Here is a 115,230-nt window from a genome sequence, read left to right as displayed (position 1 = left end):
AGTTTATTCTAACTCAGTTAATTTGGGACAACATTTTAAGATAAAAAAATATATATATTCACATATAACTTGACTGAAAATGTCTAAGAGAGAGATAATCACAATCATAAGAGCAGCTGAACCTGAAAACATTGTCTACCAAACATATAGGCCAAATTTATCCAAAATGTAGCATAAATATCTTAGCATTTTGTTGGCTAACATCCATTGGGTAGCCAGTGGAACAGAGGGGTGATGTGTGCGCTTTCAGGCTGATTAATGACCAGATGTTTCACATACGATCTGGACCAACTACAGTGAATTCAGACTATTTATTAAATATGTCCTCATAGATCTAAATTCATCCACTGCTTGTGTAATTTTAAGTCCCAAAGTATTTTTTTATCATTGGTAGACTGGTTACGTTCAGGAGGCGACATTGTGCAGGTAAACAGCATCAAATCCCACACTTTTTCAAGTAAAATAATGTAAAACATGTTAATCTGCCTCCATTTTGTTTAAGCCACACAAATCTATATTCAAACTACATCTGAGCTCATCAGTCCTGACAAATGAAGATGTATGCAAATAATCTCGTCGGTGTCTGTGTTGCTTGTTTGTTGGGAACTTAAATCTGCTCACATAATCCCTTTGATGTTGGCTATGGCTTCCAGTTATGAAGATTTGGTTTAAGGTTATTGGCTACATGATAGAAAATGTATGGCTAGTGTCATTTTTTTGTTCAAATAATGCATATTATATTGTATAACCAACTTTATTTTCTCACGCTTGTGGTTTGATGAGTTATTTTTATTGGTATATCAAGTCAGCACAGCACAAATAAAATGAGAACAACCTGGATTTTAGTAACAAAAACATTTTATGAATATGGAAACAAACATATTTATACATAGAGAACATTGTGAAAGAGAAATAAAAAAAAATGCTTAACATTGGAGTGGAAGATATGCTTTACAAAAAGAAGTAGGGATTTTCTTTTTCATCCTGACAACTGGGAATCTCCCACTCTGTTATGTAAACAAGCTAATTGTCCTTATAATTCCCTAAGACAGTAGTAAAAGTTGAAAATTCAAATTTGTTGCAAAAAATAGTAAAAAAACAAACAAAACAACCACAATTATAAAAACCACACTTGCACAAAACAGAGATGCACTTTTGATCCTGCCTTGAGTGAGCTTTGACCGAAGGTCAGCTGCAGAGGTTTGGTTGTTCAGCAGGAATAAAACAAGCTGGGAGCTACAAAACTTTCCACTGACGTTTATAGAAACACTGTGCATGTGGTTTTCCATCTAACTTTTTGCACAATAATACTAATGTGATCTTTGGGTTCAAAGAGAAAATACCTGTTTGGGTTGTCTTTTAAATTCACGTCAAGGCAACAATGGATTCTTTGAAATAAGCATAGAAAAACGTGTCTGTTCTTTTTATCAAAACATCAGGCCTATTTTCAGCTAGTAGGCATCACTTTGTGGATTAAAGTACAAAAGGATTTTCTGCTTCTTTGTCAGAGATCAACAATACATCCTTGGCATGACTTCATGATTCTACAGATATTGTCACAATAAGACTGAAGTCAGAACAGTTATGAAACTCAGAGTCTCTCTGTCAGTGTGAGCAGACTTCTGCTAACTTCTGTTCTCAAACTTTTCACATTACAGGCACTATCATCGTTTCGTCATCATTTGCATCTTCATATGGAGTCTTGCTGGTTGAGTAAGAGCAGATGGAGATGTGAATGTTTGTGATTGATTCAAGTTGAATTTGTCTCAGATAAACAGAGAGGTTAGTAGGTGACTGGCACAATGGGATGTTGAAGGGTGCTCCTTGATTCACATCTCTGTGTCAGCCACTGGGTTCTGGGTGGCAGAGTGTCCGTTGGTGGTTGGAGTGGGATTGGTCCCATTTTCAGGTGGAGACTCTCCATTGGCGGTAGGTTTGTCTGCAGGCTCCTGAGGCAGTGGGGCCACAGATACCAGGGTGTTGGCCTGGTTCTCCTCATCCACCTGGAAAGACTCAGCCTAAGGAGAGAACAGATCCTCAGCTTTAGAACGAAGCTTATGTTGGATTGGCCGAGATTTAACCTAAATCATAGCAGGGAAGTTTGTAGGAAAGTGTGTAAGGAGAGTAGATTATGCATTTCTTTTAGAGGTTTATGGGATTTTGCTTTGAGTTCTCTGTAAGACTTTAGTTCTGTTTTGACTTTGGGAAACATTTGCAAACGTGTAAGTGGGTACAACTTGAACGTGAAATATTCATAGATAGTCAGATCAACATTAGTGCTCCAGTTATCAGTTTGGCCTCAAATTTAACAAGAACTCTGTAAACAATTTCACAGGCGTGCCTCCATATGTAATTGCTTTAAAAGATGATGTCATATAATTTAGAAAAAACACTAAATCATGTGCATCTGGCAAGAAACTAAAGAAAAAACAGCTTAAAGGAGTTTATGCTGCTTTGCGTCACGTAACAGTCAAGCGTGTCCTCCCTTTAGTCATCTAGAAAAATTAAATCCATGTGTTGTTGTTGCTTTCAGATAGACTGTTTGCTCAATTTACTCAGCATGTTGAGATTCAACATTATTGTTTTAAGATTTCTGCTCATGTTGTGTGTAAAAGCCCAGCATGTTATTCTCAGTGTTATTCTCAATGTTGAGTAAGAGGATAAGAATTGTGATCTGAAAACAGTTTTTAGCTTTGTTTGTGTAAACAATGTGACAACAATAAGCAACTCACCAGTCTGACACCTTTGGAGTTCTTGCGGTGTGTCTTCAAGTAATATAATCCAATCAGCAGCGCAGCCAGCAGCAGGCCAGAAAGCAGTAAGGAAACCAGTACCAACTTTGAGTTCTTCCGCCAGCGAGGAGTGGCTCCGTGGACACCAGTCTGACAGAAGAACAATTAAGTGTACTGTAAGTCAGGCAAATAATCATTGATAATATTTAAGTGATACTGCCTTTATAAGAAGAACATAACCCAAAGAAAGTCAGCACAGCACAAATAAAATGAGAACAACCTGGATTTTAGTAACAAAAACATTTTATGAATATGGAAACAAACATATTAATATGTTTGTTTCCGTTCTTAAACATAGGATCACCACCACAACACATGAATGAGAGCAGGCTAAACATGACACTAAAACTCTACATTCAATGTAAAATCACACTTCTTTTCAGCTGATTGGGTTAAACTTCACATTTTTATCTTTCAAACATCTTCAGGCATATACATTTAGATAATTTTGGGATATAGAACAAATATATAGAGTTTATGATTAACAAAATTTAAATATTGAGTCATTGTGTCAAACCTTTTCAATGTAAATGCTTGTTAATTCAATCAAACTTCTACTGTGAGTATTAAAAACTATAAGATGGACGGGGTGTGTTAGGTGCTCCGTTTTGTTATGCTGTGACTGTTGTCTGATGCTGCTGGAGTTGATCAAACCCAAATGTATGTCTGTACACTATGACCTCTTCTCTCTTCTCCACTTTCTCTTAGAAAACAGAAGTAGGACATAAAATTCACTTTTTCAATTCCAAAGCCCTAAAAGCTCCTTGCTATTCTTAGACTTTTAATTACTTTTACTTATTGGAATTTGAGTCTTCATAATTTAGTCAATATTTTCTATTGAGTAAATTATAATTCATGTTGTTTGTTTTGTTCATTAGTTGTTGATTTGCCTTTTGTTTGGCTATTTTTAAAAGGAAATTGAAGTTAATCTATACTTGTTGGCTGATAAGGTCAGTTGGAATGAACAAGCTTGTTTCTTTTTGTGAAATGCCAGTTTTATGAGAGGAATATTACTTCTAAAATATTTTTTTCTTTCTTTCTTCAAGTTCCGATGTTTACTATAAACACTATAATTACTATGACTTTAAACAATATGGAAACGTTCAGAAGATGATTTCATGGCTTTGTATCCTTTTGATAGCTTAATTCATAACATTTATGTTAAATGGAGACACATCTGGGAATGTGTTTTAGGGCAAAGTCTCAAACTGCTTGATTCTGACATCATGGAAAACTCAACAGAAATTCAACAAGATATGAGGAGAATTATGGACCTCTGGGATTCTCTGTACAATTTCCAGATGCCTGAAAATGCCACGCTCATCTGTTCAAACAATTATATATACAAGAATGAAAATTTTTTAGCTATCATGCAGATCAGGAAGGAGATGTTCTGTGTGCCAGAAATAAAATGTGCATGACCCAACTCATACAATTTAAATGGCAATTATATTAACTACTATAGAAAAGACTAAACTTCCTAATGGGGAAGGTAAGTGTAAGGTTAAAAAAAAAAAAAAAAGAAGTGGTGTGACATAATGTTAGATAGTGAACGAAAAATTTTATGTCTTATTAAAAAGTCTATAAGTTCATTGCTTGTTTTATTAAATTAGTTCATAATGGAGTAATGAGGGAAATGCTGAGTATGTTGAAAGCAAAGAGACAAATGGTTGAGATCGACTCGCCCATAACCCAAAATTGGTCCCAAGGTGTCAGAAAAATGTTTTGCTGCTGACGTGTGGATTGTTTGTGGGCTTTTTGTTTTTAACACCAGCTGTCAGACTGGCAGCATAAAACCTCAGAGACCATCTCCTGCCTCGGGGGACTGTTTCCCCTTTTCCCTTGTGTTTCTCAAGTTTGATTATAAATCAGACACCGAGTTCAGCTGACTGAGTCAATCAAAGTGACTGCCTTCAGAAAGCTCCTTCACAGACCCTTCATGGTAAATGGTGTAATTTACGGCGTTGGTTAGACGTGTGGGATTTCTCTGGCTGTGCTTCGGTCTTACCAGCAGGAAAGAGGTTGGCAAAACATGGTAGCAAAGTTATGTCAAAACTGAATGAGCTGAATAAGCACACAGCCCAATGCGAAAAAAATGGCTTTGCAAGTAGAATTTTAGAAAAATAGTTCACTTACTGTGTCCTTTATGTTGTCATTGTTGAATTTGTTTACCATGCCTATCACATCATCTGCAAATATAAAAAAAAACAAGCAAAAAAAAAAAAAAACAGAAATTTAAAAATGAATACATGGTGTTAAGTACAGGAAAATGATGGCTTATGGGTTGTGACTATCATAATTTAAAATACTGACCTTCTACATACTTCCCAGACACAAGCACGTGATCTGTGTTATCTTCTTGATAGATCTCCAGCTTACACTCTTCACCACACAGTTCAGGGAGAACCTTCATAATTTTTGCCTGTGTGTCTCCCTGCAAAGAATGCATTACAATGACTTCAGAGATGTTTCTAACTTAGTTCCTGAATGGTTTAAATAATTGGGAATTAAACATGACTTTCATTGCTAATCCCAAAAATGCCTTTTATCCAAATGCTTACGCACATATCTTAGAGAATCCTGCCAGGAACACTCTTACAGGTTCAGCTCTTATATAAATACAGATAAGGAATTCTGCATACCATTACTGAAACAGCAACTCTGTGCATAGCACCAGAGTGAAGACTTTCAAACCAAAGCACATTTACATGGGCAATATTGGTTCCCTATTTAAGCCAGAGTTTATTTAGGAGAGGCAAATGTGTTTTGGCACGAGCAGCATTATATTTCATAAAGAACATCTTTTATTTAATCTCTTTGGTTGACTATGCACAACTATTGCATTTTTGCAATCTGTATCCATTGTTTAAAGGATAAATAATGTATTTTTGTCTTTATGCTGCCTACTAGCCAAAGCTAACAAAGAGCAGATGTAGTAAGTTCAGACATCCACATAAAAGCTGCAGACCCTAAAGCTCTTGTAGTGAGATACCGAGGAATTTATCTTTATAAACAGAAACATACACTCACACACACCCACATTTCTGCCCCAGGCTATTACACATTACGTATTCTACAGAAGCAGCGGGCCCACCCATTGTGCTGCCCTCCCACTGTCTTCACAGTCCGTGCCCTTGGTTTACAGTACTTGCAGGAGAAATCTGATGGACTTTCCAGGCTGTTTTGGAAACAAATGTATATGCACACAATTTCACTGAGTCACTGGCTTCTGAAGTGTTTGTACAGATAAAATGAGAAAAAAATGCTGCTGAGGTTAAGTTTGGAAAGCTGATGGGTACCTAGGGAGGATAAACAAAGCTCGTGAGACACTGTTTGTCATTGTGGTGCAGTTTGAAATGAAATTTTGAAATTGACTTCCAGTAAAACCACAATATTCTAAAACACAAGTATGTAAGACAAAGACTAAATTAAAATTGTTTTGAACTTACACATTTGGTGGATGACTTCAGTTTCACAAGAACAGCATTTTTTTCTTCCACAGCCGTTTTGGTCACGCAGATGACTTCTACAGGCTGCAGGGAGAAACCAGAATGTTTCATCTCTTCTTTATGAGTAAGCTTATGAGTGCTGCTAGGTTGTATAGAGGAGCTGGGTATAAGACCGGTGCTGAGTGTATTTAACATGTGTAATTCCACAGAAATTGACTTTTTTTTCCCCCTCTGGAGGGATTTGCTGGCCATTATTTAACTTACCCCCGGTAGGTTGTCGCCTCTGACTGAGTTGGGTGCTGGGGTATCTGGATGTACAGCCGATGGTTCTGTGTGACTCATATTATTTTTTGTTTTCTCCAAAGACACAATGGTTGGTGTGTCTGAAGGGCTGTCACCTTCTGGTTTAGGTGTCTGTGGAGAAAACTTGTTTGTCTCTGGTGTGGGGAGAACCTCCACTTGACCTGGTGGTTTTGTACCTGAAGAAAACAAGACTTTATGATTAATGTGTGAGCCAGAGCAGGGGAAAAAAAGCATTTTAGAGGGCTGTATTAGTGTTTAATTTACCTCTGAAGAAAATTTCTTTATGCTTTGATTATTAAAACAAATATATTTTTATGGGAACTTGAGAACCAAGCTTTTTTTTTCTTACCTGTACATCTAAAATATATTTTATGACTGGGCATCTTACCAGGATTTGCAGTAGTCTTTACAATCCCGTCGCCTCTCACACCATCCTGTGCCATCACTCCTGTTGCAAAATAAGAACAAACAGAGATGGACTGTTGTAGACTGACTATGAAGAACTAATTCTATACCCACATACATTAGACATTATGATGTATATTAGATCAATATGCCATTTTTCACATGTTCACATATGTAACTTTTGTTTTTACAATTTTTTTTGGCATGTTGTAAATTGGAGTTTTAAACTGAGTTGGACTGAATTGACGTTTTGCAATCAATGCTAGAAAATATTTTTGATTGAAATCCACATTAACTTTGAACACATTTTTCTAATTGAGGATTTGTTTCTTTGTTGGCGTTGCAAAAAAATTTTGTATGTTTCACAACAACAGGATATGGACCACTCCTTCCCAGAGAATGCTAATTTAGTATTATGCTTGAACCCAGACCTTTTGAGTGAAAATCACTGGATGCTTATGGCCTAACTCACTAGGTTAAAAAAGGGCAAAACCCATATTAATAAACTAATTTATATTTTATCATTTATTTACATGCCATATTTTAGAATAATATAACTTGTCAGTGAAACATTTCCACTACAGTTCTCCTCCTGGCCCTGGCAGTTCAAACTTCTACCATTCCCAAGTTGCAGCCAGACGCCTTACAAAATCATTCCAGGGATGCAAATCAACCTCAGTTTGCACTTTGGATTTCAGGGGCTTTTTATTGCATTTATGAAAGAGCTGGTAGCAACAAAAATATGTTTATAATCTATATTGGTCATCGTAATATTGATCAAAGTCAAACAGTTTTTGTTGTTTCTTTCAGCTGTGAAATGTTCAGCTGCTAAAGTTTAATAACTTTGTTTGCCTCAGGGATAGGTTCGATTTTCTTGACTAATTAATCAAATATGCTACCACACCCTGTGGCCACAGTTAATGAGTCTGAGGTTGGTAATTCTGAGATTTGTTCAGGCTCTGTTGCAAATGTTGCATCCAGAAGTAAGACCAGATCCTCAGCATCCGTTCTCTTTTTCTTCCCTCTGCCTGACAAGAAAACAGCATTACTTCACAGTGAAAAAATGCCCATGATGCCTTGTCTCTGCAGATTAGATTCTCTCTACACTTTTACTATGTCATTCCTTGTTTGTCATCAGAGTAAGGAAGACATTTTTATTTATATTTTTTACCTTTTTTGCATTTTCTCTTCTACTTCAGTGCAGGTTTAACATCTATAATAAACTATAATCAGAACTGTGTTATTAAAAAAAAATATGGACAACTCAGTTTCAATATCAGAGCAAATGCTTTATAATAAAAGATGCATACTTCTATTTTAAGAAACTGATAGCTTTGTAGAAAGGTTCTGTATTTGGGGTCACTAAAGAAAATATTTTGCTTAAATTAATTAAAAAAAAATACATTGATTCAGGATATGTTCAAAATGCAAAATAGTCAGTTGTCCGTGGAAAAGGTTGCAATAAAGAAATGGTTAAGAAAACAGCTACATATGCAGTTTTAACTACATTTAAAGAGTTTTGCTGAATATAGGTACACAAGTCATTAATCCTCCTGTTATGTTCGTTTCTGAGGTACAGCAATAAATGTTCCTGGGTCAATTTGACCGGTGGAGTGTTTAATCATGCAATAATGTCAGAAACAAAAAAAAATACTCCAAAACATTTTTGTATCTGATTATTAACTCCAATACTAACTATTTCAATCAATATTTGTGCAATGATGTTTATTTCTCACAAATAAAGTATCAATGATGACAACTTACTCATTTACTCATTTGGAGTAAATGAGTAAAAAACCTAGACACAAAAAAAGCAATAATTATCCTTGAAATGTATCTTTTGTAAATTTTTTTATATTAGATTTTGTTTTGTTTTTTTCAAGGGGTGATCTTTGTAATTGAACTTGAGACATGTTTTATGTTCTGGCTCAAATTGACCTGCTGATTAAAATCAAGACAAATGAGTCATTGAGAGTATTTATGTTTTCCCCCACTTGTGGTGAGTGTCCACTCAGTGTGGGTGGAGTTTGCCTACGGGAACAGAAAATGTTCCCGTATGTACAGGTGCTGGTCATAAAATTAGAATATTGTGATAAAGTTCATTATTTTCCATAATGTCATGATAAAAATTAAATTGTCATATATTTTAGATTCATTGCACACCAACTGAAATATTTCAGGTCTTTTATTGTTTTAATTTTGATGATTTTGGCAAACAGCTCATGAAAACCCAAAATCCCTGTCTCAAAAAATTAGAATATTAAGAAAAGGTTCTCTGAACGAGCAATAAAAATAATCATCTGAATCAACAAAGTAACTCTAAACACCTGAAAAAGATTCCTGAGGCCTTTAAAAACTCCCAGCCTGGTTCATTACTCAAAACCGCAATCATGGGTCAGATTGCTGACCTGACTGCTGTCCAGAAGGCCATCACTGACATCCTCAAGCAAGAGGGTGAGAAACAGAAAGAAATTTCTGAACGAATCGGCTGTTTGCAGAGTGTTATATCAAGGCACCTCAGTGGGAAGTCAGTAGGAAGGAAAAAGTGTGGCAGAAAACGCTGCACAACGAGAAGAGGAGACCGGACCCTGAGGAAGATTGTGGAGAAGGGCCGATTCCAGACCAAATTAAATTTTCATCTCCATAAAACTTTTCAGCAGATGGAAGCATGAAGTGCTCCAAAATCTTCTGATAGCTGCTGCATTGATCCTGCCCTTGATAAAACCCAGTGGACCAACACCAGCAGCTGACATGGCACCCAGACCATCACTGACTGTGGGTACTTGACACTGGACTTCTGGCATTTTGGCATTTCCTTCTCCCCAGTCTTCCTCCAGAGTCTGGCACTTTGATTTCCGAATGACATGCAAAGTTTGCTTTCATCCGAAAAAAGTACTTTGGACCACTGAACAACAGTGGTCCAAAGTGCTGCTTCTCTGTAGCCCAGGTCAGGCGCTTCTGCCGCTGTTTCTGGTTCAAAAGTGGCTTGACCTTTGACCTGGGGAATGCGGCACCTGTAGCCCATTTCCTGCACACGCCTGTGCACGGTGGCTCTGGATGTTTCTACTCCAGACTCAGTCCACTGCTTCCCCCAAGGTCTAGAATCGGCCCTTCTCCACAATCTTCCTCAGGGTCCGGTCACCTCTTCTCGTTGTGTAGCGTTTTCTGCCACACTTTTTCCTTCCTACTGACTTCCCACTGAGGTGCCTTGATATAACACTCTGCAAACAGCCGATTCGTTCAGAAATTTCTTTCTGTTTCTCACCCTCTTGCTTGAGGATGTCAGTGATGGCCTTCTGGACAGCAGTCAGGTCAGCAGTCTGACCCATGATTGCGGTTTTGAGTAATGAACCAGGCTGGGAGTTTTTAAAGGCCTCAGGAATCTTTTTCAGGTGTTTAGAGTTACTTTGTTGATTCAGATGATTATTTTTATTGCTCGTTCAGAGAACCTTTTCATAATATTCTAATTTTTTGAGACAGGGATTTTGGGTTTTCATGAGCTGTTTGCCAAAATCATCAAAATTAAAACAATAAAAGACCTGAAATATTTCAGTTGGTGTGCAATGAATCTAAAATATATGACAATTTAATTTTTATCATGACATTATGGAAAATAATGAACTTTATCACAATATTCTAATTTTATGACCAGCACCTGTAGTTAGCCCTCCCTTTGAGGGTTTTTTTCTCAAAGAATTCACTCTTTTGCTTTTGTTCCCAGATGGAGTCCTCTCTTTGTCTGTCATCACTTGATCTGGTTTTTTTTGGGGTTTTTTTTACAAATGAGGCAGATGGATTTTTCCAAAGGACAGGATTGTGACACCCATCCATTTGCTTTCTCAGATAAATCATTGTGAAAGACAGGTGCCACAGCTACAGAACAGTGTGTTTACCATATGGGCCAGAACCTCCTGGGGCTCTACTAGCATGTGTGTATGTGTGTTGATGACTATCTGGTGCAGTCCAAATTGACGCAGACATTTACTGTTATTATGGCAGATTTTAATTTACTGTTTAAATAGTTTTCTAACACTCATGCAGCTTTTACATGACAGCACACAAATACAGACTTTTTAACATCAGCTACAAGGAGACTGTTTCTTTTTTCAGCAGCTAGGTTGCTAATATTCTTTCTTTCTATGGTTATTTTGTGCCATTTCCAAATGCTTCACATCCTATCTTTGGATAAGCAAGAATTAATTAAAAAGTGAGCGGTGTGTGCTCTCACAACCTCAATAAATAACATTCTAGGGACATTAAATGTCTTTTCAGTTCGATGAACATAGCCGCTAATTACATGTTTTAAATGAAGAAACATTTGGCGTGTGAAAAAATGATAAATGTTCTCCTTCCTGTCACAGACAGAAGCCTAATATCTTTAGTTATTTGCATATTAAGTATTTCCCAATGTTGCAGTTGATGGGGAATACATTTCTCTTTTGGACTTTGTTTAAACCTCTTTTCCCAGCCTTGGGAAGCTGCCAATCCTTCTCCATCACTTGGTGGCCTGTCTGTTTATTTTACCAGAAAGGATAAGGCTTAAGTGGGTGAGGTGGTCAAGGATAAATTAGGATGTCTCTTACAAATGTGATGTCCAAGATTGCTGGGCCCAAATTGTCTAGTTTCTGCTCTCTGTTTTGCACTCTAAGGGAATTTTACTTGACTGGAAAGTAAAACCGAACTTGTGGTTTGGCAAAGTCTATTATTTCACACTGTGACAGTTTTTTGGGTCTTTTTCCTAATCTGATATTTTGATGATTTTGTGGTAAGTCACTGGATATGAATTTTCACCTTTTTACCATTATGAAAACCCTGGAAGACTTGCGTTTTCTCCAAATTATTTTGCTGTATAATTTTCTAATAATTGCCTATAAAACAAAGATCCAACATTTATGAAAAGTAAAATTTTTCCAACCAGCCTTAGACATGATTAAAAAAAACAAGATGCTGACCAATTATTACTTATTTCATAACAACAAGCCTTTTAGAGCAACCAGAAAAATGCTTGTATGAATCAATAAACATCAGAATCTGACTTGTTATTGCTTTCCTCTGACTGAATCCTGACCAAAACTCTTCAAATGAAGCAACCATAAATGTCAAACAACACAATTTTGGGGGCTTGTTACAGCCAAACCATAAAATGTTTGTAATTTAGTTGAATTATGTATTGCTGCCTGTGTTAAGCAAGTAGCATTTGTCTTGATTTGAGGTAAGATGGTAACCTTCACGTTGGTTGGCTGTTTCTGGTGTTGGCACAAAAATACTTTACTTCCTATGTGAGGTCTGTAAACTTCCTGACAGTACAGCCTATTATAGTCTTCACTTCACAGACTTTCTCTCGAAAAGCCACAGGAATATACAAGGAGTTTGCAATTAATACATTACATATTTGTGAATCAACACTTGAGGTGCACATCTACATCAGATGTCCCTGGAAACTCCTTTTTTGCAGGGCTTAAAACAACTAGGGTATCAGCATCTTGCAGTTATTGTGTGAACACAACAGGACTTAAACCGTCTCAGTCACACCAGACTCCATATGTTATTTGGCACTGGTCCTGACTTCATTTCTCTCTTGAATATTTTCCCACCAGATTCCTCTGAAAGACGGCTGTGGTCTGGAAAAGCTCCACCCCGCGCCCCCCGTCTCCTGGGACTCTGGATGGAGGAATGTGGCAGAAGACAAGCCCTCTGCTCCACGCCCTTTTCCCTCCCAGCTCTCCATCTCTCTTTACCATATCCCGGTCACGCACAGCTAATCCAAAGCACTTATGGAGGTGAGATTTGGACTCCAGCCGTCACACCTTACACACAACGCTGTAACATAAAGCCAGATTCCAAGAGATAGCAACTGCTTACACTCAATTACCTAAAAAGCTTTCCCTAAAATTGTCCCAGGGTGTGGTTCATGGCTCAACACACAAATCTGCTTTACACACCACTTGTCCTTTCTCTGTCAGCTACAATAACTTCAGATTTATATTCATCTGCTAGTCTTTAAATATCCTAGTATCTTCAGTAAGTAGAAAAGTTCTGACAGACACATCCAATAAACATTTTCTAGTAAAAAGACTCACAATTGCCTTCCCAACACCAGTCATCAACTTTTATGTTTTTTTCTTTGATCTTGTATCTTTGGATAATGTTGGGAAAATATAGAGAACAATTTATATCTAATGGAGAGACAACAAGTGTCCATTTAAATTTAAGAGACTTATTAGACTCCCATAGGATGTTTTCTTGAAGTATGCTTGAGTTCTGTACTGGAAAGCTATGATTGTTTTAACTTACATCACTGATAAAAATTAAGAAACTGCAATTGTTGTACTTGGGCAAAGCCTTCAAGTTCTTATTTGTTCTACCCCTGACATAAAATCTCCTTTTTCATTAAATATATGGCAAATCTAAGCGTTCATACCCTGAAAATGACCTTAACGTATTCCCACAAATTGCTGTTACATCATTCTAAATCCCCCCCCCCTGCTATGGGTCTAATTTTAACCCTGCTTCTTAGAAAATGTGTTTTTACTGGAGTCTTGGAAAGTCTGAAAACACTGTGTTAACTCCAATGTTTGCATCAAATCACTTCAGGTCAGCAGGGAATCCTTTAATGTGGCCCCGGAGGAATGGGCTTTCAGACAGCTAAACAGACACATCTTAGGGTGCCTCTGAATCTCGGTTGAGCAATTGGATCTGGTTCTGTGCATTCACACCTCTTTTTAGTGCCATCCACTTGTGATGGAATTCACCTGGGATGAATGTTTGCACCATGTCTGAACAGTTTCAGTGGCGTTACATCCCCAAGGGTCCAAGCCCCTCCCTGGTTCTTTACAGGAAACATCTCTGCTATGTAATTGGGCATAGTGAGGTGATAATGGTCTGCACACATTAGTGAACCACAGTGTTAAAGTCCTTGTGTGTGACCATGTCTCCACTTGTACCTTTATTGACACATTTAACTTGTGAAGGTTACAACATAACAGCCTGTTCTCTGCTATAAAAGACTAGTGGTGTTTTAAAGCTTACTACACTAAGTGAGGAGTTTTCACAGATTTTACTCAAAGTGAACATGGCCTAAATATTTTACTGAATGGTGCAGGGTCTGTTCGTCCAATGCATTAATCAATGTTATACAGTTGCTACCTGTTATTTCCATACACCATATAGAAAGAGGCACATCCATTTTTTCTCAAGTAAACTAGCCTAAATAGATCTTAATTTAAATAGCTTACTTCATTTAATTTATTTTAGCTAAATACCAGAATAATGAAACTCAGAATATTTTAGAGGATTTTCTATAATTTTCTTCAACTTCAGAGGTCTTCTTCCACAAAAATCTAAATATACAGGTGCTGGTCATAAAATTAGAATATTGTGATAAAGTTCATTATTTTCCATAATGTCATGATAAAAATTAAATTGTCATATATTTTAGATTCATTGCACACCAACTGAAATATTTCAGGTCTTTTATTGTTTTAATTTTGATGATTTTGGCAAACAGCTCATGAAAACCCAAAATCCCTGTCTCAAAAAATTAGAATATTAAGAAAAGGTTCTCTGAACGAGCAATAAAAATAATCATCTGAATCAACAAAGTAACTCTAAACACCTGAAAAAGATTCCTGAGGCCTTTAAAAACTCCCAGCCTGGTTCATTACTCAAAACCGCAATCATGGGTCAGATTGCTGACCTGACTGCTGTCCAGAAGGCCATCACTGACATCCTCAAGCAAGAGGGTGAGAAACAGAAAGAAATTTCTGAACGAATCGGCTGTTTGCAGAGTGTTATATCAAGGCACCTCAGTGGGAAGTCAGTAGGAAGGAAAAAGTGTGGCAGAAAACGCTGCACAACGAGAAGAGGAGACCGGACCCTGAGGAAGATTGTGGAGAAGGGCCGATTCCAGACCAAATTAAATTTTCATCTCCATAAAACTTTTCAGCAGATGGAAGCATGAAGTGCTCCAAAATCTTCTGATAGCTGCTGCATTGATCCTGCCCTTGATAAAACCCAGTGGACCAACACCAGCAGCTGACATGGCACCCAGACCATCACTGACTGTGGGTACTTGACACTGGACTTCTGGCATTTTGGCATTTCCTTCTCCCCAGTCTTCCTCCAGAGTCTGGCACTTTGATTTCCGAATGACATGCAAAGTTTGCTTTCATCCGAAAAAAGTACTTTGGACCACTGAACAACAGTGGTCCAAAGTGCTGCTTCTCTGTAGCCCAGGTCAGGCGCTTCTGCCGCTGTTTCTGGTTCAAAAGTGGCTTGACCTTTGACCTGGGGAATGCGGCACCTGTAGCCCATTTCCTGCACACGCCTGTGCACGGTGGCTCTGGATGTTTCTACTCCAGACTCAGTCCACTGCTTCCCCCAAGGTCTAGAATCGGCCCTTCTCCACAATCTTCCTCAGGGTCCGGTCACCTCTTCTCGTTGTGTAGCGTTTTCTGCCACACTTTTTCCTTCCTACTGACTTCCCACTGAGGTGCCTTGATATAACACTCTGCAAACAGCCGATTCGTTCAGAAATTTCTTTCTGTTTCTCACCCTCTTGCTTGAGGATGTCAGTGATGGCCTTCTGGACAGCAGTCAGGTCAGCAGTCTGACCCATGATTGCGGTTTTGAGTAATGAACCAGGCTGGGAGTTTTTAAAGGCCTCAGGAATCTTTTTCAGGTGTTTAGAGTTACTTTGTTGATTCAGATGATTATTTTTATTGCTCGTTCAGAGAACCTTTTCATAATATTCTAATTTTTTGAGACAGGGATTTTGGGTTTTCATGAGCTGTTTGCCAAAATCATCAAAATTAAAACAATAAAAGACCTGAAATATTTCAGTTGGTGTGCAATGAATCTAAAATATATGACAATTTAATTTTTATCATGACATTATGGAAAATAATGAACTTTATCACAATATTCTAATTTTATGACCAGCACCTGTATGTATCAACCAGAGAGCAAAAGATTCTGTCTGAAGCTGCTAAAGAAATGTCATTACTCACAGAGTAACAACAAGGAAGAAGCCTTTACTACAAAAGCAACATAAAAGCCAGAATACAGCTGCATTTAAAAATCTACTGTGATCTGCTTTTATTTGTTCTGTTTGGCTTTTTTCAAATGAAATTCCAAATGCACTGTTAGGTTTTGGGAACATCTGTGAAGCATGAGACTGGTGCAATATCATGTTATGCAGGTGGTTTTCTGCAAGAGGAACTGGTGCACTTCACATAACGGATGACATCATGAGAAAAGAATATGGGATGGACAATACAGCAGCGCCTTAAGACATCAGACAGGAAGTTAACGCTTGGGGACAAATGGTTAATGATTCTGAAATGTACCACCAAATTAGTAACAAAGTTTTAAGAAGTATTTTGAGTTTCCAGTAGGAACAGTAAATGGCAAAGTTGTTCAGATACCAAAGGATACAGAAAGCATTATTACAACAGCTGATGACTAGATGTCCAGGGCTCCCACTGCATGCCACTGCAAATGGGAAATGTGGTATTGCAGACCATGCAGGCATGCTTAGTTTATACCAAAAATCAATACAAATGCAGAATAATAGCAAATTTGCGGCATAAATTTGACAGTTTAAAGTTTTCTTGAAAACAATATTAAAACCTCGTCTATTTCTTGCAAACTCAATATCATGTTGTGTCTTGCCTTGTGAGATTTCTATCATTGAAACCCTCACCGGTCTTAAAGTGTCTATATTTGTAAATTTGTGCAGAGGAATGCGACATTGGAGAATGGTCTCGTAAGGTTAAACATGCTGTGCAACCCTACCCACTTTGAAACAACAGACCGCTGACCCCACCATCTTGACCCCCTCATTGCGCCCCAACTGCAGCCCCTCCCCTGTCATTCCTGTCACAGCGATTAATAGCAGCACGAAGGCTATTCTTCTCTCAAGCCAACTGCATCTTATGGTTTCAATCAGGCCAGAAAGGTTGACTTCACTGAGCGGCTGCCCAGGTGCAGAATTCACCCGACCCAACCCTGAGGCCACTGCAGCTCCTTATCAAGAGCTGATGCCTGTTTCTAAAGAACCACAATCAGGAAACATGGCATCTGCTTTCAATTGGAGGGGCTTATATCGCTCCCCCACCCCTGACATGCTCAAATACACACACACACATACAGGTGCTGGTCATAAAATTAGAATATTGTGATAAAGTTCATTATTTTCCATAATGTCATGATAAAAATTAAATTGTCATATATTTTAGATTCATTGCACACCAACTGAAATATTTCAGGTCTTTTATTGTTTTAATTTTGATGATTTTGGCAAACAGCTCATGAAAACCCAAAATCCCTGTCTCAAAAAATTAGAATATTATGAAAAGGTTCTCTGAACGAGCAATAAAAATAATCATCTGAATCAACAAAGTAACTCTAAACACCTGAAAAAGATTCCTGAGGCCTTTAAAAACTCCCAGCCTGGTTCATTACTCAAAACCGCAATCATGGGTCAGACTGCTGACCTGACTGCTGTCCAGAAGGCCATCACTGACATCCTCAAGCAAGAGGGTGAGAAACGGAAAGAAATTTCTGAACAAATCGGCTGTTTGCAGAGTGTTATATCAAGGCACCTCAGTGGGAAGTCAGTAGGAAGGAAAAAGTGTGGCAGAAAACGCTGCACAACGAGAAGAGGTGACCGGACCCTGAGGAAGATTGTGGAGAAGGGCCGATTCCAGACCTTGGGGGAAGCAGTGGACTGAGTCTGGAGTAGAAACATCCAGAGCCACCGTGCACAGGCGTGTGCAGGAAATGGGCTACAGGTGCCGCATTCCCCAGGTCAAAGGTCAAGCCACTTTTGAACCAGAAACAGCGGCAGAAGCGCCTGACCTGGGCTACAGAGAAGCAGCACTTTGGACCACTGTTGTTCAGTGGTCCAAAGTACTTTTTTCGGATGAAAGCAAACTTTGCATGTCATTCGGAAATCAAAGTGCCAGACTCTGGAGGAAGACTGGGGAGAAGGAAATGCCAAAATGCCAGAAGTCCAGTGTCAAGTACCCACAGTCAGTGATGGTCTGGGTGCCATGTCAGCTGCTGGTGTTGGTCCACTGGGTTTTATCAAGGGCAGGATCAATGCAGCAGCTATCAGAAGATTTTGGAGCACTTCATGCTTCCATCTGCTGAAAAGTTTTATGGAGATGAAAATTTAATTTGGTCTGGAATCGGCCCTTCTCCACAATCTTCCTCAGGGTCCGGTCACCTCTTCTCGTTGTGCAGCGTTTTCTGCCACACTTTTTCCTTCCTACTGACTTCCCACTGAGGTGCCTTGATATAACACTCTGCAAACAGCCGATTCGTTCAGAAATTTCTTTCTGTTTCTCACCCTCTTGCTTGAGGATGTCAGTGATGGCCTTCTGGACAGCAGTCAGGTCAGCAGTCTGACCCATGACTGCGGTTTTGAGTAATGAACCAGGCTGGGAGTTTTTAAAGGCCTCAGGAATCTTTTTCAGGTGTTTAGAGTTACTTTGTTGATTCAGATGATTATTTTTATTGCTCGTTCAGAGAACCTTTTCATAATATTCTAATTTTTTGAGACAGGGATTTTGGGTTTTCATGAGCTGTTTGCCAAAATCATCAAAATTAAAACAATAAAAGACCTGAAATATTTCAGTTGGTGTGCAATGAATCTAAAATATATGACAATTTAATTTTTATCATGACATTATGGAAAATAATGAACTTTATCACAATATTCTAATTTTATGACCAGCACCTGTACACACTTACAATTGACTGCTAAAGTTTCACTGCCTTGTGCATTATCTTTAAATGGGCCCGTTTGGTTTGAGTGTGTGCTGGTAGATAGGGAGGGGATCTTGTTCCAGAGTCAGATTTCAACTGCTCAGAGCCTCCAGACTGATTTTGTCCAGCAAAAAACAAGGATTTTAGTCAACCTGAATCTGTCTCAAAATCTGAGAGTAAAACAGAATAATTACTTGTGCTGACATAGGTGGGACTATCACTACCGTTCTAAGCTTTTAGTATGGATTGTTGAGATCTGATACAGGCAGAGTCCTTTCTCTTTTCCGTCCTTTTATGTAATTTGCAGACCAAGTTAAGTTGTCAGCTTCTTTTTGCTGCTGGTTCAAAAAGATTATCTCTTACTCCTTTATCTGTTGACTCATACTTGAATAAATACACCGAAAATTTCTCAAAAATGAAGAAACAATGAAAAAAGACACAGAGTTAATTTGAAAAGCAGATTTTTTTTTTTTTTTTTACTTTGAAAAGACTAGTGTGAATGATTTTTTTTTTTTTTTTTTCCCGTTAGGTGTTTGGATGTTTTTCTGTTTGCATCCACATATGTGCTTGCCATTGCTGGCTGACTTGACCCTGAAATTTGACTTGGCATATTATGAGCTCTTTCCCTCGTGCAATGGAATGAACACTATGTTGACATTGCTTCTGTAATTCCTCGGTACATCTGTTACTTCAATGAGTGCTATGAAAACAATGATTTACATAATTATATACCCAGGGGTTGGCAGTGAGGTTGGGCAGGGTTCATTGCTTCACTACAGAACCTCCTTAAACCACTTCACAGTGTAGGCAGAGCAGAAGCTGGTTTATGTACAGTCCTCATGTGTTTATGCTAAAGTTTTCCCGCTCAAAGATGCACTATATGTGAATGTGACTACAAAGTAAATGTAAGCACATTGCAGACCAGCTCTTTTAATTTAATTCTTCTTTTTGCATAGTGCAAAAAATGCCACCTTAACAACTGGTTTTAAAGCACAATCTGTGAGTTCTGTTTTATAATGCACATATTTCAACCTATGGGGTTGAATTGTCATCTAATTGAGGAACAAGAAAGGTTACATATATGCAAATATATAAATATATATATTTCCGACAGTACAGCTGAATGTAAGTTAAGGTAACTTTTGAAAAAGTATAAAGCTAAAATTCCATGTTTTCACACATTTTAACATGTGAAAACTTTCAGACATTGTTGCGGTCTGAAATTTTAATCTTGGTAAGAGAAGCGATAAACATTTGAAAGCGTTTAAAGGAAAGAGGGAATACATAAAATGAAAGGTCAGCATTCTTTATATTTTGGCTACTTGAGCAAAAATGGAGCTTAACAAGAGATCTACTGAGCTTCCAAAATGGAGAAAAGCTTCTTCACCAATAACTCTTGGGTTGTTGGTCAAGTACAACATGCAAAATTGTTTTGCATTTCCACCAGACTGCCCTCCAAAGGCAGCGATAGTGTACTGCATGTCTTTGTGGCTTTCTTAAAACCATGTGTTTTCAAGTCTTTACTATTTTATGCCTTAATTTCATACCCATGCATTATGATTTCATCCTCTTGTGTGTTGCTTTTGTAAACAAACCATTTTATACCCTACGGTACATGCAAGTATATAATTACAGTGCATTTTTCTTACTAGTTAAGTATTTTCATGAGCTGCATAACAAAAATGTTCAAATCTCACTCATTTCCACTCTTTGTGGTTCTGTTGCATTTTCATTTGAGCCACTTGACCCCCGCTCAAACCAAAGGATCGCTGAGAGACATTCTGCCAGCAGATATTAGAGATTTATAATCAATTTTGTTGCAGTACGTGATCAGTAGATTATAGGAGATTACATAAAATTATTTTTTTTAAGTACAGAATGACCAAAATCTGCAAAAGTAGAAAAAAAGCCAATCAGCAGTGACCAGGACTTGGCGTAAATGCAAGTGTAAACTCAAGAGTTTTGCTAGATTGTTTCTTAAAAGATTTGTGCAGGTTGAACTTATTAGTTGGAAGCTAATGACAAGCTGTAAGTATGTTATATTTTAGGACGTACATAAAACCTCACGTGTTAAAACGGCTACCTAGAACTATCATTCCATTCTTAACTAATTAACTATTCTTGGATTTCATATCTAAGTGTGACGTACATATTTTTGTTTTTTTAAATGGAAAAATATGCATGGCTGCAAAGCTGTTAAGTTTAGCACAGTAAGGTATTAGTTTTAGCTGCAAGGTTCCTAATGTAAAAAAATGAGGAAAATTAAGCTGAGGATGCATTCTTAGAGTTATTGAGGGTTTTGAGGGCAGCTTCTGTGCATCTCTGGTTTTATCCCAATAAAGTTGTACAGTAAAGCCCTCCTCAGAGAACATAAATCTCTCATCTCTATTGAGGGAAAAACCTCTGTCGTGTACAGTTAAAAGAAACTGATACCTTACCCTAACATCTCATGTTCTCTTCTTTGTTGTTCAACATTTCTCACACACATTTGATTTGGGTGTGTCAAATTGCTGAAGTTGCTTTGAGTGTGATGATCATAAAGATTTTCTTTTTTGTATTTTTTAATCAGCAGCATCATAAAAGTTTTTCTGCCTCTGATTATGAATCTTTAGGTTGAAATTATATCCGTGCCGCTTTGTTATATAAATCAGACACAGCCGCCTCTCTTGGTTGATGATCTCATTATTGTAGCTTACCCACCATGAAAAAGACAGGAGGATTGAATTAGGGAGACCAATGTGTTTTCATTTCCAGCCACAACAGAGTGCTGTAGACTGTATTGTGATTGCACCTCATTCCCAGCACTATTTTTCTTTTCCTATATTCATTTCTTTGTCATGACTTTGTGGACATCTTGAACGTTTTGTAATAGGCAGGGGGTTTTATCCATTATGTGGCAAATCTTTTTTTATCTTCTGGCACTGGAGGCAATTTAAGGAGTAGAGTTGTGGCCTCATGTAATGACATTCAGATTTTACTTTACCTAAAAGTTTAAGTCAGGCATCGGAAAATAAATAAACAAATAAATATTGCCATTTTTAATGTTGTTTTTAGTTGTGCTTGATTCTGTCTCAGGTGTTTTTGTGTGTGTTTTTTTTTTTTTTTTTTTTTTTTTGCTAATCTCAGGATCTTTATTAATGTTTATTTGGTTTAACTTTATAAAAAATATACATAAGATCCAATATTTTAGATAAGTACTCTCACTGTATCATTAGTACTCTCACTGTGGTAATGTAATAAGTAAACAACTTGTTTGTTTGCTTAAGTTCTTTGTACACACAATTTAAAACCTTTTCTGTTGCTAAATCTCCTTCTGCATCAACTCAGCCACATACGAGATGCATGTTAACAACCAAGCACCACGCCCTTCTCTCACGCATACATCGACCAGCCTCATATTACATCCAGCTAAATATAAATGCACATTTCTTAAACTTTTTTGAAGTTTGCAAAAAGTATGTTGAGTGAAAAACAGCAAACAGGCAGTGAAAATGTATAAATATTTAAAGCAAGAAAGTAAATTACGTTGTAAGAATTGACAAAATTAAGAAAAAGAAACGTATAAAAAAAGTCACACATTTATAAAAACATCGCTATATCAAAACATTTCTTTAAAAATTAAAGTTTGCTCTATGAAGTAAGTTTTTCTTTCAGCATACTTAAACAAAAGTGCCTTCCAGACACAAAATCATTTTTCATTGAGTTGCTGATGTACGCTTGGATTCCAGATAGAGAGATAGTTGTAGGGTTAAAACCTGTATTCAGCTGACCATATAAACAAACACCACTCCACTCCACCCCCACCCGTCCTGGGGCTCCCTATCCCAAAGGATGGTTATTTAATCCCCAAGAAATGACTGTCTTGGCACCGGGTATTTTTACCTACCGCTCAAAAGTTGGCCGATGAGAAGCAAAGCGAAAGCCAACATTTTGGAGGGCCCATTTGTTCTCTGTCCAGATGATGCTGCCATTCTCGTCCTGAGTGCACTCACGCGGGAGTGAGAGAAAAGAGAGGGAAGAAAGAGTACGAAAAAAAAGGGCCAAGCTGGTTGAGTCGGAGTAGTTTAGGGTTTCCTCTTACCCAGAGTGGGACAGGCTGGATAAAGCACCACTTGTGTTCTGTCACTTATTATATGGCCACCCCCTCTTTCCTTCCTTACAAAGGCCCAGCCCTACACCCCCTTATTCCACTGGTTACTTTAACCCGTCCTCTGTGCCCCCACCCCAACGCAAAAGGAGGGAAAGAAGATAATAAGCTCTTCCTTGGGTGTTCTGTCTAAAACATGTTTGCATTCTTTGAATTACTTTCATTTTTTTAGGTTTGCATAAATTGTGTAACTTGAGTGCTTCGATTATCCAAAAATAGGTAGCAGCAAATGTTTTGCTGAGCAGTGCTTCTTGTTTCTTCCCTTCAACACACCGGGTCATGATGTCTGCTTAAATGTAAGCTGTAATCCACCTCACAATGAAAGGTGATAGCAGACAATAAGCTGTGACATTCAGCTCCCTAATAGGCTTATGGAGACAGACCATAGCGTAGAATATCATAATCGAAACAAAGGTGGAATCCACTGTTATGCTAATAGTATTAATCCATTTCAGTAGCCCAAAGCCCCCCCAGTCCTTCAGTGAGGCCATCAATCACCAGCGGCATTTGTTGGGACACCACAGGATCCGCTTAAAGCCTTCACACTTCCACAGACCCCTGAAAGCAGTCCCCTGAAACCGAAGGATCTCTGCTTCGCTTTTGTTCACTATTGTGCTTGCACTTCTCATGCTCCCTATAAATTACACATCTGGAACCACTGGTGAAGGTATGCTAAATGAGTTGTAAAAGAAAGTACCCACCCTTTTGGAGTAAGAAACCAACAGCAAACGGAGAGTAGTAAACAGAACCAAAAGAGCTCTGTGTTACATTCTTAGGGAAACGGTAATGTAATTTAATACCAACCCTGATGCCCATGACCCTTTTTTTGGCCCCAGCCTTCCCCCCGTCATCACATTTCCTCCCAGTTCCCCAGTTTCTTTTAAATGAGCCCTTTATCAAGATGCTGCTCAAACAGTGGGGTGTGTAAGTGGGCAAGTGGCTCCTGGCTGTGATTTAAGATGAGCTCAGCTGAAAATCCTCAAGAGAAAAAGCGCCAATGTGCCTATTCCAGTCAAGTATGTACAGCAGCACTCAGATCCCCACAGTAAAACATTAGACAATTAGTTAACCATTTCTGCTGTGTAAGTATTTTTTTGAATAATTGTTCTTTGTCTCTGTCAAATGGTGATAAGTCACAACTGATTTGTTATTTCATTTAGAAAAAAGACAGATTTATTTTTCATTTTGTGCCTTTCTTGTTTGCTACTTTTGCTATGATTACTGTTCAGTAAACAGTAATCATATAGCTTGAAAGAAAAATCAGGAGAAGATCTCAAAAACAACACATCGTGTCCTGATCTAAAGAAAATTAGAACTACATGAGAAATGAATTGATTTAAAATAGTCTAGAAAGTGTTTAAAGTCTTTTTGTTATGGCTTGGGACTCCAACATATTACAACAAGCACCATTATCCGCAAATGGGGAGAACATTAGATATTTTGATTGTTGCTGGTTTAACAAAATTACTCCAAGAGAACATGAACAACTCAACCAGGAGGTCATGAAAAAGCCTCCTGGTTGAGCACTTTAAATCACTGCATCAGTTGCACAAGATCAAGTAATTGTTAATAATTGAACAATAAGAAAGAAATTGGGAAAAGTGGGATAGTTCCAAGGTAAAAATCACAGATTTTTTACTTTAGTAAATGAAACTATTTCAAAAGTGCATTTTCTACTTACTTGGGTTCTCTTTGTCTGGCATTGAAATGTGTTCCATGATCTGAAACATTTAGATGTAAAGAAAAAAAAAAAGTAACCGGGCAGCTTTTTTTTCACAAGACTACATTGGCATCTCAGGAAATAAACAAGACATCAGAAAAGGCAAATCTGCCAACCAAGACATGAAGCGCACGCTTTTAGTAAGACTAGACTATGATCACACTGCAGGCAAATACAACCGAAATCCAAATTTTTTCCCTTGTACTTAATCTTAATCTGACTCCCATTTTTTTTCTTTTCATATTTTGTCTTGCCATTACAAATTTGAGCTGATAAATTGACTGATTTTTGTTTGAGGTAATGATGAATCTTCACCATGAACAAAATATAAGAATTTATAATTTCATTAAAAATTAATTAATAACTGTAAAGTTCCTGTATTTATTTATTTATTTATTTGTTTATTTATTTTAACAGATCATTTTGATAGCATCTCTTTGTTGAATCCGTGGGATTTGCTGAACACAGCATTGTCGTGAGTGGAGCTCACATTTGAACTGAAAAGTATTTTCTTTTTAAAGAGAATTTTGGATTGATAAGATACAGTGGTTTAAAAAAGTGTTCGCTCTCTTCCTAATATTTTTATTTTTTTGTATTTTTTTGTTGTTGTTTGTCACATTTCAGTTTTTCAGAAAATCTAACCAATTTAAATTTTAGTCAAAGACAACACAAGTAAATTAAGTTGTTTGTTATTAAGGGAAAAAAGAAATCCAAACATAAAATGTTCTGTTTGATTACCCACTAAACCTAATAATTGGTTGGTCTACCCTCAGAAGCAAATGAAAGTAATCAACATTGTCTCTTCTGGTGTTAAATTGTAAATTTCCAAATTTAGTAGCTTCATTTGGCTTTCATTTTATTCAAAAATCCCAACTCTCCAAGCCCACAAGAAATGCATTATTTGTAACAGCTTAAGTAGAGCTTCGAACAGGAAGTTATAAAATAGCAACTTGCAAGATGTGACAGCCAGTTATAGGACAAGCATTTCTTTGTTGCAAAGTAATAATTAGCACTGGATCTCAAAAGATCCTTTGTTGAGTTTTTACTTAAGTCATAAGGCCCGACAAAAATACACGGGTACACTTTGTTCAAGGAATTAAATGGTTTATATGGTGAAAGAATAATAGAGGAGTCCCATTTTTGTTTAGTTATTTCAACAAATGAGCTGCAAGCACAGTCACAAACACATGCATGTTATAATGCAGAATTTATGGCGCTTTGGAAGTGGGAGCCATAAATCCTTCAAAGCTCAGTGATTGGCTATGTAGGAGGGAGTCTGTCTTGAAGTGATTTCATGAGTGCAGAAGAAGGAGGGAAATTAAAGTAAAGTTTGGAGGAGGAGGAGGTGGAATAGTGGGAGGATGAGTGGGAGGAGATTTAATTTCAAACTGCAGAAAATGTTGACCGTTACCACTCTGAGCTGAGCAGCCACTGCACTGCAGCCCTAAAGTGAGCAGGATAAAAGAGGGGTAGGTGGCAGTGGGGTGTGTGTATTTGTGTGTGTGGGGGTGTGTGTGTGTGTGTGTGTGTGTGTGTGTGTGTGTGTGTGTGGAGAGATTTTGGGAGCTAACAAAGGAAAGCACAGGACCAGGGGTGAAAGTAGGTGGGTACGGTCGGGTACTGCGTACCCCTAAAAGATTTAGTGGGGGTACGCAGTACCTGCAAGAGAGGAGCGGCTGTATGCTATCAAAAAAAAAAAAAAAAAATCAATCAATCAATCAATAACTTGATTAGTTTTTCAAGAACAATCTAAACCACAACTTAACCAGTTAATAAATAGCTTTTTCCCCATTTCACATTGTTTCTTAACTGTTCGTGCTTTACTAGAGCAGCGGTGCAACACGTCGACCGCGGGAGGTTTTGAGTCGATATCGGCGGTAGATGACAAACTGAACGCCACCAGGTTGCTGAGACCAGCATGTCCTCCTCTGACTCCTTATCAAAACGTTCATAACTTTAACAACAACAAAAAGTCAACAAAACATGTTCAAATTAATGACGCAACAAAAATAACTATCTCATTAATTATTGTTTCAAGCAATTCTGTGCGTTTCGCTTCCATTATCAAAATAACTAGCAGAGCAGGAGTTTAAAATTAACTAATCAACCACCGCTGTGTTCAGGGGAGCGCTTATTAATAATCGCAAAATAAATATCAAGCCTGAAAACCTGCTATCGTAATTGACTTAATGTTATGTTTTTAAAGCAATCTCTGCTGGGCTTGGGAGCGCAGGCGGTTGCCACGGCAAAGGGTGTGCTTAAATGACGAAGAGAGAAGGAGGTGCGCGAAAAGGTGCTAGTGGTTTAGAGTTGGTCGCCTGTTCAGGTTATTTTACCTTTGTTTACCTTTGCTGTGGCGCATCACAGCCGATGTAATTTCTGAACGTTCAATAAACAACAAACTTGGACTAATTATCTCATTCAACTGTGAGTATATGTCATTCACAACAAACATCAAACACGGTAAGTTTCATTAAGTATTAACAAACAAATGGCTTCTACCGCAATAATTATGTGAAATTAAATTAATTGTCTAATATTAAAAACAAAAAATAGTTTGGGCATCAGGCTTTGAGCTCAGAGTCTGAGAGACTTTTCCTCCATCAAACTAATATTGATGTTGATGAGACTTAATGATAACCTTTTTCAACCTTTGTGGCTTCACTGTTGAAAATGAGGCTCTAACATTCACAAATGACAATGAAATAAAATCCAGTTCAACATCTGGTTTGAGGTGATTCACCTGGAACCTGTTGGAGGAAAAATATCCCAATTTCAGAAGATGTGCTTTTAACTTAACAGAGCTGGTTCCTCCTATCAGTATGAGAGTCAGGGTGAGGAGGCCCCAGACATGGAAAACTGGGATGCACTCCATGCCATGATGTTCAAAATTTAGGTCTCATGGCTTCTCAACATCTCAACATTGCAGCAAGTGGGCTGAGGGAGATACAGCTTCATTTTGTAGCAATTCAAGAGCTAACCAGCTTTTATCGCTTATATATTAACATGTCTAGCAACTACGGTAAGCAGCCACCGACTTCATTTTCGCCCGTAGAAGAAGAAGTGCGCGGTGCATGCTGGGATAGTCAGAACGCTGGTTTGTAATCTATTAATAAAGTTTAACTGACCTATCTACCTACCGACCGTCTAGAATCAGGTCATCTGCAGGTCATTTAGAACCACGTTCTCCATGATCATGCTGTGCGCGAACAGAGAAGGGTGACCATCGTCCGGGCACCCCCCAGCCCAGTCGCGGAAGGCTCTCCTTGCTGACCGGAGTCAGACTGTTTTGTTGACATTCACTTTAGTGCAGCTCCATCTAGTGGACGCATAATGTAACTCCAGCCTCTATTGTAGCGTCTATTCTATGCGCCTTATAATGTGGTGTGCCTAATAGATGAAAAAAGTTTTAAAATAGGCCATTCATTGAAGGTGCTCCTTATAATCCAGTGCGCCTTATAGTGCGGCAAATACGGAAAAAATACACATTATATATATATATATATATATATATATATATATATATATATATATATATATATATATATATATATATATATACTTTTGTCATAGTACCCCCAAGAATTTAAAAGTACTTTCAGGACCAATGATGTCAGTCCTTATTAAAACATAATGTGAATGAGGAATGTCCCTGTGCGACTTCTTTTTATGGTTTCACAGTTCAGTCTAGGTTTGCTTTATGTGTGTACTGTGACCTGTAGGAATGCAGCACAGCCTTGAATGTTACAAGCCACACACCCCCACACACACACATGCGCACACACACCCCCACACACACACCCACCCACACACACACACACACACACCTACACATGCATACACACAAGAAACAAACGCATATCTTCAAGCAGCTGACCTTCAGCCATTACTCCCTTTCCTGCATCATGTTTCTCTAGCTCTCTAACTTTGCTTACCTTAAACTGAAATGAGCTATAAATAAATAATTTTCATAATTTCTTTCTTTGTTTTCAATTCTTGCTTGCTATGATAAGTTTGGCCAGAAGATGGCCTCAGTAGACTGGTGTGCACTTCTTACTGATTACGGCTAGTTGTTATCAATATGTGATTCATTCTGAGAAATAATTAGGGATTTACCTCCTTATGTATTTAGCTACTTGTTGCTTAGTGAGAGCAAACTCTGGATGTGTGTGGGTATATTCTGGTAATGCTTGATGTATTTAACTGAAGCAGCAGGAGACTTATGTTTGTTGACCTGCTGAAAGCTCCAGCAAAGTTTCAGGAAATTAAAGCTTGATTGTGCTGTATTTACCATCTCTTATGTAAAGGTGTTTATACCATCAGTTATTAAAAAAGGAGTAAATTGTTTCAAATGTGAAACATTTGCCATTAGCTAGCATGTGGTTATAACACCAATAGTCTACTTGATCACTTTTGTTTTGTCCACATTTTCATATATTGTGTAAAGAGATCTATTTATTCTTTCACTGCAACTTCAGTGTGCAAAGATGCCAAGTCCACTCTTGTTTATACATTTGTTTGTGAGTTGAAAGTCCAGGGATTTTTCAGTTCAGTATTCATTCCACAGATAAACTCACAGTTTGAATTATTCTTCAAGATCTGCAGTCTGCGCATAAGAACTGTTTCCCACCAAATGAAATATTCTGATCAGGGAGGAGAGGTTCTAATGCTCAGCACTGAGAAAACTGGAGAGTCCACAGAAAGGAAGCCTTACACCATTACGTTACTTGACATCACATCATATATAATGTAATCACATCAGTCATGGGTCAAGGCAGAGTAAGATGTTATGACACCTGCCACAATTTGAAAGGAGAATCATTTCCGAAGGGTGTAGAAGCTCCATAAACTTCTTTGTTCTCAACCGGACAGAGTCTATCAGGAACATGTCCTGCAGGTTTTTCAGCTGTCAGTGGAAACGATCTGAGTCCTAATCATCCTCCTTCCTGGGTTTGTGTGTGCAACGGAGGTAAGCGAGAGGGAATTGTTGGCTGCAGAGTGTTGGTGCTCTGACAGGTTAAGAGTGAGAAGAGTCAAGGCGAGAGGTGAGAGCCTGGCAACTGTACAGAAGACCCTTCCACACACTGTTGACACCCAACTTGAATCTGACAGGTACGGGTGGGGAAGGCTGTCGGTTCACATAGCCCTCCTTGGCCCCCCGTCTTTGTCTGCTCTGCTTGCCACAGAACCCTGAGGGTTGCACATAAATAATGAATTCCTGTTCCCTATGGCAAGTGCTGAGGAGCCTCTATATGCTGCTCATATGCCGTACCAAATATTGTCTCTATTGTTTTTTTCATGTGGCAGGTCTCTAGACCTATTTGCTTCAAGAGCTCAGTTTGTTTTCAGGATCAGTCGTCAGTTGCATGAAATAGTTTTCTAATACTGGAGAGCTCACATTGATTCCAAAAAATTATATTTCCATTAATTTGAATAATTATGGCTTGCAGTAACGCAAAGCCTAAAATTCAGTTTCTCATAAAATTTCTCATGTAAACCAGAAAAAATGCAGGTGATGTGAAAATTATCCAAAGGAAAGCCAAAGCCTAAGGAGGATAAGCTACAAAAGGCAGGTCCTAAAAATTCTAATTGTTCCAAGTACAACAATGGAAGATTTGGCGGAAGAAAAAGTGTTGATGTTCAAGTTACAATACGAATTAAAGAACATTTACTGGTGAATACATACAGTTATAGCCAGTTGACTATTTTCCATATCTATTCCCATAGAAAAAACCCACAAAATCGCATAAAACAACCTTATACACTATATATCTCTACCTATACTGACATGTGTGCCATAAAAAAGGTGCAGGAGTTACAGTGATAATCACAGTCTTGCTAAGGCTGTGAAGCCAAGCTGATTCAGGAATTTGGGGAAATTCACAAGGGATGAACCATGCCAAGCTTCTCTTAGTGTTTAAATCACAGAGTAGCTTAGCACCAAAATAAATTAAAGACCTGTTTGGAGCATCATCTCTTCAGAACAAATGTCCAGAAAACCTGCAAACAGACGAAACACTGAGTTCCTTTAAATAGAGGCTAAAGCCCCACCTGTTTAGAGCTGCTTTGATTCATAATAACTCATTGATTTATCGATGTATTTGATGTATATTTGCTTGAGGATTTGGATGAAGTTATTTGACAAATGTTACTTTTATTGCTTGCTTCACAATTGGTGGTGTGAAGCACTTTGAACTGCCTTGTAGCTGAAATGTGCTACACAAAAGAAACTTGACAATGACTGAGGTAAACCAGAGAGAAAACATCTTTCCTGGTTTTAAGGTGAATTTGACGTATTACATCATTGTACAAAGTCTTCTTTTTAAATGCATGTAAAGTCTAAAGTCTTCATTGTTTTCTACCCGGAGCACTTCTTTCTCTGTGACCAAGCTTTATGGAGATGCTGATTTAATTTCATTTCCAGAAGGACATAGTACTAAAAGTACCAAAACGTGGTTTAACTAATGTAACTTGCTAGCAAACTCTCGCTGGCCCAAAACCCATAGAGAAATGATCAGTCATTGTCAAGCGATAGATTAAACAAAACCACAGCCAATGATACAGATAAGCTGAAGGCAGCTATTAAAGCAACCGGTGCTTTCTCAGCAGAGCCACCGGCTGATCGCCTTTGTGGCATGCTGCATTGATGCAGAATCTCATTTAAAACGAGCCCAACCACGCATTGGCTGGGTATGCTGTACTGCACATGAACATACCTTTCAGTAGGCACACATTTCTGCATTTAAGATAAATTTTCACTTGTCTTCTGAGGTGTTCTAAACTTTCAGAGGAAATGGATTTTGGTATTTGAGCTCAAAATGATTTGTTTCCCCAGTCCACCACATTAAGGCACTTCCTGAAAACCTCAATTTCCCACATAAAGAATGAGAGAGCAGTTTGTCATCATCCAATGAGTTGGTCTTTGTTTGCTTTCCCATCGCCAAAGAAGAATAAACAAGTTGAAAATGATTGTTCAATAAAGGCTTTACTTGTGTTTGATCTGAAAATAGAATGGCCCTTTCTTTTGGTGGGCTTTACATAAAAACAACACGTGCATTTAAGTCTAACCAAATGCACAAGTAAATTCCTGCCAAATGTGGATATCCTATAATCTAAGTTTTGCATCGTTTCATTTGCTTTACAGTAAATATATTTGTATTTTCTTTGAGTTCTCATAGGAAAAAAATAAATTTTAATTTTGAAACTGAAACTGAACTAATTGGCTACTTCTGTTAAGAGATTCATGAGTGTTAAAGTTATGTGTCTGATATGTTATTAGTTTAGTTATTCTCAGGGAAAATTAGTTGTGCAAAGCGTAAACTTATAATCACTGAATGATAGATGCGCTCCTGGGGGTTTCAGGTCAACTCTGTCTTGCATTTGGCCACTTTCCCATGAAAGTTCAATATGAGTTTTCTATTAAATTAGGATGCTAATGATGGTCTAACACAGTAACAATAGATTATCCTGTTATATGTGGCAGAGCTCACATTGACTTTAAAATTACCTCACAGCGCACAGCTGAAGCGGCAGAATTTTGACCAGAAAAGTGTGTTTTTATTTTTAACAAATAGTTTTTTGATTTACATATGACTGCACTATGAATGTTTCACAAAAAATAAGAATCTTCTGACTTTTTACTTGTTTTAAACAGAGGCAAAAATGAATCTCTCCAGGTTTATTTGGGAATAGCACGAAAATAGCACCTAGAATACCTTTCTACTGTATTGAAGAAGTGATTATTTTTCACAAATTTCACCATTTCAATCATTGGTAAAGTTGCGAGCATTAAAAAAAGAAAGAAACAGAAAGTGTTATGAGCCTCTTGAAGGGAAACGAAATGTCACCCGTCCCTCCATTGTGAAACACAGACTGCACTAATAAGTGAAGCAATGAAACAAATAGAATTTTCATCAGCTGCGCTTTTAATGTATAACAACAGTAAAAAGTGAATCTTTTACTTGCAAAATAGGAGTGTTTTTATGTACAGTATTTATACAGTTATATATTGTTTAAAAAAATTACAGTTTAAACATGACAGTTTATTGCACAACACATTTATAAATTATCGCTGTCAAACCACACATGAAACAAATGGATTCCATAATATTTTAACACTTAACATGAAATGTATTTGTTTTTTTTGTTTTGTTTTTTTTTATCTTTAACACATTTTTCCATGAATCAAGGTCCCGTGAGGAGTGTAAAATCTCCTCTAAATACTGAAATGGTAAAACTGGCAGCAAAAGACTGAGCGTGCTTCTTAATGAAACAGCCTTAAGCACCAAAACGTCTTCTTCTAGCATCATCACAATGGGTGAATCAAAAGTAAAACCCAGAATCAGGCAGGCAGACTTTTCTTGCTTCATGATGGTAATTGGCTGAAAGTTTAGAAATGTGTACTGTAGCAACACCAGCGCTGAGACTAAAGCAGCCAGGTCAAACGGAAAGCAAAATGAAATTGTTGCCTTAAAATAACATATTTGCCCCTTACAGATTTATCCTGTTTTTTTACACTTATTATTTTTTTTTTATATCAACCAGCAGATTTTAACAGTAGAAAAACACAAAGTGATTAAATACAAAACACAGTTTGTAAACTTAACCAACCTTGCCATAAGTGAAAAACTAATTGCTCTTCAAACTTCATAGCTGGTTATGTTAGCATTTGGGATAACTTGTAGTGAATCTTTAAATTGTTGAGAAAATATGACCTACTCTTTGGAAAACTGATTTACTGCAGACATATTAGAGGATTTTCGAGCATGAATAGGCTAAGATCATGGCACAGGATTTTTATTCAATAAAGTCTCTGACCAGGCCACTCTAGATTTTTTTTTTGAGCAACTCAGAGGTGGACTTGTTGGTTTGCTTTGAATCATTCTGCTGCACAACCCAAGTGCGCTTGAGCTTAATGTCAATAATTGATGGCAGCACATTCTCTGTCAGGATTTTCTGCTGGAAACCATCCCTGGTCCATCATTTTACCACCAACATTTTTACAGTGAAAATAATGTTTTTTTTTGTTTGTTTGTTTTTTCTTAAATATTGTATTAGTTTTATGTCAGAATTAAAGGAATGCAAATCTTCCAAAAAGTACTACCTTTCTCTCACCAGTCTGAATGATAAGAAGTGCTTTGTGCCTGGAAAGCACCTCATTTATGCCATTTTATTCGAGTCTCTTTCTCATATTTTTTAATAATAAATACCCACCCTTTATTGAGGCAGGCGATAAAACTGGGCATTATGTTTCTTTTTTTTTGTTCTTTTTGAGAACTTTTAGTCTACTTCATGTTGCCAGGAAGGTTTAGTTTGAGTGATTTTATGATTTCAACTGTAGGCAAGAATGTGGCTTGTAAAAATAATTCATAACATAATAATGTTATGAATTATGTTATGTAATTCATAACATAATCAGAAGCTAACTATATTTTCACCGAGCTAGTGTTTTTATTCTAACAAATGCAATAAATATTTTTCAATTATGCTTTTTATTATAATAAGCTTATGTTTAATTTTATTATTTGAAACAGTTAAGTGTAATACAAAAGCAAACACAGAAGAAAATGTAAAGGGCAAATACTTTTTCAAGGCACTGTGGGCTGAAACACAGAAACACATTGTGACGCAACAAACAGATTTGAAACGGATCAAACGCTGATCCAAACACAGATTTCATTAATTAAATATTCACTCTGTTTACAAAATATAAGCACACCTGCTTTGCACGAATCTACCGCTCCATTTCAGCTTTTCATCCACAATTCAGTTCAACGTCAAGCTCAAGTTAGACACCATATTGGAAAAAATCAATAACGCATCAACGGCTTCATCTAACTTAATCTATCCAAGTTACTTGACAAGAGCTGCAGGTGTTCTTAATATCCTGTACACCGGGTGCATTTCAAGTATTACGCTTCATGTAAACAATAACTGATGAGAAGGGAAGGGTGGGGGGTAGGGTGTTATGGGCCAAATTTAAGCTAATCTGAGCCACGATCACGCTTAAAACATCATTAATCATGCTTTCTGCAACAGTTCATTTTGGCCTCCACTTATCTTTGAATGGCTGAATTAGTGCCATATAGATCACTGTAAAAGTGTCCTATCTCAAATGAGATCTCTTCCGTACAATGTCATGTTTTATTAATAGCGTCGACAGGAGCATTTAACTCAAATGAATCATGAGATGCAGTAAAACCCAGGAAGAGGGCCCAAAATATCTCCATATATATTAAAAATTGTAGCGTTAGGATGTCTTTGAGTCTGGGACTCTAAGGAGATTTTACTCGCTTCAGAGTTTAGAAGATCAGACAATCGTCACAGAGTGAAACATAACACTGCACGTCTTTTAAGAGCCCATAGCAAAGGCTTAACAACACATAGTCACACATCTCTGCTCAGAATGGCTACAAATAGCAATGTCACTCCAAGTCAGTCACATGAATAACTGTCCTTCAACTTTGACATAAAATGTACTTTGAGTTACGTCTCAACAGACGTGCCGTCCCATTAAATTGGCTCCTGTCTTTGTCGAGCTCCTCCGCTGGCTTAAGCGTTGAGTCATTCTCTTATTAAGTCCTGCTCTCTTCAGAGCTCACGCTGGTGCCTCGCACACAGTTAGTATAAGCACCGACTACAGAGGCAAACCATTTTCCCAGTGGATAGGAATTGGCAGTTAAATCTGCAACTGATGATGGCCTAAATCCTTTTGCTCTCCGTTTGAGTGTTTTAGAAGCTGAATGTTTTCTTGTTGGAGTTTCTTCAGGAAAAAAAAGAAAAAAAAAGAAAGTGACACTGGTAGTAAAAGTCTTTGCTTCGGGATGTACTGCTGTGGTTTGTGTATGTACATTTGTATTCATGTGTGTGTATGTTTACACAGTAAGTTAGATCAATCTTTCTGTGTATGCTGTATATGTACGTGTGATTATGATCACACATGCACATATGGAAGTGCTGGTGTCCACATCCCAGGAGCTTGTGTGTTAAATATTCAGTCTCCTCCATTACACTTTGATTTGTGGTATTAAACGCTAAAGTTTGGACAAACCATATGCGTATTTGTCTTGGGAATTCTTTATGTTTTGGTGTGTATATCTCAACTTTCTGGGGACATGGCAAATATGATCTGCTCCATTTTGTATGCCAGCTTCTGCTTCTGGGCTTGTTCGTCTTGCTCCAGTGCCTCAATGATCTGGAACAGCAAAAAGAAAAAGCAGACAAACACACAAGATGAAATAGCCAGGTAACCAAGGACACAATGTGTGTTGTCGGTCAGCAGAAGGAATCTGATTTGCACATGTAGGGTTTGAAATGAAAATATTTAGCAGCAGTATGTTTATCTTTACTTGGAGATATATATGTGCTTAAATTATTCATTCCGGTTTTATTTATTTGGATTAAATACAAATGAAGTACTGATGAACTGTGGGTAATTTTAGGTTGTAATTTTGAGCATATCTAAGTATGCAAACCAATACATTAAGCACTGATCAAACGATTAATTTCATTCCAGTTTATGGGATCTGACTGTATTTTGGGACCACATACAAAAGTCTTCGTCTTATTGTTTCTGACTTTTTCAGGAAAAAAAATGATAAGCCAGCTGCCACAATTAACTGCTATGTCTTTACTAGCTGGCAACTGGAAAGTTGTTTTTGAGATATTTAAGTTTCACATTAATTCTCTAGTCAGGTTTCATCAACTTGTGATGGGAAATAATTGGCTCCTCAGATGCTAAATGATTCAGCTTCAGCTGGTGCAGCTTCTTTTTTTTTCTATATCTAAGGCTTGGTTTGACTGGAAACAACACTATGAGCGCCAAATGAATCAGCAAAAACACTACAGGTTCCAAGATGTAAACCCAAATTAATTACAAAAACAAAATGATCAGAAAAAGCTGAAGCAGAGAAAAAGAATTGGGCAAAAACTTCACAGCCCCATAACAGTAAAGAAAACAGAACAATCCATTCTCCGTAAAAATGTTATCATATAAATCAGTAGAGCAAATCGTACTTTCAGTCGACCAACAAATATCTGAAGCCAGTTTCCACTTTGTGATGTTAGACAGGGCCTCACCTCTTGGCTGTACTTGCTGACGTAAGCGTAGATCTCATGCAGGGCACTGAGCACGTTGAACTCACTGGAGTGGAGGCGAGCCTGTTCAGCCAGATAGGCATTCATATCCTGATCACTGATGGCAGGTAGGCGGTTGATGTCAGCGTAGTACCTGAGAGGACACATACACACACGCACGGACTCAGTGTCAAGGACACAGCCATGCATACTGGAGCTTTTCTCCTCATTTGAATTCAGACTGATGTTGTGAAAAATCCAGAGAATGTTCAGGGATAAAGGATTATGTACATCAGAGACGTTTGTGCAGAAAAATAAAGAAATGCGTCACTCAGAGGTTTGGACTTTCGGTCGATGACGATGAATTAAAATAAAATTCACATTTTTTTAAAGAGTGTTCAAGAAAGATGCTCTTACACTGTAGGAATTAGTAGCTTAGCTGATTCCCATACATTGTTAATGTTGCATTTAACTGCTTCTAAAGCTTCAGAAAGACATATAAAAATGATCTTGACACCAAACAGGAAATAAATAAATCTGTAGATTTAGAGAAATCCTGGTTCTGCAGGTTAATATTTTGTTAATGTCAACACTTGAACTTGTTTAATCTGACTACTAGTTCAGAAGTGAAACCAAGTTATTGTAAAGGTAATCTAATTCACTTTATTTTTACATCAGTTCTACTTACTGAAATTTGACATGAGTCTGTTAGAAGTATCAAGGAACAGGGTAATATTTTAAAAGTTAAATTTTAAAAACCATAAAATTTTTTGTCATACTGTTCCTACTGATTAAGGCTATTTTAATTTTAATGCGCAGGAGTGCAGATTTATTTTGTCAATATGAAGTACTGATGTCAGCACCTTTTGCCACAAGGCATTGCCAGGTTGAGAGTACTTCATAAAAAATAGATGTTTTTTCTTCTTGAAAATACAGAACAATATTAGAATGTTTTTATCTCATCTGACTCAAACTAGCATGCAATATTTTGATAATGTGAAAAATGATTAGGGATTATGGATTTGTAAAATATTGTAGACCTGAAATATAAAATTTATCTTAAACAATTTATTACTGGCACAGAGATATAATCGACTTTCCTTTTTTTTTGGAAAGTCAATTTCTTTATTTTCTTTGTCTTTTCTAAGCAACAAGAACGGGAGCAGCCAATAGCTTAACCTTCTAGCTAAATGCTAATCTGTTTTACTCTGTAAGGAGCATAATAAAAAAATAATTTATTCTCTAAAAAGTTTAATATTAATCAAAAACTGCTACTAACTGTAGCTTGTTTTCATACTATATTTTTATGTGTTTGTAGCGAAATAAAAATATCAAATTGTTTAGATAACATTATTGTACCTGTTTTAATTAATATGTTAGCTCATTTCAGGAGCAGTAGGAAGAATAGTTTATTTCCCATTTTAATGTAAAAGCAAGTAGATCATGTCGTACATTTGTTTAAAATTGTTGGTTACATTCATGTTACTGTGAAATTGGTAAATTTGTCCCACCTTGAACATTTCATGCTTAAATGTAACACAAATTACTTTTTTTGTGTTATATTTACCTTTCCACCCAGCTCTTATAGTGCGGAATATCCTTGGCATAGAGCAGCTTGGTGGAGGGCGAGTCTTTGCCCAAACGATGTTCAGATGTTGAGCAAGAGTCCATAAAGGTCTGTGCCACCACTGACAGGCAGGCGTCCGTGATGCTGCTTTTATGGATGTCAAACACAAACTGGGGATTTTTGATTACATTCACCCAGAACCGCAGCGGGAGACTGGAAATATGGAAAGATATTGACAGAGTAAAATGAAAGAAATAGTGTAAACACTGCAAGACATGTTTGCAAAGAGAAATTAAATACTTGCCAAACATCAAAAGCTCCTTTTGAATCTGAGTTTAATTAATCCCATGTTGACTTTTATGCTTGACTTTAGTTATGAAAAGTAGGTGGATATTTGAGCTCTGGTAAAGTCCCACAGCTACAAGATACTTCCAAGAACAGCATAAAACTAGGAAAATCCTTGAAGCATGAGGTAAATAATAAATTCCTATTAAATTAGTTATTCTAAAATTATAATTAATACTGTGAGGAAATGTGTAAACCAGGTACATTCACAGTGGAGGTTGGAATGTGCTCTGAAGGCAGACAGCCTAATTATAGGTCTTCGTTTAGGAACAATGGATTTTTTTTTTTGTCTGACCCAAACCTAGTTGGAAATCAGTAAATTATTTCTCAGAAAGACTTTAGTTTCTTCATTTTTTTAAATATATTGTATGTTGTAGCCCATCAGCATTTATTAAACCATCACCACATCGATGTCTTCAAACTTGAAAAATAATTTGACATCAGACCAATTTGTATTGTGTAGCTGTTATACTCTTGCATTTAGCCAATAATAACAAGTTTTAATCATTATTCCCCTCCAACATGGAGCTGATATCCTTTAGTAAAATTTAATTTAAAATTTCAGACAGACTTTTCCAAACATGGCTCTAGGTTATGATTCGTTAATAATGTGGTTTTAAGTTGATAAAATGACTAATTAGATTTATAGCAAGTCACTGTTGTAAATCAAAATGATGGACAGTATCCAAACACAAAAAAATCTAATGGTAACATATATAAGTATTAGTTGATAAATGAGGGAAACATTGAAAGAGAGTTGGTGAATATATTCCTGGCTGTTTAATAAGCTTTGAATATGTCTTAAGTGGGACATTTTTCTCACCAGTTACTCTTCCATGTGTGGCGAACATCCATGTCATGGATGCCATGTCTGTCTGCCTGCTCATCGAGGAAGTCAAACATATATTTGATGGCAAGAGGCAGAGCAGTGCCTCGACACACGGTGCTGAACAAAGTCTCAAACAGGTCATCCACAAACTTCTGTAACGTGCCCTGTAAAAAAAACATGAAGAGAAACTTCATGAAGCAGTTCACTATTTTTGCTTCTGCTGTTAATGTCTTTATCTACAGGATAGGTGCACGATAAGTTCAGATTAAGAAAAATAACAGGAAACATAGTAGAAGCTGAAAAAAATGTAATCCATTCCAGTTTGCTGTTTCCATAGATACCACACAACAGAACATGTAATTGCTGTATTGGTCTACAGCAAATATGTTGCACAGTAAATGACTTGAAAATTGTACACAGGGCTTTTGCTAATGATAACAGCTTTTTTTTTTTAAAGCAAAGGGTGAACATCATGTTAGTTGCATGAAAGTGTAGCAGGTTTAGCTGTGAATAGTATATTTAATCACAATATTCACAATGTTCAGGTCTTTACAAATAAATAAGAGATTAAAGCACATGCGTAGGAGAAAATGAACATGGTGTCTTTATCTTTTAAGTGTCACCTTAGTTGCTAGCAGTCTCGTTAGGTAGATCTCGGACACCATCTTGCTTCCGCGTTCACCCTCTTTCTGGTCACCATGGTCGTGGTTCTTGACTAAATGCCAAACTTTGACACCACTCTCCAGGTCAGGAGTGAGCATAGGCACACGGGAGTGAGGGCTGTCAGGGCTGGTGGGGGTGGAGCGGAATGGGACATCCATACCTAGGTTGGCAACATGGCAAAAAATATGTTCCAAAATAAACTTAAAATGAACCAGCTAAGAAGATAAGATATGGATTGAGACTTTATAATCACATAAAAGCATATTTGTTAAAGAAAGTCTGCCTACCCTGCAGGTAATAATGCTAAAAAATATTTTTCAAAAAGCAAACAAAAAGAAACACAAACTAAATGTTAATGTTTATTTGCCTTTAAATCACAAAAAACAAGCATACTTGACCCTTTTGAGTATCAAAGGCGTCTTACAGTTTATGAAATCTGCAAATGTTACAGTGGTTTGTCTACCTTTAAAAAAAACATGCTTCTGTGAGATGGATGAATATTAGATTAGATGGTTGTATTTGTTTCACATTGCTGACCGTATCTGCTGATACTGCGTGGGAAGCTGGCTGAGGAGGGAATGATGAACGAGGACATCTGTTTGGGCACCAAGGCCACCACACAGCGATCAGATACCTGAGAGACAAAGGTGAGGCGTCATGAATTTTTTGCCTCGCAGATATTGGTCAAAAGCAGCAAGAAAAATTCAAAGTATCATCAGTGCAATAAAACCAAGGACCAGGATTTGTTTTATTTATTTATTTTTTGACAATTATGATTCAAAGGAGCAAATAACATGGCAATTATGTGGGTTTTTAGAGAACTGGCCTTCAGAGACAATGACAATGACCACACCACAAGCTATTGAAGAGACCAAATATGGTGTATATGGGGTATATTGTGTATCCTGTTAAAGTATGGCTGCAAAAATTTTATGTGACATTTTGTAATATTACCACTAAAACGCAGCACTGCAGCCTGACTGAGCTGGGCGAGAAGCAATGGTCCTTCAAGTCTACCATGAACTACTAAAATAGGCCTTTGTCTGAATAAACCTATACATGTTGTGCTGCGTGCTATCCTAACTTTTTTTTTCTTTAAGTTAAATTAATCTTGCAACAACACTAATATTTAATTTGTATATGCAAGGGTTCCAGGAAATTCCTAAAATGTCTGCCAGAAAAACGCTGTTCTGCGTGTGTTACAGATTTGGCTCACGTCGCAAAAAGCTTAGCAACAAGACAAGCACTTCTACACCTCACATGAGCATTGAAAATAAAGGGTTTTTTTCTCCTCTTCCTCTCTTATGAGTACATACTTTTTCTTCAAGGGGTTTTAAAGTTTTCATTGTTTTTGTTTGTCTGTATTACAATAAATAACTTACTGAAATGTCAGCTGTGTGAAGAGGCCCCAAGGTGTGTCATACCACTGACAAAGAAGAATGAATTGGCATTTGAAGTCAGTGACCTGTGTATTAACACTCAAGACAAGGGGAAAAAATGGAGGCTAAAAATGACACACAAGTCCATGTTTATTGTATGAATCAGCTGATTTACTTGTTTTGTATTAACCCAGATTGCTTAGATTCCAATGCTGCTACAGATGCAGCAAAAATTCCTTGAATCCCACTGCAAATTTGGTTCGTTGGCAAAATGTACTGTACGAACTAGCAGCTGTACAATACACATATTAACTAAGAACTAATATTACAGGCGAGTTCTCCAAATTAAACATTAAAATGTCACTTTCAATGACTGTTGAAGTCTGGAAATGTAAAGAATCGTAGGAAGATTATGTTTTAACCTGGTGCTAGAGTGATACATCAGCTCATCTCATTTTATCCCAGGATTTTCTGATACTTGATTGAAACCCTCTTGGTGTTCACATGCTGCAGATTTCAGCACCGGAGGAAGCAAACAGGTTCTGAGCATCACTGACCCTCAGCCATGCTTTACTGCAGGCATGTTGTTCATTTCAGCATACGCCTCAGTCTTCCTCCAGACGTATCGCGGATCCATTGACCTGAAAAGTTCTAGTTTTGATTCATTGCTCCACCGAGCAAATCCCTAAGCCTCTTTGACTCATTTTTATAGTTTTGAGCAAACTGAAGCTGACTTTACTTTTCCTTTTGGGTCAGCAGTAGTATATTCCTCAGTGTTCAGACAAGGAGTCCTTCTATGTTTAGTAAGTGACTTCAAGTGGAAACAAAGCATCAGTAGCTGTTCCTACCAGGTCTTGATCAAATCTATTTTGCCAACAGTTGAGGATTTTTCACCACATGCCTCCTCAGGAATCTGGTGATTTGAGAGCTTCCAGTTCTGCAAGGTGCAGAAAATGTACCCAAATTCCTTTAAACATGCAAACTCGGCTTTCAAATGCATCTCTTGGAACCATTACGGTCGTTATTATTGTGTCCCCTTTTCCTTCCTTTTACAAGGCAATGGACTACTCTCTGAATTTTGTTGCCAATTATCTTGGCTTGGTTTTATCATGGAATGAAAATTACATTCAACAGTTTCCTTATTTAAAGTGTTGTACCTTACGCACACCTCATGCAACCATGGATTTGCATAATTGCTTCCAGAGACTATTCAGGGATTGAAAATTTTGGAGCTGTTGAACAATTTGAAGTGCAGAAACAAATGTCACTTTAACTGGTACTTTTGATGAGCATCCTTCACTCAATTTAGGAACTTAGTGATTTATGAGAAAGAATAATCAGGAGAAGATGACCATTTTTGTAATGTTGGTATTCATTTTATTCCCTCACCTGGTAGTGCATGAGTGTATTGAGTCTCTTCCAGTCGCCTTCTATCTTTGTTGTGATGTCTTCATCCTGCAGGACCACACGAGCTGTTCTGCCCTGCCGCCACTCTGTTGGAAAACACATTTAAAGGCAACAAATTGCTGTTATTTTGTGTCATGTTTACAGTATTTCTCACGTCTCAGACTTATGTTCCCCCTGTCTGACATGAATTGTTAGCCTGCACTACCCCTAAGGTTATATTATCCTTGTGTGTTATGTTTATTCTTTACAATGTGCAAGCTGTCAAGCGAAACAGGCAAAATGTCAACAAGACTGCTTCTTGTCCTTGACAATTACAAGTCAGGGGGAGTGAGAACAAAATGAAAGGACACAGTATCTTTCTTTGAGCCACCTGGAGCAATGAGACACATCCTCCCTAAATCCCTAACCTGTAAAAGCCCCTGAAGGTGTAAAGCTACATGCCCAAAGCACTATCAGGCGATACCAAGACGGTGTTTTATTTACTCTGTGTGAAGGTGCATGCCACCTAAATTTGTGCCGCATCACTCAGTATCAGATGACATGCCGTGGGTGTAAGCCTTCATGGAGTAGTCCTGTCAAAAAGGTTTAATGTCACTGTTGGGGTGTTGCTGCGATTGCAATTGCAAGCAGGTATGGGGAGGATGCGGAAACAACGGAGGAGCTGATGTCAAACATTCTCCGTAATTTGTGTTAACATGGCCAGTGTCAGGCGAATCTTTGCCGCTGTGACATTATTCCAACAGGTTGTTATGCAGTTGATTTTTTTTTTTTAGAATATAATGCATAAGACAGCTACTATGATCAAAAGATTGTCTGACTCGCTCACCTAGGTCCATGTCTGTAGCTCGAGGTCGGGTGGAGTATGGCATATTTTTGTACACAGCATCCAGGATCTTTTCCTTCACCTGGGTAATTGTGTCACAGTTGAGAGCCTTGACTGGGATCTCTGGGCTGTTCTCATTGTCGGGGTTCACACAGCTCAGCGTCTGGAGATCCAGGACAGAGAGAGAGAGAGAGAAACCCAGAGAAGGAGAGAGAGAGAGCAAGGTGTTGCTTGGGAGGTCTTTTCATTACCTGCTCTTCACCAAGATGTCCTGGTGGAGAGCATCTTGGCTTGAAATGTAATTTCACACCTCCAGGATGTGACTGTGCAGCTCTGGCAGCAGCATTAAACACGTAATGAGACAGAGCCTCTCACACTCTCCGACACGGCGATCAGAGAGGTGTCATCTTGTCGCTGGCTGGCTCTGCTCTGCAGCTGAAGCCAGAGGGGAAACGGATTCTGATGGGCTGCTGGAGGATCCCAGCCAGCTCCGTTTCAATAGAAATGTAAAGGACAGAGACGTGTGGTTGGCCCAAACGCTTGACTTTAGTGATTAGCATAGACAAAATTAGCAATTTGGCAGAGTCTCTGCTCCTAATTATATTTAACAGTTTGAATGCATAAAGCTGCCTTTTTGATTTTTCATTCGCATATGAGTGGACGGGTGGAACAAGGAAAAGCTTGTATGCAGGCTGAAAACGGGGTATTAAGAGGCTCTGTTGTCCTGCTGTGGGCATTCTGCTGGTGTGGTTGGTTGATTTGTCTTAGAGGAACATGATTTCTACAGATCAGCGTCCTTCTGATTGATAATCCTTGTTTCAAATTAGTCATGCCAACATCCTCATCTGTAGGACACAAATACATCCTTAATACCAGTTTGATTTTATTCTGTATTCCCTTGACACATTACACTGCCTGTCACGTTGTTTCGTCTCTCTGGTAAAGAATTAAATAGAAACATGGCTATAGAAAGACCATATGTTTTTGAAATGGCCACAGGATATGTTTTGTGTCAGGTGAACCATTTCCATATTAATTTAATCATGTTTTTTTTCTTTTCTTTTTTTTTTAGATGATTATCCTTCTGAAATATAAATTTTTAGTTTTTTGGGTGAATTTTATTAAAGATTTCCTGGTATTTTATAGAGGGAGCTTTATGTCTTTGAAGGGAAGTAGGCCCAAAGCAGAACTCATTCTTCACCATAACCAACAATTATCTTGAAGTGTTTTCACTGTATTATTCTTCTCATGTTTAACGCCACATCCATCTGGACTGTTTCCTGATGAAAAGCTAAATCTTTGTCTCATCTGACCAAAAGGAAATGGTTCCAGGCAAAAACCCAACAGCACTGCATAAACTCCACATATTTATGTTTGTGAGGACTGAATAGGATTTTTCTTGGCAAGTCTCCCAGACGTCCAGTTGGCATATTGATAGTATCTTATGGAAACTTGGCCATCCCAAGAGAAAATCTCAGCAGCATTTATCCAACAGACAACTTTGGATGTTTCTCTTCCATCCCTAACCATTTTCTTTTGTAGAGATAAACTTGAACATTCATCATTTTGGTTTTGACGGTAGAAATGGAACGTTTTCTACAAACAATTATTTTCTTGGAGCTCTCTCTTTAAACATCAGCACACGTTTTTCCACTTAAAATGACGTGTTTTACTGTGTTACACATTTTGAACAAGTAAAACTGTGAGAGTCATACCTTATTTATAACTGAAAAACAGGAATTTGTGAATTACAGTTTACAATTTAGATCCTGGATTTACTGATCAGCTTGTGCTCAAGTTTAAGAAATGGCTTTTCTTGAAATTTTCAGGGTAATATTTTGAAAGAAGAATCAAGGGCAGATTTAATTTAATAGAAAAATAATTGTGGAGTGCTTCATGATTCCAGTCAGCAGCTCTCAGTTTGGTAAAAGGGACTTCTCTTTATATATTATAAAAGTTTGCTTATGAAGATTAGAGTTCAGTTCATTCATCTTTCAGCTTGAAGAAAACACCAAAATGTGTGTTTAAACTGTAGATGCTCATAGAGCCCCAAACATTGTGCTTTGCATCCAAGTGCATTCCATATTTTCCTTTAATTTGTCATGTGTTGAGACATGTTGATTTAAAACTGCGTATGAGACTGTGAGGGTTCTTTTCCAATAGCACAACATGTTAATACAGACTAAATAGTGGACTTTTTTTCCTTTATGAATGCCTTTCTGACTCACCAGTGTTTTGTATTCAATCTGCTGCCGGATGAGTTTGTCTTCACTTAGGGAATAGCGTGCCTCCCCTGTGATGGAGTCTATGGGTCCCTTCTCCATTTGCTGTTTGATGGCACAGAACAGCATGAACAGAGGCTCCCCAGCGCACTCCTTTGTTTTGGAAGGAAACCAAGCAAATGGATCGAAAAATGGGAGAAAGAACGGATGAGAAAGAAAACAGATTTCTATGTGTTGGTAGATGAGACGTGACTTGCTAATGTGAGCATTATGAATCAGGAAAACTATAGAGACGTTCAACCTCACTGGTAACATAACCCTTCGATAGTGTGGAAAAGCACATCGATATCAGGCATTTAGAAACTCAGCCACAACAAGAATTTAGAGGAGTCTATTTAAGAAAAAAAAATCAATACAAAACATTTTAAGGAGCCTGTAATACATCACAGTGATACCTGTAGCAAAAAGAACAGAGAATGACTTCGTTTTACCTTGAGAAATTTGTGAAGCAGGAAGGCAAACCAATTTGTCAGCATCTTCTCTGCCACCGACTCTGTTCTGCAAGATGAGAAAGAGGCAGACTCATTCATTATCAGGAGGAGTCCCGCAGAGAACTGGAGTGCTCTGATTATTTTTTCATTATTTTAAGACTGCCGGTGTTGCAACAAGACCTAGAACGAACAGTTTAAGAAATTTGCGCATGGCCGTTTAGCCTCAGTGGACACGCACCTCACTGTAATGTCAGGTAAGTGCTGCCAGTGCACAGCACTTATAGGTTATGACATAATTGTCCAGACTAAATGGCTATGCCTCACACTGTTTTCTAGTGTCTGCACTTAGCTACTTTACATGAGTTCAGATTGAAAGACGTCTCGATTTTCACACATTGTGGAAAAAAAGCTAAAAACTATACTTTTCAATCAGTACCAGGTTTAAAACTTGCTGCATCGTAGCCACACTTTTTTATTTTTCTCCACCACGTTTTGGCCCTTACCTGCATTATTACAACCTTAACCTACAGTGATGCAACTGTCGATGGGACCCTCTTCAACTTTTTGAGTGTGTGCAGAAGATTAATGGGTTTGGGCAAACAGCTTCTTCTACTGGCTCCTATTTGAACTTAGCCTTATATATAATGAGTGTGAGAACACAAGTTTTCTCCCCACATAAGTCTCATGAAACATTCAGCAGGCTGGTGTCAGCACAGCAAAAAACAAAAGAAGAAGAAAAAAAAAACAATCGCCAGATAACTCGAGGTGGAGGGAAGAGGGAAAGAGGCGAGAGAAAGAAGAGGAGGAGAGGTGACGGGAGAAGAAACGTGAGCTACAGTTGAATGTTTCATGAGGGGGCATACAGAAGATAAGTCAGACTGACAACAACTCTGCTACCACTGCACTCACTCTTCCCCATTAGGGTCTCTTCCTCTGCCAGTCCCTCCCACTCTCTATCACTTTTAACACTCCTGTCTTTCACCTGTCTGCTCAGTCACCCTGTTCCTCAGACTTGCTACCAGTGTTTCACACGGCTGCACAAAACGAAGCTGAAGAGAGGTGGGCTTCCCTTCACTGGCCTAGTTACTCAACCATCAGAAGGGTGGTAACTGGGCTGGAAAGAACAATGCACTGAGGAATTAGCTATGCTAAAAGATAAGCAGCGCTGATCAGGACAGGTTGGCTTCCTGTCTGAAAGGTTTTCTAGTCACTGCAGTGGAGCATTCATGCAATTCTAGCAGGAAAGAACACAAGCCTGGTGAACTTTCTTTCATATTTTTCTTTGCATTTTTGCAGACAGACTTAGGTGATTTCTTTGACTAAACTGAGAACAGATTACATGAAGATTAAACTGCAAGTTACAAAGAAAAAATTTGTCATTTTTCTGCATATGCATGAATATGAACTTTAATCAACACCTCTGGAGGTCAATCCAAAGCAGCTCAAAGAAGGTTCTTATTCACGCCAATGGCAGACACGGAATTCAGAATATTATAACTATACGGCCTTGCTAGCTGTACTACCAAGCCATTTCTGTAAACATCTTACACAACACGTGAATATTTCTTTAAGATTGGAGCGGATAAAACTGTTCATAAAAGGCTGGCAATATTATTTTAGCTGTTTCTGAAATCCAGAGAGCTTAAAAATAATTCATACCTAACGGTACATTTAAATACTCTTTACTAATTGTGTTGGGCTTGGAATACATTTTAATTCAATGACAGGATTACATACACTGAGATACAACCTTATATAAACGCACTCATTAGAGCTGGAGTGATAGAATGTTGTACTTTTAGGAGCTTAGAATAGGTTTTTTATGTCTTAAGGAAATCATTTTTAAGTTGTAAAGATAAGCTAGTCTTCAGTTTCCCTAATGGTCAGCTTAAGTTCCCCTAAATATACACTTGAATAGTCAATCAACTAACACCTGACTCATCTACTCTGAATTGATGTCTTACAAGGCAAGACATCTAGTTTTCCAGTTTGGCTGTGATAAAGGCTAATAAAAAGGCTATTTATTAGCCTTTTATGTGCTGCTTTGTTTGACCTCTGTGCAATGTCAAGTTTCTTTTGAGCAATTTTTCATTTTTATAACAAATTAATTTTCTGGTTTTCAGCTCTTATTAATTTTTACGTTTTAAATTAAAATATTAATGGATTTTCAATAAATGTATTGTGGAGAATACACGGACTCTTCCTGATTATTTTTAGTGTAATAGAAATAGCTCAATGATTTGTGAACAAAGCATCTTGATTTAAGACAAAATAATACCTCCGGAGGAGCAATTTGGGGTGGTTCTTGCTCTCCAGGTTGCGCTCTATAAGGTCGGAGAGCAGGTGTTTGAGGATGTCTGTGGCATACTCCAACCGTCCTTGCAGGGAGGTCATGATGAGTGAAGCGACGTAGCCACGGTCTCGCATGGAGAAGGAGCGCTGCGTCTCCAGTGTGCGGATGAATGTCAGCAGGAAAACCTTGTTATTCACCAGCTGAGCAAACTGCTTCAAGGCTTTCTCCACATTCGCCTGTCCACTCCCAGGAACCTGCATGCATCACGCACAGTCGCACACACGCACACAGATGCATACACTTATTAAATAGCACTTGCAGACGGATGAGTCAGAATGTATGAGAAACAAAAGGAAATTGACACGACAGTTCTCACAGACCACCTCCAAGGGCAAAGTGCAAACCAGAACAACTCATGTGTCTGCAGCCGTTGCACTATGTGCTAATCTTGGACTCATCTGTTCTTCCCTTGAAAAGAAGGGTCATATTTTTTCTTTCGACATGTATAAATTCAATTTTTACACTAATTAAAGGGCTTCGCTTTAAACAAAATGAGATGCAATCAGTGAGTTCTTAGAGAGTCCATGTCATTGTGAACATAATATTGGCTGATTAAGGCAATTGTAATTTAAGCAACTTGCTAATTTTGACCTTGTGGAAGTTTTCCCGCAAAAATATTAAGTGGCATTTGATTTGTCATCAGGGTTTATTCAAAAATGGATATGAAGTGCATTCAAGTTAAACCCCTGAGATGTCGACAGCAATAAAAAGTAAAAATTTTCAACACATCACCATGGCGACAGAGATGCAGGGTGGCAGAACATATTTAAGATGTTGTACTGTTAAACAAAATGATATAAAACTTTCATATTTTTGACTTGTACTAAGGCAAGAGGTCAACATATTTAAGTTGCATGACAGAGCTGAGCAGTGCTTTAAAGTGTCCTCACCTCCAGCTCCCTCAGTACTGGATGATCATCAATGCCAGGAAACAGAACCCTCATTGCATAAGTGCGATAGTCCAGGAAGGGGATGCCAGCTCTATCCAGATCGCTGGTTAACTCATTGATGTCCGTCTGTAGCTCAGCGAAAGCTGCACATGCCAGATGACAGAGGTGTTAAAAAATTCTGCAATAATTTCAGAAGAAGTTGGTCTAATTCAAAGCTCCAGCATGCACGATGTGTGGATACCAGTAGTTTGAACTGTGGCTTGCAAACAACTGAACATTCTCCACTATTACTATTGCCTCCTATGAAAAAAAGCTAACGCTAGATGCTTGTTAGTTTATGGTTTCTCTTCCTTCTGTATAAAAGACACACAATAGCTGCGGGTTGGGGGTGTTAGTTTGCTATTTGCCTGGAATTTTCAAACTGCTAACCAATGATGTTAAGTTCTACACTAGCTAAGAGCTATAGCTGAGTTATATTGCATTTCTACCAATACTGTACTTTCAGAAGTCTTTACAATTATGCTACCTTCAAAATATTGAAACATTTCTGGAGCAATAGAGGAATTGCAAATAAAAATGTAGTTGGGAAACTGACCAAATTAACCTTTCCGATAAAGGTTTTACATCTCAGACGTCACTCACCCTCTTTACACTCCAGAGCTACTCTGGATTCCAGATTGTCCATCTGCATCTGCAGGCGCTTCAGAGTGAGATCATTCTCATGAGACTTTCGTCTGTAGGCGAGCAGGACGATGACGACGATGATGAGGAGCAATCCTCCGCCAGCCGCGATGCTGAGAATAGCTGGCATGGTGAGAAGGCTGTCCGATCGGATGTGAACTTCTCCAGGAGAGATATGCAGTCCACCTACCTGCACCTGGATAATAATAATAATAATACAAAACAACAAAACATCTTAAAGCGGTGCTAAAATGAAACAAAAGAAGATTTTTAAATGACTAGTCAAACTGTTGTGGCACGATGTGAGGACACCAGTAGTGATGCTTTGAATATCAATTAAAAGTTTAGTTGTTCAGCAATCAAACTATAATCTTTTTGCAAAAGCATCCCAAACTATTTTGAGTTCTTGGGCATCCTTAACAGCAAGCTGACATCACTATATTAGAGACTTAAAAAAAAAAAAATCTTATACATTTATTTTTCTGATTAAATGTAGTAGATTTAAAATTTTGTTAGCCGTAATCAAAATGAACAAATGAAAACAATGACACACTATGTGTGTAATGAAGATATGAGTTTTACTATTTGAATAAATTAGTTGCGTGACATTCTAATTAATTGAAGTGCACCTGTATAGTAAAAGATGGTCTTGTCATATTTTCCTTTGTCCTTTTTTAAAAGGGTAGAATAGCTTGCTATTCTCTTTTCAGTTCTTTTGTCATTATTTGCTCATTTGTCAATAATTCCAGAGGACAATGTGCTGTAATGGGGAACCTACCAGACCATGAGTGACAGACAATGACAGAAAGCCAGCGACTAACTGAAAGCCAGCCGTTGACCCAAAAACAAAGTGACGTAAAGAAGACCACTGACCTACAGAGAGCAGCCCACATTCAGGCATGCAGACAAACAGAAAAATAAAAACAAAATGGACAGATGAGGATGACATTAAGACTCACCAGGACTTTATGTTGCCCAGTGAGGTTTGGTGGCTCGCAGAGTAACTGAGTGTCTGACACAGTAAGAGAACAGGGGGTGTCTCCGATCATCACGGTGTAATTCAACCTGGCTCCACCGGAGGCAGATGGCACCAGGTTACGGCCCTGTTCACACAAATAATCAATCAAACACTTTAACAGTTATTTGAAACATTTTGCATTTGAAGAACTACTTTTGATATAATTTTTAACAACGAGGCTATTTTTGATCAAAGTTAATTTCCTTGTTAGAATTGAAAAGTATGTTTAATGTTCACTAAGTGACAGAGTTGTGTAGTGACTAATTACTCTTACTTGAGTAACATTTTGGAAAATTTTATTTTTAGGAGTTGCTTCACTCACAGTGAAGAACAAGCTTTTTTTTCAACCAAACATTTGTCATTTACAAACACACACCTGCATAATTAAAGTTTCGGGATTGATCTAGAGAACACTACCACCCAAAATTCACATTTTAAATTGTAAACTGACACAGAGTCAAAATGCACAGGGAAGATTAGCTTACTTAGACTCAAACTCATATTCCATGCTGTTCCTTCAGCCCAAGCAGACCTAACAATTGCTAAAAATCTATTAAAAGTGTAAAAAACACAAATCAGAGAAAAATTTCTGGCAAAATATAAGATTGGTCTTACATATGTAACTGGAATTATTGCATCCCAGAAGATATGTTGTTTATATGAGCAATGGTGATTTTAAGAAGAGCCAAAAGCAGCTTAAGAACTTCAAGATACTCTATGTTGTGTGCCTTTCTTAAAGTAAGTAGTGTGTCAGATCAAATGTATTACAAAGTTGTGTAAGTCTATGATAACCCAGAACTTCTCTGACTTACTTTGAGAATGATGGGAGCGCCGGGTTTTTGCTCCAGAACACCTGAGAGGCTGAGGGGCTCCAGGTAAGGGTTTGGGTAATAGACAAATCCTGTGTTGTTGTATGTGAGAAGAGCTTGGACGTTGTTGAAGACAAAGCCAAACTCATCCACGTGTTTTATCGTCTCCTGGTCGACGGTGTAATCCGCCTTCAGAGAAGGGGCGGAGCAGCTGATGGTTGTTGTGTTCAGAACTTTGCAAACCTGCAGAAGGATGAAATCTAGGTTTCCATCTTAAACTCTCCACAACATATCAAACACAACCTGATCTAGAATGTGTGTTATAGAAACTAGTCATTCGCTGAAATGACCTTACGTCTACTAGCTGATCTGCCCCAGGTCATTTCAAAATGTCATCGCTGGGCATGGATAAACAACTTCATATCCTCGCCGACAGGATCCCGAGGTCAAAAAACATGATTAGCATAATGCCTCAGGGGTTGATGTGCTCAGGTATGAAGGCTGGAGCGCCTGGTAAAAACGCATTAGAATTTTATCTGATGTTGCTGTTTGTAAAATTCAGCAAGTTTTGAAATAAACTGGATTAAACATTTTTTAGCTGTAAGTTTTGTTAATGATTGTATCAATCGATGTGAATCTGATTTTGTGCAAGGTGAAAAATGTTTGAATATTAAGATGTGTACAGTCCTATCATTCTTTAAGGAACTTGGAGGATTTGCTGATGCCTAAAAATGATTTTAGGCACCTAGTGAGACACCTGTGCCAAAGGTCAACAGCACCTTCTCATCTGTTATTCCCATTGAAGAACATAATGTTACATTACAGTTTTTGACTTTCTAACCAGATTAATATAAATTTTAGGTTCCAGAGGACAAACGGTTCAAAGGTAGTTAAATGTTTTTCTTTTATTCTGCACATTTTGAAGCTTTCAAAGTTATGCTTTAAAAAGAGGTATGCAAAAAGAGGCGATCAACATTTTTTTTTGTTCTGGTGGCTATTTTCTGCAGCTTATTTGGTTAAAAGTTCAGCTTTAATCCCTTTATATCTCTGTTTTGCCAATGACACAACAGAACATGCAATTTTAATTGACTGGCTCAAATTCTGGGCTGGCATCAATACCACACCACTTAATTAGCTCAGGGCATATCTCTAACATACAACATTTTCTGCATACTGGCAAGACAACAAAAAAAAAAATCTTTTTGACTCGCATATCACCGCCAGCTCCAACATTCCTGTTTTGGAATTGCAAAAAAGAAAATACTTCCATCGTTGTATTTCAGGCAGTCTCATCAGGTACCTGTTCTAGTATTGATTTTTGAGTTTTTTGCCTTCAGACTTCTCTAGCAAATCCCTGAATGGTCAAAAACTACAAGCTGAGGGTGCCTGAAATTTTGCCATCAGGACTCCAACAGTATAAAAACAATCAATCACTTTGAGCAGCTCAGACAAGCAATCTTAACACCATATATAACCTTCCAAAACTTCATTTTTCCACGTCAGTTTTCAGAATTGTCATTTATGTGAACAGCTCCACTCTCTGACTCTTTTGAGATGTCTTTTGCTATGTTTGATCTTATATTTTGCAAGGTCTCTACTTTGTAGCAGAGTGACATGCCATCAAAAACCACAAACCATCAGTTAAATTCTGTTAAAATTAAATTAACAGCAGGAAGTGTATGCCACACTTTTCAGACTTTGGGCATAATACAAATGCACTACTTGTGTTGCTCTATTAAATAATAAAACATGTTGAACCTTTTGATTGTAACACGCAAAAGTATGAAAAAAGTATTTGCATGGCACTGTGCAAATCAACTGTGCATCTGTGTTGATGCAACATGAATTTTTATAGACGCGGTGCACTAGAAGTTGTCTTACTCACATTGACAGATTCATGGCCAGCATATTTGACTCGGACCCGAGGTTCTTGAACCACATCCAGGTTTGTCCCAGTCACCGTCAGGGTGGTGTGCCCGCTGTTTGGATGAAAGACATGTAGTTAAAGCACTCTGCACAAGATATGAGCTGCTGCCTATTTCTTCATGTGTTGCTTCAAAGGAAAATGAAATTCTTGTAATTTTGTCAGAGTGCTCTTTTGCTGTAGCTGTCCAGGCTTTCTGAAGGTCTTCTACATTTTATTTTCTTTGAACATTGTTGAATTTTTCATTTCATTTCAGTCTTGTCCTTGTACCTTACCATTTTCAGAGTACTTTTGTATTTGGTCATACCATTCAACGTAGACCTATGAATCCTTCAAAGAAAAGGGACGAAATGTAAGAGATGACCCAATGCTTACAGGACCCACAAAAACCCATTTTAAATTGCACCAGTTGGCACTTTGAAAACAGCTGTCAGGGACGACGACACGAAATGTTCCAATTTCTTTCAATGCATCTGCAAAGCTTACCAAAGTTAAGAGTTTTACAGGAATAAAACAGTATTTTTTAACCAAGAAGGTGATTCACAAAGAGCTATTAAATGATAATCTGGCATATGGAGGATGGATAAACTGGATAAACTGAAGAAGTAGTTCTTTTTATAAAGAAATCCTCTCCTGAGATTTCATCTACATTTTCAAACATTTTTTACAAAAAAATATTTAAACTATCTTGAGCAGAAAAATGGTTCATGCTTAAACTTGTATTTTCTCCTCTGGATACTTGAGAATACAAGCAGAAACACCAGTTACCCTGCAAATGATCAAGTATTAGACAGAATAAGAAAAAAAAAACATGTTTATTAAATAATTTAGTTTCAAGACCTTCAAAAAGCCAGAAAAAAACTATTTTACCTTAGGACATGTTTAAAACACATGAAACTCGGTTATTTGGAAGCAAAAGTTAAAAAAATAACAAGATTGGGGAGGTTTTTACACACCACTGAATGTCAAAGGAATTATTGCTTAAACATGTATGCATACACCAAACTCCTGGTATCCTGCACATGAACACAAGCTGCTTTTTCCTCAGTGATTTGATTAGAGCGGCAACCACAGAGAGCCCAATCTTTTTCATCAACATTTCCCAGATAATTTGCATTAATGCATGTTTGAGGAGGTATAGCTGGTAGCTCGCCCTTTGTTATTGGGCAGAAAAAGAAGATCAAACGGAGAACCAGCTGGCTGCTGTTTTATATTCAGCATTGAGTGTGAGACTGGCATAGCATGAATGCAGGTGCTACTTGTTTACATATCTGAGTTGGATTGGATTTAAAAAAAAACAAAAAAAACACGCTCTAATCTTTGCACAACATGTGCAGCAGTGCAAACTTAGAAAACATTTGGAGCGAGAGCGTACACCAGGTGAAAAAGATGGATAAATACAGGGAGAGAAATTGGACAAAAATGCTGCTAAACCGTCCAGCGCGGCGAAACTAACAGAGTGCCAGCCCTTCTCTTCTCACACTTCAAAGGCCACCTAAGCTTGTAGGGCCTCATAGTGGGAATGCACATTATGATGAGAGCTCTTGATTGCAGCTCCACAAAGCTCCTCCTGTCACTAGGCTGTGGGCAAGGGTGACTCTCTGAAGCCTAATCTGCAGGGACGTAGTGCTGCGTAATTCCGGCCAAACCCAAATTAAGTGCCATTTACTGTTGGTCCCATGAAGGTAATAAAATCTTAATTTGTGTTAGAAATGTTTGTCTAGAAGATTTTTTTACATTTGTTTTTGCTGTTTGCTGCTTTTGTTTAGTGTACAACAAATGGCTGGATGTGTCTGTCCATCCATTACCAATGTCAAAAGCTCAGTGTTGTGGTACTCGAAGTTGGTCTTGGTCTTAAGACCGGTCTTAAGACCATTTTCTGATGGTCTCGGTCTCGTCTCGGACTCGACCGCATTTGGTCTCGGTCTTGTCTCGGTCTCGGGCTCTGAGGACTCGGCATTTTATTTCAAGACCAGTCAAGACCGCAACTGTGAAAATATCACTAAACGTACAACATACTGTCCAGTTTATTTGTTAACATCTTTGTTTTCAGTGGATGCAAAACGCACAGATTAAAATCCAAGCAACTAAGTGTTTCTGTTACTCCCCCTTCCCCTCCTCGCCTTTTACTCTCCCTCCTCCTCCCCTCCCCACCTTTCACTCGCACGCGGCGCTCCAGGACATGTGCAGTGGTTTTCTCTCAGCGGCAGAAAATGTTTGTCTAATCGTCAGTAATATAATAGTGCTGCATAAATAGTAAGAAATCCGATGGCCACAGCTAACTCAGCAGCGCTTTGCTTTCACAGACGGTGGAGACAACGTCTAACTTTTTTCGTCACTTAGAAAAGTAGCTCAAAGAAGGTAAGATCCGTTAACGTGATGTTAGCAAAGCTAGCTGTATAGACACATAAGCATTGTGATGAAAAATGTTATCACTCACTGTGCTGAATTATTGTGCGGAGGTGTAGACTGACTTGTCGCATATATGGGACAACGCTATGTCCAAAAGTCTGCAATATAGTGAGGTGACATTCAGAAACAGTCGATTCTTCTCCACGGCTCTTTACTTATTAGATAGGACTGGAGTATCACTCACTGAGAGCCGTTGTTCTATCAGATAGCCATACGCTGTCAGGTTATCATACATGCATTAAGCATTAAGAAGTCCGACCGTCAGAGGAGTTGTCAGTTCACCATACACAGCAAGTTATGATGAACATAAGTCATTAAATTGTTTTCAATGATAACTATATAGATATACATGTGTTGTCATGGTTTCAAAGTGTATTTAAAGCAGGGTCTGGCTGCTGCTGGAGTCAGCTACAACACACGCCCGTGTAAAACTCACTTAACCGCTAAGTCAGGATGCCATACAACTGTTAATAACAAAGTGTATGACGATCTACGTCATGATTCTATGTTGTTGATTAAATGAAATCTTATGGTAATGACGTGTCTGACAGATATAGCCGGTGTTCTATCACATAGCCATACGCTGTCAGAATAGCATACATGCAGTGAGTACCATGCCAGCACATGCGCCTTAAGAAGTCCGACCGTCAGCGTAGTTGAAAATAAGTAATTAAATTGTTTATAATATGACATAATGTGATAACTAGATGGATATAAATGCGTTGTCGTGGTTTCAAAGTGTGTTTAAAGCAGGTCTGGCTGCAGCTGGATGCCATTCAACTGTTAATAACTGTTAATAATGATCTATGTCATGATTCTATGTTGCTGATTAAATAAAATCATATGGTAATGACAGCGTATGCATGTCTGAGCTAAGCGTACGACTATCTGACAACGTATGAAAGAACACCGTGAGTTCGTGTTAAGCGTATGACGATCTGACCTGACAGAACACCCGTTCTTTGTTCTAGTAATGCTCTTTGTACACTGCATCATTATTTTATTTAATTATGTACGTTAATATTTAAATTAACAAATAACTAAAACACAAGAACGAAAGAGCACGCAGAGCATGCACATTGCTCTTTGATTGTTTTTGTTCAAGTGGCAGCAGTAATGTCTACCATGGTGTCAGACTACCTGGCTTCATGTACTGGGATAGAGAGTGAAAACAGTCACGGTGAGCGTCTTCTGTTTGGTCACTTCTTGCTTGTTGGTCCTTGGTCAGTGTTCATGGTTGAGCGTTATTTACCCTCAGGGCATTGCCTCAATTGCTATGTTTAATGGTGGTGGTTTCTTATATGAGCAATATGGGCAAATGCCCAGGGCGTTATATTTTTAGGGATGGCACGAGACCATCACACTTTTTAGCACAGAAATGGAATATTTAATATTGGTAAAATATATTAAGTATTTAATATCTCGGTGTTTTTATGGGAATATGGATCTTTCAGATTATTTTGAGAAGCAATTTCGATCATATTTTACATTTTACTGTGTCATGTAGCGCAGGCCGCCGGTCTTGGTCTTGACTCGGTCTCGACTCCCCTCGGTCTTGGTCTTGACTTGGTTTCGGACCCCAAAAGTCTTGGTCTTGTCTCGGTCTCGATACACTCTGGTCTTGGTCTTGTCTTGGTCTCGGGTTAGGTGGTCTTGAACACAACACTGCAAAAGCTGCTTGTCATCGACTATAATTCTAACTTAAGTACATCTGTTTTAAACTTTCCAGGTCTTGTACTGTATTTTTAATCAGGGTCAAAGTCACTTAAAAATCCCCTTGGTTGTTGTTAAGTGTGTATTTATCACTGTTACGGGGCTGATGACAGCATTTAAAGGTTTGAAGGCTGATCTGTTCTGCTTGGACTATAGATTATCTTTTTGACTTCTTGAATTCTTGATGCCTGTTGGACACATAAAAAAAGACACTATGTGGCAAAATTTTACCTCTTCCCCAAATACTTGATGTCTATGATAAAATATACTACTCTATTTGTTTATGGTAACTTGAAGAAAAACTGCATCTCTCCAAAATTACAAAACAGATGAATAAATAACACTGCAATAAGATATCAAAACAGCAGCACTGCCCAGTAATGAAGACTTATTTCCAATTTTTGTCATTATAGAACAATTATGGGGAAAAAAACAAACAATTGAAACCAGTTATGCTTTGGCTCATGCCAAAGCATAACTGGTTCCCTTGTTAAATTACAACTTAATTTTGAATAACTACATATTTTGCAACGCTGGGCTAAATTTGACTAGCCAGACTGCCAGACATCTTTGACAGCATAAATCAGGCTAAAAGATTTTTGAACATTATTATGAAGTTCGAGAACCGATAAGAGACCAAGTCATAAACTTCTGTAAGTCTGTGAAAAAGCTTACACAGCCATTTCTGAGGCTTTGAGATGCCATTGAACCAGTGGGAGTGATTAAGACTTTTATATTCTCTAGAAAAAAGTGGTGTAAAATGACATGGCGTAAATCTAACAGCATTAAATAAAAAGAAACATCATCTTGACAATGAAATACAATGGAGAAAATGTGATGGTTTTGGTTGCTTTGCTGCTTTAGTAAACTTAGACATGTTGCTGTAAATCATAGAAATTTGATCTCTGGCAGAAAACCCAGAGGTAGAATACACAACGACAATATTTTGTGTGTAAATAATGTAGCTTGGAATGATGAGTGATCAAAGATTCTAAACATCAGATCATTTCTCCGTTTCAATGGATAATCAGCTCAAAATGATTCAGATCAGTATCAACAAAAAGGCACAATTAGAACATTTCAACATTTTGTTTTTCTCTTTAGAACCCTCTCCTGAAGAAATCTTGAGGCCTACTCCAACAACAATCAGAAGCATTTTGTCTCTGCTCTGATACTGCTAAGTCTGAGTACTGGAACTCTATGTTATTCCCAGAGAAAATCTCAGATCATTCAAAATGCAGTAGCTGAAGCACTTCTAGGAACTAGCATGGGAGAACATAGCTTTTCAATACTGGAAGCTCTTCACGAACTTTCAGCGAAATTCAGAACTGACTTTAAAATTCTTCTCACTAACATAAAGATCAATATTAGAGCCCCTCAGTATCTTACAGATCTTCCATTCCTATAGTGTACTAAGAAGGCCCTTCATTCTCAGAGTGCAGGTTTACTTGTGAGTTCTCAGGACAAGAACAGGCTGCAGAGCATTCAGCTATCAGGCTGGGAATCAGCCAAACAGCTTTAATTCAATGGAGGAATTTTCTTTTTCTTTTCTATTATGCATAAATATTTTCTATGGTTATGAATTACTAATGGATAATTTCATACTAACATTTTGCTATAATATTCTACTGTAACATTTTTAAGCGCTCTTCAACTTAAAATCAATACAAATATTTTACTATGTATTTTTTGTCTGTCTGCCTTTTCTTTTTTTATTATAGCCTGTGAATTGCAAAACACTTATGTTTACTTTTTACTATATAATCATTTCTTGCTGCAACTCCTGCACAGAACTTTGCGGCATCTACATATGTCCAAGTTATTTTATTTTTAGTGAAGCGTCTTTGTACCTCGCACTGCCTCTCGTTCAACCTGCTGCACTTTTGGTTTCTGATGGTTTACTTCATCGCCTGCCTTGATGACTGCAGCTGACTGGCCATTTTTTTTCTCTAATTGTGACCAAAATAAGAAGAAATTATTGTATTTAATTTGTCCTTTGCATGCTAAATATGAAATCTGTTTCGTGATGAAAATTTGCAGTTTTAGATAAACCATATTCGGGCACCTTTGTTCACCATGGATGCGTTTGTCTTATTTAGAGGAACCCTAACACATCTTATTGAAACATGATGATTTGACCATGAACAAAACTGCTTTAATATTCTTAGTATTCATTGAAGTTTGGTCCATTCTTTCCTGTCATTTATCCACTCTCCTTTATGTAATGCATATGGATTATTAACACATATCTCAATCACTAACTTCAATTCCATAGCATAACTTCACTTACCTTGACATGACAAACTGTTGTTATACACTGACAACATGCTAGCTAATGTTGAAACCATAGACATAAATAAATAGACGCCTCATTCATGTTTATGGTTAATACAGCAAGACAACGGCAGGTAACCATGACAACTAGCGAAAGTTTAAAGGCAGGCTGGCTGTTTTGCAGTCAAGTTGTACATTCCTCTGCAAAAACAAAAAAATCCCTCTATCGTACATAAACAGTAGTTAAACAGCTCCGAATTTTAAAATAACAACTAACTTGGCCTGTACAGGTGGCTTCATTACGTGTCGATGTGACACAAAGAGAAAGCAAATGTTCCCAGTGTGGTACCTCGCAATGCTCCACAGTGGTTCAATGCGTTGGACTGTGGGGTCTTCAATGTACTCAAAGGTCAGACTTCCAGGAGCTCTGGCCCGGTCGACACTCAAACTGACTTGAACCGGTCCCGCGCCCGTCAGCGATGGAGCCGCAAAGCACACAATCTCTGACATGCTCCTCCTGGTGGGAGAACCAAAAGAGAGAATTATTCATGCTTTCGATTGTGTCTGCCCCTCTCACTGCTGCAGAGGCAAATCCCTGACTTCATACAGTTATGAGCCACGCATGAAGGGAGAGGATTCATTATAGCCTGTCCCATCTCCTGCTTGTTGCAGTCATATTGGGGATGGAAACCGTAATTAGAAGGAGCTCTTGCTAATGGCTCTTTTGCTTCACCTGCCTGACTGCTACAATGTGCAAAATTTTTACTTAAAATAGATTTCTATAAATACATGGAGAAAGAAATAACTAATGTGAGTTTCATCACTCCCTCACCAGTCATTACTTATTCCTAATTTAAAATGCAAGCACACACTTGTAACTAATGTGCACGTTTTTGAATAAATTGACTCATCCTGCGTTTGATTAAAACAAGAGAAGGCTAATTCGTTAATACTGTGCAGAGGCAATCTTACTCAAGTGCCTCTCCATCTGGGCTCCAATAGAAAGAAAGATTACAATAACATCAGGGGATCATATTATCATTAGGCTCACCTGTACAATTCGCAGGTTTGATTCCCAAAGTACACAGTGACAGTGCTTCCTGCGCTCAGATTCTCTCCAACAATGGTAACCTTGGTACCCCCAGACTCAGGTCCTCTGCTTGGGGTCAGAGCCAAAATGGTGGATATCTACGGACAAACAAAATCTGTTTAGTATTTATGGCAAAAAAAATGTATTCTCAAAAAACCTTTTTGCTTTGGACTTTGTCTTTTTCACCATTTGTTCAGCTTTATAAGAAGAGAGACTAGTTGAATTACGTATAAAGCTGCTTTTCTTGCAGAGAACAAAATATATTGTTAGAATATAAATATAAAATAAATATATCATGAATTATACATATCCACTGTGAAAATTCTCCTTGATATCTATTAAATCCACAAATCAAGCAGGCTTGCTTTCTGTGATATCTGAAGTCACGCTGGGCACCAAGATGTTCGGATGAGCCTGTTTATGATTTCTGTTAACTTTTCAAGCAAATTTTGAACTTAACATGCGAACCTGCACTGAATGTTTTTGCAGTTCCCTCAGCTGGCATAAAACAGCATTTTTATGCTCAAGGGCTTAAAATTGAGAGATTTAGCAAACAAACTTTCTGCTTTTGTGGGAGAGAGTTGCCAATACTGTTTCCTCTAGTCCAGGATTCTTGTGTCTTCTATGTGTGTGAAGCACAATCAGGCTGTTACGCACACACACAACAAAAACGTAATCTCTTTATTTTTGCCTCCAATTAATTTAAAGCATTTCCCTTACAATGATTTCAAAGTAGCTCTGATTAGCAATGTAGTCTTTATGTACTGTGATTCTGTTCTAAGCTTTAAGGATCTCACAGAGTATTGTTTAATATGTAATTTGAAAAATGAAAAAATATGGTACAATTCTGGATTCTATTCATAGCCAGCCATGCTTTCAAGAACCAGTTTTTACTGCTGTATTGCAGGTATTCTGGGTGATGTCTCTGCTTTACTAATTAAGAGAACTGAAATATTTTAGCAGGATTTTATTTCAGGATATTAGAATATAAAGAGCTAAATACAAATAACACACTTTTCAGGTTTCATATGAAATGAATTTAGAAATCTGTGCATCTTTTTCTGTCACAGTTGTACTTTGCCTCCCATTGGCTGGTAGAAATTCTTTACCCAAAAGGATTAAATGACAAAATGAATCTAGAAAAAGATTAATTCTGTTCCTTAAATATCACAATTGTGTCCAACTTTGTGTTTGTTTACAGCAAAGCTTCCAGAAAGGAGGACACACATGCTGTGCAATGATGCAATGAATATGCTAATTACTACATGATGTCATGCACTAACAGTCAGTTATCTCTTTTGAAAGACATTACCTGACAAAAAATTGAAAAATGGAAAAACCTCTTTTTGGGCCTAAACATGTAGTCAAAAATCATTCACAATGAAATTTTTGCCTGTGTGAACTGAGCTTTGAGGTAGCCTAATTATTAGCTGTGGATTCTCACTGCACAGGATTATAAAGAATGTTTTTGTCAGAGCAAACTGACAGGTCTCTCGCTCTCTTTTTGTGAATTACCACAAACGTGTAGATCTGGGAGGACTGTGCGCTCAACTCTGGTCTGCATTCACCGACACATAGCTTGACCGGACCTGGAGCGCTTCCTTCCAGAGCCGCATCCATCTCGCATACAATCCTGTCAAAAGCAAAACGTATAATGATAAATCGATATCCACTCCAAACCACTGCCATCCGAATTTGGCTAATAACAATAACACAATCCTGATGCACAAACAAACACACAAGTGTGACTGCACTATGCCACATTCATCATGAGTCTCACTGGTAGAAGACGCTCTCTTTTGGTCAATGTGATTGAAGTAGACTTTCATAGAAGTTGCAGGTCAATACAGAGGCTCATCTTTCTTCCTAATAGGAAACCTATAACAGCAATATAACTCAAATGATAAACTACACCCCTTCCCATCACAGGCATGACCGCCATCCGCCATTACCTCCTGTTGCCATGACAACATGTGGGTTTCTCCAATAAATCAGTATTGCCTGTCAGGTCAATAAGATAAAACATGTTATGTATAAGTCATTACAGCAACTGACCCGATAGTGAAATTAATGGTTGTAACATCTGTAATGTCATGTTTTAAAGCGCTGTGTGAGCTGAATGAATGGCCCTGCTAAATCTGCTGCTTTGCAAAAGAAACCATAAGTCGTCCGCACAATGGGAGCACTCAATGAATCGTCCCGGCCCATCTCTTCTTCTCGTAGATCACGTGGGGATTCCTATTTACAGCTGGCATGTTCCTTTCTTTTCCTGGGTTTTTTTCTTTCTTTTTTTTTTTTTTTGTTTTACAAGGGTATAAATAAAGTCGCTGCAGCTTGGTCCCAATCGCATTACATGCCTGTGAGAGAAACACATGGCTAACAGATTGTCCCTCCAGTCAGCGACATGCAGCGCATTTCAATTACAGCTGTACCGACAGCCTCATAACAACGACGACACAAAGACTGTCTGCCTCCTTCTTTGGCTGAGACAGCACCAGAGCAAAGTGAAGTCCCCTGCAGCCTGGGGAGGCGTGTCGACTTTTTACTTACACACCAGCTATGATTCATGATCTTAGAGTCATGGGGAAAAAATAAAAAAATAAAAAAAATATGTACAGTATACGAGCATGAAAGAAATTGCATGGGTTAATTTTCATTGAGTTTTTGGATTTGCGCAATATTGCATTCAGTGCTTTGTGAAAGTATTCATACTCCATGCTGCTTAGAGGGATTCATTGACTGGGCTTGTATAGCAGAGGGACATAATTAGTGAATGTTCTATTAAAGCAAAAACTCGCTCACTTTTTGAAAAATATTTAATTTTTTCTTTGATTTAAAACAGAGAACTAGATAAAAATATGGTTTACCAGACAACCACATTTTGTGCCTTATGTATTGACTAAACCCAATAAGATTTTAAAAAGTCAATTACAGCAAAAATGTCACTCATACAGCGATACCCTACTTGGAGTTAAGTAGAAAGCTGGAATTGAACCTCCAACCTTCTGATTGCCAGACAACTATACTACCCATTGAGACACGTTTGTCCCATGTCTTGGTTTGATTGTAGTTGTGCCTTTTTCCTCCTATTGTCAGATGATAGGTTGAAAGATGGTGTCTGAGGTAACATCTGTATTGATACAGCAAATAAATTACACAAAGCTGTGCTCTACTTACAGTCAGGTGAAATCTAATGACAATTAGTTGTACTGGATTTTTCTTAAGAGTATCAGTTTCACATTTTTAAAATTTCAATCTATATCCTTTTATTTCTAATTCATAAATATGCTCTACCCTGTATTTGCCTATTTTTAAAAGGGAAATACTTTAGAGTTTGTGTTTCAGGATTATAAAATGTAAGTACTTCTTTTGTGTGAAAATAAAATGTTTGCAAGGACTAGTAAGCTAAAATATAAAGCATTTGTATATGACAACAGTGATACACTAAGGATGATGTCTTACTGCTCTGCAGTGACGTATCCCTCCTGCCGCGGCGTGCACTCCACTCCTGCCACCTCCACGTTACCCACAAGCTCAAAGAAGGAGAGACCCAGGTTCAGGCCCTGAATAGTGACAAGCGTGCCCCCCTCCAGAGGTCCTGCTACTGGGCTTATCTTATATTAGAAGGAGATAAAAAAGTACAAAAGGATTTAGTGAAATCTTACTTGTGCGAAGATTTCTAATAACAGCTCTGAATTCTCTGTTATTTCCATTTGTCAGTGTTAAACTTACTACATTTGTTTTCGTGGACAAATGTAGTAAGTTTAATTTAATTTTTAAAGTGTTCATCTTAAAGTTTACAGTCGAAGCAGTCTTAAAACAACAAATTCCCTTCTGTAAGATCTCATTTAGTTTTTGAACTGAAATCTTTGAAGGATGCAACTCGTGCAGAAAATGAAAAGCAGACTTTTCAAGACTTATTCAAAAAGCTTTGACATTGGCAATAATTCAAAAATAAACTTTCATAAATAATTCAGAGGATAACAAAGCCTTGAGAAAACCATCCACAGCACATTCCAGTGAAAAAAGCAAACCATGCCAGCAGGGGAACATTCGGACCTACAGAGCAGAACAGGAGCAATGGCGAAGCAACTCCGCCTGTGCTGTCGAGCAGCGCTCGGCGGTTGATTCATTCTGCTGCAGCTCCTTCAGAAACACTAATAATGTGACAGGGACATCAAAGGCTGCCGGCTCTTTGAAGTGGAAGAGCCTTGCATCTTTGTGCATGACCCACAGTGCCTTATTCAAGAGAATGAACAGGGGTTTGGGACATAAAAGATCCATCACTTCTTTCTAAACAGACTGAATACGTTTAGCTGTCAAGAACTTAAGGTATTCAGCTGGCATGGAACAAAATGTCAGATAGTCTCAGGTAAACAGACGTAGCTGCGAATTTTCTGCATTTTGTTGCTGTTTAAAGCCCAGACAACAACACATTCACATGATGTCCTGGAAGTTTTTTTTCCAATACAAAAGCAAAAAAAGTAAAATATACTTTTAGATATTTTACAAGGAATTCAACTTGGAGTATTTCTATACTTTAATATTTTTATTTTGACATGATTACTCACCTACACCAATAATCTTTTTCCACCTTGATTTCTCTAAAAGTCTTTTTGTGGAATTGGCATGATGTCAAAGCACGATCGAAGACACTTTCCTGCTCTCTGCCATGGTTTAAACTTTTTGAACAAACTGCACCAAAGCCAACAAGTGTTTTTGTAGTTTGTTTTTGCCAATTTTAGAGTTTGTAAATCACAAAAGGAGAAACTAACAAGAATTATTTTTGATCAACCGCCAGTCGACTGAAAAACAGCTAAATACAACACATGCGAGCCTATTAAGCTAATGATAGAAGTGAACATGTATGACTATGCAGGTAAAATTGCACACATGTTTTGTCTGCATGAGTTCAAAAGTTGTGCAAGCAACAAACCTCAGTAATGCGTGGGTTGGTACACTTGACATTCCTGGCAGAAAGGTCCAGCCAGCGGCTGGCGTAAGGGGAGATGGGAGGACAGTGCTGCCTCATGGTGCACCGACCCTCACCACTACACCAGCCACACTGGAACTTCCTTTCAGCACGTAGACACATGCCACAACTGTCCCGCTGGGCGCTGCACTTGTACAGATGCACTGCAGAATAACAAATAACGATGCTTTTAGCTGATAAAAGCCAAGGAACTGCACTTCTTTTATGATGCTTAAATAGCTTAAAAAACCTATAGAAACTAAAACTTTATGGCAAACAGTAATCAAATAAACACATATTGCCCCACAATGATGCCACAGAATTTTATCCCCGAACACTTTGTCATGTTACAACTACAAACTTATTGTATTTACTTTATTTCCATTTACTTACTGTATTTCACTGAGTTTTTATGTCAGTCAAACTCAAAGTAGTTCATCCTTGATTTTAATTTTGGTGTTGTGAATATATAAAACATTGAAACTGATTTATCTCCAAAAGTGACTGACAGAAAAAAAAAAAAAAAAGAAAACCAATCAGGGATGCAAGCTGAGCAAATATGAAGATTCACCCATTGCCCCCCTGGGCATAGAAGTGATTTGGTGCTCTTTGATAAAAACCCAGTGATAACGTGAACTTTCTCTCAAGGCCTTTTGGGAACCTTGAAGTGCTCTCTATAAACCATATATCGCCTCTGGATTGAGTGCTTTACACTCCTCTGGCTTGGCAGTGATGGATGGCAGAGGCACCTTTAATCTTCTCGGGATTGTCGATGATGAAGTTGCCGTTCCATACGATGGAGAGGTCCACCGCCAGGTCACTGATCTTCACACCCTCGTACATGTACTGAAAAGCAGAAAAAAAACGAGATTGAAAGGGAATAGGCTTCAAAATGGAAACAGGAAGAGAGGGAAGTCAAATGGAGACAGAGGATAGAGAATATAAGAAGACACAGAGAGACTGAAAGGGGAAAATCAGAGGATGAAAGGCCAGCGGAGAGACGAGGCTTTTAACCATCTGTCATTTTCTGCTATGGTTGTCTGCTCTGTTCCTCTTTGACATGTAGGGACACAAACCTTGGCTGGGGTGACCAATCATCTGAATCTGAGGAAAATGGCCTTTTCATACATTGTCACAGCATTGCAGTATATGCTGTGCTTCAAAATGTACGCTCTGATTTGCATTATGTAGGGAAGAAAAATCCAAAGAAATCTACAGGGTGCCTCTGAAACCCTGATGATCCTGGATTGCTTTCACAAAATTCAGAGACGGAAAATTATTTCTTTCCTCATGTTTTGCACGTTTTTTCTGCACCTCAACTTTTTCTTTCCTCCCCATTCGTGTCTCTACGGTGCAACATCTAAGGCAAAATGCATTGATGCTGATACACCATGCACAGCTTGACAATAGAGCGTCTGAGGCGCTGTCTCTGGTTTGACAGCTGAGAGACTCCCGCCGAGCATGTTCGGGGTCATACCGAGCTGTTCTGGCACTGAACGCTGGTGCTGTTGAAGCGCAGTGCCGTGACACGGTGACTGACGCCCTGTACGTTCACCACGCACTCGTAGCCCCGCTGGCCCGACTGCGGCTGGGGGAGGTTTCGGGCCCTCAAGGTGATCGGTCGGACCTCGCTGGCCGGAATAAGAATTTCCCCAGAGTTGAGGAGCTGAGGGCAGTCCTGTGAGAGCAAATGAAAAAGTAGTTAATAAGAATACCCCCTCACACACTGTTTCTATATTAAGCTAGGAAATGTACACATAAAAGCAACATTTAAATCTTGTTTTTTTCTGTTTGACATTAAGCTAGTCTAAACTATTCTTCTTTGGGTCAGGTAAGATTACCCAAATTATTCATAACTGTATGATACTTCAAAAATAAGAGAATGTTTTGCTTAAAAGAATTAATAAAAAAAAATCTTTATAATTGCATGTTTATTTACTTTTCCTTAGAATTTGGTAGTAATACCTTTTAAACCAGATGAATTGGGTCAAATATTTCCTTCCACATACCTAACTCACATACTGAGTTAGGTTTACAGACCATCTTGCTCAACCATGTCTTTTCAACTCTTCCCACAAATTTTCTAGGGGATTAAGATTAAAACATTTTGATGACAAATGCGAGGAATGGCTTTGTTGTCTTTAAGCCTTTTAAGAACTAACTGGCATCTTACTTTTTCCCCTGAATCTAACAATGCTTGTTTTAGCCAAGCATATCAATTTTATTCTTATCCTACCACAAAACATGTCTCCAAAAAGTGAGAACATTGCTCCTGAATGCAATTACAAACTATGATCTGGTTTTGCTATATTGCTTTTGGAATATTGGATTCTTCCTCTCTGAGTGGCTATTCAGCTGATGTTGGTTCATTTCTTGTTTCAGTTGTGAGCAATGGCACTGTCGCTCCAGACTTGGCCAGCATCTTTACCAGGTCGTTAGCTTTATTGGTATTTGTTGCACATTCTGCATCAAATGCATTCATCTCTAAGGCACAGAAACTGTTACCTTTGTGAATTATTAAATGTTGGACATTCTCTGGGAGTTTATACTTCCAAATACATGTGATAACTTAAGCATCTGAAAAAAATTTCTGACATTTAGCTCATACATGTGATAATGCTAACTGACCTAAAACTGGAAGGGTTTAGTCTAATTTTATGTTGGGTACTGACAAAAAGAAATTGTGTCATTTCACATTTTGAATATAAAATATGTGGTTACAGCTGTGAGTGACAGCAAATCACTGCACCACATTTACAAAACATCTTCTGCATATTTGTGTGTGTCTGTATTTATAAGCTTATGCTCTGTTACATAAGCATAGAGACCAATGTAGAACAGGGATTAAAAGGGTGTATGGGGCAAAAGTATCAGTATAAATATAACTCATTTTCATTTTGTGCATGGGTTTATGCAATGCAATAAATAAAGATTTTTCATAAATACAGATTTGGTTTACTCTTAAAAACTAAGGATCAGCCTCAAATGAAAGTTTTATCTGATACACTCTTCTAAAAACTAAGATCAAGTCAACAAAAGTTATGTAGGCAATGTTATTACAACCTCAAAACATCCCTTTGTGATCGCTTATAGTCACAAATGCGGTTGTAGGCTCTTAATCTTGTTTATTCTTTATTTTTGAGCTTCATTTTCAGTTCTTTGCAGGTAAAAACTGAACGGTAAAAGTGTTACTCAATAGATTAATCTTACATCTGAAAGCACTGTTTAAATCAGGTGCAGTAATTCTGTTTCTGTACCTCGGACGCATTGACTCTTCCTTCCTGGAAAGAGCAGCTGCTTGGGTCATGGGTGCAAAGGTTGCGGTATTTACACCAGTGGCAGCGAAATGTGCTGTTTACACATGACAGACACCTGCACAAAGAAATAACCACATATTACTACATACCGTAAATAAACATGGACATCTTTAAACTATAAACACTCTTTCAGACTCATCTTCAGCAACATTTCGTAAGACTTAATTCAACTGCATTTCTTTCCTCAAGATTTATATACACCAAAATTGAATGTCTTTTGTTATTTTGGAGATGATAAAATATGACCATGAGAAAGCAGACTCACTGGACAAACCTCTGCATTTAAAGTAAACTTTAAACAGGTGAATTACTGTACCAAACAATTATGAAGCATCAAGGACATACAATGTCCTTGTTAGATGTACTCTGATGTCAACTTGTCAACGTACAGTCCACAATTATTGGCAACCCCTCTTAAGACCCTTTTGGAAATTGAAAATGGTTGTTATGGAGACTTAAAGACAACATAGTGCTGCTGTTTTCTGCGCTTTTCTAGCTCAGAGCCTTCAGTATTAGCTTCCTTTACATTCACCACACCGTGCCTGGTGGTGGAAAGGTGAACTTTGGTTGTTGCTCAGCTTTTTTGTTTGCCAAAGCTCCACTGTACTTTTTTTCAAACCTTTTGAAATATTGCTATGAATGTAGAGTGAAGGATTTGTCTTGGAATATAGAAATAAACTTTTTGGTTGAATGAAAAATTACTCTGAATCTAAACCTTCAAGGGGTATGAATAATGTTTGGTTTAACAATACATGGAACATCATTACATTTTATACACTCGGCACCCATATTCTTTACAGCAGTCGGGGCTTCACATCAAACTCTGACTTCCCCAGTTCAAATTCTAACTTCTAGTAGCACTATTTCCATATTTCCACCTGGAAAGTCAGAAAATTGGATTTGCAGATAGGACATCCCATAATTGTCCTGGGATATAGAATCCATGGATACCAAATACTAAAAAACTTAAAAAGCAAAGCATAAATTACAGAACTGCTTCAGGAACATTTATTTTATGGGAATTTCCACATGTGCAAATAAGCATGGCATTCAAAGGTTGGATTTTATTGTAATACTTTTTACAAATTATCTCCAGAGGGTGAAATAATATTAGGGTATCCTGTATTCATCTGATTAAATTTGTTTTTACTGCTCACAGGATGTTCTTTACTTTCAGGTGGTATTTTTATTTTACCCATTCATCATCTGATTATGTAGAACATGGGTTAAAAGTGGCAGCTCATTATGTGAAGGGTAGAGTTGTGCAACATCCTTGGCTCAGATTCAGTTGCCTCTAGCATGCGGTCAATTGTGGATTAAAGTTGTTCCTGAACAACCTCAGCCAACTCGATTAAACAGCAAACACGGAGACAATTTAAAGAAAATTTGCAATTGAAAATGTCTACTTTTCCTGATGAAGTAAAAAAAAAGAGCAATAGATCTTATTTAATGGGATGCAGCAAAGAGAAAAACGTAAACCACCACAAGCCTTTTGATACTGCAGCTCATGCCGACCAACAAATGGCAATAAATGTAGAGCTGCATAATTAAATTTTGATAATAATTAGCTGCCCAAGGCTAGGACGGACATTAAAAAGTGCTACGTGAGGAAAAAAAAATATGGGGTGGGAGGGGCTGTGCATCGCCACAGTGTAACTAGACTGGCAGGGTGCTGCAGACACTGGATAATTCATTATGGAGGCTGACGTGATGCGGAGGTATAGTAAAGAGGGAGATGGGAAAGAAGGTGCAGGGTTAGGAGCTTGTTTTGTGTGAAATATTAATCACACAAGTATACAGGGTCACCCTGCAGCTAATGGAGGCCATATTGTTGTGGAGCAGATGCGATGAGCATCCAACTGTTTATCACTAATGGCTTATTATGGGTATGTTGTGGCATCCATGTTTCAGTTAAAGTGAATAAATGGGATGCCTGCACATAGTGGACTAATTCCCAGTCAATCAAAAAAAGAAAACGCACTCTGCTTCGGTAAACTCCTGTTTACTCTTTGTTTATGCTGTAGTGTAGTAGGTGGAGTAAGGCTGATAAAGAAAACATTGCATGAAAGGTCTTCATGTGACCTTTCAGTTTTGTGATTTGGCCTCTTGACTTTAACTGTCTTGTCTTGTGTTTCTAACAAACACACAGAAGTTTGCATGTTTCTGAGGAGTCTTTTAAAGGTGACACGTACAACTAATTAACGTTCATCCTAATAAGATCTGCTATTGTTCCTGCTTGTAATTGTTATGCAAAATGCAAGCCTCTTGCCATAGTTTACTGTTGTGATTAATACAGTTGACATTTACAAAATGGCTCATAGTCAAAACAGCTTCCCGGACCCAGTTAGGGAGCTTATATTGGTTGGCATTTAAATAAAGTGCTCTTTAATTTACACAGTTTTACCTGCCCTGAGGCACCAGAGGACGACAAAAAAATAAATAAAAATAGTGTCTTATGATTTTCCCCTGCAGACTCCCCTGAGACAAAGTTAGGTCAGAGGGGGGTCTGTGAGTCTAATGCTTATCCATTTAGCAGCCCTTGGAGAATGCCAGCCTTCAAGAAACAGTTTCTAGCAGCCAGACAGCAAAACTTCACTGCAGGGAAATTTTACATTGATTTGAAAATACTAAAGTCCAAAGTGGTATTCTCAAATTGCACCATCAAAATCACACTAGGGCTTGATTTTGGTATTGATTAGATGGCAACTGAATTTCTGTGTCATGTCTGACTGAGTTCATCGTTACAGAAGACACACAGATCAGACTTTTGGTTTCTTGTCTGCCTGAAACCTCATTATTAATCATTTCAGCATACAAAAATGATTAAAATGCTTTTGTAGTTTTGAATCTAACTAAAATAAGAAATTACATTATCCCCGAATGTTGCAAGTATTATGCCCCTAATCTTTTGCTGATTGTTTTCAATTTAAAAAATAAGGTGGATTAAAGCAAATTCTGTTTGGGGCTGTAATGACACTCAAAAATCATAGTTTATTCCAAACTTTGGTTTTAAAGGTTAGAGTTGTTTATGTTTTTAGGGTTTTTTTTTTTTCTGTAAAGAAAAAAAAGTGTCTATTATAGAGATTAATTGAGTTTTGGTGGAATTTTCTCTTACAACCAAAACACCCCAAAAATATATGCTGGCTTCTTTTACTAGGATTCTGATGACATTTAAGAATAAAAAAAAGCATTAGGTAATTTTCCAGTGTACCAGATGTACTTGAATCTGGTTATTGTAATTAATATCACAATATTTCCTAAATATTTTAGCCATTACAAGATTTTCTAACATTGTCATTTTACATAGGACACACACCTAGACTTTCGGTACGCATTTCAAATAATAAGCTATTTTTACTGTAAGTGAAATTAAAAGGGTTTTAAAAAAAAAAAAGCAACTGGGTTGCAAAAAAACAGAACCAATATTTTTTAAACATCTAAAAGTTTAAATAATCACCAGCAACCACTGCCATCATCAGAACCATTTTGGGACATTTGGGACAGAACGTATCTGATGTGCCACAATAAAATTTAAAGTAATACTTATTGTCCAAACTGTACTTAAAAACTCTGTCTGTGCAGATCAATGCAGAGGATGATAAACAAACATATAGTAAATAAAGAAGAGAGGAATATTTTTTTTTTCTTGATATGCTATTTCTCATTTTTCTTATTACTGATCCCAATTGAATTATAACTGCATCTCTATGTTGTGGTCAGACACACAGTGGTGAAAAAAAATTCAGTCTTTACATAAACTAGCACTCAAACAATGGGAGAAACTGATGTCAAAAATTACATTTTATCATGGTAACAACCATTCTAGAAATAAATCTCAAAATAATTTTCAAAGTACTTACATGATAAGAGCAAGGAAAAAAATAAATAGCTAATGAGTGTGTACTACCACACAGAAAACATGTCAGCTGTATTCAAAGCTGTAAGCAGTAAGCCCACAAACTGCCACTAAAGCAAAGGCGAAATAAACAACCCATGACAAATTCATCATGTTGATTTAAATGAAACCTGACAGATAAATTGAACTCTGAGGTTATCTCGCAGCGCGATCTTAAGTGGGGTTGGAAGCATCAGTACATCATTGCCCTAAATTAAGTTGTGTTCCTCCATCTATTGAACAAATCAAAGGTGGGGGAAGGGCGGTGCACTCACATCTGATGTGTGCTGCAGTTGTAGAACTTCACCTCTGTACTGGCGACCATTTGACCCGTCTCGTTTGAATTCAGACGAAGCTCCACTCCGGCCCAGTCTGAAAGAAAGTGTTTATACAAAGAACACAGTTAGCTGGAAAAAAGGGGAAGAAAAAAGCAGACAGAAAACGGATGAGGAGAAGAGCCAAAACAAAGACAGGATCAAAGAAGTCAAAATGAGGAGAAAATTGTAATACTTTTATCATTTTAGTGCAAAGAGCCACCTGGTGTCTGGGCTCCTGGAAGCTGCTGTCAGGAAAAAAGCCTTCAGTCAAAAGCTTCAATTCAAGGATTACCCTAAATGGTTGGAGGAAATCCTGCAGCACTTTGTCCTCACCTACCTTAAAATATATACAAAACTTTGGGTACTAAATAGAAAGGACATCTACTTTGGCTTAAAACCTTTCATTTTTTACATTAACCCTATTTGAAGTACTGTGCAAGAACTACAAGAGTTTCAACTACATTGCTTCATGCAGGAAGACTTTATTGTAACCTTACAAAGTGGTTTTGATCAGTAGTTCTTCAGGCCTTCTATTTAAAATAGGATTTTTTTACTCATTTTCTATACAATTCAGTAAACTTGGTAAAAATGAAGTAAGGGGCAGAACAATTGTCCATCTAAAAATGTTCAACAGCAGATGAACAGTATCTGAAAAAGGAAAGAAAAATCAAGCAAAACCCAATTAGAGGACTTGAGAGGTGAATCATTATTTGTTTAATCTAGCCACTACCTTAAAAAAAACTATCATTTCTTAAGAAATATTCTTGTTCGTTCAAAAATGTAATTCTAGGCTAGATGAAAAAAATTATTAAAAAAATATTTTGTCACAGCAGCAAATTCCTTGCAGATCCAGTATAAAATGGGTTATTTGCTTAGTTTGGTTACATGAAAACAATGGTACATCTGAGTCTTTTGTCCTTAAATGATTCACTGATCAAACTTAACAAGCATGACCAACAAAAAGCTAACAGTTACAAATAGTTAATTAAATAGGAACTGACGATAATTAGAGGTTCTAACAAAAAGCCTTTGTACTGAAACCATCAAGAAACATGACTCAAGACCACCTTAAAAGATTAAAGCAAAATCGTTCTTTTTTGAAGCAAAATATGGATAAATGAGAGGTAACTTAAGACCTTTAATGGTGTTGAAAAAAAAATTAATGTAGGGGCTGCTAATAATTTATTTCAAAAGAATCTATAGGCTAATTTCAGAATTAGTCTAAGCTATTCATTTTTCTAATAAACCCACTTTTTTTACAATAAATATTTATGACATTTATGATGTATCATAAAATGTGAACAAATCTTAATTTTAAAGTAAATGGAAAGGAAATAAAATCTATGTATTCAGTTCCCCTCTAACAACATCAACTAAAAATAATGAAGCCCTCATTTGTTAGTTCAGACTGAAGCAAAAGTAAACAAAAACAGAGTTCAACTCTCAAGAAAAACAAGTTTGTGTCTGCTACAGCCTTTAATGAAATGTATTGTAGCATACAAATGATTTGTATTTATTAGCTGTGTGCATTGCATGTGTTAGCATAGCTTAAATTTGATTCGTTTTTGTAATATCTACACTGTTAAATGCCCTTAAAACAGTAAATAAAGTATGGACATGAATACGGCGCTTTTCAGTCAAAAATCCATCTAAGCTACATCATAAACACTTGTTGAGAAAAAATGTAGCAAATAATTTGTTTAGCTTTAGAGACCATTCAGTAACTTTAATAAATGTATGGGCTTTATTTTCTCTGTTGGCTCATTTGTAGCCTCTGGGTGTTGTCTCTTTAGCTACTCATCATAGATTGTGCTTGTGCTGCTTTGCTTCACTACAACACCTAACAGAGCATTTAAACCCTCCATTTATCATCAGCCAACATGGAATACTCTCATACTTTGGACTACTTCAGGCTTTGATAGTTTAAATATTCTTCTAACTCAGCTCATTTGACAGTGAGACGTTTGCCTTATCTGCTATGTTTGATTTGAAACTGTAGCGAGACGCAACCAACTCAGCCCTACATACAGTAGACAAACACTACTGTATGTAGGGCACACACATACACAGATGCAAAATCCCACTGCTCCTTACTGCACCCTGAGGACTGTCTGGACACAGCAGTTTGTTACAGTTGTAACTTTTACTAAAAGTTAATGCATTCAGTAACAGTTTATTTGAAAGGGGGTGAATAAGACTGTGATGACACCGTCATAAACATGACATAACACCTGTCATGAACATGAATAAGCCTTCATGAATATTTATGACTGTTGTCATAAAGTGTCATTCTGTAAATTATGACACTTTTAATACAAAGTTGACATTATTCAAAATGTCTTTATGACAACTTGACATTAACCAAGAAATCATTACTGTTTAAACTTTACCTTTAATAACATAAAGTTACCTCATTTTTAAAGTGCAATCAGTAATTCTTTTATAACAAATTTATATCAGTAATGATTTCTTGGTTAATGTCAAGTTGTCATAACAAAGACATTTTGAATAATGTCAACTTTGTATTAAAAGTGTCATAATTTACCGAATGACACTTTATGACAACAGTCATAAATATTCATGAAGGCTTATTCATGTTCATGACAGGCGTTATGTCGTGTTTATGACAGTGTCATGTCAGTCTTATTCACCGCCTTTCAAATAAAGTGTTACCAGTGTTACCATGCATTCATAAAAATCTCAATCTTACTTAGAACATCCATTAGGTTAATAAATCAAGGCACCCCTTTGCAGATGTAATATCTTCACTCACCTTGTCCCTCTGGGATCTGAGGAACTTCCTTCCCAGCTGGTGAGAGACACATGACTCTATTGCCATTGACGTGACCCTCTGCTTGGGCCTGCTGGCCAAATGAACAGGTAATTCCAGCAGAAAGATCTGGAACATTATTCACCTCCAGCAGGAGCTAAAAAAAATCATAATTAAAGTTAAAAATGTAGATAATGACACATTGCACTGCAAGAGAGAAAATTAACACTAACCGGTGTAAGTAGAGAACAGATATTTGTTTACTGTACATTGTGTGTGAATGGTAACTGAGTCAAAAGACATTTTAGAAAAAAAGCCATTTTGAAAAGCTGTGCTTAGTTTTTTTTTTTTTTTTTAACTAATCTAAGTGTCTGGCTTCATCTCCAAATTTATCAAGCATCAAATTAGTGCTCCATACTCCAATACAGTTAAACCAAAACAAATCCAATAGATGCCCCACAGGGAGAGTCCAGCTCCTGCCTTACTTCTCCTCTCACAAAGCTAATCTCTGTTGGGTTTTCACTTACCTCTCTATGTGGCTCTAAAAGGCTACTCAAGGTGATTGCTCACAAACACTAGCATTTTTAGTAGAGTGACAGTGCAGTGATTGGTTAGAATGATAAGTAGACTCACAGGGACGCTATGTGCTGACACAGCGATACTGTCCGGGTGAGCAATAACCTTCACACAGCGGTCAATGTCTGTTGCAAAGCGAAAGCTCTCCTCTGCTCTCAGGCACCGATCTTTTCTCGAACACCTGTGGAGCAAAAGCACTTTCACTATACAAAATCTTAAAAAATGTAGTGCGTGTGTATTTTGTTTTCATGCTCAGAACTGTGGTTGAAAATAAGTGTTGAACAATGTACGACACAACTATGTTGATGATGCATCACTTTTCAAGAGTACATGATGTCAAGAGGATCAATTTTTACAAAGCAGACCAACTTCAAAGTGATACGCTGATGTAAGCATTAGTATTGCTTAATCACAACTTCACATTTACAATAACATAGTCATTTCACACTGTGGCTACCATAGAAGTAAAGCTTATCACCACAGCCACACAGCAGTGGTTAGTACTGTCGCCTCACAGCATGAAGGTCCTAGGTTTAAATCCCAGCTAGGGTCTTTCTGTGTGGAGTTGGTATGGTCTCCCTACGCGTGTGTGGGTTTTATGTTGGCATCCTCTCACAAGCCAAAAACATGCAAGTTTTGTTAGCCACTCTAAATTGGCTTTAATTTTTTGTGCACATGGTAGTTTATCCTGTGTTTCTTTGACCTCTTAACCAACATGTGACCTCTCACATGTTGAAGAAACGAGAGGTGACTGTGTAGACATTCAAGCCAAGGTACATCTTGGTATCTCCCCAGAATAAGCTGCAGAGAGTTTCTTGGGAAAAGGGATGTTTGGATTTCCATCCAGGATCTTTAATCTCCACAACCTGATCTCATGCAACTGGTAGATAAATGCAGCTTATAAACAGTATCACTGAAACCAGTTTCAAAAAGCCAATTACTTTTTCATTTAATCATCATAAATAAGAGAGCATGTTAATCGGACTTTAGTTTTGGCTTGTTTTTTGAGTAAATTACAAAGCAATAAGCTTTAAATCCTAAATCCTAATATGCAATTAAAAGTAATGAATGAAAGGATGGGTAGCACAGCAGGACATCACAGGGATTTTTATACGAGACAAAAGCACGCTGAATATACAGTTAAACTACAAGTGGATATTGAAAATTTCAAGCAGTTTGTCCTGTCTTGGAAATGGGGATTAGTTGCTAAGATACTTTTTGTTCCAGCTATACTTGTGCATTTGAAAGGCAAACTCCAAATGGTTCATCTCTCTGCATGTTCAGCTTGAAAAGGCGAGAGGATCAGCTCAGTTAAAGTTGACTTGTAATAGCAAACCCAGGGAGCATTTTGGCTGTAAACCATCATGTCTTTCTTTGAATGCGTACTAAAAGGAGACAGTAGTAATACAGGCTCAGATGCAGCTGAGGGGGTGGCACCTCCTGAGAGAACTCAAAGAGCGCTGAGGCCTCTGCTGTAATTATGGCTCACTATAAAGGTGGATTGGAAACGCGGTGGCAGCTGTTGCTGGCTCGGCTCCTTGAGGCAAACAACGGCTACGGGAGCACGGATCACCTTCTGACCGCTCATCAGCTGAAGTGTCAAAGAAAAAAGGCACCTTTCATCTCCGACTGTCTTTCATTGGCTTTTATTTTTGTTTCTTTCATTCACTGTGTTTTTGTCTGATCAAACCATTTGTTCCCTTTTTTCCTTCAGGCTTTTTACATGTGCACAAACACCCCCTACCCACTCTGCTAGATAGGTGCTTTGGTGCAAATCACCACGGGTGGGAAAGTGAGCCGCTGAAAGCAGTCAACATGACACCGTGAGTGTCATTCAGAGAGCTGAAAAAGACCCCAATCTGCATTTAATAGGGCAGAAAAACAAAGTAGTTTTACTCTGCAGTGTGGGACTTTTTTTCTTTTCAAAACTGGAGGGAAACAGCAGCCTGTTCACTCAGATAAGTTTAATTCAAATAAAGAGTGTAATGAGATATGCAGACAAAATTAGCGTTGGAAAAGAACAACAACAGTTACTTAATGAGGTAATTTGGATTTTTAAACAGCATTATTTTTTCATTCCCCTATCTTTTGAGTTTGATAATATAGAGAGCTGTAATTTAAATAATGCTGATTACCATCAAGATATAGCCAGCTGAAATGCAGACGTGAAATGATGAGACAGGGATAAATCCCCGACTGAGGTCAGCTTCAAACACTGCGGCTGGTGCCGAAAAGCAGGCTTTTAATCTTCTGAATCCCCTTTGCTCCATATCGAAGTGTTATGCAAGCTAACCTGGGGTCAGATAATTAAGATGGAGGAGATAAAGCTTGCTCCGTCAGGTCCAAAATGTTTCATGGGTATGTAGAAAGTGCATCTGCTGCGCTCGCTGTGGCTGGAAGGCTAATCCCTCTTTCCTCCATTAACACCCGTTATCCTTTGGTTCGGCAGACAATGAAATCTGGTGATCATGCAGCTTCTGTTGTCCTAAATGCCGCTATTTATGAGGGATCACAAAGTCCAGCAACCACTTCCCTGGTTTTCCAATTTTTATGCCAGATGTTGATAGTGGGGAGCTCCAGAGACTATAATAAGAGTGCTATATCAAATCATAGGAACGCAGGCTTAACCCCGCTCAGCTTCCTTCTGAGCAGTTTGGTAAAAACAGTGACATGGTTTTAATCCGTCTGCTTTGGTGGATGCATGAGAAAATGAAGGGAGTAGACTCACATGTTGTAGAGCACGCACCAACCACAGTGGGGATCACCAGCGCTGAGGCACTCAGCACATGTAGTGTACTGCTCACAGGACTCCACAGGGACCTGGACCACCTGGAGCAGAGGAATGACAGGAGGGCAGGAAGGCTGGCATGTCAACAACAGCTGAGAACCACTAAAAGATTTTGGAAAAGCAATTCAATATATCAGTGTTCTGTTTTTAAATATGTTTTAACCTTTTTTGGCCATAAAATATTTAGAGTTTGAAGATTAGTGAACCCCAGAATTAGTGAGATAATTTATGATTCCTTCACTGGGGAAAGAAGCGTAATAATAACAGTTGTGGCTTTCTTACAAACTGAAATCTGAAAATTGTAGCTGCATTTGTACTGAATCAATCAATTCAGTCCAACTCGTCAGCTCTAAGCAGTTTCTCTGTCCATGCTGAAGAAAGGCATAATGCTGGCATTGCCATGTTTCACTGCATGGAAAGTAGTCTTCATTTCTGTGTGTGTACAGTTAAAAAATACATGGAAAGGTCACTGTCATGCATGGACATGAGGGTAATATCTGTGCAAATCTCACACCAGGTCAAGGATTATAAGAGCCAGTTAACGTCCATGTGGACTTTAAGGCACCGGAGAGAAAATCTTGCTGTGTCAGAAAATGCTTAGCAGAATGGTATAAAATTTCAGGGAATGTTTACTGTATTATCTGAATAATGACTTAACTTCATCAGATCACTTTTTGCTCAAAAACAAAAAAATATTCTTAGCCACTTGTGATTGTATTAAGAATTTGTCTAGGGGTGCACTGATGGCAGTTTTTTGGCACATGAGGAAATGTAAGCATTCTCTGACTCCAAATGTTTCCTGTATAACCATGTGCTAGAGTTCAGTTTTATTTAATGGAACGTTTTTCTTTTCATCCTAAGTGATCAGTAGCTGTTACAATTACTTCTTCCAAACCGGCATCCAGAATCAGCCTCATTCTGGAAGTGGATTAATGGCAGAGAAAACTAGAACTCCAAAACCAAAATACATCTTTGTTTAGGTCATTTGGACAATGACATTTTTAAGTGGGAGATCTGGGATTGTACCTTTGGATTTGGGCCGCTGTAGTTTGTTGCATTGAGTAACTAAAGAAGAACTTATCTTAGTGTTTTTAGACTGTAACAGAAGTCGTAATATCTCACTATTGGATATGTTTTGGCAAGTATGCCAAGATAGGATAAAATAAGCCTACTGTGCAACATTTACCAACAGTTTAGTTTTTCAAGATGTAAATAGTTCTATATCAGTGTGTTGAGAAAAAAACTGCAACTACATCTTACACCCACTTTCCATTTTCATTTGTTCTAGCACATGGAAAAACATCTAAACAAAACCATATGAGCATATGAGCTTTTAGCTATGTTTCAGTGCACACACAAGAATCTTATCCAGTAGATAGCCACATACTTGCATAAGCGTCTGGCAAAGCATTAGCTCTCAATTAACTGCGAAAAGTCGTTGCTGTTACACCACCCCTGCATACCAAGCCATTTGGAGCAGCAGCCTGAGCATGCCTGGTTTCTACTTGGTTATTATTCTAGGTCTGTACATATGATGCAAGCAATTTCCTGATGTAAGCAATCAGAAATGAAGAGTGGATTATGGATTAGAGTGTCTCCGGTGCACTTGATAGCATAAGTGGGTGCTCTCTCAGGTCTGTGTAGGCAAAATGGATTATCTGTTGCTCCCTACAAATAACTGTCCCTTTTTTTTAAACAGCAGTTCAGAACCCATTTGTGGCATTCCATTAGCAAAATGATTTTGCAGTGTGGGAGGGGCCGAGGGCTGTAATCCATGAAGAGTTGTGGTCCGGAGCTCATCCAAACTAACATTGTTGGTCTGTGAATTGTAGACAGCATGACCTTTACAAAGAGAGAAGAATGGATCTGCTTTCTGGTACCTTACAAAGAATGCAATGTAAGGCTTGCTCTAAATGTAAAGCAGTATTTGCTTTGTGGATCTGTTTTCAGCAAGAGCTTACTGAAATAAACCCAGAAATGCCTCCTTAGAACCCCTTCAGAAAGATTAAGAACACTACAACGTTAAAAAAAACAGACTACAGATTGCGCAGAAGGTTTTAAAGAGGTCTTTTTATGCCCAGTGAGAGCACAGTGAGCTCATCATTGTGCTTAACAAATTAACTTAACTTTCATAGAGAGGTTGTGGTGGTTTATTATCATGTTGGCAGCATGACAAGGTCCTGGGTGAGGCACGGTGGAAGCAATGCTAACTTCTTCTGGTGCACATCTGGATAGATTACTCCCATGTGAATTTGAAGCAGTACTGCCTAAGTTGGCCTCATACAAAGGCCTCATCTTGCCCAAATCTGGCCCTTACTCTTAGAGATCAGTATGCTACAGTGAGAAAAAGGTCACACATCTATGAATTGTTTGCAATTTACACGTAAAACATACCTGTCATGCATTGTGTTTCATCCTGAGGAGAAGGAAAAAGAAAGAGCAACAGCTCATAGGGCTTTGCAAAGTAATTTAAAATTATCAGAGCACAACTCAAAATCAATTTCAGGTTGTAGAAATCCATCCACTGAGCCATAGATCTGATTTCAATTTTGAATACTGTTAGATGTCAGTCACATGGTACGTCTATTTGAAGCTCTGATTTAGACCCAGTAAAACTGCCCGTTATAAAAGTGATCTAAGTTTAGACTTAGAATTAAATTTAGGCCCACAAAAAGGACTGCAAATCAGCCAAGTATACTCAAAAGCATGAACTTAAATTTAAAGGCAAATTCATTTGATCCATTAAGAAGTAATTTTGTCTTTTTTTTAGTTGTGTATTGCAGCAATAACATCAAGGTGCATGTTTTTTGTTGTTGTTGTTTTTAGTTTTTTAAATGGATAAAAAAATTATTGTACTGTGGTGGATGAAAACAAAAAGGTATTCCTGTTTAAAGTGAAGTTAAATGTTTGAGCTGCATTGGAAGTCTTCTTGATACGATCTCTAATTTTCTAAAGAAGAAAAAGTCTTCAGTTTAGCATCCTAATTTCCAAACAGACCTTTCAAAGACAACCTCATTCTAAGCACCGAGACTGTGAACCACATTTTCACTTAATCAGTTTTAAAAAATACATTTTTCACAAAGACACTTTGTTTTTATTTATTTAGGTGAATCAGTTTTAAAAATGGCAATTCAGCAATGTTTGGCATTTATACACTAACAACAATTTTGGAGAATTAGATTTATATTGTCCATAAAAATGTTGACTTTTAAACATTGTAGTGTTTAAAAGTAGTGAAAAAGGAGCAGAGGTTGAAAGAAAAATATTTAAGGCATCATATGCCTGAAGATTGATCAAGAAGATTGATCAAGACTACTCTAAGATTGTAAGAAAATATGGCCTCCAAATCAATAAAAGCATGGGGAAATGTAGACGCTTAACAGTAATGCAAATAACAGTATGTGTAAATACTCAAAACATTAGCTTTAAAAAAAAAGATGGTGTAATAGTTTATTGTAATGGTTGCAGTATTCCCACTACACAGCAGAATGTATATGCACACTGCCGTCTTTTCACATTTTCAGTTCAATAAATTCTTCCTTCATTAATATTTATTGCACTGTATCTATTTATGTAAATGCACTGTAAATCATTCATGACTACGCAAAATATTTAACATCTATTTAACTTTTGTTTGGAGATTTTTTCTTTTTTCTTGTAGAAACTGATAATTTAAAGCAAATACAGAACATAAAAACCATTTGGTTCAGGCTGCTTCCTGTAAAATGCTTGCTGGCAGTGTCAATCACAGCAGAGCTGTATAAGCACAGCATCACATTTAATTTGTAGCTTTTTGAATGAGAAAAAGTGTTATTCACAACATCTGGAGCATCCTCAAAGTAATGTGTGACCCTGTGATCTACACAATTTGCCACCACTTTTCCCTTTTATCCGGATAAACTGAAAGTTTATAAATGAGGCCAGATGAATGTACAGGCGTTTGGAGCTCTGCAGTTCTGAAATCCTATACTTTCAGTCTGCTTTGGAAAATCCTTTAAAATAACATGTAAGTGTCATGTGTCAACTGAGTATTTCAGGTCATATCGGGACTCCCCATATTGGGAAGTGTTTTCAGATTATCTCTCAGATTAAATTAAGTTATTTTATTGCTGAACCTGTAAAGATTGCTTTTCTAACATTTCTAAAAATGAATGTTCTTGTGCATAGCTGTATATTTTTGAAAATAGTGTTAGAGAAATTTGGCTAAAATGTATCAGAGTATGCAAAACTGAAAAACATGCATCATCATCCATAAAAATTAAGAAGTTATACTGCAACAAAATCATCAGTTAATATTCTTGCAGCCATAAAAGCAGGAGGTTTTCACAGCTGGACTGTCATAGCATTCATGCACACACTGACCTAATGACAATCAAATATGCTCTAAAGAGGAACAGCTATTTCTCTAGGTTTAATAAGACTTATAAAACCGTTGAAATATTTTTGACATTTAAATATCTCCTTAGATAGCATGATAACTACTCGGAGTGCTGAAGCAACACTTCAAGTATATTTTTGGTGAGGGAATAGTATTGCACTATCATATGAAGCTCAAAAATTCTGATCTTGTGAAATATCCCTCCTTCAACACACGTCAATAAATAAAAGGGGTAACAGTGAAAATGCATTGCAACAAAACGTAACATAGAGAAACACTTTCAGATAAAAGATGTAAATCGCAAGCTTACTTTTGCACAATAAAATTTCCCAGAAGTGATATTCATGCTGTAAGATCAGATGACTGTTGCAAAACTGGTAGAAAAGTAAATTATGGAAAACTGAGGTAAAATATGCATAATCATCATCGAGGCATCAGAAATTGAACAAATAAACTCATACTTTATTTCTTATATAAATGCACTGCTTGGTTGTGTTTAGACGTGCAGATGGAGAAAGGCATGTTGGCTGTTTTCTCTAACAAACGTTGGAAACCTGAAGCTTAGAAAACAAACAACGTGAGCCAGAAACTTAGAACAATCTGTTAATACTTAGTCTCTTCTCCAGGTCCCACTAGCAAAGTTTTTCAGTCTGGTTAGAGGTAGATTCTGCATGTGCATGAATCTTAGACTTCCTTGTTATTCATATCACAATTCAAAAATTAAAAAAAACCACTAAAGGAAAACCAAATCAGATAACAACTTTACAAAAACAAGATTGTGTGAAGAAATGTGTCTTTTTGTTTAAGGGTGAAGAGATGAGTTCCAATCTTCATGTTGCTTTAAAAAATCTAGCATATACCTCATTACCATAGTTAAATTCATGCTGGCAAATGTAATTCAGTTAAAAACCCTCTTTTAAACACCTGCAAAATTGCTAGGAATTATTGGGCTTATTAAAAAAAGATAAGGTCAGCAGCACTGGTCACCAATAAGAGCTTAATGTTTGAAATTAGAATCAGGAGCTCGAAGATTTAATTGGCAAAAATGTTCAATTCAGCACAAGCCTTTACCAAAGGTCCTCAAGGTAATAAGTGAGATGACTTATGCTAAAAATTATCAAATAAAAGCAGCAAAAAATAAGTCAGGAAAGGACAAATGAAACTGCCCACAAATTAGGAATGTAACTAATACCACAAACAATAATAATTTAATTGCAAATACTGCTTTGCTGCAGAGCAAGCAACTTTTCGGAAACCACAGCCCAAAAGACAACATATTAAAAAAATGAAGCTGAAGAAAGCGAAAGATGAGTGGAGTAGAAGGAAACTTTAGAAGCACAGAAAGAGAAACAAATGAAAATGTCACTGTTAGAGATTTTCTGCCAACTGCACCAATAAGCCTGCTATATTTCAATGATTTAAATCTAAGGACATTGGAAAAGAAAAAAAGGAAACACTAAAGTGTTTATTATGGCATATACTTCAATTTGAGAGGGAAATTGCAAAATCAGATTTTATCTGGTCAATCAAACAGAAAGAGGGCCTGATTTAGTCAGGAGATAAATCAGCTAACTGAACTGCTAATGTCTTGACAATTTAAAAGGCAAACATGAGTGTGTAGCTAAATTCAGTATAAATTTCTTAATAGTACAATGACAAACACTCAACAGAAGTTGGGTGTTTCTAATTTATATAAAATCACCTTTTTTTTAGATTTTATATTCCCCACACAGCTACTTCAGATTAGCAGCAGCAGAAATTTGGAAACACTTGGTGGAATTGCACATCTGCTGAGTTTATGATAGGAATTACTTCTCAGTCCAGTGCTCCGAAGAAAAGTTGTAAATGGGATGAGAAGCATTGTTGTGATGACATGTTGCAGGCTGAGTGTCAGAAAGAGCAGGAGCTTCTTAAAGAGACGGTGTTACACTGTGAAGTCAAATTCCTTTTTAAGTTATGTTTGATATATGTAGCATTTTCATAACAACGCGCTAGACGTTATCTTGACCGACAACATAAAAAAAAATCGGTCCTGTACTATTTTCTCTGTGAAATTACAATCATATTAACATCGACTATTTAGTCGCATTTTATGCGGTTTAGTTAATATTCACCGTGAATCCAGATCCCATCACAAATTAAGCAGATAAATGCATCTACATTTTTCTCCTAGTGACAAAAACCACCCCAATAACTTTTAATAAATTAAATTAAGCGACGTCACTTAAATTAGCATCACTTCACCTGCTGGGGTCTGAACGCACTTCCTCCTGGTTCCCATCTGCAGAAAAATCTGCACTAATTCATCAGTCAGTTGGATCTGTCTGATCCAAACAGATCAACTGAACTCTGTGAGTGTTTTACCCTTTGCGGTCCGGTGTGCTGCGACAGACTGGCGACCTGTCCAGAGTGTACCCCGCCTCTCGCCCGGAACGTGAGCTGGAGATAGGCACCAGCACCCCTCCCGACCCCACTGAGGGACAAGGGTGAAGGAAAATGGATGGATGGATGGATGGATGGGTCCGGTGTGCGCTTTTACCAGGTTTATTTATTTATTTATTTATTTATTTATTTTTGTGTGGTTTCGCTTCTCCGAAACGGACAGATGTTACGTCTGCAGCTCCTCCAGACCGCCGCTCTCGGTACCGTGCACCAAGAAGGCTCCATTTGTTAAATCCGCTGGATGAGTTTCTCCCAGCGGTTTCTAAGTCTTCGCAGCGGCGGAGCCACGTCTGCAGTGGTTGAGCAGCGGACTGCGCATCATGTTACAGTCTAATTAACTTCTGCATCGTCATTTATTTCCTCCAGATAAACTACCGGCTACTCAAATGGATTAACACAATGTTGCATTCTCTTTAGTTTTCTCTGGTCTGTAATGGAGACTTGAATTTAACGCGCCATTTCAACCAAAGGTTTGTAATGCGCTTCCTAACCATTTTTTATTTGTAAGTATTGATTTTATTTTTTAGCCAAGCCTCTGTCTCTGCTAATGACATCTTCAATACATTTTTTGATCCCAGGCTTAGTTTATGGACTGAACAGACAGAAACAGTTACCATTATACATTTTGAACTGTTGATTTTATTTTTGAATCATTTTTTTATTTTAAAGTGTTGATTTTATTTTTGAACCATTTTTTATTTTAAAGTGTTGATTTTATTTTTGAACCATTTTTTTAATTGTAAAGTGTTGATGTTATTTTTGAAACCTTATTTATTTTGAAGTGTTGATTTTATTTTTTGAACCCTTATTTATTTTTGAAGTGTTGATTTTATTTTTTGAACCCTTATTTATTTTTGAAGTGTTGATTTTATTTTTTGAACCCTTATTTATTTTTGAAGTGTTGATTTTATTTTTTGAACCCTTATTTATTTTTGAAGTGTTGATTTTATTTTTGAACCCTTATTTATTTTGAAGTGTTGATTGTCTGAAAGACCTTACACATGAATTGCCCCATACCGGGTTTGAACCGATGACCTCAACATTACCAGCACGGTGCTCTAACCTGCTGAGCTAACTCACCTACCTTACAAACTGTTGAGTTTCCATGGATTTAAGAAGAACTTACATGATCTAACCACAATGGAGATTTGATAAAAGTGCTTATATTCCAATGTTTTTCAAAACAACATACATAATATTTTATTTTCCAGAGATTTTGTATTTTGAAGTGTTATTATTTTTGAACCATTTTTAATTTTCAAGTGATTGTATTTCAGATATTTTTTTATTTAATGTCTTAATTTTATTTTTGAACCATTTTTTATTTGTAAGTATTGATTTTATTTTTTAGCCATTTAACCAATTCTCTGTAGAACCATTTGTCTCTGCTAATGACATCTTTAATACATTTCTTTGATCCCAGGCTTACTTTATGGACTGTAATGTGAAATTAGGCACAATTATAAGTCTGACAGTTTGTTCACCAAGTTACTGTGCTCTCTGAGAGGATCTGTGGTATAAGTATTTGACATTGTTCCATGCCCATCGTTGACATTAGTCTCTAACAAAATGTGGATCATCTACCAGGAACACTGCAAAGAGCATGAGTTTCTGTAGTGTAGTGGTTATCACGTTGGCTTTACATGCAAAAGGTTTCTGGTTCGAAACCAGACAGAAACAGATTTTGCATGTTCTATTCATCACAGGTGTTTACTAAAGGTCAACAAGGGTTCTGTGGTGTCATGGTCTGTACTCTGAATCCAGGCATCTAAGTGCAAGCCTCAGTTGAAATTTTCATGTGTTGCATCTCACATCAACTTTGGAACCTCAAACTGAAACAAAGCAGAGAAGTTCAGTTCCTGTAGTGTAGTGGTTATCATGTTTACTTTACATGCAAAAGGTCTCTGGTTCAAAACCAGACAGAAATGTTTTTTGTAGGTTATGCATCTCTCGGGGTGCAGTGAGACAACAAGAGCCTTCCCCTTTCGTGATGGTTCATTTGCCAATCAACTTCAATGTAGGCTTCTTTGAAATTGAAGCTACTTTACTTCAATTACCAATTGGCAGTTCTATGGCGTAATGCATGTGTCAAACTCAAGGCCTGCGGGCCACATGTGGCCCCCCAGCATTTTATAGGCCAATGATTGACTTAAAATAGGTTTTGAGCACGAATTGACTACAAACTACATTTCAACCAAAGGTTTGTAATGCGCTTCCTAACCAGACGCTCCAAAGCGTCCGGTCCATGACTCTTCAACACGCTGTCAGCTCCCGGTCAGAAGGACGCATTTAGTTCAGAGACCATGAAATGATATTCAGAAAGGATTTTTTAAATTAATTGATTTCAGTTGCCTCTGAGACTAAATCTTTGCATAAAGTCTATAATGTCTGCCCATGTGACTTGTTTTTATTATTTGTTTGCTTACCTTTAAACACTGATTTAAATATTGTAATTTTTAAACTGAGCAGTAATTTTACATCCATGGAAACTCAAATGTAATATTTAAAACATCAATACATAAAATCAGTTATTTAACAATATAAGATGGTGTTTAATTTATTTTTAACATTGTATTTTTATACATTTATGCTAGAGGTGCCCAAGTCTAGTTTTCCAGAGCTCCCATCTGCAACTTTAGATGGATTCTTTCTCTAACACACCTGGACCATTGACTCATTATAAGCCTCTACAGAACTGAATGAGGGAAGTCAGCCTTCTGTCTGGGGTGTTTTAGCAGGGATGCACTCCTGATTTGTACCGTCAATGTGGCCCATTGAGGGGGGCCAATATGCTGAAGTGGCCCTCGGTGAAATTGAGTTTGACACCCCTGCACTAAATGTTCCAAACACTAAGGAAACATAGCACCTTAGTGTCCTGTTATTTTGACTGAATTTGTTCAATCAAAATTAAATTATGACTAAGCGTTAGCAATGATGAAGTTAGGTTTAAATGGAAATTAAAGCAAGTCTTTTGAAAACTTTGAGGAATCTAGTCATACTGTGTCTCACCTCACATGAATGTTCTTCAGATGAAATGAACAACATTCATTTAATTTGAAACATAATTTAGACACTTTCCACAACTCATGGGCAGGAAGTGTGTATTGGCAACACTCACCATTAATTAAAAAAAAGAGTATAGAGAAAAAAGAGGGAAGCAGAGAGGAACAAAGATGTGCATGGTGGGGGTTTCAAGGAATGATTTAGCATTTTCTTGAGTGGCACTCTGAGGGATTTCCCTGGACAAACCTTGCAGCAGCTTTTTGTTTACTCCGAGGCTGAAGGCCTTCAGTTCACAGACAGACGAAGAAAACTCTGTGAGTCATGTGTTTGGATTGTAAGCATTACTGTACTAAAGAATGATCAAACTAAAGACACATAGTGAGTGAGAAAAACGACGACAGCTGTGAAACCTTTTTTTCACATCAATCGTTGCTCCCAAACGGTCTTTAAGAAAAACACTTATATCCACACATAAATACTGTGATTTGCCTTTATTTTGCCTCACTCCTCAACATCATGCTAACCCTGCGTGTTTCAAACCGAGAGTAGACGGCGAGCCTTATTGTCATTCCACATGAGTTGGCTGATCTCAGCCAAATCTTTCTGTGCCTCATTCCTCATTCCTCATCAGGGCTGCATTGTGTGGCTTCCACCAATCTGAAAATCTCTCATAACTGGGATCCGCTGAAAGTGTGGGGAATCTGTAAGTGAAGCTCTGTCTCTTGGGGAGGATTCCTTACCAGCGCTGCGGGAAAGTCTTTCGGGGAGCGCTCGGGCAAAGATGGAGATGGAGACAAACAGAGGAAGGCTTTACTTTCCTCAAAGCTTGTGAGGGCTACAAAGCCAAAGCTGTTCTAATATTGAGAGAAAAAGCTCGGTCAAGCTGGGTTTCTGGTTTCCTGCTTGGTTACTATGCGCCACTGAGGGAGATGTGAGGGGAGAAAGTAGCTGGAAATCTCCTTGAAAGAAGCTTGCGTCTCTCCTTGAACAACCAGAGCTCATCAATAAATGATGCTGTGTCTCTTCCAGTCAATCACAAACACAAGAAGTGCCTTGATTTGTTTTAGAAAATGGTGCTCAACGCAGTACTGTCTTTATCCTCCCGCATCTTTCCTTGATGACATCCCTTATTCCCTTAAACGTCATACTTTTAAAGATAGATGGCTTTTAAAGTTCATTTTCATGCTCTTGAAAAGAGCTTGAGCCGCCCTGTAATAACTGGTGCTGCCGCGATTGCCCCCGCTGGCCTTTGGCTCTCCGTCCTGTGACTCTGCTTCGGTAGATTCCAACAGAAAGCAGCGATAGGGGCTTTTTCTGGCCACAGTGAAACCTAATCCCATTTCACAGTGGCAGGCCATTGCGCCAAAATAATCACTTGATGGGAGTTGAAAGTGATTACCAATGTTCTCTCTTATCTGCAATGAGTGCAGAGAATACCGTCCAGCTACAACTATTTGCCTCTGTGATGGCGGGCCAAGTGAAGAGCGCAATAGGGGGGGCACATTCATCCAGAAAAAAAAAACCTTCAGTGGCTTTCCACGGTTTGTGTGTCAGGAGTGCTCACAAAAGATGCACGCACTGTAAGTCGATTCGCTTGGATAAGTAATTAGAGCAATGGTCCATCCCCTCACACACAGCCTACATATTTAACCATCCCTCTGTAGACGTGAATTTGAATTTCCTCTCTGTGTTTTGGCGATAAGCCATGATCATCTGCTTGTATTCCAAAAAAAATATATTATTCATTAGTCATTTATTGCTGTTTTTGATTTGAAATTGTGTTAGCTGCTAATTTTTAAACTGTAAATACTTGCTCCAGCAGGAATTATTATTTATGCAGAACAAAGCAAGCAGTCTTATGTGCAGCATCCTGATAAGTTCAATCCAAGCAAATCCCTCAAAAAGAAGTGTTATTTATTTCTGTGCCTCAGCAAATGCGTAATTTTATCAGCTTCTCTGACCCAACACCAAGAAAAGTTAACAAATAAAAAATAATTTCACATCAAATGAAAGCTTCAGCTCCAAATTTCCATGCTATGCATTCAGCGACTCGCTGAAGGGCACATCAGCATGCTGAAGGTTCGCTCTCAAAGTGACTTGAACCCGCAGGCGTCCTTCAGATCTCAGGCTTTCACCTATCGCTACATCCCCACCCAACTCAGCAGCTCTTCTGACAAGAAGCTCCAAAAAAAGGGCGTTTCCTCACCTGATAGCCAGACATGACATACAGAGAGTTCCTGTCCAGGGAAAAGGCCATGTCCCGTAGGACTGGGCTGCTGTCCTTCATCACAGTCAGTGTCTCATACAGCACTCCTCCCTCCTGAGCGCCGTCCACCCTGATCTAAAGAGACGTCAACAAGCAGAAACAAAGAGATGCTATTTATTTTTTTTATCAGTAAGAAACAAACTTAACCTTTACAAGGAACAAGCTTTCACTATCATGAGCAAAAATGTTCACCTACAAGAAAAAAGTATGGATCAATAAATTAAGCTTGTCTATGACATTTTTAACAATTTAACATCAAACTTTTTTCTTTATCAGCTTATCCAATCATAGCTGCACAGCTATAAATAAATTATCCTCCAGAGGAGATGTCAGATATACCAAAAACATAAAAATACAATAGAATTTACAATATTGAAGTTGACCCTTGAAGGGATTTTTAATATAATTAGAGAAAACCCATATGCAACATAAATTTGATAAAACAACCAGATTTTTATACCATTGAGGCTATCTATTCCTCAATCATGAGGAACTAGCAAAGTGCATTTTGTCTGAGTATTGGAACCGTGTCCCATACATGTACTGTGCATTTCTCCATCAAATGAGTAGAAAAAGGAATATTGAAGCTCAAAGTCACAAAATATGTCAATGTGTCTTTAGCTTCTTTAGGATTCTTTCAAGGAAACAAACCGCTCTTCTTCCAGTTTTAAACTTTGCTTTAACATCTCAGGGCTGGATTCTTGGAGATTAAAAATTATGTTTATCTTTTTATCGCCTCTCAAAAACCAAATTAAGAAAATTTCCAAGATGTTTGCCTCCCAGCTTTGCCACTATTTCCATTGCACTCAAACAGTTCTTTGTGAATTCATGGCTTTTAAACAGAATTTCTTTTGACTGCAAACATAACAGATGCCAACCGGTAAAAGCTTTTCACTTTTCCTTTCCACTTTGACAAACAATGTGTGCTGTTTCAGATAAGCAAAATAATAAGCAGGTGAGCCTTTGTTCAAAGTCTGTCGCTGATGCACACGCTGTCAATAGGCAGCTTATTTTTGTAGAACTACATTTATGTACTAGTTTCTGTATAATGAAAGTGTTTCATCTCTTCATCTGGCTTCTACTTTTTTCTATGTGCATTTCTTTACAACAGTCCTTAATTTTATTCCCAGAAAAATGCTTGTATTTGTAATCACAAAACCTATGTTTGTCTCTGCAGGAATAATGTAAACCGTATCAATATTAATGATAACTTGACACACTAAGTAAAAATCAAAAGTGTGAAAGAGTCAGCATGTTAGGATCTGTGTTTTCTGTGTAGTTTCTGTCTGTCTAGTCCTGTTTTCCCCTGAGTCTCTGTCTTGATTGATCCCAGCTGTGTGTCGTTCCTGTGATTACCCTCCCTGTGTATTTAGTCCCTCCTGTTGTCAGTGTTCCTTGTCGGATCCTCGTCGTGTCTCACGTCTGTGTCTGTTCCTGTGCTGCCAGAGATTTTCAGTTGTTCCTCCTGGTTTTTTCATTAAATTATTACTTTTCATCATGACTACCTGGGTTCCCCGGCGTCTCCCTCACCACTCACAACCACGAATCATGACAGTAGGATCCGACCAGAAAAGAGGTGAGGACGCCAGCGTGTGGGGGAGCGAGGCTTGGTTCCAGCAGCAGTTGGAGTTGGCTCAACGGGATCTCTACAAAGACGTAGAGATCTTGCCTTCTCCGCTGCTGCTGGAGGAACTTGGTCTCGCCTCGGACCTCGACGCACCCAGGCAACGCGGGCCGCGACGGAGGCGGCGGCGGGGACCTAGAGCGGAGGAGTTCTGTGGCGGAGCTCCAGCCAGCCAGAATCCCTGGGTGGGAACTCGGCTGGCGTTCTGTCCGCCGGGAGTCGGACCCCGCCGTTACTGCTGCCCTGAGCCGCCGGAGATCCCGGCCCCTGGGTCACGCCGTTTCCGCCGCCCTGAGCCGCCGAAGATCCCGGTCCCGCGGTCACGCCGTCGACGCCGTCCTGAGCCGCCGGAGGTCCCGGCCCCTGGGCAAAGCCATCACCGCAGCCCTGAGCCGCCGGAGGTCCCGGCCCCTGGGCCCCGCCTGCAGCTGCCTCCGGTCCCCGCACCGAGGCAGCGTCTGTCCCCGCTGCCTCCGGTCCCCGCACCGAGGCAGCGTCTGTCCCCGCTGCCTCCGGTTCCCGCGGCGAGGCAGCGTCTGTCCCCGCTGCCTCCGGTTCCCGCGCCGAGGCGGCGTTTGCTTCAGCCCCCCGAGTTTCCAGAGTCTGCTCCCCCCGAGTTTCCAGAGTCTGCTCCCCCCGAGTTTCCAGAGTCTGCTCCCCCCGAGTTTCCAGAGTCTGCTCCCCCCGAGTTTCCAGAGTCTGCTCCCCCCGAGTTTCCAGAGTCTGCTCCCCCCGAGTTTCCAGAGTCTGCTCCCCCCGAGTTTCCAGAGTCTGCTCCCCCCGAGTTTCCAGAGTCTGCTCCCCCCGAGTTTCCAGAGTCTGCTCCCCCCGAGTTTCCAGAGTCTGCTCCCCCCGAGTTTCCAGAGTCTGCTCCCCCCGAGTTTCCAGAGTCTGCTCCCCCCGAGTTTCCAGAGTCTGCTCCCCCCGAGACTCCGCCCCTTGAGCCGGCAGAGTTTCTAGTGCCCCCTCCTCCCGAGTTTGCTGACTTGGTCCCTTCTCCCGAGTCTCCGGAGCCTGCAGCCGGCCCTCCAGCCGGCCTTCCAGCCGGCCCACCTGAGCCTCCGAGGGTCCTCGTCATGCGTGGGCGGAAGAGACCGCCGGACCCGGCTCCACGTCTCTGGTTCCTGCGCCGGCGGAAGAGACCGCCGGACCCGGCTCCACGTCTCTGGTTCCTGCGCCGGCGGAAGAGACCGCCGGACCCGGCTCCACGTCTCTGGTTCCTGCGCCGGCGGAAGAGACCGCCGGACCCGGCTCCACGTCTCTGGTTCCTGCGCCGGCGGAGGAGACCGCCGGACCCGGCTCCACGTCTCTGGTTCCTGCGCCGGCGGAGGAGACCGCCGGACCCGCCTCCTCGCTTCCTGCGCCGGCGGAGGAGACCGCCGGACCCGCCTCCTCGCTTCCTGCGCCGGCGGAGGAGACCGCCGGACCCGCCTCCTCGCTTCCTGCGCCGGCGGAGGAGACCGCCGGACCCGCCTCCTCGCTTCCTGCGCCGGCGGAGGAGACCGCCGGACCCGCCTCCTCGCTTCCTGCGTCGAAGAGGCCGCCCACCGCGGCCCAAGCTTCGCCCCCTGTGCCGTGGGCGGCCCCCGGACTGTTTTCTGTTCCTGTTTTGGACTGTTTTCTGGACTCTGGCCCTCCTGCCGTCGCCCCTCCGCCCACCCTGCTGGGTTGTTTTGGTTTTTGGACTTTTCTGTTAGGGCGTCTGGTAGCCGCCCCTTGAGGGGGGGGTACTGTTAGGATCTGTGTTTTCTGTGTAGTTTCTGTCTGTCTAGTCCTGTTTTCCCCTGAGTCTCTGTCTTGATTGATCCCAGCTGTGTGTCGTTCCTGTGATTACCCTCCCTGTGTATTTAGTCCCTCCTGTTGTCAGTGTTCCTTGTCGGATCCTCGTCGTGTCTCACGTCTGTGTCTGTTCCTGTGCTGCCAGAGATTTTCAGTTGTTCCTCCTGGTTTTTTCATTAAATTACTTTTCATCATGACTACCTGGGTTCCCCGGCGTCTCCCTCACCACTCACAACCACGAATCATGACACAGCAAAGTCGGAATAAAAGCAAAGCACAGCAAGAAACAACCCTTATTAGCGATGCAAACCCAAGCCGAAGCTCCTTTTAAATTCCATTGAAAGTGGATCATTTGCTGTGTGATGCAATTATAGTAAAGCTGAATTAATTTCCCAATCATAATAATTAAAAGAAATGCAAGATCATGAAGACACGGAGTGGAGAATTGTGGAATTGTTCTCAAACGACTACAGCGTGATTATGCCACATCTTCCCAGCATGAGTCTGAGCACGTGGCCTCAGCACCCAAATCAAATTTGACTGCAGATGATTTTGAGCGTTTGCCAGGTCTAGCTCGCACAATGTGGCAGAGCCTCCGCATTCTCTCAGTGGGGACAGTCAATCAATACAAACTGATTACATGATTGGATCCCCCAGGCACCAAAACTTCAATCAATCACGGCTCCACCTTCCAGGCAGTTGCGCCTCGCCAACAGTCAGCTCAGGCAGCCAGGAATGAAAAACAGAAGGGGGGGATATGTTTGCTAAAAGCTGTGTGTTTTAGTTTAGGTGGAAAGGAGGATAGAAATAGAAGTAACATGAGGACATGGCTTCAGTTTTTCATCCAATACCACCCAGCTGCAATAGGGACAGGACATTTTTTTGTTGTTTTTAGGTCATGTATAGGGCACTATCCTTTCAGGATTGTTTGTTGGCTTAATGCTATGCATATTTTTGTTGCAAAAGATACTTAAAATATAATACTCTCGTTAGAGGTCTTCTTGATTCTCTTTTCCTCTTTGGAATCCCACATTTACGCAGATTTGGATATGCTTTCCCACACTCTTCTGTTCATAAATAGCACACAAGAGAATGTAAGCATTTCTGTTGGAAAACAATGTTTAAGTAAAAAACAAAAAAAGGGACACGCACGCACACACACACACAGAGGACAGATGTATTGAGCTTTGTGGCATTTTGGCAGGAATATCATGAGAGTGGCCAAGGGATAGAGATGCTACAATGAGCTCTGACAAATATTGACCCGTCATGACTGATCCGAGCGGTTTGATTTCAGCGCATTCACACGTGGTTTTATTATCTAAAGCGGGGCTGACCAGGTGGACGCCCTCTAGGAGGACCAGGTCCTCAATCTCTCCTTAAGCCCTACAGCTTTATAATGAGAGTAAGGCGAGTTTAATTAGTTTTATAATGAGCCTGCTTGTTGAAGGTGACACACATAGTTGCCCACGTACACACTAGACAGGGGTTGCAAACAAAAAAATAATTAAAGTAAAGGAACTCACTCTCCTGTTGGTTGCACTCATAAAATTTGTAATTGCAAACTGTAAACATGATGGCTTATTTGGACCACCTTCGGGTGTGCTACATTATTAAAAGGACAGACCAAACATGAAACAATAAATGTTGGCCAAGTCACTAAGATGTAGTAGCTGCATAATTAGTTTTTCACATTTTTTGCACCCACAATCAGCATCTTATTCACTAAGCAAATAGTACAAATTAAATTGAAATTTGGTATAGTCGTGGGTTAACCTGGGTTTGATGGGTCGATTACTCCCACCTGACCAGCTGAAAAAATTTATTCTTTCTATAAATAGACTGATTAGTGCAGATTTTACTGCTAATCATGTTATGTTTGTTTCTTTTGTTTAGTTGTTCAGTAGTGAATATGATCTGATTAAAAATAATGCCTTGATTCTTGATTCTAACTATTTGTATTAAAAAAACATAATAAAGTTCAACTGAAGTGATAGTCAATGTCTAAATAGATTTTAGATATACTTGAAGTTCTTCAAAATATATAGAAATGTCCTTTTTTCTCTAAGAGAAGATAATTCAAGGAAATAAAGTAGTCACCCTTTCAGACTTAAAGGATTTCTGAGATTAATTGACTTATAAACATTAATTCTGTTACAACAATATGTGCTGTAATTATTTGGAATATGTTGTCAATGAAAAATAAAATGGTTTCTTGAACATCATTGGAAACAGGGCTTTGTAGGTTTAAATTTGCAGAAAAGAAGCTCTCCAAGCCTGGGCTTGGACTTTGCTGCATTAAGTGAATCTCAATGTTCAAGTAATCCCAAATGTGCTCTGTTGAGATCTGGTGACTGTGGAGGCCATTGGATTACACTAAACCCATTTCCATGCTCAAGAAACCAGCTTGACATGATTGGAGCTTTGTGAAAAGGTGCATCATTCTGCCAGACGTAGCCACCAGAGGCTGAGTCCACTGTGGTTATAAAAGGATAGACATGGTCAGGAATAATGCGCTAATAGACTGTGATGTTTACGCTACTTGTAATTGGTTCTAATTGTGCCCAAGTGGTGCCAAAGAAATGATCCGCTGCACCGTTGAGCCAACAGCACAAGTCTACAATGTTGACACCAGACAGACTGATTCAATATTTACAGTTATGTTGTCTATGCCATATTATGACTCGACTATCACAGCTGAAGTTGAGTCTTATCAAACCAGGCAACATTTTTCCAATCTGTTCTTGTCTGTGCAAAATCCACTGCTGCCATTTTATCACCTCAAAACAGCCTGCACATTTTCCTCTGACCTCTGACATCTTTAGGGCATTTTTATAAACAAAACTGTTGCTCAATGGATATTTCCCCTTTCCTGACATTTCTGTTTAAATGACATATATGGCACTTCATTAAAATCCCACTAAATCAGCAGTTTCCACAAAAGCAATTCCAGTTTCAAAATCACTTTTCCCCTCATCTATCAAATGTTCTCCAGGTGTTTATCTTCAGATCGTATCAAGTGTTCTTCAATTTAAATAGCTAAATCTAAAATAATTCTTAGCTAAACATTTTTTTAAATATGGAAATGCTACTCATCTACCTCAACTACACTGTATGGCAAAGTTCAGAAATCTTCTACAGTAGACTCCCTTGTGTTGTCCCTTCCATATGAAATAAGACTTGTACTGGTACAGAAACTGTTTTAGTACACACTTATTTGACTTCAGTGTGTCTTTAATTCAATTCCCCTTTCCCAGCATTAGACAGGAAAAAAGGACATATATTTAACTCGAAAATATGTAACCCAACAGCAGCGATATCCGTCCTGCTGCTTAAATTATCTTGCAGGACATGTGGTGGTTATAAACAAGAGTTTGGCTTCACCAAACAAATATGCAACCTGAGCCTGTGCTTAAGAAAAACAGCCTTCCTTTCTCATGGATGGCTTTGCATCTTAAGCACAGTCTAATCTCACGAGAGCTAAAAAAAACAAAAAATTACTTCTAAGATATGACTTGGCTCGAGTCTGGTTGGTTCTGTTGTAAAACTGCCAGACCTTCTATGATGGAGTCACCTACCAAGACGTCTCTGCGGTGACTGTTTGCATATGGGATGGATTATAAACGGTGATTTACAAGCTAGGGATGTTTGCATATAAACGTCTGTCTTTTCTTACCACAGTTAAAAAAAACTGTGTAGATGACTTTGTTTATGCGTTAAAGGCAGTTTAAATTCAAGAGACATAGTCCATGTCTCGCGTTGCTGGCCAATCTATGTCCAGTTAACCTAAACATATGGATGATGACCTAGGAGGCAAGCAGCAATCTGTTCAATGATTCACTCCCAATCTGCCGCGCTGACAAGGTTTCATCTGTTCCACAAGACCTTTATGTCTGCAATACTTTAAACCAGACATGGCACAGTCTATTTGCTTTTTTTCTACAGTAAATTTCTGTTACTATTCTGAAAATGCATTGGTATGCCTAAATGAAACATATAACACATTTGATCTAAAGTAAAAGCTTTTCAAGAATATCTAAAGTTTAGCACTACATCTTTTATGCCTTAAAGACAGGCTGCAGAATGAAACTACATGCAAGACTAGATCTAAAGAAGATAGAGAGGGAATGTCAGGAAAGCAGACTTTGGAGCAGACTTCAGAGAGGATGCTCGCAGGCTTGTATCTCTACGATGACACGGGGCGCTCAGTAACATAAGGGTCCAACAACTGTTCACCTTTAAGCTTGAGTGGCTGTGCATATGGTCCGATTGCGGCTGACAGCCCAGGAGAGTGTGCATTGATTAACCCATATATTCATGATGCCTCTGTGAATGCTAATGAAGCAAAGCCCAGGACAGAGCTGAGCAGCAGTTAGCATTTAATGACAACAGAGAGCATCGCTGATGTGGAGATCTGTATCATCGGACTCGGCAAAGAGAGAGATATTGATCATTGCTATGAGACACGATGTATTGGTAAAACATTGCATATGTGTGTGTATGTGTGTGTGTGTGTGGGGGGGGGTGTGCGCGCGTGTGCTTGTGAAAGTTTGACTTAAAAAGTTGTCAGCTACAGAAACCTAAATTTCCCTCCACCCTAGCCTTCAACTGCATGGCAAGTCTCCAATCTTCATATTACTGTTTTTGCAACTTGACCACAGTCTCCTCTCCATCTGTGCATATTCACTTCTTTTCCATCTCCTTCAGGACATGATTTCCTGCTTTCTGTTTCCTCTCCTCCTCCATGCTGCACGCTATCCCTCAAATCATTCTCATTGTTTGTCCGGTTCCCATGGCCCACCAACAAAAGCAGTGGGAGGGGGACAGCGGAACAATTCATGGCACCCGTATGGTCTTCATTTTCCTTACCGCAGTGCAGTCACAGTTCTCTTGTGTATTTTCATTTGTGTGAGCAAACAGTAGAAGGAAAAGCAAGAGAAGGAAAAAAGAGGACAAAGAGTTGGAGGGGAAAAGATGGAGCAGCTCAATTAAAGTCGGTCATGAAAAGCAGAAAGATGGACACCTCCCTGTGTTATCACAAAATTGCCTCTCTTAATACCTTTTACAATTTCAGCTGCACTAAGACATCCAATGACAATCCACTCTGCAGAGTTTTACCCTCAGGTCCAGCTCATGCAGTTATGAAAATCCTTTCAGTTTAGCCTCAAACACACCTACTCTTCCCTTGCTTTGAAAGCCCATTCTAGTGATTTCAATCATCAAATCAAATCTCCCCTTCCCAGACCCCCGTTACAAACCGTGACTTTGAAAAGTTCAAGTCATTTAGCAGTGCACCGGAGAATTTCCCCACCCGCTTAACGCTCTCAATAAGCCATAATAAAGCCACTATTTGCACATGAGAGTATTTGACCAAGACTTTATTTGCCATAAGCTTAACATTTCCAGTCATTTCAAGACAAACATGGTAGCTGAGTCGCTAGAGCCACAAAGGTAAAACAGTGGGAGGTTTTTATATTGTTCAACACTGCTTCGTCCTTCAGTGTTGAACAATATAACACTGAAGGACGAAAATGTGTAAATTAGCAAAAATTTTGCTAATTTTGCTAAACAAAATTAGCAAAATTTTATTTTTCTAATTTTGCTAAGTACTTACTAACCTGTGACTCTAAGAGTAACTTTACTCAAATGGTCTTGAGGCGTGTATTCATGAAATTTGGTGTCGTCTTTTTGTTTATTAGAAACACTAAACACGGCTATGACATCACTGTTGTGCTCCTTAACTCTGATGCACTTAAAACCTTGTAATTATTGCTAAAAGCGGGGACCATTTTGGCCCAAATTGCACAATATTTAAAAGCACTCCCTGTGTCAGAGGAGCATCCTCTTCCAGTGTGGTATTGTAGTTCTTCAGAGCACAACAGAGCTCTGCAGAAAATCAATTCTACTCAGCAAATGTAATGTGTTTGAAGCTGCCACCGGGCTTGTTTGTTTAAACCTGCCACAGGGCTTTCAACAAAAATGCATAATGTCATCATAGTGTGTCTGCTGCTTATTTGCATGAGGAAAAAAGCTTAATATCCTACATACAAATAGTAGGATGTATGATATTAAGAAATCAGAAATTTATGCACCATAGATGTGTTACTGGGATGGTGTAGAAGCTGAACAATGCTTGGTTCAAAAATACTTGACATTTCATTTATTTGACATCAACTTAATGTAAGTTCCTTTCTGTGACTTCACAAATTACCCAAACACATATAACAGTGGAGTAATTTGAGATAATGCTCTGCTTTACAGAGGGATCAGTTGTTGTTTTTTTAACCGTATATGAATGCCGCATCACTGCATTCAGATGTGCATCAGTATTGCAAAAAATTAACAACTTGAAGTCACACAATTGAATAATGTGCTCATTTTGGGGTTTTCCTGCTTTTTCCTGTGATGTGGAAATGTGGTACTGAATGCATTCACCCACTGAAATCCATTTAAATACACAATAGTGGAAAATAATTACTTTTTACCTGGTTAGTGCATGCAAGCTGCGAAAGCTCCTTCTGTTTTCAACCCAGAGTTACCCAGTAGGATAAAACTACTCAGTTTAAATGAACCACCTGAGGCTACAAAGCGGTGTCACATGATGATAGAAATGTCCTGTTTTATGAGAAACATGAGCAGTCTAATCAGGAGCTGCCAATGAGTGCATCCATATGCTGCACTGAGCTCAGACGTTAAGTCTGTGGGTTGTCCTTGTGACCTTTCACCCTGCCGACACCTTTGCAGTGACAGGCCTGACCTTTGCTACTAACGTGATCTGCTGATGGCATTTATAGTCATGCCCCATTTCCACTGAGCCTGTCCATTTGGGTGTGATGGAATAGGATTGGAGAAGTGACCCTGTGCTCCATGGAGGCTCTTGGGAGTCTGAGATCATAGCTGCTCATTCAGTCTGTGTAATGACAGTAACTCTGGCCTTTAAACTCTCTGGACTCAACTACAGACATGATGGATGCCTTGCTCTGCTCACCTTAACTTACCGGTCTCTTTGAGAGTACATAGTAAGTTTTTTTTTTGTTTGTTTGTTTTTTGTTTTTTGCACAGACTATTTTTCCGCTTCAATTTTTCGTCACATTATATCTCTTCTCTGTCTTTCTTCTTTGGTATTTGTTGTTTCTCTTCTTTTCCCTTGGCCATTAGACTGACTTTGCCTTATACTTCCTCCTCTCTCCTTCTCTTCCTTTCCCACTGTCAGGCTATCTTGTCTTATTCCCCAATGGCTCATCAAAAGAAAGAGCTGCAGTGATGCTATCTGTGCCCCTAGTCTGGACCTGTGCGTGTGTGTGTGTGCGTTTCTTGTGTGTCAGACAGATTGCTTCTCATAAGACTGAGACCCCCAGGCTAATGTCACAACAGTCCTCTCACACATTTCCTAAGTCAGCTGCATGCAGTTTGTCTGTGCAATAAGCAGGGCCCAGTGTCCTCTAAAGTTAGTTCTGATGCAAAACTGACTCTTATAGAAGCTTGACCGTAATAAAGCCAAACAGGATGCTCTTGGAATGACCATGGTGGACAATGAGCTGAATCAGCTTTATCAGCCTCGTGGAGAGAGCTCATCATCTACAAGATAGTTTGATGGCCTTGCTACGATTGCTTGCCTCATATTATTGAATCAATGAATGTCAATGAGTTTCAAACTCACCATAAGAGTTTGCGTAGAAACAAATGTCTCCAGGCGTTGAGACTATGCATTTAAGAGTGCAGTCACATCAACCTTGTTTATTCTGTTTCAGTTTGGAAAGTCTGGTTCGTTTGGGGAGGAGTGAATGCGGAATCGAACTCTGAGTCGGACTAAAGCAAACTCTGGTCCGCCTGCAAACCTCGGCCGTGTAAAGATGGTAGAGACATATGGCAGAAGACTAAGCTGTAATTTATGCAAGCGGTGGTTCTACAAAATACTGACTCAGATTTCAGATTTTTATTTGTGAAAAATATCAAAACCAAATAGAATTTTGTCCTCCATTTTAAGTTTGCATTGTAACATGACAAAACATAAAAAAAGTTTAAGGGGTAATAATACTTTTACAAAGAGCATTTCTACCTCAAAACACAGAATGTCTCAAAAAATAATTTGGGGTCATTAGCTGAGGTCTGCACCAAAGAAACAAAATTGGTTTTAAGTCATAAAAAAGGAGTGCTCATTACTCCTCTGAGCTTAGCCACAGATTTATTCTTTCACACCTTTGATGAAGTGAAAAATAAAGTTGAAAGAAAGAAGAAAACACTTTTAGCTCATTGCATTTCATTAAGAACATCAAGTTGTCTCCACACCTGCATGTAGCTATATGTTAAATGTATAGGAAGACAATAGAAATAATGTTTTAAATCTCTGAAGTGGTCGATGCAGTCACTTTTGATGATAAATCCTGAAAGAACATAATTTTATAAAAGCTTTTACAGGTGCATAATGACCTCTTACATTTAATTAAAAGAAAGGAATAAATGAACATTTATGTACTTCAGATTTGGCTCAAGTGGCCATACACGGAGATTTACATCAATTTGTGACTGTCTGAAGGCTGCAGCAAAAACATATCTGAATTGTATGGTAGCAGCTTCTTTGTGCAAATGAATAATGTCCCAACATAATCATCATGATGTTCTTCACATACCCAGTTATGCTAAATAGATCATAATTAAGAGGATTATTGCATTAATTACAGTTAATGGATTAAGGCTCGTGTGACATCAGAGAATGCGAGATACAAATGAGGCAACAGATGTGTCTGTGTGATGAGCATTTCTATATTAACAGAAAAGTATTTCTAATGTTCCATACAGCAATTTTTAAACTGAGTCACAGCAGAAGTACTTTCAATTAATTTTACGTTTCAAATTATACACATTTGTTAACTTGTTAATTTATTATTGTTTAGAAGATTAAGATGAAATATTAGACCTCTTTTTTTTGTTTTCTTAAGAAATAATTTGATTATAAAGATCTGAAGATAAGAGCTTTATGAGGCTGAGAAGGTTTAAGACAGAATATATCATTCTCTCAAAACAAGATGTGTAAATTTAGTATTTTTGTACAATTCCTTTCATGGTCTGTCTCTTACACATCAATAAACTTTATAAAAGTGCACTGCTAAGTCACTGAAGTGTTCCTTTAATCTCATAGCATCACAACTATGTTGTTAGTGTCTCAGATTGATGGATAAAACCTTTTATTTTATGTGTTTGTACAGTAGAATGCTAAAGTTTACTAGTGAACAATCAAGCATTCTCCAGATATTTTTGGGATCACATGGAAAGATCAAGGTTTTCTTCTATAAACAAATGATCTGTTTGATACTCTTAGTAGAAAAAAGTTAGAAGTAGACAGCTTTACCTTTTCATGTCGATGACTTATGACTTATTTAAAATTGTAAGGGAACAAAAGCAGAAATTAGAAAAAAAAGTCTTAGCAATTTGCTTGTTGAAAGTTTTTCAAAAGTACTAAAAAAAAGTAAGACTTTTGGGAACTAAGAACATAAACTGATGCTTCAGTGTGACACCGGTAGATAAATGAAACAAAAAAAAAGTGCAAAACATGAGATAAAAAACAAATCAAACGATAGCTTCAATAGCCAAATATATCAAAACTTACAACTGAGTTTATAAAAAGTTTCCAGGTAAAAGTTTCCTAATGATCACGGCAATTCTTCAAAGAAATAACACCCAATGAAACCGGCTCGTGTTTTGGAACCATTACAGGTGGAAATAAAAAGCAATTATCGACTGAACATAAGAGGTAATGTTAACACCTTTTAGAAATCAGGTTAAATGTTTTTATTTCTTCAAATTTTCAAATAACTATGCTCACTTTGCTTTATAAACCTGGAGAAACGGGTTCATTCACCTCTCTGCCTTTCTCCCTTCCCCCTTATTCAGTTATAAAATTATTCTATTAAACCCATTTACTTACTATTATTTATGTATTTAAAACCTATCAAGTTGACTCACATTGAAAAATACTGTTGTGATCAGGTAAGTGGCAAACAACATGGGAGGGGATTAATACAAAAAAGCATTTAAAGGTGCCTTGTGTGCATTTCTTTTTTGTGCCTTTTTCATTAAGCATTTAATTTATTTTGTTTTGTTAATTTGCGCTTTACTTATGCTCTTTTACTTACCCTCCTGAAAGAAGAAATTATAAATAAATGACGTTAATGATAATCTATTTCAGATTTCCCAACTGAGATTAATAGAATAAAATGCATCAAAACTGATTTTTTTGGAGGAAACAAATCATCACTATACTGTCACTTCATTGGCTCAAGAACATTTTTCTCCTCCATTTGTGTCTGCCTGATGGTTAAAAAAAAACTTTAATCTCTGTTTAGCTACAGTCAACAGTGATGGGTTTTGCAAAGTGGAAATTTATTGAGTGAAATGCAGAATAGTCATAAACAAATCTATTCTAAGCAAACATACATAATTCTTACAGGTGTAATACCATAACTATGCTTGACAGCAAGCATTTATTGACTCATGGCTGCTCTCACCTTTTTCAGGCGTCCACTCCTTGTGCCCAGAAAGACCACATTGTGTCCGTTGTAGATGTAGGAAGTGACAGAGGTCAGCCTGTCCCGTCTCTCCGTGAACACTGTCTGACCAGACACCAGCTGAGAGCCACCCAGGGGTTGGTTGATATCCAGGCCACAAAAGTGATCATCAATGGGAACAGGCTGCAGGGAGACACCCAGAACGTCAGGCTGAGTATAAGAAAACCATAAATAAAATAAAAGAAAGACGAGAGCTGCATTTTTAAAGGTGTGGCATGGAGAAAAGCAGGCAGGAGGGGAATGTAGGGAAGAACAGAAATGTTACTGAGGAGAAGAGATATAAGAAAGGAGCTAGAGATAATTACAGAGGGAGAAGACTATTTGTGAAATACTGAGATGAGCGTAGACACGTGAATATAGGATGTAAATTCAAACTGATGTATGGTAAGCCTAACAAGCATGAAGTGCGCCATTTTCAGGGTTAAAAATGTTACATCAAAAGGGTATGGGCTGCCGGGCTTTTTAACAAGCCTTGGAGCCAGCAGATTCATGGAGCAGACTTAATAGCTTATGGCAAACACAAGAAAACAGTGTATTTTGTGCCTGTTTCTGTGATTTTCAGATTGCTTGATCTGACATCACACAAACACATAGCACAAGAGATGTCGAGTTTTGATTAAGCATCAAAGAAAGCCTGAACGCTCAGCAGTCCTTCCAGATCTTCTAACATGCACCTCAAACCTTCGCTAATTGTCTGTCACTTAGTGTAAAAGACACCTTTTAAGCCTGCTAATTTCTTATTTCACATCTTCTACTTCTTTATGCTCACGTTAGGCCTTAATGCGATTTTTTTTTTCGGATCATCTGCCTGAGTTTTACTAAATTTGATTTTTGCACCAAGTTCAGCATAAATAAACCTGATGTCTTGCCCCATCCAGCTAATTTCTCTTCTGACCTTCCTTTTGAAAAAAATAAATGCATTTTAGAAAACATTCTACAACATATCGTCCTCTGATCTAAAATATTGAGCTTATGACTGTTTCTATCTAAAGGACAGCAGATAGCTATCAGCTTGGGTGTAACACAAATGAGATCAACAAGAGATGAATTAATTAAACCATAAATTATCAATTTATCCATCAATCTATCATGTTTTATACATTTTAGATTGGGTTGTGGGGGAGGGATGCCTATACCCCGCTCTCCAGCAACAGTACAGCTTACTCTGGGGATCCTAAGGTGTTTTCAGCCCTGAAGGGATTTATAGTCTCTTCACTCTGTGTTCTGGGTCTTTCCCAGGGGATCCTCCCAGTAGGATGAACCAATAAAACCTTTGAATGGAGGCATCCGAAGTCATCACAATCTGATGCTTGAACTACATCAACCGGCTCTTTTCAATGCAAAGCAGCAGCAGTCGCTCGACACCCGTTTTCCCCAGATAACGGAGCTCCATACCATATCTATGCGACTAATCCTGGACACCCTATATCGGAATCTCAGTTCAGTAACTATGCTGGATCATGCTTTTTCAGTCATGATCCACATTTCATGGCCATAGCTGAGAGCTGGAGAATGAACAGACTGGGAATTTGAGAGCTTTGCTTTTTGGCTCAACTATTCACCACAACAGACTGGATTAACTGCCCCATTATGGCAGACAAGGCCTGAATCTCTGTGTCCATCTCCCGCCCCATCCTGCTGTTAGCCTACTTGTCAATGAAAGACCAAGATCATTTGAATACTGCTGAAATATTATTGTTTTAGCACAGCAAGCAATAGTTTTAAGTCTTGATGTGCTCTCTCTGTTCAATAGTTTTTATCTAACGGGCTCAATTAGAAATGCATGAGGAAACTGACCCGTGACTAGAATAGGATGATTTTATCTTTAACTTGATCAATGTTCTGGTAATTAGAAACCAAAATTCTATTTTCTTCACTCAGCATAAGCAGAACCACTTCATATTAACAATAATGCCCTTCAGTGTTTAGGATGTTACTGAAGGAAGACTTGGTTACATATTTTGTGTGTCAATAAGATGTTTGAAAGGAGGATTGTAGGAGGCATGAAGAGAAAGAACTGTGTTTTTTTTGTGTTGGTATATATTCATTCAAGAAAAGATTAAACAAGCTAGATATATTCAGTATAGTAAGAAAAAAAATGAATTGCATGTCATCAGTCTTTCTGGTTTAGTTTTACTCTATGTACAGATACCTTCATTCCATAATGGAGGTTTTTACCATATTTGCGGATTTTCAGCAATCCAGCAAACTGCTCTGTAACATTTGGCTGTTCCTTTTTTTTTTTTTTTTTTTTTACTTATCTCCCGTTTTGCAATAAACATCTTATTGTTACTACAGCGAGAAATGTACTATCATTTAAGGTTATTAAAGAGAAATCAAACTAATGAAGTTGGCATTGGCTGCTCAGAGCTTTACAAAATCAGTAATCAGAAATCTTTGATTGATGCATGTCAAAAATGTGCTAGTGTATGGCATGCATTCTTACATTCCCTTTGCATTGTACTGCCTTAAAGAAATTCCTAAATTTTTATCAAGCAGTTTTAAAAGGCTTTAAAACTGTTGCTTTGTACCTCCTTACCTGTCTGGAAGAAAATTACAATAATCTTTTCTTTTCTCCCCCCCAAGTGTGTTAATGATTGCTTTTGATATCAGTTCTGGCATTCAATTCACTCTGCAAGTCTAGTTTCACTTTAATGTTCATCGTTTTTGATAATTAATCGTGTGTTCAAAAAACAGTCAGCAGCAACCAATCGTTTCTTCCTAAAAGTCCAATTATGATACAAAGAGCGTCTTGCTTCATAGCGGGAAATTATTGTTGAATTACAACATATCACTTTTCCCTATCAGTAGCTTTTCTGAATAACATCACATCTTATTTAGACACACTGGAATTAATGTTTGAGTTATGAATCATCAGAGCAATTCATGTGACGGATTTTAATGTGTTTTATGGTTCACTTTCAGCTTATTTCCATGAGAGGCGCTCATTATGCGGAATTGCAGCTTTCACAAAGACTCAGACTTGGGCATTTACAAGAAAGGCCTTTTTCTCAAGATCAAGAACAGGTCTCAAAGGGCTCAAGTACTGCTGACAGTGACAAGAGCAGGAGGAAGAAAATTAGGGAGAGAAAGGCAAAGAGAGAGGTGGAAAAGGAGGTGGGAATCAGTGTTCAATCCCCTGAATGAAATCAAAGCTCTATACAAAACTCCCCTGATTAGCATTGTGGAATTTATCTCCCCAAGCTCTACTAACTATAATAGGATTCTCAGACCTGAATGCTTTCTTTAGCACAGGCCAGGCTGACTGGCTGTTAGCTGTTAAAGTTACAATCATAGTTATGGAACACCAAAAAAAAAAAAAAAAAAAAAATATTTTGTTAAATCTGAGCATTTTTCTTCACACCTCCTGAGTTTACTTGGCTGGTCTAAAGACATGTGTGATATGAGATCTCTCTATTGTCCACTCACCGCCTTTGTGCACTGTACGTCCTTTCCCAGCAACCAGTGCAGCTCCAGGTTCCCCTCTCCCTGGTAGCAGGACTGCAGTCGCTCCTTAATGCGCATGTTGATGTCTTGGATAGTGAAGATGCAAAGAGCAGAATGATCTGAAGGATCATGGTACTGCTTTTGTCCTTTAGAGAACACAGCAAAGAGGACGTCCTCCTGGGCACTGATGTTGAGTGACTTAGCCAGCACCCTGCCGGCTTTAGAGAGGTAAGCAGCCTGCAGCAGACGGTACTCTTCACCTCTGTGCACGCACCCCACAGGAAGAGAGACATATGAATGGAACTTCTTGTCACCTTTGCAGAGGCGGATGATTCGAGATGTGTAAAACAGGTCACCAGGTGAGCCGCCTGCAGGCATCCCATTTTCGGGAGTCTCTGGCTGGACGGTCATGAAGTAGACAAAGCTTCCGCTGGAGAAACCATAGATGTAGTAGATGTCAAAGTGCGGAACAAGAGCCAACGTGTCAGAAGGGATTTTAATGAGAGATGAAACAAAATCAGTATGAAGCTCATAGTCCAGCATGGCAGAGGACTCTGGGTCGCGAGGGAGCTTACGGCTGGAGATAGTTGGAAAGTAATCCTGTTTGCCGCCAACGGCAGTGCCAATGTACAGAGTGGCATCCTGTCCCTGGGAGGGAACGACAACCCCGTACATTGTTCCTGTCTGGTTGTCGCTGGACAGATAATGTTCTTTCTTGTGCGTGGGCTCTACGAGAATAAATAAGTCGTCTAGCCTCATCAGCTTGCAGATACCCTGATAGAGACTACCGCAGGCCAGCAGCCGGTTGTGAGAGTAGTCGATGAGCAGCAGTTTGTTGACATTGTCCGTAGAAGCCAAAGGCTCAGAACAAGGCTGAACTATCAGGGGAGGATAACATGCTTTATTATCATATTCTGGGCCTGTGTCGTGAGATACCAAAAGTGTGAGATTAGCGGACAACTTGTAGATCCGGTTGATCGCTCCGATGTACAGAGTCCCAGTGGACTGATGCACTGTCAGATGGTTCAACGACCATTCCCTCTTCTCAGACTGGAAGGTGTTCATTGTCTGTCCAAGAGTCGTCTTTTGATCCAAAAAGACTAGAGTCAATAGACAGAGGGCCAGAGGCCATGACATAACCTTTGGAGGGTGGTGACCTTTCGTAAGGCTGTCGTATGTCCATCCTTTATCTGAGCATGTCCCCATCCCCACAGGGCTCCACGGAATGCCTGGCTCAGATAAATGGGGTTGCGTACCAGCAAATGTGAGGATTAGACTGAGGAAAATTGAGCTCAGAAGTGGCCTTGTCTTAAGTAATCTTCACATCGTTCTGAAAAAGAAAAGAAGAGAATTACTTGTTAATATAAAAAATCATTGATTCTTTCAAGTGAAAAAATTTTGTCTTCAGTATATGATTAGGCACTTCACATGAAGACCTAGGAATGGATGAGCTTGTGTTCTCCTTTATCTCTGCTTAGTCAGATGCAAGAAAAATCAAAGAAACAAGTAATCATGTGTTCTAACTGTCTCCCCATATTTACTGACCAACAAGACGGTATGATAGTCTCTCTTTCAACAGGGATTCTCATATTCGCTGCTTTGTAAGGCAACACAAGCCAGCTTGCCATTTGCCACTCAGACAAAGCGATGACACAATGTAACTGTGCATTCCTGTTTGGGTGGCTAATTAAATGATCTGAATGCATTAATTAGGCCTCCATATTTTGGGCTCCGTGTTTTCCCTTCTCCCCCCTGTCTTGTTCATTTAAATGGTTGAATCCAGGAGGAATTAATCACTCTCCATTGCGGCTGATTCCTAAATTAATCAGGCTTTTTCCAGGGATGGCAGGGAGTCATTAGAGATTCAGGGCCAGCCAGCATCAACCTATACACTTCTCTGTTTAATTTCATTACCATATTTTATGTGGGTATTTCCCCAGAACAAACAATGTCTGGCAAACACATGATCGACTCAAAGAAGTCATATGTGAATGCTTGGTTTAATTCACATATTAATTTATTTAGGAACTTTCTTTTTGTCTCCGTTACTCAGTCAGATGAAGATGTTTCTGATGAAGATAAGACAATTTATCATCAAAATGTGTTTTTTTAATCTCAAGATGTTTTGTGAAAGAGATGTAAACATCCATCAGTAGAAATTATGGAATCTTTATTCCTCGTGATTATTGAGTCAGTGATTTATTTTTTTTTTCTTCTCAACATTCAGTGATTCCACAACTTTGCCTCTACTTCAATCTTTCTCAAACTACTCTATAATTACTGCTGTGGTAGAGCTGGTGACAATGAATCGGGAGCAAGTGTAGGTGTGGGAGTTTGGTAATCATGCAGCATCAATGTATGATAACAATTTAATTTATTGTTTCTCTTTTCTTTTTTTATTTAACTTATCCATCCATCCTTTGCCAGGGGAAATCTTTACATTTACTCATTTGGTACTTATAAAACAGAGAAAGAACCACTGCTTCACTTTATCTGGAGAAAAATCAATGCAATCAATTGCAAAATATGTTCAGTTTTTTTCTGTAAAACTTTTGTTTGAAATAAACAAAAGGTTTTGAGATCATCTTCTTTCTGGTCGCATGCCACTAAATAATTACATTTCTCTTTGACTTCATTTGAAATAATTTGTTCAGAAAAACACGAAGACATACACAAATTCTACCAACATGTAGATTCTGCTTTGTGAAGACAGGGGTTGGATGAATTCATGTTATGAACAAGCCTTTTATCCACCTCTGAGCCTCTTGGTCTTGCTTGAAGGCAGATTTCATAAAGAAACATCTTTACATTAAGACCCTCCCATCACATGAAATGCCATCTTTGCTCAATGAGAAGCTTCTCCAACCCAGAACTGAAAGACTTTTCTAACTTTACTTTGCATAACCCCATCAGAGATACATGAAAACTTTTCAACTGTTTTTCTGTTTAAAAACCTGTGACAATTCCAGCCAAACGCCAGAAGACTTAATCTCAAACCCAACTGTCTTTTTTGGCCAGTCCTAACCTAAACAGAGTGTTGTCACAGTTAGACTTATAAGTAAAGGTTAAATGAAGACAGCCATGTCAGAACCTAATATGGGGGTCTTGATGCGTTGGGGGCTCTCCATTAGCTGACTAACAGGATATCCAGCTGAGTTGAGCTGGAGCCAGGAAGTAGCGGATGGACTGTTACTGAGTAGGCTGGGGTGTATTAAGCTCCACTCCAGCATCTTCTGTCCATCTGTCCCCACAAAGCTCACGCAGCAGGACAAGTCACTCAAGTGCCTCGACCTACTCTGCTCAATTTGGCAGCCTCAGTATGAGCAACCCCACCGGTAATTGGCCACTGAAGAGTAATATCTGTCACACCTTTTACTGAAGCATTTACATTTGAAGACAGCATTAGCTTTACTATATCACATTTACACCGTCTTAACTGAATCAATTTTTATTTCTAAAATAACAGAAGGAATTTTTTGCTTTTTCTTCTATTTCCATTGACGGGACATTAAAATTTGAGTTTGTTTGATTATTTCTCTAGGCGCTGAGATTTGGCAGAACATCTTGGCTCTCAAAATTGCATTTTATCTGTTTTGGTCAAAACACCATCCAGAAAATTCCAACCAAAAATCCCTCAAATCATCAGCTTTGAAGGCCGATAAGCCTCTCTCGTTTAATTCTAACATTTCATTTCAGGATATTTCTTTCAATATTTTTCAAAAGCAAGTGTAATATTTCTGCTGTCTGTTGTGATGGTCAAACAAACGCCTTTGGTTCATGGTGCGAGTCCTCTCTCTGAATCTGCCACAACAGAATGCCATACAGTGCTGTAAAAAGCCTTTTGAAAATTAGATCATAAAAATCTGACTGAACCCTTGGTGCCTGTTCTTGAGCTACTATAAAATAAAACAGCTGAATGGTTTTGTGTTTTCTGCCTGACTCGTCCCTGCTTAGCGGTGTCAACGAAGAACTTATTGGTTTAAATTTCTTTTCAAATAAAGTTCCAAATACAGATCTTTTCTTTTGTGTGTGTGATTTACACTTTGAACTTCTGCCGGGTTTCCAGAACTTTCCTTTACTTAACTTGAAATAATAAATAGGCGTATGCTCTTGAGATCTGACAGTAAATAGCAGATTAACTGATATTTGCAGAGCGAGGTTTGAGTCTGGTGTGACCTTAAACAGTCGACACCTGCAGTGCCTTCCCGAGGTTAATTTAGTGTTGAGAATCTACCTCTCAAATCCTCTGAGGTGTTACAAAACAGGGGTGAAAACTGGAGCAAAAGTGGCCAAGCATGCAGGGGAGCGGCAGCCTCATCATTTCATCCATTTCTGTTCTCCTGGCTTTGGTCACGTCTGAGGCGTGCAGTCATGCTGCTCGGTGTTTACCCTGGATTATGGAGACAGCTCTTCGCCCTGTGCAGTCCTCCCTGCTGAATTCTCCGCCTCACCACTCACAGACACGCTCCGGCCCAGACGTGACTCATGAACACACATGCACACACACACACGCACGCACGCACACACGCAAACACACAGTGGAGGAACAGGGGTTTGCCAAGGCCTCTGGGGGGCATGCGGGCTCCCGATGGGCACCAATCATAATGCAAAAGAGTGAGAAGCCATGCTCTTGTTCACCATAAACATAACCCTTTGACCTGGATCAAAATGAGTGGAACTGATTCTATCTCTTACACCAGCTTTTAAAGCATTGAATGCTTTAGCAAAGTCTTTAGCTCAGTGTTAGAGATGTTTTACTTGTTCTCAGAGCCGCTTATTAGTATATGGTTAGCATTGTTTTAATTTTGGTTCCTTCAAATGGAAAAAAAAAAAGGTTTCTTTCATTCATAATTTTCATTACAATTTTTTTGCAAAGAAGTTTGTGGATTTGTAGGGACAAATCTCTTTCTCATCTCTCAAACAATATCAGATTTAGCACAAACAGGATTCTCCTCAAGTTTGCCTTGTTTGTTTCTTCTGGCTGCACATTTGTGTGAGATCGTGAGCGCCGCCGGCAGACTGTGCCGCGATCCTTCTAAAGGTCAGAAGCTGGATCTCCGCTCTCACACTTGGTCAACAATGGGATTCATTGTCACTCGCATCAGAGGTGATAAAAACATTTTTTTTTGCTGTTGTTGTTACACTGGCCTAGATTTATAAGGCTGCACAAAGGCAATAACAGTATAAGACCACGGGGGCGGAAAACTGTCTGAATTACAGTAGTCATAACAACTTCTGCCCTCATGATTGTAATCGGGCTGTGCTGAGACATGCATGGTTCCTTAGCCTCTAAGTTTGTGGAGATAAAAAAAAAAGCTTAAAATGAAGTTTCCTCCAACAAATCATCTTAGATTTCAAGAAAAGAAATCAGTAGGAGTATTTATAAACAGTATTCACATCTAAAGTGTGGAAACTGAAGATAGTTACATTGCACCTACATGCTATGTCGTACCTTTCTAGATTTGGAGATACATTTCATACAAACCATGTGCCTGTTGATATTACAATTATATCATTGTATAAAATCTACTTCATGGC

The 115,230-nt window shown here is 38.5% G+C and overlaps 2 protein-coding genes across 2 annotated transcripts; both read right to left on the bottom strand.

Annotated features, from left to right (window-relative positions):
- Positions 1–1,639: 1,639 nt before the first annotated feature.
- Positions 1,640–22,866, bottom strand: si:ch211-286o17.1 (uncharacterized). Its single transcript, XM_014988205.2, has 8 exons — positions 22,608–22,866; positions 6,933–6,992; positions 6,506–6,720; positions 6,242–6,325; positions 5,106–5,226; positions 4,929–4,981; positions 2,733–2,882; positions 1,640–2,018 (listed from the first exon to the last, which is right to left on the bottom strand). Exons 1-8 carry the CDS (start codon positions 22,690–22,692, stop codon positions 1,830–1,832), a joined length of 957 nt encoding a protein of 318 aa, XP_014843691.2. The 5' UTR covers positions 22,693–22,866; the 3' UTR covers positions 1,640–1,829.
- A 9,629-nt stretch (positions 22,867–32,495) lies between these two features.
- LOC106918428 (plexin-A2) lies at positions 32,496–111,093 on the bottom strand. The gene is given in 31 exon segments (XM_088005789.1): positions 32,496–35,782; positions 36,667–36,817; positions 38,231–38,443; positions 39,399–39,568; positions 40,028–40,227; positions 40,605–40,701; positions 42,836–42,939; positions 43,680–43,839; positions 45,905–46,051; positions 46,390–46,456; positions 48,668–48,936; positions 49,633–49,775; positions 50,275–50,509; positions 51,273–51,416; positions 52,144–52,383; positions 54,026–54,119; positions 60,813–60,980; positions 61,515–61,651; positions 63,069–63,186; positions 65,016–65,167; positions 66,490–66,689; positions 67,275–67,371; positions 68,003–68,203; positions 69,783–69,897; positions 74,013–74,097; positions 76,807–76,981; positions 77,458–77,581; positions 80,129–80,229; positions 92,218–92,352; positions 106,186–106,368; positions 109,675–111,093. Coding segments are annotated over 31 exon segments (5,745 nt in total). The 5' UTR covers positions 110,899–111,093; the 3' UTR covers positions 32,496–35,686.
- Between the last annotated feature and the right edge of the window lie 4,137 nt (positions 111,094–115,230).

Source organism: Poecilia mexicana, unplaced genomic scaffold (assembly GCF_051168715.1).
Source record: "Poecilia mexicana isolate PSO_F unplaced genomic scaffold, ASM5116871v1 scaffold_5, whole genome shotgun sequence".
Lineage (NCBI taxonomy): Eukaryota > Metazoa > Chordata > Actinopteri > Cyprinodontiformes > Poeciliidae > Poecilia > Poecilia mexicana.
Note: the sequence above shows the minus strand (reverse complement) of the source record. Positions and strands in the feature narration are given on the sequence as shown.

Excerpts from the sequence above, each read along its gene's own strand:
- si:ch211-286o17.1 (XM_014988205.2), bottom strand. The coding sequence starts at position 22,692 with ATGGCAGCATCATCTGGACAGAGAACAAATGGGCCCTCCAAAATGTTG. Across the intron at positions 6,721-6,932 it reads AAAGACTACTGCAAATCCTG|GTACAAAACCACCAGGTCAA; the intron begins GTAAGATGCCCA and ends TGTTTTCTTCAG. Across the intron at positions 4,982-5,105 it reads GTCTGGGAAGTATGTAGAAG|ATGATGTGATAGGCATGGTA; the intron begins GTCAGTATTTTA and ends TTATATTTGCAG.